At 39.7% G+C, this 142532-nt stretch overlaps 2 protein-coding genes and 1 long non-coding RNA gene across 4 annotated transcripts; 2 read left to right on the forward strand and 1 right to left on the reverse strand.

Moving 5' to 3' along the window:
- The first annotated feature begins 16257 nt into the window (after positions 1-16257).
- LOC131397843 (uncharacterized) lies at positions 16258-17973 on the forward strand. The gene is made up of 3 exons (XR_009216795.1): positions 16258-16346; positions 17483-17556; positions 17753-17973. It is a non-coding gene; the product is annotated as an uncharacterized LOC131397843 (long non-coding RNA).
- A 35581-nt stretch (positions 17974-53554) lies between these two features.
- Positions 53555-73754, reverse strand: ZNF146 (zinc finger protein 146). Of its 2 annotated transcripts, none has more exons than XM_058530902.1 (3): positions 73692-73754; positions 65939-66164; positions 53555-56653 (listed from the first exon to the last, which is right to left on the reverse strand). In XM_058530902.1, exon 3 carries the CDS (start codon positions 55852-55854, stop codon positions 54976-54978), a length of 879 nt encoding a protein of 292 aa, XP_058386885.1. In that variant the 5' UTR covers positions 55855-56653; positions 65939-66164; positions 73692-73754; the 3' UTR covers positions 53555-54975. The 2 variants fall into 2 exon arrangements, with proteins under 2 accessions (XP_058386885.1, XP_058386886.1); XM_058530903.1 differs by lacking the exon at positions 73692-73754 and adding an exon at positions 72234-72267.
- A 151-nt stretch (positions 73755-73905) lies between these two features.
- Positions 73906-108134, forward strand: ZNF565 (zinc finger protein 565). The gene is made up of 6 exons (XM_058530876.1): positions 73906-74268; positions 84593-84686; positions 91756-91829; positions 97211-97337; positions 98029-98124; positions 105735-108134. Exons 3-6 carry the CDS (start codon positions 91821-91823, stop codon positions 107003-107005), a joined length of 1503 nt encoding a protein of 500 aa, XP_058386859.1. The 5' UTR covers positions 73906-74268; positions 84593-84686; positions 91756-91820; the 3' UTR covers positions 107006-108134.
- The last annotated feature ends 34398 nt before the right edge of the window (positions 108135-142532 follow it).

The following is a 142532-nucleotide window of genomic DNA, read 5'->3' on the forward strand; positions in this document are numbered from 1 at the left end:
AGTGAAATCATATGGTATTTGTCTTTCTCTGTCTGACTTCTCTTAGCATAATGCTCTCAAAGTCCATCCATGTTGTTGCAAATGGCAAGATTTCATTCTTTTTTGTGGCTGAATAATATTCCATTGTGTATATATACTACATTTTCTTTATCCATTCATCCATCAATGGACAGTTAGGTTGTTTCCATGTCTTGGCTATTGTAAATAATGCTGCAATGAACATGGAGTACAGATATCTTTTCAAATTAGCATTTTCATTTTCTTCAGATAAATACCCAGAAGTGGAATTGCCGGATCATATGATAGTTCTATTTGTAATTTTTTGAGGAATCTGCTTTCTGTTTTTCTTAGTAGCTGCACCAATGTACGTTCCCACCAACTGTGCACAAATGTTCCCTTTTCTCTACGTCCATGCCAACACTTGTTATTTCTCGTCTTTTTGATAATAGCCATTCTAACAGGTGTGAGGTGATATCTCACTGTGGTTTTGATTTGCATTTCCCTGATGATTAGTGATGTTGAGCACGTTTTTATGTACCTATTGGCCATTTGTACCTTTGGAAAAATGTCTATTCAGACCCTCCGCCCATTTTTTAATCAGACTGTTTGTTTGTTTCTTTGTTTGTTTTGGCTATTGAGTTGTATGAGTTCTTTATATGTTTTGGATATTAACTCCTTATCAGATATATGATTTGCATATATTTTCTCCCATTCAGACAGTTGCCTTTTCATTTTGTTGCTGGTTTCCTTTGCTGTGCAGAGCTTTTTACTTTGATGTAGTCCTGCTTATTTATTTTTGCTTTTCTTGCCTTTGCTTTTGGTGTCAAATCCAAAAAATCATCACCAAGACCAATGTCCAGGAGCTCACTGCCCATGTTTTCTTCTAGGAGTTTTATGGTTTCAGGTCTTACATTCAAATCTTTAATCCATTTTGTGTTAATTTTTGTGTATGATGTAAATAGTGGTTTAGTTTCATTCTTCTGCATGTGGCTGTCCAGTTTTCCCAGTACCACTTATTGAAGAGACTGTTCTTTCCCCATTGTATGTTCTTGGCTCCTTTGTCGTAAAGTAATTGACCGTATATACATGAGTTTATTTCTGGGCTCTCTATTCTGTTCCATTCATCTATGTGTCTGTTTTTATGCCAATACCATACTGTTTTGATTACTATAGCTTTTTAACATAGTTTGAAATCAGGGCGTGTGATACCTCCAGCTTTGTTCTTTCTCAAGATTGCTTTGGCTATTCAGGGTAATTTTAGGCTTTATATCGCAATCGACCCCTTGATGCCTCGACATCGCTTTAAGCCTTGGTGATGACTGAGCCTTCTAGGGAGTAGGAGAAATGCCTCTCTTTTAACTATAAATTTTGGGATTTATTTACTTAGCTATAGCAAAGTAGGCACTTTACCAGGAGAGGAGAGGCCAAAAGTGTTGTAGTGGCTATTATTAGAGTCTGGAAACCTGTGAAGAGCCATTTGCTCCATTGATATGAGACAGCCAAGAGCCAACAGATTTGTGGTTTCTGGACCACGGTGTGTTTTTTAGTATTTGTGTAACATTATGTACTACCTTATTATCAGTTTTTATTTCTTTGAGGTACTGTTGCACTTGCCTGGTATTGCTGAGGCACATACAAGTAGTTTGCTGTAATGAACACACTCACTCCAGGGCAGCTAATAAATAGTCCAAGGCTAGGCAGATAGACGTCTAATACCATCTGGGCTAGAGAGTCTTGGCTCTCAGTTAAGACGTGTAGGGCTTGAGGGGCTTGTTGCACGTACAAGGATAGGGCCATTAGTAACTTAATGGGTATGGAGTGTTCTTCTGGAGTGATGAAAAAGTTTTGAAACTAGAAAGAGGTGATGGTTGCACAACATTGTGAAAGTACTAAATGACACTGAATTGCATACTTTAAAATGGTTAATTTTATGTTATATGAATTTTGTCTCAATTAAAAAAAAAGAAAAAACCCTTTACCAAAATAAAAAGGCATAAGATAAATGTTCTATGGAAAAATACAAAATTGAATATACCCTTTGATTAAAATAATTTTAAAATATGGATATTATTTCTGGAATTAAGGTTTTTTACTAATTAAAAAAAATTTTTTTTTATTATTTACCTTTTGGCCTCCTTCACCTATTTCTCCCATCCCCCACCCTCCCATCTCTGGCAACTACCAATCTGTTCTCCATATCTATGAGCTTGTTTTTTTAGATTTTTCAAAAAATAAATAAAAAGTTCTATCTTTCCCTCTTTTTTAAAATGAAAAAAAAAAAGTTCTTCAGCATATGCTGCTTCAATTTTGCATCTGTCCACACCATGAAAGTCATTAATATCCACCATACTACTCTTGCCTGGACAGCCAGGTCTTCTCTCCCATGACGCTGGCCTCTACTGGTATCCTCCTCAGGCCCTAATCACTCCTGTGCCAGCTCTTCATCCTCAGAGTAGACACAAAACATCTTCTCCTAGCATTCTCCCATGTCTGTACCCTCGGCTTCAACTGTCGCTATCTCATTATGTCTTCTGTAAATGTCTACTTTGTAGAAATTAGTTATGGCCATGTTCTGTTTTCTCTTAAGCTGTTTTAAGCTGTAAATTTCCTAATAGCTTGTTCACGTCCTTTTTAACATCTCAAACCTAGAATAATATTGATAATATTATCATTACTATTATACAACACTTATGTAGTGCTCATTAGGCACTGTTCAAAATACTCTACATATATTAACTCATTGAATCCTTATGATGTAAGTAGTATTATAATCACAATTTTACAGAGAAGGAAACTGAGGCAAGTTGCCCAAGGTAAGCTAGAAAATGGTAGGGCTGGAAATCAAACCCCAGCAGTCTGGCTCTTACTCACTATGCTTCACTCCTTCTCACACAAGACCTTAGAAGACACATTCATGAATTTAAAAAACCAATAAATGGTGGTTAAAAGAATGAGTGAATAAATGAATGCATGGATTGCTGAATCAAAATTAACTGGTCAAAAAAAGGAATAAGCCATTGGATAGTAAGAAAAAATGATCAGAAGTGTTTTTAAAAAATACGTATTTTGGGGAGATGAAGACACTTAAGTATAAATACAAAAGAGCAAATGAGAAGGAGCAAGAACTTAAGAACTAGTAAAGGCTGTCCACTGGGGAAGAACAAAGGCACCTCCTTTTTTGAAATGAGAGAGAACTGAGATAAGGGCACAGAAGAATAGTCATTGAGGATACAGAGGGATCATACTGAAAAGACCTTATCTCCTCCCAACGTCCCAGGCCTTTCTGCATGGGCCATGGCCTTCAAGGAGAGATTCCCACCAAAGATCTCAATGTTGTTTCTGGGGCTTTCCCTCACCTGATCAACCCTTGCACACCTGGGCACAGTCCTTCTGCCACATCCCTTGCAACCATTCAGGGCTCTTTCCCCTGTTCCAAGAAGAAGATCACATCTGGCTTAGAAATGGAATATCCTGTTCACAAAAAAAGATGGGACTTGATCATACTGTAAAGGTTCCAGAATTCAAATCCAGTCCCTTAGAAATGAAGGAAGAGAGGCAATTCCAGAAAGGATAAGAAAGAGGAGGAAAGGTCTTCTGAAGATAAGATGAAGTTGCTCAAAGGAGCTGCCCATTCCCAAATCTACAAAGCACAAACCACTCCCTTAAGAAAAGGGAAGAGGGGCCAGCCCTGCGCTGTAGTGGTTGAGTTCGGCGCGCTCCACTCCAGCAGCCCGGGTTCACGGGTTTGGATCCCGGGCGTGGACCTACACCACTCATCAGCCATGCTGAGGCAGTCAAAAAAAAAACGAAAAGGGAAGAGAAATTCTGCCATACACATGAAAGACAACCCAGAAATGCACAAAGAAGGAAGAAGAAATTCCAGACATATTTGGAGATGGACATGCTTACCCACTGAGATCAGGTTGCTTTAGTTCTGTAACATCACATCTCTGTACAAATTCTTCTGAGCGGAGTCCAGACATTCCCCTCTTCCTGAGAAAAGTCTATAGCTACATCCCTGAACATGACCAATCTCCGGAAAAACAAATCCATGTAGTACTAGTGAAATTAAAGGAAATATTTTAAGATGGAAGGATAGGAAATGTAAAAGGACATGAAAGAAGGGAAAGGGTGAGAAAGACTACAGCTAGAAGCTTGTGTTATAATAGAGCACACTAAGATAATTAGAATACATTCTCGTTGCTTCAGCATGGTAGGATCTTTCCATTATCCACACATGCCTGGGAGTGAACAAAATCTATGCGAAGATTCAAAACAATGTTTATAAAATTCAAAGCAAACTATAGGCTTGGCAATGAGAAAATTGCCAAAAACATAAATTCCTCATCTCCCTTGAAGGACTAAGGAAGAGATGGGATTTTTCCAAAACATCTTATAATAAATATTTCTTTCTTGGAAAGTAGGATTTGTTAGAACTAGAAACTAAAATGTGGCTGGATCTAGGAACAAGAGGACTTCAGAACTGGAGAGAGAAAGGCTGGGCCTTCTTTTTACTGTAATGTTTAAAAAACAGGCTTACAGAATAGTTGCAAGTACAGTGGAAACTGTATGTTTGAGTGTGTTTCTGACAAACAAGGACATTCTCACATATAACACAATGCGACCATCAATATCAGGAAATTAACATTGATAAACTATTGCCTATCCTCAGACAAATCATTTGAATTTTGCCACTTGTCCCAGTAATGTCCTTGATTGCAAAAGGAGTTCAAAATCCTGTCATGTCTCCTTGGTTCCTTCAGTCTGAATCAGTTTTTCAGTATTTCTTTGACTTTCATGAATTTGACAGTTTTGAAGATTATGGGCCAGTTATTTTGTGGAATAAGCTTAAATTTGGTTTTGCCTTATATCTCCTCATGATTAGATTCAGATTAAACATCTTTGGCAGAAATGTCACATAAGCAATACTATGTTCTCAGTGCATTGTATCAGGTGATACATTATTTGTCCCATTACTGAAGATATTCACTTATATCATTAAATGAAGGTGGTGTTGTCAGACTTAGCTGAGGAAGAAACTTTAAGAATATGTAAATATTCCATTCATCAAACTTTCAGGATATTTATTTTTTTATATCAGTTTAGATTCATGGTTTCTCACTGCTGGAGAAGGGAGTTACAGATATTGAAAGGGAAAAAACTAGAATAAATCCTATGGAGTTAGAATGAAATTAGAGGAATCAGTGGGAACTCATGGTTTCTAATGTATACAGTTAAATATAGAAATAAGTAAAGATGCATAGATTTTGGCTTCTAAATACTATTTCCCACTAAAAGGAAATTGGGCTTCTTGTAGAAATGGCTGATACCAGGGTTGGAGTATAGAAAGTATAAGATGAGCATGGAAAATCTTATTGTGCTAGAAAGGAAGGAAGTACATGAAGACTGATGGGGACGTGTTCAGAAGGACACAGGAACCTGTTTAAAGGGGCTCTTATTGCCAAATCAGAAATAATTGGAAAAAGAATTTTAATGATATTAATGGATTATAAACCATTGAATTAAATAGGAGAGCAAGTTCTTAGATAGAGCTCAGTTATGTAGGAAATCTAAATATATGAAATAAAAATATTGACATGACATAGAAAAAAAGACTGAATTTCAGAAAGGAAACAATTCCAACTCACATAAGCCATGGCTTTTTCAGTTCCAAGAACTGAGCAGCCCTTGTCTGGGTTCTTTGCTCAGAGAAGCAGGGTCCTGAGAAGGCAGAACTTGTTGGGGGGGGTGGTTGGGGGCAGACAGGCTATGGGAGACCAGGCTTTCCTCAAATCTCTTAAACTGGCAAAGTTAGAATGAACTTTTTTTCTCCATCCTACTCCCCCATAGGCATTTTACTAAGGGAGGTCACAGGGAATCTGGACAAATCTTGGTTCTATCTAAAAGCTGGGAACCCAATTACAGCAGGATGGTTCCAGGGTAGCAAGATCTTTTATACATCTAGGAAACCAGGTACTTTAAGAGGAAAAATTAATAAATCTCATGATATTGGTCAGGATCCAAGAGATAATGTTATTTTTTAAAATTATGTTATTGAGGTCATATTGGCTTATAGCATTGTATAAATTCTAGGTGTACATTATTATATTTCAGCTTCTGTATAGACTGCATCATGTTCACCACCAATAGTCTAGTTTTCATCTGTCACCATACATATATGCCCCTTTATGTATATTTCCCCATCCCCTTCCCGATAACACTATTTTTTTCACTTGTTCTGCACAAAATATCCTCTGCCCCATTGTGGACCCTGAGCCAGACTCACTCTGGTGGCATCCCCTGACCACAGAACCTGAATGGCCCTATATGTATTTAAAAACTTGAACTTGCAATGAAGTACTTTCACACAAAGAAAACTCCAGGCTGAGATAGCTTCACTAGTGAATTCTACCAAATGTTTAAAAAAGAAATAATAGCAGTTCTACACAAACTCTTCCCAAACTCATTCAACCAGACCATTACCTTGATACCAAAATTTGATAAATACATTAGAAGAATAATATAGACCAATATCACTTATGAACACAGATATTAAAAGTTCTAAACAAAATTTTAATAAATTGGATTCAATAATATATAAAAGGATAATACATCATGACCAAGTTGGGTTTATCCCAGGAATGCAAGGTTGATTTAACATTCGAAAATCAGTCAATGTAATTCATCATGTAAACAGTCTAAAGAAGAAAAATCACATGACCATCTCATTAAACAAAGAAAAAGCATTTGAGAAAATCCAACATCTAACTCTGATAATAATTCTCAGAAAACTAGGAATAGAACATAATTTCCTCAATCTGATAGAGAACATCCATGAAAAATCTACAACTAACAGCTGTAGGTACTTAATGGTGAAAGACTGGATGCTTTTGCCCTAAGATCAGCAATAAGAAAAGGATATTTGCTCTCATTTCTTGTGTTCATCATTGTACAGGAGGTTCAAGGCAATGCAATAAGATAAGAAAAATAAATAAAAGTTATTTAGATTGGAAAGGAAGAAGTAAAAATATCCTTATTCACGGACAACTTGAATGTCTAGGTAGAAAATCCAATTCAGTTTGCAAAAAAGTGACAGCTAATAAGTGAGTTTAGCAAGGTTGAAAGATACAAGATCAATATGCAAAAATCAATTTTATTTCTATACTTGCAGTGAACAATTAAAAGTTACAATTTTAAAAAACACTATTTACAATAGCATCAAAAAATATGAAATGCTGGAACAACAAAAGACTCTGAATAGCCAAAATCATCCTGAGAAAAAAGAACAAAGCTGGAAGTATCACAATCGCTGACTTCAAAATATACTACAAAGCTATAGTAATCAAAACAGCATGGTACTGGCAGAAAAACAGACACATAGATCAAAGGAACAGAATCCAGAGCCCACAAATAAACCCACACATCTATGGACAGCTAATTTTTGACAAAAGAGGCAACAACATACAATGGAGAAAGGAAAGTCTCTTCAATAAATGGTATTGGGAAAACTGGACAGCCACATGCAAAAAAATGAAAGTAGATCATTATCTTACACTACACACAAAAATTAACTCAAAATGGATTAAAGGGGCCAGCCTGGTGGCGTAGTGGTTAAGTTCACATGCTCCGCTTCAGTGGCCTGGGGTTCACTGGTTCGGATCCTGGCCGCAGACCTACTCACCACTCATCAAGCCATGCTGAGGTGGCATCCCACATAGAAGAACTAGAAAGATCAACAACTAGGATATACAGCTATGTACTGGGGCTTTGAGAAGAAAAAGAAAAAGAGGAATATTGGCAACAGATGTTAGCTCATAGCCAATCTTCTTGGGAAAAAAAACGATTAAAGACTTGAATGTAAGACCTAAAACCATAGAACTCCTAAAAGAAAACATAGGCAGTACACTCTTTGACATCGATCTTAGCAGTATCTTTTTGACTATCATGTCTCTCTAGGCAAGGGACACAAATGAAAAAATAAACAAATGAGACTACATCAAACTAAAAAGTTTCTGCACAGCAAAGCAAACCATCCACAGAATGAAAAGATAACCTACCAATTGGGAGAAGATATTTGCAAATCATATATCTGATAAGGGGTTAATATCCAAAATATATAAAGAACTCATACAATTCAACAACAAGAAAACAACTTGATTAAAAAATGGGCAGAGGATCTGGACATTTTTCCAAAGAAGATATCAGATGGCCAACAGGCACATGAAAAGATGTTCAACATCACTAATTATTAGGGAAATGCAAATGAAAACCACAATGAGATATCACCTCATGCCCACTAGAATGGCTATTATTAAAAAGAAAAGAAATAACAAGTGTTGGAGAGGATATGGAGAAAAGGAAGCACTTGTACACTGCTGATGGGAATGCAAACTGGTACAACCACTATGGAAAACAGTATGGAGATTCCTTAAAAATTAAAAATAGAACTACCATATGATCCAGCTATTCCATTTCTGGGTATCTAACCAAAGAACATGAAAATACTAATTCAAAAGGTATATGCACCCCTATGTTCACTGCAGCATTATTCACAATAGCCGAGACTTGGAAACAACCTAAGTGCCCATCAACAGATGAATGGATAAAGAAGATGTGGTGTGTATATATATATACACACACATATACATACACACACACACACACACACACACACACACAAAGGAATACTACTCAGCCATAAAAAAGTTGAAATCTTGCCATTTGTGACAACATGGATGGACCTTGAGGGCATTAGGCTAAGCAAAATAAGTCAGATGGAGAAAGCCAAATACTGTATGATATCACTCATATGTGGAAAACAAAAAAACAAAGACAACAAACAGACACATAGGCACAGAATAGATTGGTGGTTACCAGAGGGGAAGGGGGGAGGGGGGAGGGCAAAAGGGCACATGGGTATGAAAAAAAATCAAATTTTTATAGATAAATCTAATGAAAGATATGCAAGACCTATACACTGAAAACAACAAAACTCAAAGAAGGAATATAAATGGAGAGGCATATCATGTTAATTGATCAGAAAACTCAGTATTGTTAAGATGTCAGTTTTCCCCAAAATGATTTATAGGCAGTCCCAGTCAAAATTACAACAGGATTTTTTTTTAATGTTTTAATAGTTTATAACATTGTGAAAATTTGGGTTGTACATTTTTGTTTGTCCATCACCATATATATGTCTCCCTTCACCCCTTGTGCCCACCCCCTACCCCCATTGCCCCTGGAAACCACAATACACCTTTCTCTGTCCATGTGTTGGTTTATATTCCACATATGAGTGAGATCATACAGTGTTTGTCTTTCTCTTTCTGGCTTATTTCACTTAACATAATACCCTCCAGGCCCATCCGTGTTGTTGCAAATGGGACGATTTTGTCTTTTTTTATGGCTGAGTAGTATTCCATGGTATACATATACCACATCTTCTCGATCCAATCATCAGTCGAGGGACACTTAGGTTGCTTCCACTTCTTGGCTATAGTGAATAATGCTGCAATGAATATAGGGGCGCATAAGCCTCTTTGGATTATTGATTTCAAGTTCGTTGGATAGATTCCCAGTAGTGGGATAGCTGGATCATAGGATATTTCTATTTTTAATTCTTTGAGGAATCTCCATACCGTTTTCCATAGAGGCTGCACCAGTTTGCATTCCCACCAGCTGTGTATGAGGGTTTCTGTTTCTCCACATCCTCTCCAACATTTGTTGTTTTTTGTCTTGGTGATTATAGCCATTCTAACGGGCATGAGGTGATATCTTAGTGTTGTTTTGATTTGCATTTCCCTGATGATTAGTGATGTTGAACATCTTTTCATGTGCCTATTGGCCATCTGTATATCTTCTTTGGTGAAGTGTCTGTTCATTTCCTCTGCCCATTTTTTGATTGGGTTGTGTGATTTTTTGTTGTTCAGTTGTGTGAGTTCTTTATATATTATGGAGATTAGCCCCTTGTCAGATATATGTTTTGCAAATATTTTCTCCCAGCTGGTGGGTTGTCTGTTCATCTTGATTCTGGTTTCATTTGTCTTGTAGAAGCTCTTTAATCTGATAAAGTCCCATTTGCTTATTTTTTCTTTAGTTTCCCTAGTCTGGGTAGGCATGTCGTCCGAAAAGATTCCTTTATGACCAGTGTCAAAAAGTGTGTTGCCTAGATTTTCTTCTATGAGTTTTATAGTTTCAGGTCTCACCTTCAGGTCTTTGACTCATTTTGAGTTAATTTTTGTGAATGGCGATAGCAGATGGTCCACTTTCATTCTTTTGCATGTGGCTGTCCAGTTTTCCCAACACCATTTATTGAAGAGACTTTCCTTTCTCCATTGTATGTTCTTAGCTCCTTTGTCGAAAATTAGCTGTCCGTACATGTGTGGTTTTATTTCTGGGCTTTCAAATTCTGACAACAGGTTTTTTTTGGTAGAAATTGATAAACGATTCTAAAATTCATATGGAAATGGAAAGGGTCTAAAGTACCAGAAAAACAAGTTGGACGACTTACGCTACCTGGTTTTGAGGCTTATTATATAGCTATATTAATCAAGACAGTGTACAATTGATGTCAAGATAGACAAATAGGTCAGTGAAATGGAATAGAGAGTCTAGAAACAGACCCACATATTTTTAGATAACTGATTTTTTATAAAGGTGCAAAGGCAACTCAATGGAGAAAGGATAGTCTTTTCCATAAAAGATACTGGAACAGTTGGGTATCCATATGCAAAATAATGAACTTTGATCCATCCCTCACACCATATACAAATATTAACTTAAAATAGATCACATACCTAAATATAAAAGCTAAAACATAGGAGAAAATCTGTGTGACCTCGTTTTAGGCAAAGATTTCTTAGATCTGACACCAAAATCACAATCCATAAGAGAAAATATAGATAATTTAGACTTCATCATAATTAAAAACTATTCTTTGAAAAATACTGTTAAGAGTATGCTAAGGCAAGCCACAGACTGGGAGACAAATTTGCAAATATGTATATGTAAAGAACTCTCAAAACTCAATAATAAAAAAAACAATATTTCAAAATAAGCAAAAGATTTGAATAGATATTTACCAAAGAAGACATATGAAAAGCAAATACCTTGGGAAATGATGCTCTACATCATTGGCAATTAGGAAAATGCAAATTGAAAGACAATGAGATACAACTACACACATTTTATACCAAGGATGTGGAGGAACTGGGACTCTATACACTGCTGGTGGGAATGTAAATGGCACAATCACTTCAGAAAACAGTTTGGCAATTTATTAAAAAGTTATGAAGGAGAATTCTGGGAAGATGCTGAAGTAGGAAGCAACAGGAATCCATCTCCCCACCTAGACAACAGTTGCACTGGCAGAATCTGTCTGATATAACTATTTTGGAACTCTGGAGTCTCTTGAAGGTTTGCAACTTCCAGAGGAAAACTTGGATGGTAAATTGTGGTTAATTTTGGTCAATTTAAGCTGTTAGCACAGTAGCATTTATCCATCCCCCACCCCCAGTAATGTAGCAGGCAGCTGTGCACATGTTCCTGGCACAGCTTGCACAGCAGCTCGCATGAGCCAGAGTGAGCAAAAAGGACCGTCTTCCAAATATTGGGGATCTGTGCTCTGATCTTTGATTACTGCTTCTGATCACAGAGGTGCAGACAAAGAGGCAGGCAGCCATTGTTGTTGCACCTCCCTCCATTGTTGCAAGCCTCTCCCCCTCCAGCTGAAGTAACTTCCAGGGGATTTAAAGAACCAGGGCCGTTTTCTCCACCTCCTTCGTTTTTTGCTTATTCTCTCTTTTGGGAGCCAGACATCAAAGACTAAGACATGCAAAAACAATGACATATATAGAGAAAATTAGAGAGTGACCAGGTATGCTCAGGGAAAGTCTCATAAAAGACCCGAGAAGACCTTAAGTTTACAACTCAGGCTGATCCTTGGCACAGAGAGAGCCTATAACAATCAAAAAAACAAAAACAATAACAAAAAAAAAAAAAGGAAACGCTGGGGAAGGGGGAAAATCTGATTTCTAGAGTTACCACATTATTAGATTCAAATGTCCAATGTTAGACAGAAAAAAATCAGAAGGCATACAAAGAAACAGGAAAATATGGCCCATCCAAAGGAAAGAAATAAATCAATAGAAACTGTCCCTGAAAAAAGATCTAATGGCAAATATACTAAACAAAGACTTTAAAACAACTGTTTTAAAGATGCTCAAAGAACTAAAAGAAGATGTGGAGAAAGTCGAGAAAATGAAGGGTGAACATAATGTAAATATCAATAAAGAGACAGAAAACCTAGAAGGGAACAAATTTGTGAGCTGAAATGTATAATAATTGAAATGAAAAATTCACTAGATGGATCTAAAGGCAGATTCGAGCAGACAGAAGAAAGAATCAGTGAACTTAACAATAGGACAATGGAAATTATCAACTCTGAGAACAGAAACAAAAAAAGATTGAAGAAAAGCAAACAGAGCCTAAGGGACCTGTGGGACACCATCAAGTAGACCAACATATGTACTATGGGAATCCCAAATGGCGAAGAGAAAGAAAACAGGGAAGAGAGAATATTTGAAGAAATAATAGCTGAAAACTTACCAAATTTGCTGAAAGATATGAATATAAACATCCAAGAAGCTCAATGAAATCCAAGTAAGATGAACTCAAAGAGACCCACATCAAGACACATTATAATCAAATTGTCAAAAGACAAAGAGAGAATCTTGAAAGCAGCAAGAGAGAAGCAAACCATCACATATAAGAGATCCTCAATAAGATCATCTGCAGATTTCTCATCAGAAACTTTGGAGACCAGAAGGCAGTGGGCCAATATATTCAAAGTGCTACAAGAAAAAAAACTGTCAACCAAGAATCCTATATCTGGCAAAATTGTCCTTCAAAAGTCAGAGAGAAATTAAGATATTGCCAGATACACAAAGCTGAAGTACTTCATGACTACTAGACCATCCCTGCAAGACATGCTCAAAGGAGTCCTGCAAGGTGAAAGGAAAGCACACTGGACAGTAACTTGAAGCTGTGTGGAGAAATAAAGTTCTCAATAAAGGTAAATACGTAATTATAAAAGCTAGTATTATCATAACAATGGTTTGTAACTGCCCCTTTTGTTTTCTACATGATATAAGAGACTAATACATTTAAAGAAAAAAAAATATTAGTGTAAAAGCCAGTATTACTGTAATTTTAGTTTGTAATTCCAAATCTTGTGTTCTACATAATTTAAGAGACTAATGCATTAAAAAAATAGTTTATGTTCACAGGCACATGATGTATGAAGATGTAATTTTTTGACATCAACCAAAAGGGGTGGGGAATGGAGCTGTAAAGAAACAGTTTTTGTGTGTTATTGAAGTTCAGCTGGCATAAATTCAAATTAGAGTGTTATAATTTTAGGATGTTAAATGTAATCTCCATGGTAACCAAAAGTAAAATAGCTATAGAATATACACAAAATGAAATGAGAAAGGAATTTAAACAGTTGACTACAAAAAATCACCTAAACACAAAAGAAGACAGTAAAACAGGAAATGATGGCCAAAAAAAAGCCGTTCTAGTCCCGTTCACCCAAGAGAATGGAAAGCATGTTTCCTCACAAAGACTTGAACACAAATGTTTATAGCAGCTTTGTTTGTAATAACCCCAAACAGGAAACAAGCCAAATCTCCATTGACAGGTGAATGTATAAACAAATTGTGGCATATCCATATAATGGAATACAACCAAGGAATAAAAAGGAATGAATTCTTGATACACACAGCAACATGGATGAATTTCAAAATAATTAAGCTGAGTGAAGAAAAACAGACAAAATAACACACTGTATGTTCCATTTATACAAAATTCTAGAAAATGCAAAGTAATCTATAGTGACAGAAATTAGACAAGTGGTTGCCTATAGACAGTGGGGGCAGAGAGGGGCAGAAAGGAGGCACAAGGAAACTTTTGGTGGTGCTATATTCATGAGTGTTTATATTTGTCAAAACATCAAAACATGTTATTAGATGTTAACTGCACCGCAATAAAGTAAAAAATAAAACAGATGAGAGAGAAAGGAAGGAAAGCTTCACCTTACAGAAGAATGACAGCTAACAAATATGGATTGTCCGTGTTTTGCCACCTTCAATGTAATAACTGATTCCACGAGGATCAGCAATGAATGTTAAAATCATTAGATAACTAGTTATTAGGAAACCTGGGTCAGGGGTTCCCCAAGACCACCCTCAGGTTCTGTGATTTGCTAGGACTCTCAGGACTCAGAGTCATTATTACAGCAAAAAGATAGAAGGCAAAATCAGCAAAAGGAAAAGGTGCTATATCAGTCAGGGTTCCCCAGAGAAACAGAAGCAATAGGATTTATTACATAAATATATAAATTAAAAATGTATTTTAAGGAATTGCTTCACCTGATTGTGGACATTGGCAAGTCCAAAACTGTAGGGCAAGCTGGCAGGCTGGAAATTCAGACAGGATTTCTATGGTGCAGTTTTGAGGCAGAATTTATTCTTCTCCAGGAAATCTCAGTTTTTGTTCTTAAGGATTACAACTGATTGGATTAAGCCTGCCAACATTATTGAGGGAACTCTCCTTTACTTAAAGTCAACTGATTATAGATGTTAACCACATCTACAAAATACCTGCACAGCAACATCTAGACTAATGTTTGACCAAACAACCAGGCACTGTAGCCTAGCCGAGTTGACATACAAAAGCAACCATCACAGGTGCATCAGGTGGAGTCTAGGGGAAACCAGGCCCAAGCTTCAAAGAATCTTTTCTCGGAGTTATACAAACTGTGCTTAATTCCTCCGGCACAAACTGTGACAAGACATCTGAAGTGTTGTCCACCTGGGAAGCTCACTTGAGCCTAGGAGCTCAAGGTTGTTATTGAGGGCCCATCACAAAGGCACACAGTGCCTATATTACTAACCACAGTTACTGCAGTTCCAGACCCACAGAAAAGCAGGAATCCACCGTAAATCATAATGTTTGCACAGACTATCTAGACAAACTGATTCAAGGCCCCAAACATGCAAAATACTCTTATCAGAACATTCCAAGAGCTCAATTTCCAGGAGCTGACCAAAAGGACCAGTCATGAAAACAGGCCTTTCTGGGAATGCACAAGGATTGAGCAACACAGGCCTACAGAGTTAACTCTTTCCGTACAGAAACTAACCTAAGTACCACCCTACAGATTACTATTAATTACAAAGGGGAAAAAATGTACCTTTAAAAGAGGGATCTAGTGGTTGCTATCTTAACCAAATGATCAAACTCAGCATCACCAAGAGTGGGATAACCTAACATTAGGTCCTCCTGATGTGAGGAAACATGACATATACAAAATTATCTCTAGGTATTCTTGCCAAAAATGTTTGACCTGCATCTAATTCAGCCTCTAGACCTAACTTCCAGCTTAAAGGAAATATAAGGGATATAGAGGAATCATTTAAATGATACCATGAGGAAACAATCATACAAATCCAGAATGCATGACATTCTATAACACATCAGACTTGGACTCTTTAAGAACTCAATATCATGGAAGAAAATAAAAGGTGATGGAACTCTTCTAAATTCAAAAAGACTCAAGAGATATAATCACTAGATACAAAATAGGAAGATTGATTGGATTGTGTTTTTTTAAAAAGCTATAAAAGACATTCTTGGCACAATCAGGGAAATCTGATCGATTGGATATTAAATAATATTAGGAAATTGCTATTAATTTTCTTAGGTGTGATTGCAGTACTGTGATTATGTAGAAGAATATCTTTACTCTGAGGAGGTGTATGCTAAAGTATTTAGAGGTCACATGTCATGATGTCCGCAGCTTACTTTCCAATAGTTCACTGAAGGAAAAAAGCGGTGATACAGTAATTGTATGTACGACTGTGTGTGTGTGTGTGTGTGTGTGAGTAGAACAATATAATAGATATATATTTAGAGAGAGAGAGAGAGATAATATGATAAATGTTAATGACTCTTGAATTAGGCAAAGGGTATGTAAGTATTCTTTCAACTTTTTGTTTTTTAAAAAATCTTCATGGTAAAAAGCAGGGGGAAAGTCATAGCTCAGAGGGAAGCAATTGGATCAGGCCACTGATTGCATGCGGAGGGTGGGGGGAAGGGAGAATCAGAGATGACTCCAGGTTTCCAGAGTTGGTAGATGAAGGGGTATAATTCAATGAATTTATCACTTCTTTTTCTTTTCCCAACAATCCTGAAGACTACATAATGTAGGTTTTATTGTCTATTTTATACAAGAAGAGAAACACATCAACCAAGTAATTCTAAGACTTGATCAAAGCCCCATGCTGGTAAGTGGCAGAGATGGGTCTAGAATCCCAGACTTTTGTACCTTGGTTCAAGGTACCTTCCCCTTTAGTACCTGCCTCCCCACTGTTACCCACATTAATGTTTATTGTGGAGACCAGGAAATTGAGGGAGGGATGAGTCCAGCAAGGGGTTGATAAGGGAACCTGGAATCCTCTGCACATGCTTTAGAAAAGCAGAAAGGATTAGCAGAGTGTTAATCCTCTCCAAAGAAGTCTTAGATAGGAAGGCCCTAGTTTGATGAGACTAGAGGAACAAGCTAAGAAATATTCACAGAACTCTGGGGGGGGGGGGGGCAGGGGGGGAGAGATAGCTTTAAGTAGAATGAAAAAAAATCCAGTGGACTAAAGATTTAAATATTTAATTAAAAATCATAAAATACCATGGAAAAATACACGTAAATACTTTTCTAATTTAGAAACAGAGAAAAATCTCTCTGATAAGAACAAGAAAGTTAGAAAATAAAGAGAAATATTTATAAACCTAAAATCATAATTTTAAATGTTTTATTTGGTAAATAAATCAGAAAAAGACAATAAATGGGGAAAATTATTTTGTAACACACATGATAAACAAAGGAAAATAACTTTAATGTATAAAGTGTTCTAAATAATATAGGAAAAGGCAATACTTTTTAATAAAAATGGCCCACGTTTCTGAATTTTTTTTAATGTACTCATACCATTTTCAATATCAGGAAAGAATGGTTATTTTTATTGATTTATTTATTTTTTGCTGAGGAAGATTAGCCCTGAGCTAACATCTGCTGCCAATCCTCCTCTTTTTGCTCTTTTTGTATGTGAGCCACTGCCACAGCATGGCCACTGACAGATGAGTGTGCAGGTCCACACCCGGGAACCTGCCCTGGCCTCCAGAGCAGAGCGTGCCAGACTTCACCACTAGGACACCGGTGTTGGCCCAAGAATAGTTGGCTTATCCTCAGTGCAGGACAATGTAGGTGGGCAATATCCAAGGAGGGGAGGCATTCTAAGCAAAGGAAAATTATGAGAAAATAGGATAATGTTTATGATTCAAGAGGTGACCAGGAAGAAAATGAGTGTGCCTGAAGCAAATAATACCCACAGTTTCTGAATATCCCTTCAATATCCCTTTGTCTCAGGCTAGAGACCCAGCCTCCTTGGAACATAGAAACATTATCACATCAGGACTGTTCTGTGAATAAATAAAAATCAGGTGAGTGCCATTTACAGAATCAGTAACACAGTATACATAAAACAGCAGAGGATCTGGTGCTCAATAAATACAAATGTAAGTTCCACTCTCTCCTCTACTGAGTTCCTTATTTAAAAATTCTTACAGGGTGGAGGGGGGCAGTGGTGGTGGCCGGCCCCGTGGCCGAGTGGTTAAAGTTACATGTTCTCTTCTTCAGCAGCTGGGGTTCGCGGGTTCTGATCCTGGGCACAGACCTACACCACTCGTCAAGCCATCCTGTGACAGTGACCCACATACAAAACAGAGGAATACCTCAGGGCTAATCTTCCTCAAGCCAAAGAAAAAATCTTATGGATTGAATCTTTACAAAATATCTTGCAAATCTTTACTTTGGATAGAATCTTTGTAAAATGTCTTACAAATCATTACTTTAGAAAATGGGACTTAATGCAACTCTAAACGTTTCTTGAGTTTGTTCCTCATTAATAATGTCTTTAAATGGAATACCATAAACACTTTATTATTACGAAAAACTTTATAGTAATAATTTTTATTAGATGCATGGTATTCCATCATGTGGATACAGAATGACTTACTCGACAATTTGTCTGTTATTGCAGGTGAACTCTGGACCGGTTCTTTATACACACATAATTCTGCATATCTCTAAGTACATCCATGAAACAATATCCAGAAGTAAAATCACTGAAAATTAAAGGTGATTCCCAGGTATTACAGCCGTTGTTTCCAGACAAATCATTCTAAATCTTTTGAGGTTAGACTCCCTTTGGAGAATATTATGAAAATATAGATTCTTTCCTCAGAGGATAGAACTGGACTCTTTGGCTGCACTTGAGCACTGTCCAATAAAAACATAACGCAAGCCATATATGTAATTTAAATTTTCTTGTAGCCATTTTTTTAAAAGTAAAATGAAACAGATAAAATTAATTTGAATAATATACTTTATTTAATCCAATATTTCCAAATATCATTTCATCATGCAGTCAATATAAAAGAATTATTAAAGGAATATTTTACATTCTTTTTTTCCTACTAAGCCTTTGAAATCTGAGTGTATTTTACACGTACAGCACATTTCAATTCTGACCAGTTACATTTCAAGTGCTCAAAAGCCACTTATGGCCAGTGGCTGCCATACTGCACAGCACAGGCTCAGTGCTACAGCTGCCATCATCCCTGAGACAGGAAAGATCACTGGGTAGCGCTCAATTAAGAATTCTCAGGGCGGCCTGGTGGTGCAGCGGTTAAGTGCCTGCGCTCTGCTGCAGCGGCCTGGGGTTCACAGGTTCAGATGCTGGTTGTGCACCCACACACTGCTTGTCAGGCCATGCTGTGGCGGCATCCTATATAAAGTGGAGAAAGATGGGCACGGATGTTAGCCCAGGGCCAGTCTTCCTCAGCAAAAAGAGGAGGATTGGCATTGGCTATCAGCTCAAGGCTGGTCTTCCTCACAAAAAAAAAAGAAAGAAAAAAAGATAAACCATGGGGCGGGCCCCTGGCTTAGCGGTTAAGTGCGCACTACGCTACTGGCAGCCCGGGTTGGGATCCCGGGTGTGCACCGCCGCACCGCTTGTCCGGCCATGCTGGGGCGGCATCCCACATCCAGCAACTAGAAGGATGTGCAACTATGACATACAACTATCTACTGGGGCCTTGGGAGAAAAAGGGAAAAAAAGGAGGAGGATTGGCAATGGATATTAGCTCAAGGCTGATCTTCCTCACCAAAAAAAAAAAAAAAAAAAAGCTCAGGAGAAGGAAAACAAACACTCACGTTCTGAAAAACAAGAAGGCACTTTCAGGGAAGAAAGGAAACAGCCACTCGCCTCATAGTTTATAGATCTCCACCATTTCTTTCCTTGTCCTGTGGCACCTTTCTTGGAGATGGGCAGAAGTAGGGGAAGAGGAAGGAATCATGAAACACAGGCCTCTTCTTGCAACCCAGACTGACCAAGAAAGAGCACAGCCTCAATCCTTCTTCACAGACCCACATCAGGAGATCAGATGGAGTCTGGGCAAGCAGCCCCTCCCAAGATCAGAGAAGGGCCAAGTTCCTTAGGGGGAGGGGAGGTCCAAGGGTCCAAGGTAGGGCAATTCAGAGGATGCAGGGGATCTTCTCCTATCCCAGAGTTAAACTGGGGGAAACTCTCAACTCTGTAATTTTCATTCTAAGACCTGGTATAGGGCATGGAGACTCTTCACCTGAAACCTTTACTCTGGGCTCATGTTCCTCCTTGGGGGCCATTTCTATGAAACTGAGGCCCCTGTCACAATAAGGTGAAAGGACAGGAGCCACAGAGATCTCAGTCACAAGCTCGTAGAAACTCTAGCACCCACAACTAGCCTCAGGGTGCATGTCACTCCCATAATGTCCAATTTGTGTCAGCTCCTAACAGGATATGGGTAGGAGATCAAGAGAAAACTGTATAGGATCTGCCTCCATGAGGGAGTGGAGGCACTGTTGTGAAAACGGGGGACAGGTCCTGAGAGAAAAAGGGGACAGGCATTAATACCAATCTCATACACACAGAAATAAGAATCTACACCCATCCCCTGGCAGTTACGTTCCTATAGTCAACATTGACCAATGGTCAAATGCTCACAACTTCCTTCACAGTCTCAAAGATCCCCAAAAGTACCACTGCACAGCCAGGAGAGATCCCAGAAACACTGAAATGAAGACAGGAACCTCCCACACCCACGCATTTCACAGCCAAACTCCTACATCCCTTACACAATGTAACCACACTCACAGCTGCCCTCACAGAGACACAACAGCACCACCACACAGCCACAAACCCACCATTAGAAACACTGAAATGATGACACCCTCCTCCCCACTCCCAGCCCGTGCACGGCCAAATTCCTACCCAGTCAGTAACAATGGTGACATACAGCCACACAAACGATGCTCACACATTCTCAGAGATCCACAAAAGCACTGTCACACTGTCACAATCCAGCCAATATAAATACCAGAGACACAAAATGACGATATGCTCAGCCTCTCCACCTCCCTTCACCGCCAAACTCTTACCAGAGTCAGTAACACAAATGGTCCCAGGCAGTCACGTATAATCACGTTCACACAGCCCTACCATCACACTCTCACAGCCTGGACTATAAAGACGACCCCTCCACATACAGCGTCAGTAATGTGGATAAGCGCCACACACGGCCCCTAAGCCCGGTTCACGCTGTCGCAAACGGCCACACACACAACCCCGCAATAACAGTCATCACGACGTCACAGGCAGCCGGCGCCGCGCGTGCACGCGCGCGCGCACACACACGCACGCACACGCACACGCACACACACACGCGTCCCCTTCGCCGACGCCGCCCCGGCAGGCTGAGATCCCCGCCGCGGGCTCCCGGCTCCCTCACCGACCGCCTCTCACGGGCGGGTTGGGTCCGGTTGGGTCTCAGCCGAGCCCTGCAGACCCAACTGCACGCGCGGAGCCCCCGCCGCTGCGCGGGAGCGCGCACCCCGCCCTGCACCCCTAGGCGAAGGAGCTGGGGCAGAGCAGCCGCGGGCGCAGGCGCCTCCAGGAAACGTAGCCCGGAGCCCGGAGAGCCGCGGGCGCGGCCGGGGCGTCGTGGATTCAGGCCGAGCAACTCGGGGCGCCCGGCACTGCCGGCCTCAGAGGACCCTGACTTCTCTCCCTCCGGCACCAGCGAGTCGGCCAAAGCGCGAATTGGGGCAGGCGGCAGCCTCGAGGAGGGAGGGTCCTGGGAAATGGAGTCCCGGGCAGGCGTCACCGGGGGCGCAGTGGACCGCGGGAACGGTAGTCCCGATCCGGGCAGCCTCACCGCCCGGCCTGGCTTTGTCTCGGCGCCGACTGGCCGTCCCTGCGCAGAGCCGGCCAGGCGCGTGATTGGGGACCCGGCCCGATCCCCCCGCCCGCCCGCAACCGAGCCTCTTCATTGGCTGGGGCCAAGTCACGCCCTGTAGGCGCGAGTCGGTGCGCCCCTGAAATGTGTGCGAGTGCCCGGGGAGGGGGAAACGTACAGCCCTAGACAGAGGCTATGGCCGTAGTGGGTGGAGGGAGGCAGCTGCCAAAGGGAGTCAGAGGAGAGTCTGGGATCCTTAGTGACAGACCCTGGGACTCTGTAAATAGTGTTACATTACTCCTGTAGGGCACAGTGAGGGAGGCTCCATATCTAAGACCGTGGGTCATATACTCAAAAGAAAAAAAACAAAAAGTCAAACGAGTAGAGAATTAGAGTTTCAAAAGTTTTCTAGCCAGTGAATAGAATAGTAGAGATTCAAGAAGAGACAACAGAGAAGATAAAATGGTGAAAATTATCAAATAATACAAGAAAATTTCCCAAAACTGACAGACATGAGTCAACAAGATGAGAGTCCATCGAATACCGAGCACCAATGGATGAAAAAGAGCCATTCTAAGGCATATACCTAGACAACCTCAAAGCTTCAGGGATGGCGGATGTCCGCTACTGGCCAACAGGGAATAAGCCCATTACAGTGCGTCTCTCCCACTAATTAGTACTTAACACTATGGACCAAATACAAAAAGCAACTACCTGAGGACTCAAAAAGGTAAATAATAGCAAATGGAAGTGGAGGGAGATAAAAACATGACGAATGAACAATACGGAGGCATGTCTACTGGTATATTTTCCTCCTTTTTCTCCTGGCTTTGACTGGAAGGAGGGCATGTCCCAGAACTGTGCAGTGGGTGAAAATAGCAAAAGTTATGAGAGAAACCCCTTTTGTCTAGCCAGACGACTAGAAAAAGAGGCTCCTGCATGGGCGAGGGGGTAAATCCCCCTCCTTTTTTCTTCTTTTTTTTCTACTGACTTTGCACTAAGACTAGCCCCAGTCATGAGGCTGCACTGCTACTACAGTAGCTGTCAGCAGAACCAAGAAAAGAGGCCCATGGGGTCCAGAAAGGGTATATTATTTTCTTTTCTCTCTACTCTTGCCACGTCTCCACAAAGTGATGAGCATGTGAAGAGCATATGTGACAGCATGAGGGGAGGAGGAACAGCCAAAACTTGGACAGAAACCCATTCTTTCTAACCAGACGACTGGCAAAAGAGGCCCCTGGCAGTAATGGACTATGGGGAAAATCCTGGATGAGAGATCTAGAAAAGAGGATCCCCTGATTCTGTGAATGAACTGACACAAGACCCATACTCACCCTCAAGCTGTACATGAGTGAAACAGACCCAAAGAAGCATAAGAAAGGCTCTGAGAACTGAACTATGACAGAAACCACTGCACAAGTCCTGGAGTAACCTCAGAGTGGCACATGTGTGGGCATACCCAAAGCAGCAGAGCAAAGCCTTTGAAAACTAAACTGATATTGGATCCACTTCCCACAGAAGGTTAAACAGAACTTGCAGTCTGAACTTAAGTGGGTATACTGCCTGCTGAAAATTTTTTTAAATCATTATCCAGATGATTTTATCAGAACACAGAGTCTCAGAAAATAATATTTAAAATGTCCAGGATACAATCCAAAATTATTTGATATACAAAGAACTAGGAAAATGTGATCAATTATCAAGGGAAGAGAAAATCAACATATGCCAAAGTCAAGATGACTCAAATGTTAGAATTAGCAGACAAAGATTTTAAGGCAGCTCTCATCACTATGCTACATTTTACTCTTGAATGGAAATATAGAATTTCTCAAAAAAGATATAAACACTATAAAAAAGATCCAAATGAAAATATTAAAACTGAAAAATACAATACTTAGAATTTTTTTAAAAATTATTAGATGGGCTCAATAGCAGAATGGAGGTAATGGAGGAAAGAGTCAGTGAACTTAAAGGTAGATCAATAAAAATTATCCAATCTGGAGTGACTCAGCATCATGGTGGAGTGAGCTTCCCCCATTGAACTCTCTCCCTCTAAGACACAACACACAGGACGTTCATACTGCAACAGAAGCTACTCACACAACACAGGGCATGTCTGAGGCACCCAAGCTGCCATACACCGGAGGACTGAGGTGCTGGAATCCCCAGAATAAGTGGAAGGAGGAAAGAGGCGCTCCCTTCCCTCCCCAAGGAGTGCAACCCAGCAACTGAGGCCAGGCAGCTCTCAGAGAGGGAGGGGAGGTGCTGCTCCCTGCAGAAAAGCCAGCGCTCTGCAAGACCCCTCACAGCCCGTGGGGATCCCCCCACAGGAGGCAGCAGAACTGTTGGAGGGTACTTTTGACAAGCTAGCCCATCAGGAGAGCAGAGAACAGGGAGGCCAGAGATTTCTGAGATAGTGGAGGCGACAGTAAGCACCCCTCCCCCACCAGCTGCCTGCCCACCTGGTGCTTCAGCACAGCGGCGCTTCAGCTCATCCTTCTTTGGCCCAGTGGCACTTTGGCTGCAGCTGCTTCAACCCACCCACACCTGAGCCCCAGCTGCTGTGGCCTAGCTGTGCTTCAGTCCCAGCTATTCCCACACTCCAGCTCCAGCTGTTCCACACTTCCCCCCCAGCAGACTCCGCTCAGCCACACCTCAGATCAGCCAGGGGCCGAAAAGAGTGCCCGTGGATTGAGGTGGGCCAGAATACACAGCCTTTGACCCCCACCCAGCAGCAGTAAGAGGAAACTGTGACCATATATTTTCACTATGAGGAAAAGTAAGCCAACACTGACAGGCAGTATGCAAAAATATATTAAATCTCCAGACCAAAAGGAAAATGATAAGCACCCAGAAGTCAACCCAGAAAGCACAGAAATGTATAACCTTAATGACAGAGAATTCAAAATAGCCATCATAAAAAAGCTTAATGAAATACAAGAAAACACAGATGGACAATTCAATGAAATCAGGAGTTTCTTCACGAAAGAGATTGAAACTATTAAAAAAAATCAGAAATCTTAAAGATGAAAAAACACAATAGAGGAGACAAAGACAAATCTGGATGTCTTAAGTATCAGAGCTGACAATATGGAGAAAAGAATTAGCAGTATTGAGGACAGCAATGCAGAAATGCTCCAGAGGGAGGAGGAAAGAGAACTAAGACTAAAAAGAAATGAAGAAACTCTCTGAGAAATATCCAACTCAATTAGGAAATCCAACATAAGGATTATAGCTATTCCAGAGGGAGAAGACAGGGAAAAAGGAGCAGAGAACTTGTTCAAAGAAATAATAGCCGAGAACTTCCCAAACCTGGGGAAGGAGCTGGAAATGCCAGTGAATGAAATAAATAAATCCCCTAAATGTTTCAACATGAAAAGACTCTCTCCAAGGCATATAGTAGTAAAGCTGGCAAAAGTCGATGACAAAGAAAAAATATTAAGGGCAGCTAGACAAAAAAAATAACATACAAATGAATTTCTATCAGGCTCCCCACCAATTTCTCAACAGAAACCTTACAGGCTCGGAAACAGTGGAATGATATATTCAAAATTCTGAAGAACAAAAACTTTCAGCCAAGAATACTCTATCCAGCAAAAATATCCTTCAGATATGATGGAGAAATAATAACTATCCCAGATAAACAAGAGCTAAGGGAGTTCATTGCCACAAGACTCACTACAAGAAGTGCTCAAGAAGGCCTTCATGCCTGAGAAAAAAAGAGAAAGAGGATTCAAAGGTGTGGCCAAGAAGGAAAATAGGTCAACAAAACCAGAAAAATTGCAGCTCTCTAGCAGAATAGATTAGCAACACTTAATTATAAAACCAAAGATCAAGGGAAGGTAAGCACCAAAAATAAATATAACCTCATCACGTTAAACACAGACTCACAACACAAGAAGGAATAAGATGTGACAATAATAAGTTAGAAGAGGAAGAGGATGGCAATTGAATTGACTTAGTCTAAGGGAATAAGAGGCCATAAGAAAATGGACTGCCACATCCATGAGATTTTTTTATACAAACCTCATGGTAACCACTAACCAAATAATCACAACAGAGTCACACATGATAAAGAAAGAGAAAACTAAGAGAACCCCCATACAGAACTACCAAACTGAACTGGTAGTCCAAAACGCAAGGGACGAGAAACAAAAGAAATGCAAAAGAACTGGAAAATGAGCAATAAAATGCAACAATAAGCCCTCTTATATCAATAATTACCCTAAATGTTAATGGACTGAACTCTCCAATCAAAAGACACAGAGTAGTGGGATGGATTAAAAAACAAGACCCAGTAATATGCTGCCTCCAGGAAACACATCTCAGCTCTAAAGACAAACATAGGCTCAGAGTGAAAGGATGGAAGACAATACTCCAAGGTAATGGCAAACAAAAGAAAGCAGGTGTCGCCACACTTATATCAGACAAAGTTGACTTCAAGGTAAAACAGGTAATGAGAGACAGAGGGGCAATATATAATGATAAAAGGGATACTCCACCAAGGAGATATATCACTTTTAAATATATATGCACCCAACACAGGAGCACCAAGGTACCTAAAGCAACTATTAACAAACCTAAAAGGAGATACTAACAACAACACAATAATAGTAGGGGATCTTAACACCCCACTTTCATCAATGGATAGATCATCCTGACAGAAAATCAATAAGGAAATAATGGACTTAAATGAAAAACTTGATGAGATGGACTTAATAGATATATATAGAGCACTCCATCCAAACACAGCAGATTACACATTCTTCTCAAGCACGCATGGAACATTCTCAAGAATAGAACATATGTTGGGAAACAAGGCATGCTTATATAAATTTAAGAAGATTGAAATCATAACAAGCATCTTTTCTGATCATAATGACATGAAGTTAGAAATCAACTACAGGAAAAAACCCAGGAAATTGACAAAGTTGTGGAGACTCAACAGCATGCTACTAAACAACAAATCGATCATTGATGAAATTAAAGGAGAAATCAAATCATATCTGGAGACAAATGAAAATGAAAATACACCATACCAACTCATATGGGATGCAGCAAAAGCAGTCCTGAGAGGGAAACTCATAGCAATACAGGCCCACCTTAACAAACAAGAAAAAGCCCAAATAAACAACCTCAAACTATACCTAACAGAATTAGAAAAAGAAGAAAAAACAAAGCCTAAGGTCAGCAGAAGGAAGTAAATAATAAAAATCAGAGCAGAAATAAATGAAATTTAAATTAAAAACAACAGTAGAAAGGATCAATAAAACAAAGAGCTGGTTCTTTGAGAAGACAAACAAAATTGACAAACCCTTAGCCAGACTCACTAAGAAAAAAAGAGAGAAGCCTCGAATAAATAAAATTAGAAATGAAAAGGAAGAAATCATAATGGATACCACAGAAATACAAAAGATTATAAGAGAATACTATGAAAAACTATATGCAACAAATTGGACAATCTAGAAGAAATGGATAAATTCTTAGACTCATACAACCTCCCAAAACTGAATCAAGAAGAAATAGAAAACCTGAATAGACCAATCACAAGTAAAGAGATTGAAACAGTAATCAAAAACTTCCCAAAAAATAAAAGTCCAGGACCAGATGGCTTCTCTGGAGAATTTTACCAAACATTCAAAGAAGACTTAATACCTATCCTTCTCAAACTATTCCAAAAAATAGAGGAAGATGAAACACTTCCCAACGCATTCTATGAGGGCAACATCACCCTGATACCAAAGCCAGACAAAGACAATACTAAGGAAAACTACAGACCAATATCCCTGATGAACATAGATGCAAAAATCCTCAACAAAATTTTGGCAAACTGAATACAGCAGTACATTAAAAAGATCATACTCTATGATCAAGTGGGATTTATACCAGGGACACAGGGATGGTTCAACATCTGCAAATCAATCTATCTGATACACCACATTAACAAAACGATGAGGAACAAAAACCATATGATCATCTCAGTAGATGCAGAGAAAGCATTTGACAAGATCCAACATCCATTTATGATAAAAAAAAAAAAAGTCTCAACAAAATTGGTATAGAAGGAAAGTACCTTAACATAATAAAGGCCATATATGACAAACCCACAGCCAATATAATATTCAATGGGGAAAAACTGAAAGCCGTCTCTCTGAAAACAGGCACAAGACAAGGGTGCCCACACTCACCACTCTTATTCAACACAGTACTGGAGGTTCTGGCCAGAGCAATTAGGCAAGAAAAAGGAATACAAAAAGGCAACGAAGAAGTGAAACTCTTGCTGTTTGCAGATGACATGATCTTTTTTTTTTTTCCACAAATAGCCTTTTTTTTTTAATTTTTTGTTTATTGCAGTAACATTGGTTTATAACATTGTAAAAATTTCAGGTGTACATCATTGTACTTCTATTTCTGCATAGATTACATCATGTTCACCACCAAAATACTAATTACAACTCATCACCTCACACATGTACCGAATTATCCCTTTCACCCTCCTCCCTTTCCCTCTGGTAACCACCAATCCAATCTCTGTCCCTATGTGTTTGTTTATTGTTGTTGTTATCTACTACTTAATGAAGGAAATCATGCGGTATTTGACCTTCTCCCTCTGACTTATTTCACTTTGCATTATACCCTCAATGTCCATCCATGATGTCACAAATGGCTGGATTTCATCGTTTCTTATGGCTGAGTAGTATTGCAGAAATGCAACTGATTTTTGTATGTTGATTTTGTATCCTGCAACTTTACCATATTCATTTATTACTTCTAAAAGTTTTCTGGTGGATTCTTTGGGGTTTTCTATATATAAAATCATGTCATCTGCAAATAGTGACAGTTTCACTTCTTCCTTTCCAATTTGGACCCCTTTTATTTCTTTCTCTTGCCTGATTGCTCTGGCTAGGACTTCCAGTACTATGTTAAATAGGAGTGGTGACAGTGGGCATCCTTGTCTGGTTCCTGTTCTTAGAGGGATGGCTTTCAGTTTTTCACCATTGAGGATGATATTAGCTGTGGGTTTCTCATATGTGGTCTTTATTATGTTGAGGTACTTTCCTTCTATACCCATTTTATTCAGAGTTTTTATCATAAATGGATGCTGTATCTTGTCAAATGCTTTCTCTGCATCTATTCAGATGATCATGTGATTTTTATTCTTCATTTTATTAATGTGGTGTATTACGTTGATTGATTTGCGAATGTTAAACCATCCCTGCATCCCTGGAATAAATCCCACTTGATCATGGTGTATAATCTTTTTAACGTATTGTTGTATGCGATTTGCTAGTATTTTATTGAGGATTTTTGCATTGATGTTCATCAGTGATATTGGCCTGTAATTTTCTTTTTTTTGTGTTGTCCTTGTCTGGTTTTGGTATCAGGGTAATGTCAGCTTCGTAGAATGAGTTAGGGAGCTTCCCCCTCTCCTCAATTTTTTGGAAGAGTTTGAGAAGGATAGGTATTAAGTCTTCTTTGAATGTTTGGTAGAATTCACCAGGGAAGCCGTCTGGTCCTGGACTTTTGTTTTTGGGGAGGTTTGTGATTACTGTTTCGATCTCCTTACTGGTGATTGGTCTATTCAAATTCTCTACTTCTTTTTGATCCAGTTTTGGAAGGTTGTATGATTCTAAGAATTTATCCATTTCTTCCAGATTGTCGAATTGGTTGGCATATAGCTTTTCATAATATTCTCTTATAATCTTTTGTATTTCTGAGGTGTCTGTTGTAACCTCTCCTCTTTCATTTCTGATTTTACTTATTTGTGCCTTCTCTCTTTTTTTCTTGGTGAGTCTAGCTAAAGGTTTGTCAATTTTGTTGATCTTTTCAAAGAACCAGCTCTTGGTTTTATTAATTTTTTCTATTTTTTTTTGGTCTCTATTTCATTTATTTCTGCTCTGATTTTTATTATTTCCCTTCTTCTACTGATTTTGGGCTTCGTTTGTTCTTCTTTTTCCAGTTCCTTCAGGTGCATTGTTAGATTGTTTATTTGAGATTTTACTTGTTTGTTGAGATAGGCCTGTATCGCTATAAACTTCCCTCTTAGAACTGCTTTTGCTGTATCCCATAAATTCTGGCATGTAGTATTTTCATTTTCATTTGTCTCCAGGTATTTTTTGATTTCTTCTTTGATTTCTTCGTTAACCCAGTCGTTGTTCAGTAGCATTTTGTTTAATCTCCACGTATTTGTGGCTTTTCTGATTTTCTTCCTATAGTTGATTTCTAGTTTCATACCGTTGTGGTCAGAAAAGATGCTTGGTATTATTTCAATCTTCTTAAATTTATGGAGACTTGTTTTGTGGCCTAATATGTGATCAATCCTGGAGAATGTTCCATGTGCCTTTGAAAAGAACGTGTATTCTTCGGTTTTTGGATGGAATGCTCTGTATATATCTACTAGGTCCATCTGTTGTAGTGTGTCATTTAAGGCCAATGTTTCCTTATTGATCTTCTGTTTGGATGATCTATCCGTTGGTGTAAGTGGAGTGTTAAAGTCCCCTACTATTATTGTGTTACTGTCTATTTCTGTTTTTATGTCTGTTAATAATTGCTTTATATATTTAGGTGCACCTACATTGGGTGCGTAGATATTTACAAGTGTTATATCCTCTTGTTGGGTTGTTCCCTTGATCATTATGTAATGCCCTTCTTTGTCTCTTTTTACAGTTTTTGTTTTAAAGTCTATTTTGTCTGATATGAGTACTGCTACCCCAGCTTTCTTTTCATTGCCATTTGCGTGGAGTATCTTTTTCCATCCCTTCACTTTCAGTTTGTGAGTGTCTTTAGGTCTGAAGTGTGTCTCTTGTATGCAGCATATATATGGGTCTTGTTTTTTCATCCAGTCAGCCACCCTATGCCTTTTAATTGGAGCATTTAGTCCATTGACGTTTAAAGTAGCTATTGATAAGTATGTACTTACTGCCATTTTTTAACTTTTTTTTTTTCTCAGTGTTTTAGTAGTCCTTCTCTGTTCCTTTCTTCTTCTATACAGAATTGATAGTCACTTTAGTTTGACCTCTGTCTGAAAGCTGTACTCTTAACTCCCCTCCTCCCTCATGTTTTTGATATCATATCTAACCTCTTTGTTGTGCATTTGTATCCATTACGTTCTAATCATGGAAATAGATAATTTTTCCTATTTGTGGTCTTTTCTTTTCCCCTTAAATCAGTCCCTTTAACATTTCTTGTAGCACTGGTTTCTTGGTGACAAACTCCTTTAATTTTTGCTTATCTGGGAAAATTTTGATCTCTCCTTCCATTTTGAATGATAACCTTGCTGGGTAGAGTATTCTTGGCTGTAAGTTTTTTCCTTTTAGCACTTTAAATATATCGTGCCATTCTCTTCTAGCCTGTAAGGTTTCTGCAGAGAAGTCAGCTGATAGCCTTATGGGGTTTCCTTTGTACATAACTTGACATTCTCTTGCGGCTTTTAGGATTCTCTCTTTATCTTTATTTCTGGACATTTTGATTATGATGTGTCTTGGTGTGGGCCTCTTTGGGTTTATCTTGTTTGGGGCTCTCTGTGCTTCCTGTACCTGGATGTCTGTTTCCTTCCTTAGGTTAGGGAAGTTTTCATCTATTATTTCTTGAAATACATTCTCTGACCCCTTGTCTCGCTCCTCTCCTTCCGGGACACCTATAACACGGATGTTAGTGCGCTTGATGTTGTCCCAGAGGTCCCTTAGACTGTCCTCAGTCTTTTTAATTCTTTTCTCTTTTACCTGTTCACCTCGGGTAATTTCTTCTAGTCTTTCGTTCAGCTCACAGATCCGTTCTTCTGTATCCTCTACTCTCCTTTTGAGTCCCTCTAATGAATTTTTCATTTCCAGTATTGTATTCTTCATTTCTGATTGGTTCTTTTTTATATCTTCCATTTCTTTGTTGACATTCTCACTGAGTTCATCTATTCTTCTCCCCACATCAGTGAGCATCCTTAACACTCTTAGTTTGAACTCTCTATCGGGTAGGTTGCTCATTTCTGTTTCACTTAGTTCCTTTTCTGGGGTTTTGTCCTGTTCCCTTACTTGGAATGTATTCTTTTGCCTCTTCATTTTGCCTCTTGCCCTGTGCTTGTGTCTACGTATTAGGTAGGTCAGCTACGTCTTCTGCTCTTGGATAGGTGACCTTATGTAAGTGATGGCTTAGGAGGCTTCCAGTGTGCTTCCCTCAGTTCTCAATGTTCCAGGGGTGACCCCTATGTGGGCTACGTGTATCCTTCTGCTGTGGCCTGTTTGCTCTCCCTGTAGGCGCCCAGGGAGGCTAAGTTATGCTCCTGGCCAGCTGTTGTAATGCTCAGCTGCTTGTAGTTGTTGTGGGCCCTTCAGTCTCTTTATGAGGTGTGGGGAGCCCCAGCACAGTTGGCTGCAAGTTCTAATACCACATTTGTGTTGCAGTATTTCTTTTAAGTGAGTAGGCCCCCAGCGTGGCAGTTTGTTAGGCTCAGGGCCTTACAATTGTTGTAAGCCTCTAGCCTATTAGGTCTCTTGTCAGCTCTCTGAGGATTGCAGCTGGGTGGGGCTGGCCTCAGGCACAGGAGCACCCAATTGTTTCAGGTTTTGGAAGGTGGAGCAAACCTCCTATGTGGGTCTTTGAGAAGCACAAGTCTTCTGCAGCTGACAAACCCTGCCGCCCACAGGTCCACACACACAGTCAACACAGTCCTGCCCCGTGTGAGCGCCCCGACCTCCCCAAGCGGACCCAGTCTCTCCACGGCGGGAGCCCCACACACTCTGCCACCGCCCCACACTCTCCACCCGCTCCTTGTGCACACCCTGCCCTGCTCAAGTCGGCTCAGTTGCCAGGCTGCAGAGAATGCAGTCACCAATCTATGTAGGCCCACAAGTTGCCTGAGGGCTTGTTGTTGGGTGGGGCCAGTCTCTAGGGTGGGCTGCCTGCCCTGGCTGAGCTGGATTAAATAGGTGCTCTAGCAGGTGGGGCAGACCTGGGCTAGCAGGCCTCAGGGAGAACTCCAATGGCGTCTGTGTCAGCACGCCCACACCAGGCCACAACAATGGCCGCCGCCAATGTCCCAGACCCTGGAGAGGTCTCACCCCTCACCGAGATGCACTCAGGGCCTATTAGGTGAGTCTCTTGTCACCAAAGCACTGTACACCTTTCTTTCTGGTGATTTTAGGGTGCTTCCTGATACGGGTGAGTTTGCGCGCGGGCCCTTTAAGAGCCAGTTTTAGTTTCTTTGTGAACCGGGTTTTCTGGGGGTGCTCCCCAGTGTTTTAGTAGCAGGCACAGTCAGATATTATGCCGCTGGTCTCGATTGTGCTGGGTCCACAATATGCCCACAGCGGGGCGCTCCCCGGCTCAGGGCCCCGCGCCTCCAGGGAGGCTGCGTACCTGTGAGCTGCTCCCGGCGGCCGTGAAGCTGCCGGCTTGTGAAGGCGGCGTTTTCCTCTCCAGAAGGGAGTCTCTGCCTCTTCCACCACAGTTAGGATTGTCCATTGTTGCAGGAGTTCCTCTCATCCAGTTTTCAGTTCTGTCTCAGGGGTAATTTTTCCACAAGTAGTTGTAAATTGGCTGTGTCCGCGGGAGGAGGTGAGTTCCGAGTCTGCTTACGCCGCCATCTTGACTCCTCTCCCCGACATGATCTTATATATAGAAAACCCTAAAGAATCCATTGGAAAACTATTAGAAATAATCAACAACTACAGCAAAGTTGCAGGGTACAAAATCGACTTACAGAAATCAGTTGCATTTCTATATGCCAACAACGAACTAACAGAAAGAGAACTCAAGAAGACAATCCCATTTATAATTGCAACAAAAAGAATAAAATATCTAGAAGTAAATTTAACCAAGGAAGTGAAAGACCTATACGATGAAAACTATAAGACATTATTGAGTGAAATCAATGATGACATAAAGAAATGGAAAAATATTCCACGCACTTGGATTGGAAGAATAAACATAGTTAAAATGTCCATACTACCTAAAGCAATCTACAGATTCAATGCAATCCCAATCAGAATCCCAATAACATTCTTCACGGAAATAGAACAAAGAACATTAAAATTCATATATGGCAACAAAAGACCCCGAATAGCTAAAGCAATCCCGAGAAAAAAGAACAAAGCTGGAGGCATCACAATCCCTGACTTCAAAACATACTACAAAGTGATAGTAATCAAAACAGCATGGTACTGGTACAAAAACAGACACACAGATCAATGGAACAGAATTGAAAGTCAAGAAATAAAACCTCACATGTACGGGCAGCTAATCTTTGATAAAGGAACTAAGAACATACAATGGAGAAAGGAAAGTCTCTTCAATAAATGGTGCTGGGAAAACTGGACAGCCACTTGCAGAAGAATGAAAGTAGACTATCTTCTTTCACTATACACAAAAATTAATTCAAAATGGATCAAAGACCTGAAGTTGAGACCTGAAACTATAAAACTCCTGAAGGAAAATATATGTAGTACACTATTTGTCATCAGCCATAAAGGGTCCTTTTCGAATTCCATGTCTACTCAGACAAGGGAAACAAAAGAAAAAATAAACAAGTGGGACTTCTTCAGCTTAAAGAGCTTCTACAAGGCAAATGAAACCAGGATCAAAATGAATAGGCAGGGCCGGCCCCGTGGCTTAGCGGTTAAGTGCACATGCTCGATTGCTGGCGGCCTGGGTTGGGATCCCAGGTGTGTGCCGATGCTCTCCGGCCATGCTGAGGCTGTGTCCCATGTACAGCAACTGGAAGGATGTGCAGCTATGACATACAACTATCTACTGTGGCTTTGGGGGGAAAAAAATAAACAAATAAAATCTTAAAAAAAAAAAATGAATAGGCAGCCCACCAGCTGGGAAAAAAATATTTGCAAACCATATATCCAACAAGGGATTAATCTCCATAATATATAAAGAACTCACACAACTGCACAATAAGAAAACAAAAAACCCAATCAAAAAATGGGCAGAGGAAATGAACAGACACTTCTCCAAAGAAGATATACAGATGGCCAATAGGCACATGAAAAGATGCTCAACATCACTAATTATTAGGGAAATGCAAATCAAAACCACACTAAGATATCATCTTACACCCGTCAGAATGGCTATAATCACCAAGACAAAAAACAACAAGTGCTGGAGAGGCTGTGGAGAAATGGGAACCCTAATTCACCACTGGTGGGAATGCAAACTGGTGCAGCCTCTATGGAAAACGGTATGGAGATTCCTCAAAAAATTAAAAATAGAAATAACTTATGATCCATCTATCCCACTACTGGGTATCTACCCAACAAACCTGAAATCAACAATCCAAAGAGATTTATGCACCCCTATGTTCATCACAGCATTATTGACTATAGCCAAGAAATGGAAGCAACCCAAGTGTCCCTCGACTGATGATTGGATAAAGAAGATGTGGTATATATATACCATGGAATACTACTCAGCCATAAAAAAGACAAAATCATCCCATTTGCAACAACATGGATGGACCTGGAGAGTATTATGTTAAGCGAAATAAGCCAGAAAGAGAAAGACAAACACTGCATGATTTCACTCATATGTGGAAGATAAACCAATACACAGACAGATAGAACTGTTTGGTGGTTACCAGGGGCTAGGGGGGTGGGGGGGTGGGCACAAGGGGTGAAGGGATGCATTTATGTGGTGACTGACAAATAATAATGTACAAAAAAATTTTCACAATAAAAAAATGGATAAAATGACAAAAAAAACTCATAACAAAAGTAAAAAAAAAAATTATCGAATCTGAAAAACAGAGAGAAAAAGATTGAAAAAAAAATGAACAGATCCTTAGCAATTTCTGGGAGAATATCAAATGCTCTAAAATTTATGTCATTGGAGTTCCAGAAGTTGAAAAGAGAGAGATTGATGCAGAAAAAAATATGTAAAAAATAATGGCTGAAATTTGGTGGAAGATGTAAATTTACAAGTTGAAGGAGCTCAATGAACCCCTTCTTTGAGGATAAACTCAAAGAAAATCATGCCCAGACACATCATAATCAAACTGCTGGAAAAGAAAAAGATAAACAAAACATTTTGAAAGCAGCCAAAGAAAAATAACACATTACATGTAGGGGAACAATGATTCAAATGGTCATGGATTTCCTATCAGAAGCCTTAGAGGCCAGAAGACAGGGAAACAGTATGTTTAAAGGGCTGATGAAAAACAAGTGGTAATCCATAACACTATATCCAGCAGAAATATCTTTCAGGAACTAAGGCACTCTGCTCTAAGAGAAATGCTGAAGGAAGTTCTTAAGGAGGAAGAGAAATGAGAGAATGGGGAAACTCGGCACTTTAGGAAAGTAAGAAAGAGCAACATAAATGGTAAATACCTGGGAAACTATGAGACTATTTTTCTCTTCTTAAATTCTTTAAAACACATATGACTGTTCAAAAAGTATTACGTTGTCTTGTGGGGTTTTCATTGTATGTAATATGACATGTAAAATGAAGTGGGGAGGGTAGTTGGACATACGTGGTTTTAGGGCTTATACATTTTACTTGAAGTAGTTAAATATTAACTCAGTAAACGGTGATAACATAGGAATGTATATTGTAATACCTAGAGGAACCACTAAGAAAAATACAGAGAGAAAAAGCCAAATAGACGATACATGAATTAAAATGTAATGTGATACGTAAATTAAAATTAAATGTAATATTAAAATGTATTCTAATGGAAAACTGTATCTCCACTCACAACACATCTGACAACAAATGTGGGCTTTTTTTACCACCTACCAATCAATTTTCCAACTCTCTCGACACTAACTGGTATAATTTAACTCAATTCTGACAGTAACTACCCAGAGTTAGTGTCAGACTCCACAGGTTTAAAGGCTCAGTCCCACAGGAGTGCTCTCACTTTAGATACCAATTTTAAGTAATGGGTCCCCAGGGTACCCACATTTCTATTCAACTTGGGTAGAAAGCTGAGGATTTCCACAACACCCCTCAGGTTTGATAATTTGCTGGAATGGCTCACAAAACTCAGAAAAACATTTACTTATGTTTACTGGTTTATTATAAAGGATATTATAAAGGATACAGATGAACAGCCAGATGAAGAGGTACATAGGGTGAAGTTTGGAGGGGTCCTGAGTGCAAAGAGCTTCTGTCCCTGTGGAGTGGGGTGCACCACCCTCCCAGCGTGTGGATGTGTTCACCAACCCAGAAGCTATCCAAATCCTCTAGTTTAGGGATTTTCATGGAGGCTTCATCACATAAGCATGATGGACTATTAACTCAATCTCAAGTCCCTCTCCCCTCCCTGGAGAATGAGGGGGTGGGGCTGAAAGTTCCAAGCTTCTAATCATGGTTTGCTCTTTCTGGTGACCAGTCCACATCCTGAAGCTACGCAGGATCCCACCAAGAGTCACCTCATTAGGACAAAAGGTGCTCCTATCACCCAGGAAATTCCGAGAGATTTAGGAGCTCTGTGTAAATGCTCCTATCATCACCATAACTCAGGAAATTACAGGGTTTTAGGAGCTCTCTGTCAGGAACTAGAGGCAGAGACCAAATATATATTTCTTACTAAGTCACAATTCAAATAATCCAAAAGAAAACAGGAAAGAGGGAACAGAAAAGGAAAGCACAGGGAGGCCAACATAAAACAAATAACAAAATGGTAGACCTAAATCTAACAATAATTACATTAAATGTAAAGGGTCTTAACACACCAAATAAAAGGCAGATTTTCTTAGATTATATTGAAAAAAAAAACTTCCCAACTATAGGTTGTCTAACAAAATCCATCATAAATACAATGATATAGCTAGGTTAAGGGTAAAAGGATGGGAAAAGATATACCATGCAAACACTAATAAAAATTAGCTTGTAATGGCTACATTAATATCAGACTTAGATTTCAAAGCAAGGAAATTTACCTGGTATAAAGAACAGAGTGAAAATTTTTAAAAAGAATTTACAGAAACCTCAGGGATTTATGGGACAATATAAAAATATATATCAGTCATGTCATTGACGTCCCAGAAGGAGAGGAGACTAAGTCATGTGCTGAAAAAGATATTTGAATAAATAATGGCTAAAAACTTCCCAAATTTGGTGAAAGACATAAATTAGAAGATCAAGGAGCTCTAGGAAGCCCAAACAGAATAAACTCAAAGAAAATCATGTCCAGGCACATCATAATCAGACTCCTGAAAAAATAAAGGGATTGAAAAACTTGAAAGCAGTCCAACAAAGATAACAAATTACATATAGGAGAACAATGAATAAAATGGTTGTGGACTTCTCATGAGAAAAAAATAGAGGCCACAAGACAAGGAAACAACATTCTGAAAGTGCTAATAAAAAGGAACTGCCAATCAATAATTCTGTATCCAGTGAGAATACCCCTTAGGAATTAAGGTGAAATAAAGGTATTCTTGGATGAAGGCAAACAAGAGAATTCATTGCCAATATCCCTGCTCTAAAAGAAATGCTAAAGGAAGTTCATCAGTCTGAAGAAAAAGAAAAGAAATGGGAAACTTGGAACTTCAGACCAACAAAAATGGTACATATCTGGATAAATATAAAAAGATTATTCATCTCTTTGAGGGTTCTCAATGTATATAGATATAACAGCTACAACATAAAATGGAGAAGATAAAAGGACTTTATGGCTGTGAGGTTTACATTTTACATAAAGTGGTAAAATATCAATTCTAAGTAGACTGGGAGCACTTAGATATGTATATCATAATCTTTAGAGCAGCCACTAAAAATAATACAAAGAGATGTAACAAAAAAGGCAATAGATGAAATAAAATAGAATATTACAAAATATACCACTACAAACGACCAAAGCAAAAGCAACAAATGGGATTACATCAAACTCAAAAGCTTCTGTACAGCAAAAGAAACAATTAACAAAATGAAAAACAAACTACAGAAAATTTTTGCAAACCGTATATAAGATAAGAGGTTAATATCCAAAATATATAAATAACTCAGTCAACTTAATAACAAAAAAACAAACAATCCAATTAAAAAATGGGCAGAAGAACTAAATGGACAAATTTTCCAAAGAGCACATCAAAATGGCCAACAGACACATGAAAAGATGTTCTACATCATTAACTATCAGGGAAATGCAAATCAAAACCACAATGAGATATCACCTCACACATGTTGGAATGGCTATCATCAAGAAGACAAGAGACAACAGGTACTGGTGAAGATGTAGTGAAAAGAGAACCCTTATCCACTGTTGATGGGAATGTAAATTGGTCCAACCACCATGGAAAAAAATATGGAGGTTCCTCAAAAAATTTCAAATAGGTCTCCCATATGATCCAGCAACTCCACTTCTGGGTATATACCCAAAGGAAATGAAAACAGGATTTCAATGAGATATATGCACTCCCGTGTTTATTGCAGCATTGTGCACAAAAGCCAAGGTATGGAAACAACCCAAATGCCTATCAGTGGATGAACAGATAAAAAAGGTATGGTATATTTACACAATGGAATATTATTCAGCCATGAGAAAGGAGTATATCCTCCCATTTGTGACAACATGGATAGAACTTGAGGATATCATGCTAAGCAAGATAAGTCAGACAGAGAAAGACAAGTACTGTATGATATAACTTATATGTGGTATCTAAAAAAGTTAAACCTGTAAAAAACAAAGAGTATAATGGTGGTTACCAGGAGATGTGGGGAGGAGATAAGAGTAATTGTGTTTAAGGGTACAAACTTGTAATGAGTAGTAAATGAGCCATAGAGATCTAATGCACAATATAATGAATATAGACGATAATATTGTACAATAATTATGTCATGTGATAAATATCACTGCATTGGCAATCATATTACAAGATATAGATGTATCAAAGTAACACACTGTACACTTTAAACTTACACAATGTTACATGTCAAATTTTTTCAATAAAAAGCAAAAAATATCTATACAACTAATCCAAAAGAAGGCATGAAAGGGGAACAGAAAAACAGGAAAAAAAGAATGTAAAAAAAGAAAAGAAATAATAACATTATAAACAAATTTAACCACATCTAGAATTACATTAAATGCAAGTGGACTAAACATAACAAAGAAAAGACAGAGATTGTTAGATTGAATTTTAAAACACACATTTGAAACAAGTTTCTTTTGATAGCAGATTCTTAATTTTTTTACTTAAGTAAAATTTACATAACATAAAATTAACCATTTTAACGTATATAATTCTATAGCATTTAGAACATTCACAATATTGTGCAAACATCACCTGTACCTAGTTGCAAAACATTTTCGTCACCCCAAAAGGAAACTCCATACCTATTAAGAGGTCACGTGCCATTCTCCCTCCCCCCGGCACCTGCCTACCTGCTGTCTAAATGGATTTACCTATTCTGAATATTTCATATAAAATAAATCATGCAATATGTGACTTTTTGTGTTTGACTTCTTTCACTGAACATAATGTTTTTGATGTTCATTAATGTTGTAACATGTATGCAGTATTTCATTCCCTTTTATGACTAAGTATCATTCCATTGTATGATGGATATACCACATTTTGTTTATACATTCATCAGGTGATGGATTGGCTTTTGGCTATTGTGAAAACTGCTGCTATGAACATTCTTGTACAAGTTTTTGCTTAAACACGTTTTTGATTCTTTGTTATATCACTAGGAGTAGAGCGTCTGGGTCACGTGGTAATTCTATGTTTAACCTATTGATGGTTTTTCCATAGCAGCTGCACCATTTGAAATTCCCTCCTGCAATCTACGCGGGTTCCAATTTCTCTACATCCTTGTCACCACTTGTTATTTTCCATTGTTTTAGCTATCACCATCATAGTGGATGTAAAGTGGTATCTCATTGTGGCTTTGATTTGTATCTCTCTAAAGATGAGTGATGTTGGGCCAGCCCTGTGGCGCAAGCGGTTAAGTGCGTGTGCTCCGCTTCAGTGGCCCAGGGTTCGCTGGTTCGGATCCCGGGCGTGCACTGACGCACCGCTTGGCAAGCCATGCTGTGGCAGTGTCCCATATAAAGTGGAGGAAGATGGGCACAGATGTTAGCCCAGGGCCAGTCTTCCTCAGCAAAAAAAAAAAAAAAAAAAGAGGAGGATAGGCAGATGTTAGCTCAGGGCTGATCTTCCTCACCAAAAAAAAAAAAAAAAGATGAGTGATGTTGAACATCTTGTCATGTGCTTGTTGAACATTTGTATGTCTTTTTTGAAGATAGAGGACTCTAAATTATGTGCCCCCCCTTTTTTTTTTGGTGAGGAAGATTAGCCCTGAGCTAACATCAGATGCCAATCCTCCTCTTTTTGCTGAGGAAGATTGGCCCTGGGGCCAGCCTGGTGGCATAGCAGTTAAGTGCGTCCACTCTGCCGTGGTGGCCCAGGGTTCGGATCCCGGGCATGCACCGATGCATCGCTTGTCAAGCCATGCTGTGGCTGCATCCCATATAAAGTGGAGGAAGATGGGCATGGATGTTAGTCCAGGCCCAGTCTTCCTCAGCAAAAAGATGATTGGCAGATGTTAGCTCAGAGCTAATCTTCCTCACATACACGCAAAAAAAGATTGGCCGTAACCTATATGAAAAATGGGTCATATAAATCTGGCCCATACAGATATATGATTTGAAAATATTTTTCTCATTCTGTATGTTGTTTTCTCACTTTCTTTATAGTGTCCCGTGATGCACAAAAGTTTTCAATTTTGATGAAGTCAAATTTATGTTTTTCTTTTGTTGCTTGTGTTTTTTGGTGTCATAGCTAAGAAATCATTGCCAAATTCAAAGTCATGAAGATTTACCCTTCTGTTTTCTTTTGAGTTTTATGGTTTTAGCTCTTATGTTTGATCCATTTTCAGTTAATTTTTGTATGTGGCATGAGGTAAATGTCCAACTACATTCTTTTGTATTGATTTTCCCAGCACCATTTGCTTAAGAGACTATTCTTTCTGCCATTGAATGGCCTTGGCACTATGTTCGAATATCCATTGACCATAGATGTATGGGTTTATTTGGGGACTTTAATTTGATTCCATTGATCTATGTGTCTATCATTATTCTAGTAACACACTGTTTTTATGACTGTAGCTTTGCAGTAAATATTGAAATGTATCTCTTCCCCAGTCTCTTCCATCCTATGTTTTTCAGTCTGTCTGCTGCTTGCTGTACTATTTCTTGTCACAGGTGGCTGTGGATAGTATAAGCCTTTAAATGCTTTTGACAAAAGCCTCCCAGGAGGCCACTCCAGCCCGTAGATAGCTCTGAGAGGGAAGCAGAGAAATGAAGGCAAGCTCCTGTGCTGGTCACTCAGGGAGCTGCCAGACAGGTCAAAACAAGCACAATTCTTTGAGAACAAGGTCTGTGTTGCCCACTATGACACCAAGAAGCTGCTCCAAGAATGCAGGCCACCACGCCCACAGCCGTCACTGAGCTGGGGGATAGTAGGCAGGTAAGCAAACATGCCACAATTCCTTACTGAAGTTTGGCAGCTTTTCTCTGCATTAAGCACGCCCCTTGTTTTTGTAATCTTTAAATTAGATTCCAGAGTTTTGAAAAAGTTGATTCTGACCATTTTTGCGAGCTTAATCATTGCCTCAGTGGAGGGATGGATCCGTGGAGCTCCCTACTCCACCAATCTCAGTGACATCACACCCATTTCTATCAGATATTCCTGACGTATTTCACAGCTCCGCTGTTTGGTACATACACATTTAGGATTGCTATATTTGAATAGACATTCCTGAAGGATGTTTTCACTAGATAGAGAATTCTGGGTTGAACAGTTTTGTTTTTCTCTCACCACTTGAAAAATGTTGTGCCACTTCCTCCATGATTTGTGATGAGAAATCTGCTGTCATTCAAATTGTTTTCCTCCTATAGGTAAGGAGTCATTTCTATCACTGCTTTCAAGATTTTTTCCTTGTATTAAGTTTTCAGAATTTTGATTATGATGTGTCTTGGCTTGGATCTATTTGGTTTTTACCCTTTGGGTTTTGCTCGGCTTCTTGAATCTGTAGGTATATATCTTTTGCCATATTGGGGACATTCTCTTCAACTACTTATTTAGCCCTGCCCTTCTTTTACCCTCCCAGTGGGACTCCTATGACATGAATATTAGATCCTTTCTTATAATCTCACAGGTCTCTGAGGCTGTTTTTGTTTGCAGTCTATTTTCTCTCTGCTGTCAGACTGAATAATTTCTATTGTCTGTCTTCAAATTCACTGAGCCTTTCCTCTCTGCTTTCCATACTGCTGTTGAGCCTATCTGTTGAGTTTTTTAAACTTTTCAGTTATTGTATTTTTCAATTCTAAAATTCCCATTTGGTTCTTCCTTATGTCTTCCTTATTCCTTGCTGGAACTTTCTATTTTTCATTTGTTTCAAATGTGTTTGCAATTGCTCATTGAAGTATATTTACGATGGCTGGTTTAAAATCTGTCACATCATTCTGACATCTGTCATCTGTGTTGGGATCTATTTTTTTTTTTTAAAGATTTTATTTATTTATTTTTCCCCCCAAAGCCCCAGGAGATAGCTGTATGTCACAGCTGCACATCCTTCTAGTTGCTGCATGTGGGACGCGGCCTCAGCACGGCCGGAGAAGCAGTGCATCAGTGCGTGCCCGGGATCCGAACCCGGGCCGCCAGCAGCGGGGCGCGCGCACTTAACCACTAAAATAGATCCCGGGCTGGCCCGGGATCTATATTTAATACACTTCATTCTTTAGAGCAGTTTGAGGTTCACAGCAAAACATCTACTGGTCTTTATTCAAGTTGAAATTTTCCTGTTTTGGTATCAGGATTTGAGTGATTTTCTGTTGAAACGTGGACATTTTGAGCATTTTGACTAGATCTTATTTAAACCTCCAGTTTTACCTGGCTTCCTCTGACACCATTATGGCTGAGAGAGCAGAGACACCACCTTGTTTCTGCCAGATGTGGGTAGAAGTCTAGGTTCCCCACTCAGCCTTCTTTTTTTGTGTGTGAGGAAGATCAGCCTTGAGCTAACATCCGATGCCAAGCCTCCTCTTTTTTACTGAGGAAGACTGGCCCTGGGCTAACATCTGTGCCCATCTTCCTCTACTTTATATGGGACGCCGCCACAGCATGGCTTAACAAGCGGTGCGTCAGTGCCCACCCAGGATCCAAACTGGTGAACCCCAGGCCGCTGAAGCAGAGTATGCGCACTTAACTGCTGAGCCACCAGGCCGGCCCCCCTACTCAGCCTTCTTTGACACCTGAGGAGGGTAAGGCCTCCTTTTTATTGCTGAACAGAGATGGAAGTTCCAGCTCCCCATTAGGCATCCACTGGTAACTACCCTGGCTGGAAAGGATAAGACTGTGTTATTACTGTTCCCCAGGTGGTCTCCACTGACACTACAGGGGTGTGTGTGGCCTCCTTAACACTGGACAGTGGTGAAAGTCCTGACTCTCCTCCCTGACACCACCCAGTAGAGAGGTTGAGGGGTGTGGGTGCCTCATTATTGCTGGGTGGGGGTAGAAGTCCCAGCTCCCCAAATGCTCTACACTGACATCATGGGCAGCAGCAGGTCGGGGATGCTGTCTCATAACCAGCCAGTGGGAATGCAAGTCCCAGCTCCCTACCTGTACTTTTCTGATACCACCCCTGTGAATGGGAGGTTGGGCTTGAGCACGTTTTCACAGCCTGGCAAGGGTGGAAATCTAGGCTCCCTACACAGCCTTTGCTGGTAAGGATGGGGCCAGTTTTTTCTGTGGTGATTGGCTGGAGTAGAGCAGTTATTGTCTAAAAGTTTTCTGTCCTACTAGGCTGCCCTTCTCCTTGTTCTTTGGTTAGAGAGTTTTTATTGGGGTTTTTTGGTTTGTTTTCCGCCTACACCAATTGGCATTTCAGAGTTGCCAGCTTCTTCAGTTCCAAGTCTGGGATACATGAGGCAAAAAGAAAACCCAGGGAACTCACCACCATGGTATTCCTTAGGTCCCGTGGTCCCAACCCTGTCTGCCTTCTTTTTTCCACCTTTCAAAGTCTTATGTTTGTTTTCCTTATACTTAGGGATTTTATCTGTACTTAGCAAGACAAATAGAGAAAAGTATGTCTACTTAATCTTCCCTGAGGCAGAAGTCCTTCTTCTGTTATTTTTAAATTATTACTTCTACCTTGTACATCTGTTCTTTTTGTGCCCTTTTAAATATCTATTGTACATAAAAGGATATTCTAGATCTATTTTTATATTTTCCCCTTTCTCTCATAATTTCAATCTGTCATTTCTCTCAATCCTGTGATAATTTATTGAGACATTAAGATTTACTCATTTGGTACTCTGCCATATCCATTCTAATTACAGTTTCTGAGTCAAACTGCTACATTTTATTAGCTTGTTTGCTCACTTTTAGAAGAACGAGATTGAAATAGTCTTTAGCTTCCCATCCATCACTAAAGATGCACTATTATAGTAATAGTTTGAGAACTAATGGTTAATTACTAGCTATGTAAATTTCTATTTCTTTTGTAAAATGGAACTATATGGTTAATTACTAGCTATGTAAATTCTATTTCCTCATCTGTAAAATGGAAATGACTATACTTCATAGACTTTATGTGAATATTGACACAAAGTTTTTAGAAGTGTCCAGCAAATATTAAAGACTCAATTATTGGTAGTTATTATTTGGAAACCTGTGATTCCTGAGTGGACAAAGGCAGAGAGGAAGAGGAAAGGCTCAATGGGAGAGCAAGAGCTGATCTCTGCCTTTGATGATGAATACATTTTGCTGGCTGGTAATTGAGAATCATGGTGGATGGACATTCCAAGCAGAGGAAAAGGCATCAGAAACATTGCTAATGTGGAAAAGTGCAAAGCAGGTTCCAGGACCATCAAGCAACCTATGTTTAGTTGATATATAAAGTACATGCTCTAAATTGGTGATAGATGAAACTAGAAAAATAGAAAGTGAAATATGAAAGAAGTTGAATATTGATGGTTGTTCTTTACAAGAATTGAAGAATGATAGACATTTATTCTCAGTATGGCAACGAGACAACAAAAATTATCTTTTAGATTTCTCTGGGAGATAAATGGCGATTGCACGTGTACCCAATGACCATATTCTGTACGGTCTATCATCTCAAAAAATCTGCTTCTCCTGCCATTTCCTTCCTGGATTATATATCAGACTGGAATCCTTCAATTATCTCAGCAACCCAGGCAAACAGATTTAGCCATTTCATGAAATGAAGTTAGGAAAAATAGAGGCTGTTTCTGGTTACAGGTGACTTTTCAGATGATGGATGCGACTGTCTGCAGTGGTCCAGACCACACACCGGAAAGCCAAACAGAACTGTGAGGCCTCTTCAGCCCCATTTTTCAGTCCTGTCAGGACAGCCACTAGTCAACCATTCTAACCCACACTTCCCTTCTACTCCTGTCTGTGCTTATTTCATTTTGCCCTTGGAAATGCCAATCATATCACAAACATTACAAATGTGTTAAACCTCAACACTACAGGTTCTGCCTCCACCTTCTGCCTTAACTTAGCCATGCTTTTTCTAAGGATTTCTCTTCCCCTATAGTCCTCCACAGTTGATATTGCTCATTTCCCATGCCTCACATCCCATGGATCTCAGAAAAAGGGCGGATGTTTTTTATTGCCTACAAATTTATAACCTTATCTTTGTATAAAAGTCCTTCAGGAAGAGATTTCATATGCTCATACCCTTTCCTATACTTCAAACTACTGTAACCTGCTCAAAACTCATTCTGGGAATATAGTTTTGAGAACTCATGGATCTAAGGGGTTTTTTGTTTGTTTTTTAAAGAAACTTGCGTTTCAGCTAGATTTGCTCAAACTCATGCTAGTAATTTTAACGACTTACGTATCGAAGCTCATTTTCACAGAAACTGCTCTGTTTCAGTTAGGTTTACTGATTTCCAGGTTGTGGGTTGGATTGTTTCCCAAAAAGATGTTCAAGTCCTAACCCTGGTACCTGTGAATGAGACTTTGTTTGGAAACAGGGTCTTTGCAGATGTAATCAAGTTAAGATGAGATCATCCTGGATTAGGGTAGGCCCTAAATCCAAGAACTAGTTTCCTTACAAAGAGGGAAGTTTGGAAACACAGACACAGAGGAGACAAGGGGAAGAGGGCCATGTGAAGAGATTACAACTACAAGCCAAGGAATGCCTGGGGCCACAAAAATTGCAAGAGGCAAGGAAGGATTCTTCCCCAGAGCTTTCAGAAGGAGCACGGCCTTGATACCTACGGCTTTTGGACTTCTAGCCTCCAGAACTGTGAGAGAACAGCAAAATACTACAAAGTTGGTGGCTTGTTAAAATACTTGGTGGCTTATTTTAAGTGTTGTGGTATTTTGCTATGGCAGCCCTGGGAAACATTCATTGAAAACTTCAACACCAGTTTTTGAATTTTCCCTCTCTCTAGTTCCTTTATCATTATCTGCATGGAAAACTTACCCGATTGGCTGGTCCTCCTCTTCTCACATATACGTTCACAATGTAGAGAATAGCAATGAATGAGAACATACCACATGTATTATAAACTTAAGTTAAAAAGGGAAAGTATGTATCAGTTTCATTTCCACAATCAGATTTGAAAGCTTAACCACTACCTAATTTATCCCAGTAGGACCCAAGTTGGCCAAGTAGGAATTCTACAAGGAATGCAACAAATGGATTTTTTTTTGCTAAGGAAGATTTGCCCTGAGCTAACTTCTGTGCCAATCTTCCTCTATTTTTTTGTATGTGAGACACCGCCACAGCATAGCCGGTGAGTAGAGTAGGTCCATGCCCAGGATCTGAACCTGTGACCCCAGGCTTCCGAAGCAGAGCACATGGAACTTTAACCACTCAGCCACGGGGCTGGGCCCTGTTGTTCACTTTTATTACATAATACAAGTAAATTTTTAAAAAGATAGAAAAAATAAAGAAATGAAAAAACCAAAATCATCCATAATCCCAGCTATTCAGGATTATCACTCTAGCGTTTGCTAACCATCCTTTCTGTTTTTTTCTGAATGTGTACAAAGGGTATCTTGTATAGAAATGGTTACTTACGCTGCTTCTTGTTTTGTTAGCTTCCCTAACATACTCTAGGAAATTACATATTTTTATTGCACTTTAAAAACAAGTACGGGCAGTGGAAAGTGACCTGAGGGTAAGAAGTGTGTGCCATGTGGCTTTCCCACCCCACTCTATTTGTACTTCTTGGCACTCCTCAGAGTTAGGGGAGAGAAAGAGAGATTCGATTCCTGCTTGAAGATATTTTTAGGTGAAAGGGTTCTCAAGAAGGGTATGAGTCTTCCAGTTACACAGAGCCCCATGAGAAGGCCAGACCTGAATGTTTATCCATAATTGATGGGTGAGGAAATAGAGCCTTGAGTAGAAAGAGCCAGGTCAAGGCCACGACACAATCTGGGGCCCAGCTCCCATCTCTTCTAAAGAACTCTATCTTCCATCTTTTTAGGCATTTAAGAATAGGGATTAAAAAATGATAGAAATGATCATGAGTTTATCCTGAATTGGCTTGCTCCAGATAGCTTTAAAATATCTATGAATTGGTCAATTTCTCTCTGTGGTTCTTTTAATTTTTGCTTTATGAATATTCTCAGGCTATATTATTTAGAAACATACAAGATTAGAATCATTCATTCACCCGGTGAATTGAAATTTTTACCATTCTCCAGTGACTTTATCTCTAGCACTCTATTTGCTTTAAAAGGCTATTTTGTCTGGTATTAAATACAACAGCTTTCTCTCGGATATGATTTGCCTGGTATATCTTTTTCTATATATCTCACCTTTCTGTGTCCTTATCCTTTTAGACATGTCCATTGTAAATAGCCAACAGCTGCTTTAAAAAAAAATCCCATTTCACAATCTTTGATTTTAACTGAAAAGTTGAGCCTATTTACATTTATTGAGATGAGTGATTTACTTAGATCTATTTCTAAAATAAATTCATCATGTGGTTTCTACTTATATCACTTTTTCTGTTTTTTGTTTTCATTTCCTCCTCACTCTCCTGTCCTTCTTTGGGTTGGTTTTTTTCCTCACTCCATTATTTTCTTCTGGCTCGGAAGTTCTCTCTTTTCCTGCCCCCTCCCCCTTCTTAGAGGCTATCCTGGTTATTTTAACACGTACACTTAAGTCAGTATGTCTGCCATCCTCCTGAAGTAAAATAACTTTAGAATGCTTTAACCCAATAACTTACTCACAAAAGTTTGCTTCTCAAAACTTTAGTTATTGTGTTAACTCCGCAAAGTAGACATTATCATTGTTTTATAGTCACCATTCCTTAACCAAAATATATTAAAAATTCTTTTGCATTAATATTTAACCCTTGGTATACTTTAGTCTGGTCTCCAGTATTTTCTCATTTTACATATCTATGTTCTACAAGATTCCTGATGTAGCATTGCCAGGCATTCCCTGGTTCCATATACTAATTAGTTCTACCCAGCTGGTGCAGACTTGTCCTAAAGTTCACTGCTCCAACCATCTACATTTTATCTTCAGTTCTGTAGGATGATAATCTCATTATATAGAACTTTCACTCAATAACATACTCTCGAAACTCCCTTTTATGTGGCAGGATATCTGAATAAAAAGCTATTAAGTCTCATCTTAGGGTAGAAAATAATTAGCGAAAAGCCAGCATTTGTATGTTCTAGCTCAACTCCACAAAAGCCACAGGGCATGCAGTTCAAATTGGACATATCTTAGGGATGTCTGAAGTAAGGGTTGCCTGATGAGGAAAAAGGAATTTTTACTGGAAAAAAACAAAAAAAAAAACAAAAAAACTTTTATCACCTCAAATCTTGCACATTCCCTCCTCTACTTTCATTCTAACCAAACTTCATCTGATGTTTTAGTGAGAAAATACAATTAACCAGATAGGAACTTTTATTCCTCTCACCACCAAATTCTAGGATCTGCTTTCATTGATACCTATATTCTCTCTTCCCTCCTGCTCACAGAGGAAGTAACCCAGTTCCTATCAACCACTAACTGGGTCATCTATACAAACAGCTCATCTTCTCTTGGCCTCTCAAATACTTTTGTCCTGAAGTTATCTTATTGGGTCATTACCATCAGTTTACAAATATACCCTATATATTCCATCTTTAATAATAAACCAAAGAACCAAAAATTCCTTCCTTAATCTCACATCTGCCTCCAGCTGACTCACCTCTGGGCTTCCAGCAAAACATTTCAAGAGTAGTCTACACTTGCTGTCGCCTCTTCCTATCTTTATGTTCACTCTTTAACTCAGTCTAATAATGATAAACATTTGCTGAGCATTCACTAGGTTCTAAGATTGTTTTAATGTGAATTATCATTTAATTCTCACAACTCTATGAGAAGATGATGCACTGGTAAGGCAACTAAGGCACAAATGTTACAAAACTTGCGGAAAGCCTCAAAAATAGTGGCAGGACCATATTAAAAACCAGGCAGGCTGACAGCAGAGACATGCTCTTATCAATTTACCCTATGCTGCTCCAGTCTGGTTTACGACCCCAGCAGAGCACTAAAAAGGCTTTTGAAAAGACCTGCAATGGCATTCATACTGTCAAATTGAAGCGATACTGTACTCATCTTATTCAATTTTGTAGTAGCAATCACCAGAATGACCGTCTCTGTCTTCATCCACTGTGCTCTCTTGGCTTCTAAGACAGCACACTCTAGATATCCTCCTGCCTCATTAGCATAGGCGACTGGCTGCTTTTCCTTCCTCTACGTGACTTCTAAACGTTGGGGACTGCCAAGGCTCAAACTAAAGCTTTCTTGTTTTCTCTGAATATACTTTCCCTCAGTGATCTCATCCCAGCACCCATCTTGAATACTGTCTAAATGCTTATGATTCCAAAGTTACTGAGTTGTCCCCTCTGATTTCCACTTACTGTCAAACAAGCTTTTCAAATGTAATGTACGCAAAACCAAGACTTGTTATTCCCTCCCAAACTGCTTCTCCACAGCCCCTAACATCTTAATTAGCCAGTTGTAGAAGTTTGAAAAGATGGCATTATACTTGATGTCTTCCTTTCTGTTATCATGCACCTCAGTAAGTCCCATCAGCCCACCTCCAAATAAATCTCAGAACTATCCATTTCCACCCAACTCCAAGGCAACACCTCTGTCCTAACCTCTAACACCTTGCTTCAGTAATTATTCAGCCTCTAAAATGGTCACCCTGCCTCTACTCTTGCTCCCATTTCAATCCACTCTTCACAAAGCATGAAACGACCTTGTCAAAATGTCAATCATTTCACCGCCATACTCAAGTCTCCTTTGGCAGATTCTCACTGCATGTTAAAAATAAAACCCAAGCCTTGGACCCTTACATCATATGTTCCATGCTGGTAACTTCAACACCACATCCCACAACATTTTTCCTTTTCCTATTATTTTTGTCATCACATTTATCACAAAACGGAAAATTTAACTCTTCCCCCCACCACACAATAGCAGTAGTAAGATCTCAAGAGGGCAGTAGCATGTTGTTTTGATGTTCATTATATATATAATGCCTGGCATGTAACAGGCAAATGTTGGTGAAAAAAAAGTTCGCAAGAGGCTTCTCTCCCATCTATTACACTAAAATATCTTAAGAAGCCATAACTTGCTTTACAGTCCTAGCTCCACAGCTGAGTAGATATAAACCACTGAGCTTGTCGCTTACCTCTCATTTTTTCTAAACGTAAAATGGAGAAATACTATGTATACCGTCTTCTACAAAGAGAGCTGTTCTGAAGATACAATGGTTTAGATCATCAGTTCTCCAAGTGTGGTCCCTGGCACAGCAGCATAAGCATCAGCATCACCTGGGAACTTGTTAGATATACAATTTCTCAACCCCCACCCCACATTTACTGTATCAGGACCTCTGGAGGTGGGGCTCAGTAACAATCCCTCTAGGTGACTCTACATACACTGAAGTTTAAGAACCAGTGATTTAGACGAAAACACTCTGAAAAATAAAAGAGCTAAATAAATGCTAGGTTATGTTATTGCCTTGTATGACAAAGCCATCTTTGTTATTCATCGGTAAATAGTAAAATTACAAAACCAGGTTTTTCGTAAAATAGATTATGTTGGTTCCTAGTATCTTAAACACAGAACACCTTAAACGTGAAATACATGTGCAAGGAAAGCAAAGATAGTACTGTTTACATATCAAACACAACTAACAAATACCTGAACAGTAGATGCAAAGTTATGACTGAAGATTAGGACATTTTAGAGATTTTCTTAGGGTTGGTATAAGAATGAAGGATGTTTTGTGGTCCCTGACATGGTTTGGGTATTATAGAAGGTAGCAGTTAATATGTACACAGGCAATGTGGGATTAACCAAGATTTATCCTACAAATCTTGACTAATGACAATTCAGGTGTCCAGCAGTCAAGTCACTTATATCTACACTCTATCAATTAGGATGGAATAAGATAGATGTACTAAGTTCAGATCATCTGCCTCCCGACATGATGAGCAAAACGACTGCATTTCAGATTCAACTTTCTTCTATGGGCCAACACAACCAGTCTTGCTGGGTAGGGGAGGGCGTCCTAGGCCATGGCAAACACACAGGTATTCCCCTGGTTTTGTCTTAGGGACAGCATTGATTTACTCTGTTGACTCCAAAGCTGCACAAACACAGGAGCAGAGTTAGGAGAAGAGCTACATTAAGCATGAGAGATTAAGGAGAAAAAAGTAGTTTAGGAAAACATATCTTATGACTAAGATCTTTATATAGAATGTTTTTCCTATTATGGGCGACAAATAGAGGCAATTTTAAAATGGTGTACAAAAACCTGGTGCAATTCCTTAGTCGATTTAGTATATATCCTTTTAAAAAGAGGGTGGAGACTTCATATTAAAAAGGACTAAGATTCATGTAGATATTTAAGTATATAAGTCATGGTTATTCCTCTAAAAAGGCTAACATAAAGATACACAGTGATGTGGCCTTTAACTAATGAGTTTAAGAGCTTTTTTAAAAGCAGGTTTTGAAATCAATCTCAAATGCTGTACTGCTGAGGTTCACCATTATTCAATATAACCTTTAATAACATTACTTATATCAAGTTAACATTATGATGAGGGACCAAATAAAAAACATGTTCAGGAAGGACTGGTTTACACAATAGAATTCTGTCCAGGATCTGAACCACTTTTCTCATACCCGTCCCCCATCCTTTCCACCTCTACAACAAACAAAACTCTAACTCGATGAGGACAATCCCTTCACAATGTATACGTACATCAAATCATCACACTGTACACTTTAAATATCATAGAATTTTGTCAACTATATCTCAATAAAGTTGGGGAAGAAGAAACAAACAGGTGTGTTTGTCAAAGCAATGGAAGGCACGAAATAGTCTGCAGGTTAAAAACTAAGATCCAGGTGTTGGCATTTAACTCGAATTGTGGAAGTTCTGGGAAGCTGAACGGTTTTCTTTTTTTAAAAATGAAACAAGAGGGGCTAGCCCGGTGGCACAAGCGGTTAAGTGCCCGTGCTCCGCTGTGGTGGCCTGGGGTTTGCCGGTTCGGATCCCGGGCGCGCAACAACACACTGCTTGGCAAGCCATGCTGTGGCGGTGTCCCATATAAAGTGGAGGAAGACAGGCACAAATGTTAGCCCGGGGCCAGTCTTCCTCAGCAAAAAGAGGAGGATTGGCAGATGTTAGCACAGGGCTGATCTCCTCACAAAAAAAAAAAAAAAAATCAAACAAGAGGCCGGCCCAGTGGTGCAGTGGATAAGTTCGCAGGCCCTGCTTCAGCGGCCTGGGGTTCGCGGGTTCAGATCCTGGGCACAGACCTACGCACGGCTATCAAGCCATGCTGTGGCACGCGTTCCACATATAAAAGAGAGGAAGATGGGCACGGATGTCAGCCCAGAGCCAATCTTCCTCAGCAAAAAGAGTAAGATTGGCAATGGATGTTAGCTCAAGGCTAATCTTCCTCACCGAAAGAAAGAAACAATCCAAAACAATGTTTAATGCATATACTGTTCCCATGGAAATTTACATGACAAAAAAACTGACATTTCAAAATCAGTTTATATGAAGTCTATGCATGTATCCTTATTTAACTAAAAGCTCTTAAAAATTTCTAAGCTCAAAAAATGTTGCAAAATAATGTTAGAAATGTGGAGACAGACCAGATAAGTCTACACCATAACATGTAAAAATAAAAGACGTGGATTATGCTGTCATTTTTAATTTTAATAAAATAGATAATTTCATATTACATAGAGAGCAAGTCCATTCACTCATCATTGATAAAATTTTAGAAATATTTTCTATAAAAAGTTTAGTATTTGATTGGGCATGAATCCATTAGAACATGATTTCTACAGGTACAGTGTCCCCATCCTCACCCCCATTCTTATTAATTTTGAGAAAATTTAAAAATACAGAAAAGTACAAAAAATAAGACAAGATATCCATATACTATAATCCAGAATTCTCCAACATTTTGATATATTTACTTGCAGTCTTTTGTTTTTAAGAGAAATGAATGTTTATATATAAAATTGAAGTCCCCTTTAACCAATCCCTACCCCATCCCTCCCACACTCATCCCCTTCCCTTCTCCACTCTTCACAGGCAACCACTATCAAGAGTTGGGTCTGTATCCTTCCAATCCATTTCAAAAACATTTAAAAAACATACATACATATTATGCATCCATTACCAATATATAGTACTGAATTTTGTGAAGAAGTTTTAATTCAAATTTACAAAAATGTCATCGTATTATGTGTCATTCTGCAACATTTTTCCTCCTGAACTAGATTTTTGAGATCTTTCTCTGCAATACATGTAGATCTCTTGTTACATTTTACAGATATACAGTATTCCATCATAAGTATTTTCCATTTTGTTCCTGATGGGCATTTAAGTTGTTTCCAATTTATGGCTACTACAAATCATGCCACAGTATATACAGCCTGGTACATATTTCCTGAGCATACAAACTCAGAGTAGAACTGCTAGGTATTTTTGAATTTGTTATAAGGAATGTTTCCCTAGTCCCAAGGTCATAACAATTTTAGTAAACATAGCTTTTTCATACTCCTGCTTTTAATCCCCTTAGATCTTACCTTTGTGTATAGTTCATGGTCTATTTCTTTTTCCTTGGAGAACAAATTACCTCCAAATCATTTTTTAAATAGTCCCCTTATCTTCTCACCTCCTGATGCCATTTCTATCATATTCTAAATTTTAATAAATGCATAGGTGTTTCCAGAATTTCTTCTATCCTGCTAAATCAATATTATAAAAGTCTCTTCCTTTCTAATACTTACAACTTATTTTTCTTATTACATTGGTGAAGATCTCCAGATCTATGCAGATAGCAACGATAACAAGCATATTTTTCATTCCCAATTTTAGTGGAAATGCGTCTAAAGTTTCAGCATTACCGTTGCCATAAGTTTTTTGTTGTTGGGCACAGAATTTTTATCATACAAATGTCCTTCTCTTCAGCATGGTGTCCCGTAAGTTTTTAGCTTTCGTTTCCCTCACTGTGATGTGTTCCTTCACAATGATTATTTCTGATGTGCTATGAGGTGTAAATTCCTGATGAATGCTTTCCAATTTTCAAGGTATTCACAGGGTTTTTAATGAGTATGAATTTTCTGATGTCTAATGTGGTGTGACTTCTGGCTGAAAGCCTTTCCACATTCACTACATTGATAAGGCTTCTTACCTGTGTGTATTCTCAAATGCAGAGCAAGGGTTGAGAACTGAGAGAAAGCTTTCCCACATTCATTACAACCATAGGGCTTCTCCCCTGTATGGCTTCTCACATGCACAGTAAGAGACGAACTTTGAGAGAAGGCTTTTCCACATACATTGCATTCATAAGGTTTATCACCTGAATGAATTCTCACATGTACAATAAGTGATGTTCGTTGAGAGAAGGCTTTTCCACATTCATTACATTCATAGGGTTTCTCTCCAGTGTGAATGTTTTGATGTTTTATGAGGTACTTCTTCTGGCCAAAAGCTGTTCCACATTCACTACATTTAAATGGTTTCTCTCCAATATGAATTTTCTCATGCTCAGTAAGATTTGATTTGCCACTGAAGGTTTTCCCACACTCCTTACATACAAAGGGCTTCTCTCCTGTGTGGGTTCTCTGGTGTCTGATGAGGTTTGACTTCTGAATGAAAGCTTTCCCACAATCCTTACACTCAAAAGGTTTCTCTCCAGTGTGAATTTTCTGATGGGTGAGGAGGTTTTCCTTCTGGCTGAAGGATTTTCCACATTCATTACATTCAAAGAGCTTCTCTCCAGTATGAGTGTTCTGATGTTTAATGACATACTGCTTTTGGCTGAAGGCTTTTCCACATTCATTACATTCAAATGGTTTCTCTCTATTATGAAAATGCTCATGCTCTGTGAGATTTGATTTGTGGCTGAAGACCTTCCCACATACCTTACAGGCAAAGGGGTTTTCCCCACTGCAAATTCTCTGCTGACTGAGGTGTGACATCTGAATGGAAGCTTTCCCACATTCACAAGGTTTCTCTCCAGTATGAATTTTTTGATGAATGAGGATTTATTTTAGCCTGAAGGTGTTTCCACATTTCTTACATTTGTAGGACTTCTCTGTGTAGGATGTTTTCAAATGTAGAGTAAGAAATAAGGTTTGAGAGAAAACTTTATCATACACAGTACATTCCAAACTTTCTCTCCAAGTATAAATTTTCTAATACTCAATGCAGTTTTGTTACTTTCACTGGTTTCTCTCCCGTATGAATTTTCTTCTGCTCAATGAGATTTGTCATCTAGCTAAAGGCTTTTCAATACTCCTCAGAAGCACAGGGTTTCTTTCCAGCCAGACTTCCACATTTAATGAAGCATGACATGTGAGTAAAAGTTTTCCCACATTCAGTATATTCATAGGGTTTCTCTCCAGTATGAATGCTCTGGTACCAGAGAGGGTTCAAATTTTTTTAACTGAAGGCATTTCCACACTGCTTTACACTTAAAGGGGGTTATTACCATAAGGAGTAAGCTGTGGCAGGATTTCCAAACTAATTAAGTTGATGATTCTCTCCTACACAACTTTCCTCGTGATTAAATCTAAATTGTGTTTCAAACTCTTTCTAGGGAAGTTGAAAAAGGTGTTGCCTTAAAAGATATAAGGTCTGAGATCAGAGGAAGTATTTTTCCAATTTCTTATATTCACTGCTTTTTTTCCTCAGTCTGTACTTTACTGGAGATGGATGCAACTTGCCTCCCAAGTCTTCTTGCCTCTCTTATCTGCTCATCATCTTCTCAGGCTTCTTCTAAAATGGAGTACAAAGAATCATCATTTAAAGGAGTTAATGTATGAAGTGCTTAGAACTGTGCTGGTACATGGTAAGCATTTAATAAATGTTAGCTTTATGTTATCACCATTATTTATGAATTTTCCCATTACTAGTAATAAAATTTCAGATTGTGCTTTTAGGGATTAACTCTGGTAGCACATCTCACAGTATGAAAGAATCCTCATGACCAACATCTCCAACTAAATTTTGAGAAGGAAACCCTTGTGGAAGATATCCAGATAGAAAATTAACATTCATGGGTACACAAAGCTTAGATTACTCTCCAAAAATTACCTTTCCCATTTCATAATTCAGCAAATTAAATGTAACAAACAATGAAGAATTAACAAACAGGATAAAAAGATGACTACATAAAATTGAGAAAGTCTATCTGGGATACCTAAGAAAAAGAAAGGAATAACCAACAACTGCTTCCTCCCAAAATCCCATTAAAATGACAAGAAAAGAGAAAATAGGGGGTTGGCCCCATGGTGTAGGGGTTAAGTGTGCACACTCTGCTGCTGGCGGCCCAGGTTTGGATCCCGGGCGCGCACCAACGCACCGCTCATCAGGCCATGCTGTGACAGCGTCTCACAAAAACTGGAGGAAGATCGGCACGAATGTTAGCTCAGGGCCAGTCTTTGTCAGCAAAAAAAAAAAAAAAAAAAAAAAAAAAAAGGAGGATTGGCATGGATGTTAGCTCAGGGCCGATCTTCCTCAAAAAAAAAATCAATTAATTAAAATAAATAAATAAATAAAAAGAATAAAAGAGAAAATAGTACAAACACAAGAAAAAAGGATATGATAGGAAACATCAATACACACAAGATGTTAATAAATTTTTTGATAACATAAAGCACATGGAGGATTCTCAACACACAGCAGAACTGAGGAAGTTCAAATAACATAAAAGTACTGCAGAAGAGGAGGCCAATGCCCAGCAAGCCGATTTACGCCATGAAATATCAGAAAGATTCAGGAAATGGAGGGAATCAAGTACCTCAAAAGAAGGAATAAAGGATGGTGGCTAAAACAAAGATCCTATAAGGTGTAGTTGGACCTCTACCCTCCCAGTCAGGAGGACAAAAGACTACTCCTTTGTATGAAATAGAAATTATTCTTTGCAGACATTTAATCAGAGATGCTCCAGACTCAAGGACACCCAACATATAAGGTAACAGGGAGAAGTGCTATTCTGAAATGAATGGGATTAAAACTATACATAATATGGTGAGACCTCCAGCACCATTCTGCAGCTGAGGCTAAAAAACGTCAGAAACCAGGTATATACAGCTGTAAGCAGGATATGAAAGGATCCTTCTCTGGAGAAACTGAAAGGCTCATGAAAAATCTTGGCAGGATGCCCCTCCAAGAATGATACTTGTCACTTGTACCCATTTTGTTTTGCCAAAACAAAGGACCTGGCCCCACCTGAGTTTGTGAGAGTAAGGCAGTATAATCCTTCTGTAGGGAGACCTTGGGTCCATGAGGCATTATACTTTTGATCCATTAAAGCCTACTAGATGACTAGAAGTACCCAGGCACAAAAGAGCTTGCAATCACCCTTTAGTGAATCATTCTTTTCTTTTTTTTTTTTTGCTGAGGAAGCTTCACCCTGAGCTAACGTCTGTGCCCATCTTCCTCTATTTTGGATGTGGGTCACCGCCACAGCATGGCCGCCAATGAGTGGTGTAGGTGTGCACCTGGGAACCAAAACTGGGCCACCAAAGTGGAGTGCGCCAAACTTAACCACTAGGCCACGGGGCCAGCTCCTTGTGAATCATTCTTAAATATGACTGTGCAGCCAATATTCCATACACATTTGAGGAACCCCACTAACATGAAAGACAGAGCAACATCAAGAGAAAAAAGTCTGAGGAAATAAAGGTAAGGCACAGGGAACAACAACAAAACCCTAAAACCAATCATAGGCAGTTATGAGAAGATATTTTATCAGTGAAACAATGACAGGATTTTCTAAGTAAGAAACACAAAGAAAAAGCTCCCTTAGAAATGAGAACTGAGGGAGGGAGAGGGAAGGGGAGGTAGACTATATTATCATTCACCAATAAGAGGGTCACCTTACTGCAGAAGGATTATATTACTCAACCCAAGCAAACTCAGGCATGGCCAAATACCTTGTTTGGCCAATGAAATATGAGCACAAGTGGCAAGTATCATTTCCTGATAGAAGCTTTAAGAAGACAAATTTAGAGGATATACAAAGTAACAGTAATAGCTGAGTAAAAGAAGAGAAAAGGAAAGGAGAAAACTGATTAGAGGAAATATTCAAAGAACAACAAAAACAACTTCCTGTCCTCTAAAGTCACAAATCTCTAGACTTAAAGGGCCCACTTAGTGCCCTCCACAATGAATAATACAAGATGCATAACTAGACACATTGCTGTGACACTTCAAAAGAAAAAATAAAGAGGCCATAAATGTTTTCAGAAAAAAAAGAACATATACCATTCAAAGGAACAGGAATCAGAATGGAATCAAATTTCTCAACAGAAACATGGGAAGCTAGAAGACAAAATTCTGAGGGAACAATTCTAAGCTTAGCCCATCAATCTAATGGGACAAAGGCATTTTCCAGATATGCAAATGCTCAAAAATTTTACCTCAAATGCACCCTTCCTCTCAGGATGCTACCTGCTACTAGAAGATGTGCTCCACCAAAATAAGAAGACAGAAGGCAACAGATACAGGATCAAAAAAAGAGGGATGTGACATAGGGAAAATAAAGAAAATTTCTTTGATAACGGTGATGAAAAACTACAAGATAAGAGATGACTATTAAGTCAGAGTACAGCCAGTAGAGACTGGAGCAGGAGGACAAAAATTCTAGGAGTAACATCCCCATGGAGAAAAACGGAAAGAGATTTCCCAATGCATTTGACCATGTGGAAACTAGTATTGAGGGCTTTTAACTATTCTGAGGGTAGTCCAAGGGAGTCTGTGCTAAATACAGAAAACCAAGCAAACAAACAACAAAAAGTGTGGCAAATATCAACTCCATGAAAAGCAAAAAAAAAAAAAAGAAAAAAGAAAAAAAAATTTATACAAATACACATATACTTCTGTTGTACACCAAAGGATGATAGCTGTCTCAAGGAAAAGCACTTGGGCAAATCATTTAAGTTATGAGCTAAACCAGCTACTTTTTTCATGGAGCACCATTAATTTACTTTAAATAAATTTAATAAATGATTGCCTTACAAACTACGGTTATTTAGACGGGTATTATTTGGCAGGTACTGTGACAGAACGAAGTGAGAAAATTATTTTAAGGAAAACAACGGATAGCACGTGTTGCCAATGATAAAATTTGAGTTTTCAAGCAAAAATTAGAATTTTGGAAAACCTGTATCCTCCCTCCACCATGAGATTGATAGCTTCACAATACTTAAAAGACTTTTCTAGGGGCCAGCCCGGTGGCACAGTGGTTAAGTTCACGCCCTCTGCCTTTGGTGGCGTGGGGTTCACGGGTTCAGATCCCAGCTGCAGACCTACATGCAGCTCATGAAGCCATGCTATGGTGGCACCCCATATACAAAATAGAGGAAGACGGGCACAGATGTTAGCTCAGGGCCAATCTTCCTCACCACAAAACAAAAAAAAGACTTTTCTAATGAGATTGGTGATGATGTTAATAAATATGATGTTTTGATATTGTATACTGAGATGTGTCAACATTTGAAAGATCTGCATAACTCAAGTGACCAATGCATGATGTTACAAAATCAAGCATGGGTAAAGAGATCCATTTAAAGTTTAAGACAGACCACTGGATTTTATGTAAGAGAACCAAAAAATGTATTGATATAGCTTCAAATTCCACATTGCAGCTAATCTTGAAAAATTACCATTTGTCAGGTGGTGGCATAGCACTAAAGAAGAATATCCACAATTATCTGAAAAGGCTGTTGAAATACTTCTCCCTCTTCTAATGATATCTGTGTGAAGCCATAATTTTTTCATATACTTCAACCAAAACATGTCACAACAGCAGAAATGAGAATCCAGCTGTCTTCTATTAAGCCAGACAGTATTTACAAATATGCAAACAATGTCACTCTTCTTCTCATTAAACTTTTTTATTTTGGAAAACTTATTTTTATTAAGAAATGGAGTTTAAGTTTACATGTAATGGGACTGTGTTACTTTTAAATAAATAAATGTTTTTAAAAGTTTCTCAATTTTACTTTTAAATAAGATAAATATCACTAAAGTCTCCATAAACCAAAGCTCTTTGGAGGTCCTCAAGTTTTAAGAATGTAAAGGTGACTGCTAATGGGTACCGGGTTTCCTTTTGTGGTGAAGATGTTCAGGAATTAGATAGTGGTGATGGTTGCACAATTTGTGAAAATACTAAAATCCACTGAATTGTACACCCTAAAAGAGTACATTTTATGTTATGTGAATTATATCTCAATAAAGCTGTTACCAAAAAAAAAAAAAAAACAGAAAAGTTCCCAAGACCCAAAAGTTTGAGAACTGCTATTCAAAACAAATTCACAGGCCCTGAGGAAGAGCCTGCCAAGCGTGTTCAAATATGCAACCAATTGGTCACAACTATGCACATTATGTTCTTCCTGTCCTTCTCGGGCTGAGCCTGATCCCTCCTGTTTTCAACGTTTTTAGAATCTACAGAACCTCCTAGAAACAGCTCCAGTAACACACTTCTATAAAGACTTCTCCAATCCTGTCTCTTATTTATAAACACCTTTCTCTAGACTTCTAATCATAATCAAATTCACTTTTCCTAAAACAAAAGTGTTTCATATGAAATATTTTGAAACCCAAATTCGTATGTAGCTAAGTCTGAACATCCTAACTATAACCTGACATGCTGGATTTCATCAAATGGCTCCACTCTTCTCTTTGAATGGCTAACAGCAGATATTCTTAAAACACTGGGGGCAATATCAAGGGGGAAAAAATGGAGGGAAGACAGTTTAGATTTTAAAGACTAAGCAGAGAGCAACCAAATCCAAAGTTTAAACCTTGACTGGATTCTCACATTTAAAAAAAGCTATAAAAGGTATTTTCAAGATAATTGGGGAAATCTGAATATGGACTGAAGGTTACACAATATTAGGGCATTATGGCTAGTCGTCTAAGGTGTGGTAATGGTATTTTGGTTATACAGGGTAATGCCACTATCTTTAGAAAATGCACACTTAATTTTTCAGGAGAGAAGTCGCATGATGTTTTAGCACACACAATACACATGCACAGGGATATAGACACAGATAAAACAAACGAGGCAAAATATTCATGACGGAATCTACGTGGTGGGTATATAAGAGATCACTGTTCTCTTCTTTCAATGTTTTTTTTTGTTTGAAATGTTCATAAGATAAAAAATTGAGAAAGAAGAATTGATAAATAACAATCCTTCCACAACAGTAATTCATAGATACTTAACAAGTGTCTCATATATAATCAAACTGCAGATAGAATAAAACATGAGCCTTCCTTTCAACAAGTTTATAATACAGATTTCAGAAATCAAAATATAAAAACACATAGTATTTACTGAGAACTTCTGAATTTCTGTGGAAAATGTGAAGTATGATGCACAATCAGAAGGAAGATCAATAAAAGAGGAAGTAACAGGTTTAAATGATAAGTAGGACCTGAATACCAAGAGCATTTCATAATCAAAGGCCAAGATTCAAATTCAAAGACTTTTATAGAAAGAAGGAAATATGTTCACATTTATTTATATGGTTACTATGTCCTCTCTTGACCAGATTGAAGAATATCTTTTTAAATGCTTGCCTGACCATATCACAAGGACCATGAGAAAAGAAATAATCCCGACATAATATGAAACTGGTTTGAAGTGATCTCTGAACCTGAAAATAATGAGCTGAAATCTCTAATTTGGGTAGGATATTAATGATTTCATTGACACAATGAGAATGAAATCAGACAGCTGTTTATTCTGTAAACACATAAAATTACAGCAGGCAAGATAGAAAGGCTGGAGGTGCCAAAATAAAAATTGATTTTAGGGCCAGCCCCGTGGCTTAGCGGTTCAGTGTGCACGCTCCGCTACCGGCGGCCTGGGTTCGGATCCCGGGCGCGCACTGACACACCGCTTGTCTGGCCATGCTGAGGCCGCATCCCACATACAGCAACTAGAAGGATGTGCAGCTATGACATACAACTATCTACTGGGGCTTTGGGGGAGAAATAAATAAATAAAATTATAAAAAAAAAAAAATTGATTTTATAGAAAGAATTACTTCTAACTTCAGAATGGATGAGTCCTTTCCAGGAATTAATTTATAAAGGGAAGGAGGAAAGGCAGAATGCAGTGTTCTAGGAGCCACCTCCATAAGAGGATAGAGAGAAGAGGAGAAAAAAAAAAAGCAGAAGTTGAGAAAACACTATGAAAGACAAAGCAACATCTCAGGTCATCAAAGTACCAATCAAGCAGGCGTGGGAGAGAATTCCTCAAGGGGTGACTCAAACATAACATACACGGATCCTTTCTTCTAAAATGGTAAAGAAGGGGGCTGGCCCGGTGGCGTAGCCATTAAGTGCGCACGCTCTGCTGCAGCGGCCCGGGGTTCACAGGTTCAGATCCCGGGCGCGCACCGATGCACTGCTTGTCAGGCCATGCTGTGGCGGCGTCCCATATAAAGCAGAGGAAGATGGGCACAGATGTTAGCGCAGGGCCAGTCTTCCTCAGCAAAAAAGAGGAGGATTGGCATCGGATCTTAGCTCAGGGCTGATTTTCCTCCCCAAAATAAAATATAATAAAATGGTAAAATAAAGATGTCTCTGCCCACTTGTCATGTCTGTGAAGGAGAGAGAGTTAACAAAAAAAAGGAAAACATCACTGTTGATAAGAGGAAGTAGCTATAACTGTAATGTCTTATGAGAAAGCATGTGAGAGGGCAGCTGCCACTGCTCTTTCAGGAAGAGCTCTCACGCACAATGCTCTCCAAAAACATAAGGCACAGCCTCAAGGGTCAAATTACCACCTCTTTGTTTATAACAGAATCCGGTAATGAGGGCTGGACGTAGGTGACTTGATGGACTCACTGACATCCCTGAATATCAGGAAAAGTAGGACTGAACAAAGAAATGCAGAGACACCATCACTGAATCAAGCAGCTTGTTAGTACAGCAGAACAGGTCATATCTGTCTCCCTAAATTCCTTACTTGTATATCCCACTGCCTACCTGAATATGCACTTAGATGATCAGCAGACATCTCACAGTTAACAAGTTCAAAAGAAAACTCTTGATTTAACTCCCAAAATTCCTGAAGTCTTCCTATCTCAGTAAACGGTAACTCATTCTCTTCTAGTTAAAAGCTTGGAGTCATCAATGACTCCTTTTTTCTCTCATAACCAACACACAATCAGCCAATCCCGTCAGCTATTCCTTTCAAGTATCTTAAAAATCTGACTTCTTGCCACTAGCTTATCTACCACCCTTTTCTTACCTAGATATTGTAATCGCTTCTGAGTAATCTCTGAGCCTTGGCCCCCTATCCCTTATTCTCTATATATCAGCCAAAATGTAATTCCGATCTCATCACTCCTCGGCTCAAAATCCTTTGATGGTCTCCCAAATCACTCAGAATAAAGACCAAAGTCTGTGATTTGGCCTGTTAGCTAACCAAACCAATTCTTATTCCTTTCCGCTCACTCTCCCCCACCCCACTGCCCTGATCACTATTCCCTGAACAGTAAGTTCCTGCCTCAAGGCTTTTAACACTTTCGTTCCTTCTGGCTAAATGCTCTTCCACCAGACACTGCACGCCCCACTCTCAGTCTTTAGACCTTCTTCAAATGTCATCCTCTTGGGGAGACCCCACCCTGACCAACTTATTTAAAATTATAACTCCCAACCGGCCCTCTCTATGCCCGTTTTCTTTGCTTTATTTTTCTCCATAGCACTCACTACCATCTGAGAGAATATACATTTTTACTTATTTACCCATAGTCTGTCTTCCCCAATTAGAATATGGGCCCCAGCAGGGGAATTTTTCACTGCTTTAATCACTGACACTTCCCTAGTAACTGAAATGGTGCCTAATACATATCATTCAAGAAATACTGGTTGAATATATGAATATAGCATGTTGGTAGAAATGTAAATTGGTTTACTTCTTTTGAGAACAGTGTGCCTATTTCTACCAAATCTATAAACAAACATAACTTTTACCCAACATTTCCACTTAAATTATTATGTAGTTGCAGCTGCATATCTCTACAAAGCAATCTAAACAGGTATATGCACCTGCGTCTTTGACAGCATAAGCCTGTAAACAACCTAAATAGCCACTAATAAGAGACAGGTTAAATAAATTACGCGTTTGTAGAGAACCTCCCTGAGAAGAAAAAACTATGTACAAAATAGAATACATACCACCATTAATATGAAAATGAAAACTGAGGGCTTAAATATATTCTTATTTGCAGCACCGATACATAATATATGCTGGTGTATTCATAGAGTACCTCAAGGATACCTGAAACTCTTAAAAGTAACTGGATCTTTGAAAAAGAACTATAGGACTGAGGGTCACAGGTAAGAGGAGACTTTTTCACTGTATAATTTGATGTTCAAAAATTTTTACAAGTCCATGTATTATATTGAAAAACAAATACAGACTCATACATTCACACACACACACACAAACAGCAGAAAGGCAACTGATTTCTAAGGCAACAACTTCTGAAAGAGGTATATGAGGGCAGAAGTGAGGGAGGCAGGAGTCTGTTGATGTATAACGGAGGAGATGGTAAGAAGACAACACATGGAAGGAAATATGATTACAGATTTAAAATATAATTCTGAGGCATTTAACCACTAGAAGAACAAGAGAAACCAGTAAGTAAGAGAAAAGAAGCTAAACGTCAGACAATATGTAAAGACTTAAGACCTATAAAAGACAATGCATGAGGAAAAGAATCTATATACATGGGGGAATATGAGACCAAGGGTACCACCAATGTGAAAAAGAGATCACACACAGGCAGTACAAATGAAGTATGAAGCGTTGACATCCAGCATAGAGATAAGAGGGGCACGTGGCCCTCTGAACAGACTAAAGAAGCAGAGTAATGAAACAGAGAAAGTGATGATTGGAAATCATTCAAGTATCTAAAGAATTCATACCAAGTGATATTCCAAAACTAGGGCCTATAAGAAAACATCCTTAAAAGAATTTCAGAGGTGTCAATGCTGACTAAACAACTGTGACCTGCCTGGCTGTCATTCACTCACCTGGACAAATTTCCTTTCCACTTCTCCACCATCCAGAGTTCGTCTTCTTGCTCCAAAAGAGGATCACATACAGCTTGTTCAGTTTATAACCTGCTATCGGGGAAATGACACGGCTCTAAAATACTAATGCTGGAGCCAAAGTACCATCCTGGAACTCAGGCTGAGCCCTGGGGCCTTCTGAAGAAGGAGGAAGGTGCAGTTTCCAGAGATGCACCAGGAAGCGGCCCTGTGAAAAGAACAAAGTAATGACCTTTTGCCTTCGACATTAAAGCACACACAATTATATTAGCAAAGGGACTAAGCTTATTTGATTCCTGAATTTCAAAGCCATACCTACTAAATCATTTAAGTCTCCACACAGGAAATTTACTTTCAGAATTTTACTTACATAAGAAAGTTGTCCATACCGTACATGACTGGTTGCTATTGTTCTCTAGCAATAAGTTCCTGCATACTCTCCCGCATAAGTTCCTAAGTAGATTTTAAGTGGATTTTATATACTGTCTGACATTTTATCCCTGGATGAATTCAATACTCATATCTAATACTACAGCAACATATGCCTATCAGAACAAAGCCACAAGGACACAATGTGCAGGAAGCTGTTCTGACAGTATTCAGGAATGAAAACTCAAAAAGTTTTCCTGGAGTCCAAATATTTACTTTGTATTATACTGAGTGAAACTATCTATTAGAAATGTCCGGTAAATATATGTTCATCCATTCATTCAAAAACTATTTTTAAGGACATTATTAGGACAACTGACAAAATCTGAATATGGACTTTGGATTACATAATAGTAATGTACTGATGTTAAATTTTCTGATTTTGATTACCGTATTGTGGTAATGTCCTAAGAACAAGAACAATGTCCTTGTTCTCAGAAACTTCATGCTAAACTATTATAGATAAAGGGAGCATGTGTGCAACTTAGTCTCAAATAGGTCAGAAAAAAATTACACACATATTTAGAGAAAGAGAGAAGGAAAGATAAAGCAAAAAAACAAAATGTAAATGGTGAATTTGGATAAGGGTGTGTGAGACCTCTCCGTACTATTCCAACTTTTCTATAAAATTTCAATCATATAAAAAAAAGTAAAATCCAAAAAAACTTAAGTTACTACTTACACACACACACACTATCTGCTACGGGTGTTGAAAAAGGTTGGTCACCAATTTGTACTGGGGTGTGGCAGAGATGGAAGGCTTAGAGCCTGATTTAAACAGTAATGTACACAGAGAGAAACATGAAAGAGTGACTCGGGTAGAGACAATCTGCAGGAAGGAGGAGACCAAGTTTGATATTCTGGACATTCAGACTGTCAGGTTTCTGAGGAACATGGAGGCAGATACATCCATTAGGCAATTGCACATATAGATAAGGAGCTCCGAATAGGCCTGGAATGGAAATGGGAATTTGTCAGTTGTCAGACTATCACTGCTCCTCAAGACACAGGTGGACTGTTACTGTGACTGCTTACAGAGAGTATAGACAGTATGGAAGAAGACGGTCAAGGACAGAAGCCTAGGAACACCAACAGCCAAGGAGGCAAGGAAAGGTTTCACAGGAGCACGATGGCTGCTTAGTTTTGAATCTTTCAAGTACTTCTCCTGAAAACAGTACAAAACATCAAGAACAATGGGGACAAGGGGAGGGGAGACAAGCAGCCAATTCATTCACTATATTTTTAGTGAAACTAGTACAGAGAATATATGTTAACTCCAAATTATATGTACGTACAGCCCAAAATAGCAGAAGTGGTACAGAAACCACAATAGTGTGATAGGTGTAGCAAGAAAGACTAGATAATGGTGAGAAGTACTTGAGGTAACAGATCTCAGAAATAACTAGCAAACATTCATTCTCAGAATGGGGGATTCACCCTGAGTGAAAACTGTTGTAACTGAGTCTAATAATGAACAACAAAACTAGGGACAGAGAAACTCCCAAACTCCTGTACCACAGACCCAAACAGGAGGCCTAAACAGGAAGTTGCAAAGAAGCCTAGGAAGAAGTGAGAATGCTCAGGGGGATTCTAAGGACCTACAAGAGTTCAGAAATCTGCAGCTACTATTTCCTTACAGAATGAGTAGGCCTCACCCTAAGAGGGAACTGATGAAAGCAAGAACTGGATTAAAGAGAAAAGGACTGTAGGGGGAAGCAGAAAGAGTAGACTTAAAAAGTACTCGCAAGCGCGGTGTCCCCAGATTTAGCAACTTCTAAAAGTGAATGCATCATCCTGGAAGGCAAGTACTGTGAAGAATCATGGGAAACAGAAAGACAGAGATAGGGCCGGGCCCGTGGCTTAGCCGTTAAGTGCTCGCGCTCCACTACTGGTGGCCCAGGTTCGGATCCCGGGTGCGCACCGACGCACCACTTCTCTGGCCATGCTGAGGCCATGTCCCACATACAGCAACTAGAAGGACGTGCAACTATGACATACAACTATCCACCGGGGCTTTGGGGGGGGGGGAGGAGGAGGATTGGCAATAGATGTTAGCTCAGAGCCGACCTTCCCCAGCAAAAAAAGAGGAGGATTAGCGTGGATGTTAGCTCAGGGCTGATCTTCCTCACCAAAAAAAAAAAAAAAAAAAGAAACAAATAATGCTACTTGACATTAAATAAAAAAGACAATGGATTGGAACTAAAATGCTCTGATTACAAAAAAAAAGAAAGACAGAGATAGAAGTCCACCTCAACCAGGTTCGAGTCATCAAACCAGAAAAGGTGCAGAAGTGCTTTGCTTTAAACACTAGAAAAGGAGGTATGTGAGCTCTGAAGCATAGAATGCTAATATGCCTCCTTTTTCCTGATACTTGTCTAGGAAAATCTCTCTCATACAAACATGAGTAATATAACATCATTTGTCTGTGTCCATACAAGGATGCTATAAGAAAAACTGAAAACGAACAGCATAATTTTCCAACAGTTAAATAAACTCATCTGAAAAATACTGCCACGTAGCAGATAAAAAATGAAATACAACATAAAACTAATTTTTATAAGACACAAAAACTTTAAGAAGCAAGCAAAGCTATAAAAAGAAAGCACAAGATAAAACAGAGTAAAAAGATAAAACTGACCAAAGAAATGGTCACTTTTAGAACAAAGGAATGGAAAGAAAACAGAATAAGAATGGACATCTCACTAAGCATCTTATTTTTGTTCTGTGTGATTTTTTTTAAGACTGCAGCATCCAAGTTTAGAGGGATTTTTGTTTCCTTGATTAATGTGATCTTTCCTGGCTGTTACATCTGGCCTCAGCCTTAAGAACTTTTTGTTTCTACTCACATCCCCAGAGACCCGGGCAGCATGGATAATCTATATATATAGATGTAATCCTAATCTATATCTGACCACAAAAGCCAGCATCTTATCTAATGCAAAAACAATGGAGGCATTTCTATTAAATTCTAAATAAAGATAAGAATGCCCACTGTCTCAATTACTATTTAATATAATTATAAACAATAATTCAGTAAGTTAAGCAGGGAATAGAAATCAGCAAGCTTCACATATGCCGCAACGACTCCATTCATAAAAGCAATAGAGAAGATAAAGCAACTAGAAATAAACTTAGAAAGAAGTGTCTAAAACCTATATGAAGAAAACTTTAAAACACTCCAGAGGACCCAAAATGAAAACGGAACATACCATGTACATGGATAGGTGTATTTAACATCATAAAAATCTAGTGTGTCTTTCCCCTAAGTTATTTTATAAATTTAATGCAATACCAATAAAAATAAGGTTTTTTTCCTAGATTAGACAAGCTGAGTCTAAAGTTTACACAGAAAAATAAACAAGCAAGAATAGCTAGGAAACTCTGAAAAGGCAAGCAATAAGAGGAGACTAGCTATACGAGATATTAAAACAAAATTATAAGGCCTCAAAATATTGGTAAATGAATACAGACTGCAAGATGGATGAGACTATAAAGTCCAGAAATATACCAATTACATATGAGAATTTAGCATATGATAAAAATGGAATTTTAAAATAGTAAAGCTAAGACCTTTTAATAAATAGTGTCAGAAGAACCAGGCAGCCAATTGGAAAAAGATAAACCTGGATGAAAACCTAATATCATACACGAAGATAAATTCCAAATGGATTAAAAATATAAATGAGAAAATGAAACCCTATAAAAATTATAACCTTGTAAGGATTTGAAAGTATAGGTGAAACTTCAAGTGGGAAAGGCTTTCCGACTACCACCATAAATGAAAAGACTGATAAATCTAACTACACAAAAATAAAAACCTCCTGATGCTGCAGTTTAAAAAAAGAAACGACCACTGTGGACGATGTCAAAACACAAATTTAAAACTCGAAAAAAACCTGCAACTGATTTCACAGAAGGCTAGCCTTTCTAATGTAATATAACACCTCCTAGAAGAAAAAGGCACCCCACAGAAAAATGAGGAAAAGGATATAAACAGACAATTCCCAGATAAATACACGTGGCCCTTACACGAATGGAAGATACTCAACCTCACTCATAATAACGGATGTAAATTAAACCTACATTGAGATGCCAATTTTCACTTATGCCTTTGGCAAAAAATCAAATATTCAACACTATGCTCTAATGGTAAGGTTCTAGCAGTCAAAATAGGATAGGAGTCAGCTTGAAGGAGCATCCACTAGCTAAAACTGTGATAATAAGCGTATCTGAAGAAAACTAGGTGCAGTTATTAGAACACAACTTTAAAATGATGCTTAAAGAAGAAAAAGCCAAGAAAAATTTGACACAATTTGAGGTAGCCATCAAATAAATGTAAAAGGAATGAAAAAACTAGAAAATCATCACTTTGCAACCCCTGAAGAAATTACTGATTCAGCCAAGGATTGGTGTTTAAAACCATCCATTAAATGATTGATGGGGAATGGACATTTGTATGGTACTAAAGTACAACCATTTAGATTACACTTTGGTCATAAAAGGAAAAATACCCTCACTAATGGTGGACCAGTCACATAGTATGTCTCTCCTAATGTTATGCAATTTCAAGATCACCTCTGATGTATTCGCGCCAAGTCACAACTGGGATTTTTTAAAAAACATCATCAGAGATTCTGAATTAGAGCCATGAGAAAGTAACCATACAAACCAAAGAACAAATCTCATGAAGGAGGTGGTGATGATTTCTAAAGATGAATTGTAACTGGAACACTAAGAAATCTAACCTCCTCACTCCAGCTATAAAAAGAAATGTCCAAAAAAAAAAAGTTTAAACATGGAAATAAGAAAAGAGCATCTACATATCTGAATCTTTCAGAAATTTCTACCAGAAACAGTATGAATGACTGTATTATTTCCTAGGACGTATTATTCTGCAGATAGTAATAACAGCACTGTGTAACACTTACCAGTACTTACTACATACAAGGCACTATTTAGAACTTAGAACCCCTTGATCTACACAACCAACCAACCTGTGAATCAGATACTGTTATTTTCTCTATATTACTAGATGAGAAATGAGGCACAAGGTTTAAGTACCTGCCTAAGGTCACCAAGGTACAAATGGCAGAGGAAGGAGTTAACGGAGGCAGTCTGGCTCCATGGCCTATGTTCTCTTTTAAAAAAAGTCACTTTTGGGGCCTGCCCGGTGGTGCAGCGGTTAAGTGAGCGCACTCCGCTTTGGCTGCCCCGGGTTTGCAGGTTCGGATCCCGGCTGCCCACCAATGCACAGTTTGTCAAGCCATGCTGTGGCGGCGTCCCATATGAAGTAGAGGAAGATGGGCACGGATGTTAGCCCACGGCCCATCTTCCTCAGAACAAAAGAGGAGGACGGGCATCGGACGTTAGCTCAGGGCTTATCTTCCTCACACACAAAAAAAATAAAATAAAAAATCACTTTAATTTTTGAATATATACTAAATTCATATAGTTAGAAAACAAACATAAAAATATTTGCCTTTGCCCTATCTATCCCAGTACCACTACACCCAACAGAGACAGCCACTTTTATTAGTTTCTCGTGTATCTTTTGAGTTTTTTAATGGAAACTGTAAATACAAACATATACTCTTATTTCTCTCCTTTCTTACTCCAAACGAAGCATAACGTACATTTTGCATCTTGCATTTTTCACTTAACAATACATCTTTGGAGTTATTTCAGTGTTAGTACACAGAGAGCTTCCTCTTCATTCTTTTGTACAGCTGCACACTATTCTGTTGTATAAATGGACCATAATTTTATCAAACCAATCTCCTACTGATGGGCATGAATTCTTTCTAATCTTTTTCTATGCCAAACACTGCTGCAATGAGCAAGCTCATACCTGTATCATTTCATACGAATGCAGGTACATTTCTAGGACTAATTTCCAGATGTGAAATAGCTGGGTCAAAAAGAAAGTACATTTGTAGTTATTACAGATATTGCCGAATTTCCCTCCACAGGCCTGCTTCGTGCTAATATCGCTACTGTAATTTCTGAGGATTTACATTTTAAAAAGTAATGTTGGGCTCCCACCTCCCCACATCCCAACTGCTTTTCTTTTCCAGAGTTTTACTGGCTACTCTAGCTTGTCTATTTCTCCATGTGAAGTGCAGAATCAGCTCATCCAGTTCCAAAAGAAAAAAACTGTAGATACTTTTACTAGGATCACATTAAATTAATAAATCTACTTAAGTTTGCACACACTTCTTTATGATATCTTCCTATTGTTATGCCCCTTAGCACTTTTTAATGTTCTTTTCTAAGCGTTTTGAATATTTCTTAAGTTCATTCCTCAATATTTTATTTTTTTATTGCTATTGTAGATAGTGGTTGTCTTCTACTATGTCTTCTAACTGGCTGTTTGTTGATTTGTAGATATTTGTGATTTGTAGATATTTGTAGATATTTGTGATTTGTAGATATTAAATTTGGTACCCAATTACTTTAGCTTTCTTATTATTTAAAATTTATGTGAAGGATGACTGTGGGCGGATTCCTGAGAAAAAGCATCTTTACAGACAGAAGTATTCTCTTCATTACTTCACAAAATCCATACAACGTGGGAACACCCCGATTCATTTACGAGTTAGGACCCCTAGAATCTAGTCCAGACTCACGGATAAACACTGCAACAACTAAGTTTTCTTCAAAGAATGTAGATTAATGTGCTTAACCTCGAACCCAAACCCCAGACTCCCTAATCCTGGGCTTTTTGCGCCATACGACACTGCTTTTCAATGTGTAATGCTGATATTCAGTCTTAACAGCAGCCCTATTAAAGTACCCCAAAGATCAGGGGATTTGAAAAGTTCCTTTGAAATATTCTTGCTTGTTTAAAAAAAAAGAAGAAATCCCGGTGATTTGCATTCACCCCAATTAAAAACAAATGCGTTTTAATATAAAAATCCATTTTTAAATTGTTTACCGCTCAGCTTTACCCCCCTTCAAATCTTCAAGTAAAACAGACGCTCCAGGAAGATGGCAGCGTTATTATCAGCACTTTCGACAAGAGAAGTGCGGCTCAGATGTTATTACCTCAACGCTGATCTCCTACATCTCCCTCTCAGACTCAGCTACACACGGTCCTGCTCCCAGTTTCTCACTCAATAATCCCGAACATGCGGTCAAACTTGCGGTCACGCACGCTCCAACCCTCCTCAGAGGCCCCCACCCCACCCCCACATGTAGGCCAGAAGCTCTTAAACCCACTCCCCACGCCCGCGCCGCGCCCCAATAGATCCGGAATCCTTCCCTTCAACCTCCCGGACCCCACCGGCCCAAGACGCCCACATCCCACCTCCTACTTTAGCGCCACGTGGACCCAGGGGCCGGACTGACCCGCGGACAAAGACCAAAATGTCCACTCGGTGCGCTGCGCTTGCGCACTCCGAGGGCGAGCGAGCACTCCCAGAAGTCTCCGCGACGCGGCCTGCACGGTCACCGTGGCCAGGCCCAGGCTGGTATCTGATTATCGTCTTTTAACAGCAAGGCAGCTTTTCCGGCCTTGGACTACATTTCCCTTAAGGCTTTGCAGGTCGACATTCTATCGCTGTGTCTCTCTCCCACGCGAAGTTGGCTGTCTCTTCCCGTGATTACGAGGCTCTCGAAGTGAGTAGTCTTGCCTTGGAGGAAAATCAGCTCAAGCCTGGTGGGAGGTTTGGAGTGAGGACTCTGTCTTTGAAGCCTCCCAGGCGCAGTGTCAAACGGACCAAACTCAGACTCTGAGGTACGAGGAGGCCATCTTGTCTGTGGCTGGTGTGGCTCTGGACTACGTTTCCCAGAGTGCACAGCGGCCCAACGTTACGTCTCTCTTGACGTCGTGGCGAGATTGTTAGCTCCGCAGGGACCCGGACGCGACCAAGGGGAGGCAGAAGGTGAGGGGTCTGGGAGTCCGGGGCGGGGACGGGGCGTGTCCAAAACTTGCCGTTTGTGCGCGCAGGCGGGAGCGGGCTGAGGGTGCCAGATTCTGCATGAGTCTTTGTGGCTGTGTGACCAGGTGTGGGTGCCTGTCTCCAGGATGTATGTCTGGTTGTGTTGTGTAACCATGTGTGATGCTGTGTGTTGGGGTGTGGGGTCCTTGTAATTGTGGAGGTAACTATGTGTGGCTGTACGCCTTGTTCTTGGGGGTGTGAGTGTAGCTGTGACTGTGAGACGGGTGCGGGTGTCTGTGCAGTTACGATTACATGTCTCCAAGGTGAGTGGATGGTTTTGGGTGCATGACATTGTGGCCACGTGTGGTATTGTATGCAGTTGTCGTGTGTCTGTGGCTGTGTGGTGACAGCGTTGTGTCCCTTGGAGTGTGTCTGTGAAACGATGTTGTGTGTGCAAGTGTGAAGTGTCTTTGCCTGTGTGAGTGTGACTGTGTGCGTCTTCAGAGTGAATGTTCGATGATGACTAGTTGATGTTGAGTGGGCCGGGAGTAGAGTGCCAATGATTGTGTGTGCCCCCGAAATGGGTACATGATTGTGACTGTGGGGCCTTTGTGGGTATGGGTGTGGTAAGTGTGACTATATAAGAGTGACTTTGTCACGGTGGAGAGTAGATGGTGTGACTGTGTGTTTTCTCAGTGGGTGTGAGATTGTGACTGTGTATTAGGGTGTGGAGGTGTCTGGGTTTGTGTGGTTGTGTGCTTTTGTGTCTCAGGAGTGGATGTGTGGTTGTGTTTGTGTGACGCTGACCATTTGTGCAGCACCAAGTCTGCAGGTGTGTGATGCCTGTGGCTCCAGTGCTCTGACCCCTGCAGAACCCATAAAATTTAGGACAGATTGTGGCCCTGGACGCTGATAACCTCAGCCTTTCCCTGTGACACTGGGATTGGACGTGCTGTCCAGTAGTCTGACCTCCCTCCCTTGTGTGAGAGAGTAGGGAGTTGACCCTTCAAAAATGTCCTGCTCACTCATGATTTCTTTTCCTTAACTCTTCTCTAAGAGAGATGTTGAGAGGAAAGAATTGCCGTTGAACATCCAAAAGCCAAAGTCAGGGTGCATCAGGTTTTCTTCTTTCCCTGAAACCTTCCTTGTTTTTCGTGATGTGCTTTTCTTTCCTTCTTCTGAAACTTCTTGCCTAGCAGAGACCTACCCCCGCACAAAGTGACCTGGTCGCCAGTATTTGCCATTGGAGTAAGTTACCGGGAGCCCTGGAGGTGAACTCAAAAGCCTGTATCCTCCCTGCTCCCTGCACACCTAAAGCTCGTTTAAAGAATTTTTTTTAATTTTTCGTTTTTGAATTAATTTTAGACTTAAAACTGTTGCAAAAATAGAATTCCCAGATACTCTTAACCCAGCCTCTCCATATGTTACTCTTACATAATCATAGTACAGTCAAAAGCAGGAGATTAACACCCGATACACTGCTACTAACTCATCTACAAAGCTTATTGAGATTCCATCAGTGTCCCTTAGTGTCCTTTTTCTGGACAAGGATACGTTCCAGGATCATACGTTGCAGTTAGTTGGTAAGTCTTAGTCTTCTTTGATCTGGCACAGTTCCTCAATCTTTCTTTGTCTTTCATGACCTTGACACTTTTGAAGAGAACTGGCCATTTATTTTGTAGATTCTGCAATGTAGAATGTTCCTCAGTTTGAAGTTGTCTGATACTTACTTACTCGTGATTAAATTCAGAGTATGCATTTGAGGCACTGTTAGTGGTGTTAACTTTAATAAGTTGGTTGAAGTGTCTGTCAGATTTCTCTGCTGCCAAGTCACTATTTCTCCCATTATAATTAATATACATCTTGTAGAGAACTACTTGAAGCTGACATAAATATCCTGTTTCTCATCTGATTTCCACCTACTAATCTTAACATCCACTGATAATATTTGCCTGAAAATGTTATTACCAGCTATTTGCCAAATGGTGATTTTTTTGTTTCCATCCTTCCTTCAACATTTATTAATTAGAATCCTACTGTTAGAAAGAGATTTTCCTTCTTCCCTATTTATTTATGTACTAAATTATTTATATAAGTATGGACTGGCTTTTTATTTTTTATTCTATAGGTTATAATCCATTACTAACACTATTTTGTGGGTCAGATTGTCCCAAATTTGGCCATTGGGAGCCCCTTTGTGTTGACTCCTGTGTCCTTTCAATGGGTCCCCTTGATTTTTTTGGTGCTTCCTTATTTTCTGGCACCACAAGATGTTTGGGCTGATATTGTACTTTCCCAGCCCCAGTCCTGGAACCAGAAAATTTCCCAGGGAGCACTGACTCCTTTTATTAGAAAATGTTATTTAGAAACCAGAATTAGGTATGCTCATTGCTATTGGGATGTCATTGCGTCTAGGTCCTCTCAGCTAGAAATGTATGTATCTATACACACACACAGATAAGCTATGATTTTGTATCATGTCTCCAATTCCAGTTCAGCACCACACTGTTTATTCTAGCCTTCTTCATTTCCTTTTTGTAACTTCTTTCTCTGAAAGTGAAAAACTTGACTCTCATTAACCATAATATATTTATTTATTTAATTTATTTGCTCAGTCCTGAGTAAAAAGTAGTTTAAAAATTGCTAACCCCATACCTCCATATCCCACACAGTTCTTTTTGTTTTTGGTCTTACAGTATATAGTGAAAGTACAGTTTTCCCTAACACCCTTCTGTTTGGTAATGTTACTCATTTGTAATATAGGTTCATTTGTTACTGTTTGTATTTTATTTTGGGTTTCCCCCTATATACACATCCTGGTTGATTTTTAATTATTTTTTGAGTATGTGAAACATTACCATGGTTCCAAAAGTCAGAATTAGACAAAAAGATCTACGCGATCACTCCTCCATCATTTCTTCTCTCCCAACCCCATTGCCCCATTCTTTGGACACTGTTTCTGCACACTCATTGTAGGTAACCAATCTCATTGGTTTGTTGGGTTTTTTATGTTTAAATATACATAGAATTTAAATATACATAAAATTTACCATTTAACTATTTAAGTGTACCATTCAGTGGCATTAAGTACATTTACATTGAAAACTGACACACTGTACCCATTGAACAATAACTCCCCATTCCCCCCACCTCCAGCCCCTGGAAACCACCATTCTGCTTTCTGTCTCTATGAATTAGACTATTTTAGGTACCTCGTATAAGTGGAATGGTATAGTATTTGTCCTTTTGTGACTGGCTTATTTCACTTAGCATAATGTCTTCTGATTCATCCATGTTGTAGTGTGTGTCAGAATTTCCTTCCTTTTTAAGGCTGAATAATAATCCATTGTACATGTATATCACATTTTGTTTATCCATTCACCTATCTATGGACACTTGGGTTTCTTCCACCTCTTGGCTATTGTGAAGAATAGTGTTATGAACATGAGTTTACAAATATCTGTTCAAGTCCCTGCTTTTACTTCTTGTGGGTATATACCCAGAATTGCTGCATCACATGGTAATTCTATGTTTAATTTTTTTTGTGTGTGTGAGGAAGATCAGCCCTGAGCCAACATCCTTGCTAATCCTCCTCTTTTTGCTGAGGAAGACCGGCTCTGAGCTAACATCTATTGCCAATCCTCCTCCTTTTTTTTTCCCCCCAAAGCCCCAGTAGATAGTTGTGTGTCATAGCTGCACCTCCTTCTAGTTGCTGTATGTGGCACACGGCCTCAGCATGGCCGGAGAAGCGGTGCTTCGGCACACACCCGGGACCGAACCCAGGCCGCCAGCAGCGGAGCGCACGCACTTAACTGCTAAGCCACGGGGCCAGCCCAGGAGTTCTTTATATATTGTGAGTATCAATCCCTTATCAGATATATGATTTGTAAATATTTCTTCCCATTCCAGGGATTGTCTTTTCACTCTGTTGATAGTGCTTTTTGATGCACAAAAGTTTTTAATTTTGATGAAGTCCACCACATATCTATTTTTTCTTTTGTTGCCAGTGCTTTCCTTGTCATATTCAAGAAATCTTATGTTGTGAAGATTTTTCCCTATGTTTTCTTCTTAAGTTTTGATCTTTCATCCATTTTGAGTTAATTTTTGTATATGGTATTAGGTAAGGAATCAACTTCATTCTTTTTCATGTTGATGTCCACTTTTCCCAACCTTATTTGTTGAAAAGACTGTCCTTTCCCCCATTGAATGATCTTGGCTCCCGTGTTGAAAATCGTTTGACCATATATGTGAGGGTTTCCCTTCTATTTCATTGGTCTGGATATCTGTCTTTATGGCAGTACCACACTGTTTTGATTACTGTAGCTTTGTAGTAAGTTTTGAAATCAGGAAGTGTGAGACCTCCAACTTTGTTCTTTTTCAAGATTGTTTTGGCTCTTTGGAGTCCCTTGAGATTCTCTATAAATTTTAGGATGGATTTTTCTATTTCTGAAGAAAACATTGTTGAGGTTTTGATAAGGATTACATTGAATCTGCATATCACTTTAGGTAATGTTGGCTTCTATCTTGTTCAGCTCAGGCTGCCATAACAAAATACCATAGATTGAGTGGCTTAAACAACAGAAATTTATTTTCTCACAGTTATGGAGGCTGGAAGTCTGAGATCAGGGTGCCGGCATAGTCGGATTCTGGTGAGGACTCACTTCCTGGCTTGCAGATGCCCACCTGCCTTCTCACTGTGTCCTCACACGGCAGAGAGAGAGTGTGTGTGTGAGCTCTGTGGTGTCTCTTCCTGGAGGGATACTAATACTATGGTATCAGGACCCCACTCTTATGACCTCATTTAACTTTAATTACTTCCTCAATAGCCCTATCTCCAAATACAGTGATATTAGGGGTTAGAGCTTCAAACTGTGAATTTGGGAGGGACACAGTTCAGTCCATAGCAGCATCTTAACAATGTTGTTTTCCAATCTTTGAACACAGGATATCTTTCCATTTATTTACATCTTCTTTCATTTCTTTCAGTAATAGTTTGTAGTTTTCGACAGGTTAAGTCTTTTGTTTCCTTGGTTAAGTTTACTCCTAAGTATCTTGTTCTTTTTGATACTGTCATAAATGGAATTGTTTTCTTAATTTCCTTTTCAGATTGTTCATTGTTAGTGTATAGAAATGCAACTGATTTTTGTGTGTTGATTTTATATCCTGCAACTTTTCTGCATTTATTAGATCTGCCAGTTTTTTTGTGGAATTTCTAGGGTTTTCTACATATAAGATCATGCCATCTGTGAACAGAGATAGTTTTACTTCTTCTTTTCCAATTTGGATGCCTTTTGGATGCTTTTATTTCTTTTTCTTGCCTAATTGCTCTGGCTAGAACTTCTAGTACCATGTTGATGAACATCTTTTCATATGCTTAAGGGCCATTTTTACATCTTTTTTGTGAATTTTCTGTTCATATCTTTTTCCTGTTTTTCTTTCAGTGTTTTGGTGGTTTGTCTCAGTATTTAAGAATTCTTTGTGTATTGAGAATATTAGTCTTTCACCTGTGATGTATGGTGCAAGTATTTTCTCCCAGTTTGTCTGGGAGAAAAACTTTTTTGACTTTTTCTACAGTTTTTTTTGCCATGCAGTTTTTTTGTTGTTGGTATGTAGTCAAATTTACCAATGTTGTCTTTTATTGCTTCTGGATTTTGAAAACCTTTCTCAACCCCAGGATTAAAGAGGAATTTACCTATGTTTTCTTCTAATACCTATATGGTTTCATCTTTTACTTTTAGATCCCCGATCCATTTGGACTTTAATTTTATGTGTGGTCTGAGGTATGGCTTTAATTTTATGTTTTCCAGCTGGCTATGCAGTTTTCCCAGCACTATTTATAAAAAGCTTTGTCTTTGCCCCAGTGATTTGAGATGACATCTCTATCATATACTAAGTTTCCATATATACTTGGTTCTATTTCTAGGCCTTCTGTTTTACTCCACTGGTCTGTCTATTTATGCACTACTGCCACACTGTTTTAATTATAGAAGCTTTATAGTATATTTTAATGTCTGGTACAGCCAGTTCTCTGATACTGATTTTTGATTGTCAAATTGTTCAGTTTCTCCTTTTCACTATTTCTGCACCCAAGAGTTCTGTGGTATAGGTCTATGTCTTTTGGAGAGTTGTGATTTGTTGATTTGTGAGCGATGGCCCCTGTATAATTGTGTACAGATATCCCTGGCTCTGTAGCACTCATTATTGATATTTCTGATTTTCACAGTATAGATTGATGAACAAGGTCTTCTACTTTTAGGTGAATGTGATTGGGGACCAGTCACAAAGTCTGGATTCACAAGTCTGGGATAAAACCTTGTTTCAGTGACCAGATCTAATTTGATTTTGTGCATTTTTGGTTTTGGGTAGTGTTAAATTTGTTTCAGGCCAAATCTCTGTTGTTCTTTTGATAAATTATAAAAAATAAAAGAATATAGCTAGTAGCACTTGATGTTTGTAAGTAGTTGCAGCAGGATTTTAAACTGGTCCCCAAGCTTAGATGTCAGGGCTCTGCAGATTCCATGGAATTTTATGCACAATTTTTGTAGATATTTATTCATTTGATTTTTTTTCTTGGAAGAAGGTATATGGTTTCTTAAGATTTTCAGAGATTTTAGAACCATGGGTCTAAAATCAAAGACAGTAATACCTGGTAAGAGCCTTTGAGATGGCCAAAATTTGCAGCCAATGATAGCGAAACAGAAGAGGAGTGTCCCATCATCTATTACATTCATATGATGGAATATTATCCAACAAATAAAAAAATATGCTTATAAAGAGATAACTAGAACAATTAAAAGGCTGTAATGATCAAAATGATGAATAAAAAAGTGCTCAAATTTTGCAAAAATCCTGTCCAAAAATTTTTAATTAGTGAGTAAATGGAGAAGAAACTTGCTATGTATTTGACACCATGCTTTCCGCTTTGCATACACTGTCATTTAAACTAGAAATTGCATGTTTTTGAAAATTGGTCATTCACAGAATGTTTTTGATAATGAAGCTATCTCAGTGTACCAGAGAATATGAGTCAGCATTTAAAGGACTGTTTAGTTATTTGTTTCAATCACACTCATTTCCATTTTTGTCTCCATTCGTGTCATAGACATTGACTCAATTACTCTTAATTTTTCTACCTCCAGAAAAATGAATACCAGCTACAACTCTGGTTATTTATTTTTAAATGGAAACAATATTGTTGTGATTTTTTATTATGAAATATATAAGCTCAATGCAAAAATCTAGAAACTTGCAAAAAATGTAATTCCACCATCCAGGGATAAATATTCTTAATATTTTGATGGATGTATTTCAGATATTTTTCTGTGGGATTTTATAGAGTTGTCATTTTTATATAAATTCTGTAACCTACCTGCCTCATTTAATAATGCATTGACTATAGTACAGTTATATTTTAAAATCACTGTATAGTATTTCATTATCGAGATGCACCTTAATTTATTTGTTTTATTGCCTACTAAAGAGTATTTGTATTTCTATATTTTAGTTGTGAAATTGTCCCCAAAGTATTCTTCTGCATACAACTTTATGTATTTTTATAATGAATTTCTTTGAGACATTAGACATTTATTAAGAATTTGCAAATATGCAAACTCCTAATCTAGAACTCCAGGAGACAAAATACTTTTAAAAAGTTATCGTCTCTATTTTTAAGTTGCAAATAATGTAATAGGGGAGATAAAACTAGTAGACAAATGTCCAAAGTAAAGGGTGATAAAGGGTACTAGTTTACCCTGATAGTGTGCTGTGAGAATTCATAAGAGGGAGATATTTGTGTGAGCAGAGCAGTGACTGTCGTGTCATATTGTGTCTAAGTCAAACTGATCCCATAAGAACTCTTTAGCAGTGAATTAGTTTCCTTGAGTTCCCTGTATTCCCTGCAGTTTTCATTCTAATCATCAGAAATCCAAAATATGACCAATGGAGCAAGATGATTCTGTAGCTGTTTGGAGAATGTGAGGGCAGGTGCAGAAATGTAATAAATCATCTGCAAGAAGAGCTAAAGGAAGCGTCACTTATACACAGGACGTGGCCCACGTGACTTCTCGTGCTTTTCCAGGCAGGACTCCAGCATACAGGAATACAGTTACCAAATCAGGAAGTTGCAACTATTGGGAGCTGACAAAGCAAAAGCAACAAAAGCTGTTCTGTGAAAATACAACTGTTTTTAGAATATCCTGAGCTGTTATTTAATATTCAAAGGATGGTTGTTTAAAAAAAAAAAAGGTATTTTCTTTTTCATCTCCTGTTTGTGAGTAGCTTACATTTAACAGAATTTAAAAATATACATTGAAAAATTAATGCATAGTTATTGAAAAAAAATACACTTAAGTAAAACTAAGAAAATTGAAGATCACAACCCAGAGATAACCAAGGTAGTCTTTAAGGATGAAACTTCCCAGACATTTTCTGTCTAATTTGTCTGTCTATATTGATATATATGTGTATTTTACGAATAGGACCACATGTTGCCCGGCTATTTTGTAACCTGCTTTTTTTCCACTAACCATACATACCTTGAACATTTTCTGTGTTAACTATTGTATTACTACTAAATTTGTGAGTACTCAGAATTACTGTTTTATAGGAACCTTTCATTTATTTAACCTTTTTGCCATTGTCTGACTCAGAATACTGAACATTGCCTGAGAATGTACATATCTCTCAATGTATTGATTTTTGGTTGATGTTTATACTGGAAAATTTTATGTTTACATCCATAAAATTCAATTCAACATTTTAAAATATGACATACAGGGAAAGTTTCAAGTTACATCAAAAATACAATTAGTAGGGGCCGGCCCAGTGGCACAAGCGGTTAAGTGCACACACTCTGCTGCGGTGGCCCGGGGTTTGCCAGTTCGGATCCCGGGCACTCACCGATGCACCGCTTGTTAAGCCATGCTGTGGCAGCCTCCCATATAAAGTAGAGGAAGATGGCCATGGATGTTAGCCCAGGGCCAGTCTTCCTCAGCAAAAAAGAGGAGTATTGGCATTGGATGTTAGCTCAGGGCTAGTCCTCCTCACAGAAAAAACAAATACAATTAGTAAAACATCAGAGTCATGTAAATATTTTGACAAGTGCATAGATTGGTGTGTTAACAGAAGGGATGTACAGGTATTCATGGCTCTAAGAGAGGCCATGTTATTGCACACAGAGCAACTAGTTGTTAATAACCATAATAATTGTTTGGTGATCAGGAAGTGATGTTTTAAGAAATTTTCAACCTAATACAACAGTTTATTACTTACATGTAGGTGTTTTGTTGTGTTTGATTATATGTTTTAGGAAATTATTTGGGGGCTTTGTGTTAAAATGTGATGCATTATATTTTTCACATTTTAAATATTGAGAAAAAGACTCCTGATTAGAGTTTTTGCTCAGAATGACTGCCTTTTGAGTAATAGATTACTAATGTTCAGGTGGAGATACCTGTATATGTCTAGTTCTCATGACCTATGTGATGTGGGACCCATGGCCTCTAAAGAATAAGAATGTCTGTCAATTTAGAGAGAGGGAAAATCCAGGGACGTAGCTTCAAGCTTTACTAGGTAGTATATGTATGGCTGAACTTTGCTCAGAAGGATTTATACAAAGATCTGATGTTAGAGATCTTGAGGAGCATGGTTTTGCTAGGTCAAGATCAACTTGTCCCATAACTCATAATCTGCCTTTTTAGGGCCTTTTATTTCACATTGTGGGTTTGTGAAAAATCCCTTTGAGCTGTATAGAATTACAAATGGACAGCTCTGCTCTGTTATTTCTGAAGCTTCCTTTGACTTTTTTTTTTTTTTGATTGTTCTTTCTTGTATTGACCAAGGCCCCGAGTCTGAATTTATATACAGTCAGAGTATAGCTGAATTAGTGTATTAGTTAGGACAGGCTGTTATGCTGTGATAGCAAACAACCCCCAAATCTCAGTGGCTTACAAAATAACTTTTTATTTCTTGCTCATGCTTCACGTCTGGTGTGCGTCAGCATAGGCAGGGTCCCAGACCAAAGGAGACTCCACCATCCTGTAGCTGTACCATCTGAAACACACAGCCTCCTTGGCCACCACATCGGGAATAGAAAGTTTGGAGAATTGTACACTCTGTTCAGTGCCTCAGACTGAAGTGACACACATCACCTCAGCTCATATTCCATTGGCCAAAACCAGTTTATAGCCCTGCCTAACTGCAAAGGGCTGGAAAATGTTGTCTTCTGTGTGCCCAAAAGGAGAGGAAAACTGGATAGTGATGAAATGTTAGTAATTAAATTAGTACTGTCTACCACACTGGCTAAGACCCTTTCTTTTTCTATGTGTAGGAAGGTGCGTCTGTAAATTAGGTGGGATTTCTTTTTGGAGCAAGGAGGACATCCTGTACTGTGGAGAGAAGGTTGACAAGAGGCCTGTGCACAGGTGAGTGAGGGGACTAAGGAAACAGGAAGGCTTTCTTATGAAAGCTCACCTCCTCTGTGGGAGGTCGGGAGCTTTACTTATTGTTCAAGAACACGCCTCTCAAAGGCTCTAGAACTATGGAGAAAATCAAGCTCCTTCAGCATGCAGGTTCCCAGAGGCACCTCACTGTCACTCTTTAGTCACTCCATTCATATTTCCTTTTATAATCCACCCCCCCATGCAGAGGATGAGATTAATTGTATTATTTATGATTATAAAACATATGCTTGGGGCCAGCCCCTATGGCTTAGTGGTTAAGTTCGCGCGCTACGCTTCAGTGGCCCAGGGTTCGTGGGTTTGGATCCCAAGCACAGACCTATACACCACTCATCAAACCATGCTGTGGCGGCATCCCATATACAAAGTAGAGGAAGACTGGCACGGATGTTTGCTCAGGGACCATCTTCCTCAAGGAAAAAGAGGAAGATTGGCAACAGATGTTGTTAGCTCAGGGCCAATCTGCCTCACCAAAAAAACCCACAAAAAAACAAATGCTTCAGGGGGAACTTGAAAATACAGAAGAAACAAAAATTCCTGGGTAATTATACACCTAGAGATAAATGTAAAAATTAATTGAACATCCTTTCAGTCCATCTTCTATGCATACACACATGCATATATACACACGTATGTGTACTTTTCCTATAAAAATAGGAGTACACTGCACGCTATTTTATTACCTACCTTATTCACCCAACATCTTAACATCAACAAAGATATGTATCTTTCTTTTTATGGCAAGAGTGTTTCCATTGTATGGATACACTATAGTTTATTTAATCAATCCTCTTTTTTTTTTTTTTTTTTTGCTGAGAAAGATTCACCCTGAGCTGACATCTATTGCCAGTCTTCCTCTTTTTTTTTTTTCCTTTTTTTCCTCCCCAAAGCCCCAGTACATAGTTGTATATTCTAGTTGTAGGTCCTTCTAGTTCTTCTGTGTGAGCCACCACCACAGCGTGATTACTAACAGACGAGTGGTGTGGTTCCGCATCAGGGAACTGAACCCAAGATGCCAAAGCAGAGCATGCCGAACTTGAACCATTAGGCCATCAGGGCTGGCTCTCAATCCTCTTTTGTAGGGTATTTAAATTCTCTCCAGTTGTTTCCATTGTCAACATATCTCCATCTATACCCCACACACATCTTTTGGATAGAGTCTCAGGTACGGAATTGCTTCATCAGAGGACGTACATGATTAAATTTCTGCTAACATTGCCTTGTTGGAAGTTTACACCAGCTACAACCTACTGTGTGTGTCCATTTCCTCACATCATGCTGTTGTGCAGTGTCATCAATCTTTTAAATCTTTGCCAATTGATAACTATAAAATGGCATTTCCTTATTGCTTTACCATGCATTCCCTTCATTACTAGTGAAGTTTAAAAACTTCTGATAGGTTGATGAGGCACTTTATTATTTAGTGACTTGCCCATGCATATCCTTTGCTCATTTATGTAACATTATTGCTTTTTTCTGAAAATTTAATTTTAAAAGCACTATTAAGGACTTTTGTTGTTTATCTGTCTTGTGAGTTAAGGTATTTTTTTCCATTTTATCATTTGCCTTTTCATTTTTTTTTTTAATAGTTTTTCCATTTTTATTTTATTTTATTTTTTATTTTTATTTTTTTCATGAGGAAGATCAGCCCTGAGCTAACATCTACGCCAATCCTCCTCTTTTTGCTGAGGAAGACTGGCCCTGGGCTAAAATCTGTGCCTATCCTCCTCCACTTTATATGGGACGCCACCACAGCATGGCCTGACAAGCGGTGCATCATTGCGCGCCCGGGATCCGAACCCAGGCTGCCAGCAGCGGAGCACGTGCACTTAACCACTACACCACGGGGCTGGCCCTGGCTTTTCATTTTGATTTTAGTATTTTGGGGTAGAATTTTTTTAATCTTCTCAAATGTATGTTTTTTCTTTGTATTTTTCTGCCATTTATGTCACGTGTCCACAAAATATAAATATATTTGTTTGAAATACTTTTACAGTTATTTTATTTTTTATATTAAATATTTTATCAAGTTAGAACTTCTTTTTGGCTTATGATATGACCACTAACAATAGGCTGAGAAATTTCTACTTTGATAAATTCTTAAGGTTTTCGCTGTGATCTTGTACCTTACTTGCAGTGTTTGAGTGCCTCCCATGCAGTATTTTGTGGCCTGATGAATTAATAATGAACAACATCAACAAGATCCTGCTTTTAAGTTTAATTCAAAGAGTCAAATAATTGACAAGCAAATATATAATCTAATGTTTAGTAGCACTGAGAGCTGTACACGAAAATAAAGCAGGGGAAGGCTCGAGAGAATGGCGTGGGGTAATATTTTAATAGTTTGGTCACAGAGGTGAAGTTTAAGTAGAAACCTGCATGAAGGGAGAAAGCGAGCTCTGTGATTGTCTAGGAGAGGAGCATTCCATAAAGAACATACAAAGCCTGCAAGGGGAGTGTGCCTGGTATTACATGGTGAGTTCCAAATAGTCCATAGACATTTGAAAATAATGAATATCCTATTGGTAAGTAAAAATTTTAAAATTGTTACTAGGATGCATCTAGGTGTGGCCCTTTGTGAATTTTTATAAACTCTCAGGGATTCCTTTTAATTTAAAGATTGAAATATTTTATTTCCTGTGGAAAATATTATTTTATTCATTTTTTTCTCCAGCGGTTCTGTTTTATTCTCCATACATATTTTAGGTCTTCTGGAGCTCTCTTCCATATCTCTGACCTTTATTTTCAGAATTCATTTCTTCTGTGTCTTTTCCTCCTGAATTCTGAGATATTCTCTTAGGCTTTTTTCCCCTGATTTCTAACACATCTGGTCCCTTCTTGTCTAATAATTCTTAGAAGAAACTATTCCTTGTCCGAACCATCTCCTGTGACAAAGCACTTACAAAAGGTTCAGTTTCCTTCTCCCATTAACCTCCAACTCTCTCCTTTGCCCCCTTTCTACCCTGGGATTTATGGCACCTTCCTCATTAATGGCAGTAACCACAAGGAGGCAATTTACTCTGATGGAAACTTCCATAGGCAGCAAAATAGAACACCTGCGTTCTTATCCCGTCTCTGATTTTACTAGCGGTGTGGCCTTGGGTGAATCTCATAACTTTTCAGGCATTCTAGTTCCTTTTCTATATAATGTAGGGAATAAAATAAACTTTATTTAGCCCACAGGGTGGTTATAAAAATAAAAATAAATGAAAAGTGTATATGAATGGCACCACATCACCTCACCCTAGAATCCTGAGGATCATTCCTGTACTGTATACTCTGCCTTCCCTAGGGATGAGCTATCTGTGATCTTCTGTAATTCAGCCCCCAACACTTGGGTGCTGGTTCCCATCAAGATCATTGTTCCAGCAGTTGTCTCCTGTGTTCCTACCCTATTAAATTTTCTCTACTGGTTTATTCCCATCACTGTAATTTCTCCCACATTCAGAACAACCAACCCACCCTACCTGGACCCCATATCCACCTCTAGCCCCGTTTCTCTGTTCTTTTCAGCAAAACTCCTTGAAAACGATGGCTCTTCTGTCTCCACTTCCTTTCCTTCCATTCTTTCTTGAACCTACTCCAGCCAATGTTTGTGTCCTCCACTCTAGAGAATCAGCTTTTGTCGAGACTTCTAATGATCTCTGTGATGCCAAATCCAATGGACATTTCTCGTTCCTCGTATCATTCAACCTCTTAGTAGCATTTGGCCATTGTTCTCACCTTCCTTCACGGCAGACTTTCTTCACTGGGCTTCCAGTGAAGCCCAATTCTCTTGGTTTTCCTTCTGTTCCACTGGTGTCTCTTTTTCAGACTCCTTTCTTTTTTCCTTTTCATCTCCCTCTTCTCTAACCATTGGAGCCCCCTGGGCTCAGGTCTTGGGCCTTTTCTCTTCCTTACCTTCACTCACTCTGTAAGTGATCTTATCTAGTCTCAGGGCTTTAAATGCCATCTGTACATCAGTAACTTCCAGTTTTATATTTCTACATTTGGACTTTCTCCTGAACTCCAGAACCAAATGTCTAATGGACACTTGACATTCCCACTTGGAGGCATAATAGTCATCTCAAGTATTAAGGTCTAAAACAGAACTCATAGTTGATCCATTCAAACCTACTTCTTTCACAGTCCTTTGTGTTAAAAAAGAACAACTTTATACTTGCACTTGCTCAAGCCAATAACCTTAGTGTCATCGTGGCTTCTTTTTTTTATATATATATATCTAAAATCAGCAAATCCTGTCAGCTCTACCTTCAGAGAATATTTAGAATCTGATCAGTTCTCATCACCTCCCCCACCACCACCCTAATGCAAGCCACCGTCACTCCTTGCCTGTTTTACTGCAGTAACCTTCTCGCTGGTCTCCTCTCGCTTACCCCACTTGTCCTCTTAGTCCGTTTTCCACAAGTGATCCTTTCATTTTATTTTTTTAATTTTTTGTGAAGAAGATTGGCCCTGAGCTAACATCTGTGCCGATCTTCCTCTGTACTGTATGTGAGACATCGCCACAGCATGGCTTGATGAGCAGTGTGTAGGTCCGTGCCCGGGATCCCAGCCCGTGAACCCTGAGCCACCGAAGCAGAGTGCGCAACCTTAACCGCCATGCCACCGGGCTGGCCCACGAGGGATCCTTTTAAATGTAAATCAGATTATGCCATTCCTTGGCTGAAAACATTTCAGTGGCTTCCTGTCTTACTCAAGAGTAAAAACCAAATTCTTACAATGGCCCACAAGCCCCATGGGATCCAGCTTCCAGCTACCTCTCTGACCTAGATGGGCCTCTGACCCTCTTTCTCTCGCACACCCCATTCCAGCCACTCTAGTCTCCTTCCTCTTTGATGATCAAAGAAAGCCTGCTCTTGCCTTGAGGCCTTTGCAATTCTGTTCCCTCTGCTAGGAATGTGCTTCCCGTAGATATCCATATTGCTCCCTCACTCCATTCGGTCTGTGCTTACATGTCACCTTCTCAATGCAAAGCCTTCTCAGGCCACCATCCATTCCCCCAAAGCTCCCTATCTCTTTACCCTTCTTTATTTTTCTCCATAAAACTTCGGCCACCTGACCTATAAGCAGGAATATTAATGTCAGTGTATCAATATTTGTTATTGTCTCTGTCCGTTAGAGTGTGAGGTCCACTGGACAGGGACTGGATTTATTATCTTCCTCCCACGTAGACCCAGGCCAGCTGAGGTGGGAACTCAGGGAACATGAAAGAGTTCCTGACTTGTCTTCCTCTCTGCCTCCATGTCCAATCAGGTGCCAGCGCCTGTTGATTTTACTTCTCTGCACCTTGAAGTCATCCCCGTCCTCGTCATTTCCACAGTCACTGTCCTGGGTCAGGCCCTTCATCTGCTTGGAAAAGTATAAGCACCTTTCAGTTGATCTCCCTGACTCCAGTTTTGCTACTTTCCAATAAAATCATCTGGCCATGGCCCTATCACCTCCTCTTTAAATCCTTCTGTGGCCTTCCATTCGTTAATGGGTGAAAACCCAACTTTTATATATTCAGTCGGTATTCATTGCACCTGTATCCTTCAGACGTTGTGGCAGGTGCCAGTTACAGTGATGATGAGACCTGGCCCTTCCCCTCATAGTTATTTTATTTCATAACCCATTTTCCATTCATTTTCCAACCCCTGATGTCATCTCCAGCATTATCTTCCTCTAGATTCTAGAAGTAATTAAATTTAAACTTAGATTAATTAAAATGAAATGAAATGAAAAATTCAGTTTCTCAGTCATACTAGCCACATTTTAGATGCTTAATAGCCACATGTGGCTAATGTCTACGTTATTGACAGTACGGATGCGAAGATTTCTATTTCCATCATCATAGAAAGTTTTGTAGGACAGCACTGGTCTAGACCTTTCCCAAACTACACAAGTCATTCCGAATTACTCTCTGCTGCCCAAACACACCATATACTTTTTGTCCACTATTTTGCCACTGCCCTTCACTCTGCTCAGAATGCGCTTCTGTCCCTTTTCTGCCTATTAAAATTCTCTGATTTTTAGGTCTCAATGCCTGTTCTACAACTTAGAGGACATTTTCCGTGACGTGACTTTCCATTGATTAAATTGGTCTTCCTTCTGACCGCCTCCCCACCATAGGAGGCTTCTTGTACCTCTAGTTAGAACCAGGCTTACTACCCTCCTTAAAACCCCTGAGTTCTCCTTACTTTGAGGTACAGGCCGTTCTCCACAGAACTCCAGCCTCAGTATCTGCCAGCCAGTGAGGAAGCAGTGGTCTGCAGGAAAGCAGTAGGGAGGGCTTAGATGGAAAATAAGGAGTGCTGGGCCAAGAAGCTTCTAGAAATTGAGTTCCTGTTCAGGTCAATACTCTGAATTTGCAGGTTTGCTTGTAAGATGCCTGCATTTCTGTGGTTTTCTTGCTCCTGTCTGGTGAGTCCAGCTGGGGCTGGAGTCTTTGATGAAGCCCCTGGTATGGGTGGTGTCCTTCTTTGGACTAAGAAGGAGGAAGTAGAGCCAGGGAGGTGCCCAAGAGATTTTGCCTGTTGAGCCCAGAGAAGCTGGAAGACTTTAAGGATGTCTTTTTCTCAGAGTTCGGCCTGCACAAGTACACTGTGCTCCTAGCCTGCGAGTGCTGTTCTCATCCTGAGGGGTAAAATGGATGAGTCTGAGTTGGGATCCTCCTTGCTGCAGCTGCAAAGGAAGATCTGCTTGGAACAGGTGGGAGCCATCTAGGCCCCATCTAGGGTATAGATTAGCATCACCAAGATGGGGGACCGTCCAGGCTGGAATCCCTCCCACTGAGGTGTTTGGATTCTTTGTCAGTGCTGGAGCACATCTTCTTTGAATCCGTTTTTGATTTCCCTAGAGTTTAGGGAGGGGCTGGGTTATGTTAACTCTGTAGTTCATAATATTCGTGTTGTGTGGCTGGACAAGGGGAGGGCCAGGGAAGCAGAGCAGGGACACTGGAGTACAGTTGTTTTAAGCCCATCTATTTAGGAGTGCTGAGGTGAGCTCGGTCTATGGGAGATTTCCCCTTTCTCCCTCTACTCTGCTTTTTCAGGACTCTGCACTTGTCCAAGAGAAGAATCTAGAGAAATCGGAGCAGCTCAGGGAGTTCTAAAAGCCATGGCACAAGTAAGTTGAAGTTTCCTCTATCCTTGAACTAATCTGTCTTCCCTCAAGATGGTATGAACATTTGTGTTTTTTATCCTGAAACTTCCCTGTCTCACTGAGCCCCTTTCAGTAACCTGCTCCCCGTTCCTCTATCCCAGGGAATAAGTGATGCTGCTACACTTCCCTTAGTGGCTCTCTCTTCTCCAACAGTGTAGACATATGGGCACAGTGCTCTTACTAGAGCACCAGTGAAGCAGAAATATATTCTCTTGAGAGAATACGAGAGCCTCCCTTATCAGAACCAGGGTTGAGTGGGGCCAAAGATGAGATAACTTTGATCTTTTCCGTTAGCCTGGGTGGTTTCCTTTCTTCTATTTTTAAATGCCACCCCCTCCTAAAAAATCATAAAACACTTCATACTATCAAAGAATATATACAAAAACATATTTATAACATATATATGGTATAAATAACAATAAAGAATAAATAAGAATAATAAAGTGAGTATTGATATATTCATCACCCAGGTTAATATACCATCTAAGCATCCCATGTTCCCTTCCCAGATCACATCCTTCTCATATCGCGTTACCATTCCAACCAACGGTAATGACTACTGTTAATCTTGTGTTTGTTGGTCCTTGGATTTTTATAAAAGTAATACTGTATACAAATGCATACTAAGCAATATACTGTTGAGTTTTCTGTTTTTAAATTTGATGTAGAGTTGTCATACTCACTCTGTATTCTTGACCAGATTTTTTCACTTAACACAGTATTTCAAATCATTCATGTTAAATTGTGTAGCCCTGGATCAGCGGTCTCAAAGCCTGGTCCAAGAAGACTGAGACCCTTTCAGGAGGCCTGGGGGGTCAAATTATTTTTGTAATAATACTAACATATTATTTGCCTTTTCACTCACATTCTCTAATAAGTGTACAGTGGAGGTTCCCAGAAGCTATAGGATATGTGTTATCCCAGCAGATTGAGTGCAAAAGCAGATGTGACAATCCAACTGTCTTTTATTCAGCCAGTCATTAAAGAGATTTGCAAAAATGTAAAACAAAGCTATTAAATTTTTTGACAATAGAGTCATTTTTCATAAAATGTATGCTATTTACGTTAACATAACATGTTTATTGTTGGTTATTTAAATAAATTAATAGTTTTTAAATTTCTCACTTTTAATTTCTAATGTGGTAAATATTGATAGATATAACCGGCATTAACAAAAGTTCTTTGAGGTCCTTAATAATTTTCTTAATAGCTTCATTTATTGTATATATAATTCACATACAATAAAATTCACCCATGTAAGTATACAGTTCGGTGGGTTTTAGTGTGTTTGCAGAGTTGTACAACCATCAGCACAATCCATTTTAGAACATTTTTATCACCCCAAAAAGAAATCCTATTTGCATTAGCAGTCACTCTAATCACCCCTCCTCATCCATTGGCAACCAGTAATTTACTTTCTGTCTCTATGGATTTGCCTATTCTGGACGTTTCGTATACATGGAATCATACAATATTTGATCTTTTATGTCTGGCTTTTTTCACTTAGCATAATGTTTTCAAGCTTCATCCATGTTGTAGCATGTATCAGTACTTCATTTTTATACCTAATAATATTCCATGGATTTCTCTATACCATATTTTGTTCATCAGTCTTTGAACATTTGGGTTGTTTCTGCTTTTTGGCTATCATGAATAATGCTGCTATGAAAGTTGATGTATGCTGGTATTTTTGGGTGGATATACGTTTTCATCTCTATACCTAGGAGTAGAATTGCTGGGTAACATGATAACTCTATATTTAACATTTTGAGAAACTGTCAAAACTTTTTTCCGAAGTGGCTGCCCCATTTTACATTCTCACCAGCAATGTAAGAGGGTTCCGGTTTCTCCACATCCTCACCAACACTTGTTATTTTGTTTTTTTGATAATAGCCATCCTAAAGGATATGAAGTGGCATCTTACTGTGGTTTTGATTTGCATGTCCCTAATGATTAGGAAATGTTGAGCGTCTTTTCATGTGCTTATTGGCCATTTGTTTATCTTCTTTGGAGAAATCTCTATTCAAATTCTTTGCCCAGTTTTGTTTTGTTTTGTTTTTGTGAGGAAGATCAGCCCTGAGCTAACATCCGTTGCCAATCCTCCTCTTTTTGCTGAGGAAGACTGGCCCTGGGCTAACATCCGTGCCCATCTCCCTCTACTTTATATGGGACGCCCCAATAGCATGGCTTGACAAGCGGTACGTTGGTCTGCACCCAGGATCCAAACCTGCGAACCCCGGGCCGCTGAAGCGGAGCCTGCAAACTTAACCTCTATGTCACCGGGCCGGCCCCCTTTGCCTAGTTTTTAATTCTGTTGTCTTTTTATTATTGAATTGTATATTCTGGATACAAGTCCCTTATCAGATATAAGATTTGCAAACATTTTCTCCCAGTTTGGTGGGTTGGATTTTCACTTTCTTTTTGGAATCATTTGTAGTGTAAAAGTTTTTAATTTTGATGAAGTTTATTTTATCTTTTTGTTCTTTTTGTCACTGTGTTTGGTGCCGTATCTAAGAAACCATTGCCTGACCAAGGTCATGAAGATATACTCCTATGCTTTCTGCTAAGAGTTTTATAGTTTTAGCTTTTACATTGAAGTCCACAATCTATTTTGAGTTAATTTTTATATATGGTGTGAAGTGGGGTCCAGCTTTATTCTTTGCATATAGATATCCACTTGTCCCAGGACTATTTGTTAAAAAGACTAATCTTTCCCCATTGAATTGACTTGGTTGACTTAATTTAATATGTGATAATCCTTAGGGAACTGGGTAGAGGATGCCTTCCTTCAGAGAGGTTTTGCACCTGGGAATGTTCTCAAACTCAGCACACTTTTAATTTTTCACCTGAGGTTTCCCCTAACTGCATGAATGATGTTACTTTGAATTCTATACTTACTTGAGGGTAGGTCTTTGGTTATAGATTGGCAAAGGAAATGATTATTAGTAGTATTAGTAGTATCATTAATGATAACCTTTTTTTTTTCTACCTAGCGTGCAGCAGGGTCCTTGTCACCCTTTTCCAGCAAGGTTTTCATTGGAGCCCACCATGTCACAGAGAGTAGCTCTTCTAGGATCCCAGCTTTAAGTGAGGGTCATGGGTTCACACTCCATTTGGTGTGTGTCCTAGGCCCCGTACTAAGGTTAATCCTCAAAGCGTTTGACTTCAGGGTGGTCCCTGCTAACATATTTGCTTACCTCTCTGAGTTCAACTGTGTGTGTGTGTGTGGGTGGGTGGGTGGGTGTGTGTTTCGCTTTTTTTGTTAGCTCTGGGATTTAATTGTCCTTACCTTCTTGAGAGCTTAGAGATTCGTTTAAAAGAGTATTTGTTATAATTTATCCCATGCCTAGATGTTTGCAGCAGAAGCCCCCAGTCTGACCTCTTTGATGTAGACATGGTCAAAGCTGGAGTGGTTGGTCTTGGTCTCCGTATGTGGTGACATCTCCTATTTTGTGAAGCCTTTAGGATGGGGGCTGTGATTGGGAACTTCAGTTACAGAAGGTTCTCCAGTCTTGCAAGGGAATTTATGAGAGATGAATAAGTGGACCATAAAATGGTCCATTTTGAGGTTGAACAATATATATTGGTTGTGGGCCACATTTATGTGACTGAGACACACCCTCCATCAACTTTCTTATTTCAGGAACAAGAAAAAGTGGACGGCGAAGGACAATGGATGTTAACAAGTATATAATAAACATTGAAGATTTTACAGATCGTGTTTAAGCTAAATGCCCCCAAATAATCGAATGATTATATCTTACAGGGCATAAGATGCATTATTATGTAGCAAATAAAAATCCCTGTGTTTAATATAAAATTTGCCATAACAAAAAATATGCTCGTGATATCTAACAAACTGCTTTTCAGTGGGGACACTGTTGTCATTTTCAGCAGTACGGTTCCTTGTTGTATGGGACTGTCTTGGGTACATGGCTCAGATAATTCAGGACACTTAACATTCCTGATACCAGGCACTAAATGCCAGTAGCGCACTGCCCACCCCTGCAGCCCAAGCTCCGCCAACATTGTGGCAACTAGACCATCCCCTCTGTGATTCCAAATGCGTCCTAAAGGGGAAGGTGTAACCTGGGTTGAGATCCACAGACTGATTATGACCCTGAGTCTTCAAAACAAAACTTGTGTAAGTCTTATATTTTAAGATAGAGATTTATAAGACATTTTGGATTCTATCTTTTTTATTATCTCAATGGAGAAATGGTAAAAGGGACTCATTTTTAAAGACATTACTTGCAAGACCCATGTTTGCTATGTGTTTTATATATGTGTTTCATTTATTTACAAAACTCCACTTAGCTAGATTTTGCTCATTCCCAGACCCTTGTGGAAAATAGAAGAGCCCCGCTGTAGGAAAGAGGCCTTATCTCAAGCCACAGGAATATTCAAAGGCATGTAGGCCTTTAGTCAAATAAATTTGTTTATTATACTTCCTTCATGGCGTAGGCATTTAGCTCTAGCTTGCTTGCTTGCGTTATCATCTCCTTCCTACAACACCCTCCTCCGTCTCCTCTCTTTCCATCTTACAGACATTTTCCTGGATGAGTCAGGTTGTTAACACCTGAACCTATGCATCAGTTTTAACCTCATTAGAAGTGGGACAACCGGTCATTATGTGCCTCGTAATGGAATGCGATAGGAAGTACACAGCACCACCTCTGACTTATTCATACCCCTCCAAAAAATGTGCATCAGGCCTCCAGATCTAACTACTTTTCCACAGAAAATATGGAAGTAAAGCAACATGTTAAAGTATACTATGAAGATGCAATTGGCCAAATCCAGAATGTGGGAAATTCTACTGATTCAAATGTTTCTTTAATAAATAAATAGCAATAAAATTTTTTAAAGAGTTTGTGGGGGCTGTTAGAGATTTCAGAGACTTTAGGAAACCTGTCAACTAAATGCAGTGTGTAGATCTTGTTTGAACCTTGATTTGAACAAACCAACTGTAAAAAATCACTTTTGAGAAAATAGGGGCAATTTGAAACTTGATCTGGTTGTTAGGAAATTATTGTTAATTATGTTAAGCTTGATTTATGCCTTTTTTTTTAAGTCTAATCTGTTAGATAGTAAAGTATTTGTGGGTAAAATACTGTGATGTTTGGTATGTAGGATTTGCCTCAGAATACAGCAGGGGTGAAAAACGGCAGGGAAGAGAGGAAACAAGATTTGCAAAGTCTTGTTAATTTTTGAAGCAGAGTGATGGATTCCTGGGGGTCATTATACTATTCTCTATACTTTTGTGTATTTTGAAATTTTGGGTAATAAATGAAAAAAATGATAGTTCTTTCATTTACTAGTAATGCCTGGGTTTGTTATTTCAGGGACTGGTGACATTCAGGGATGTGGCCATAGAGTTCTCTCAGGAAGAATGGAAGTGCCTGGAACCTGCCCAGAGAGACTTGTACAGGGATGTGACTTTGGAGAACTTCGGTAACTTGGTCTCACTAGGTAAGGCTATTGTATAATACAGGGCTGGACAGGAAACAAGGCTCCCAGGGACTACAATAGTGGGAGACTGTTACCACCTCTGGCCGGAAGGGGTAAAAGAGGAAACACTGCCACCGGATGATGGTGAGGGCCTGAGTCATGGAGAAGGGCCCGGCTGGCAGCAACTGTAGCCACCTCCAGAACTCCTGGGTTAAAGGAGGGAGGGAGAGGGATAAGAAATACCCTGAACGCTCACTCTTCCTGCCCACTGACCTCCTGCTGGTGCTTTCCATCTGCCAGACCCATAGACCAGACTAATACAGTCCTTACAGGTAAGCTGTCGGGCACAGAGCAGGGCAAGGAACTGTGAAGAATGAATTGGGGGGAAGGAGAGGGCAAATGGAGAATAACCACTGTAGTTATCTACTCTAAATAATTCAGGACTAGCCTTCTGGAATTTCTGATATCTTCATGGTGAATATCTAGGGAGACTCACAAGTTTCTGGCTGAATTTCTGCTCTCTGTTCCAAAGAGAATTGTTTATGTTTGTGAAAGTGGAAATAGGTAATTCCATTGGCACCTGCATCTTTGTATCCTTTGGACAACCTTTACACCTTCCCTCATGTAATTGCTTTTCCTCTTTGATGACCAAGGGACTGGGTTTGGAATTTGGAACAGCATAATCATGCCCCATTTCTTTTTCTATAAACAGGACTTTCCATTTCTAAGCCTGATGTCATTTCCTTGTTGGAGCAAGGGAAGGAACCCTGGGTGATTGCAACTGATATGCCAGGACCGTGGTGCCCAGGTGAGCAAGGGCTGATCCAGTGGGGGAGGTCATTGGGAATAATAGCCCAGCAGGTGAGCCAACTGATAGCAGTACTTGGAGTTACTGATGGGATGTTCCCCTCAAAGCCATGCCAAAAACTGCTGGAATAAAGGCCTGAGACAGGCAGACACGCAGAGCAGACCTTGTCAGCATCAGCTCCCAAGGGAACACTGCCCTTGCCCCCATTAATTCCTCTCTGTTCTTATTTTCCTCTCATTTCAAAAAGAGATGTGCTACCTTCTTCCCCAGCGGCCAGCTTTTTACCTGTACTTTGGATCCTTTCTTCTGCAAGTATCTTCATCCCATAAAAAAATACTTATTTTTTTAAAACAGCTTCTCACTTTACCTAATTCAGCAATTCATTTATTCTCTTAACTTTTGAGAGGTAAGGTTGTGTGGTGCTTGAGGGCACAGACTTTGGAATCAGACTACCTGAGTGCAAATTCTGGCTCTGCCACTTACTAGATCTGTGAGTTTAAAATTACTTAAATTCTCTGCAAATGGGATAAAAATAGTGCCTTCCACATGTAGTTATTGTGGCTGTTATATGAGTTAATAATGTGAAAATGCTCAAAACAATGCCAGGAGATAGTGACCACTAAATAAATGTTATCGAGTATTATTAGTTGGCGTTGGCTGGACAATATTGAACCTTCAAATACTTCATTATCAGTTACTCTCTCCTGACTTCTCTGCTATTGTTGTCATTATTTATTTTCATCATTTTTTCTCGATCTGAAGAACACCCGTAAAATTTCCTTTTGTGCAGGTCTGCTCTTGACAGACTCTCTGTTGTGGACCACATGAAAATGTCTTTATTCTACCTTCTTTCTTGTAGGATATTTTCACTGAGTATGGAATTCTGTGTTGGCAGGAGTTTCCTCAGCCCAAAGAAGAAATCATTACACTGCGTTTTCTCTTCCAATGTTGTCGTTAAGTCAAGTAGTTGCAATTTTGGAAAATGTTCCGTGTATATTTAAAACTAGTGTTCTTTGGATGAGACACTTGCCTCTTTGTTTAACAATAACCCTTTTGATTATATGATTTAGAATCTGCATGTCCTTTTAGCTTTCTCTGTCCTGGTGCTATCAAATTCTGAGAGCTGTTTCTTTTTTTGTGTGTGTGAGGAAGATCAGCCCTGTGCTAACATCTGCCAATCCTCCTCTTTTTTTGCTGAGCAAGACTGGCCCTGGGCTAACATCCGTGCCTATCTTCCTCCACTTTATATGGGATGCCGCCACAGCATGGCTTGCCAAGCGGTGCGTCAGTGTGCGCCCAGGATCTGAACTGGCGAACGCCGGGCCGCCGCAGCGGAGCGCACGCACTTAACCACTTGCACCACGGGGCCGGCCCCTGAGAGCTGTTTCTTGTATTATGTATTTTGCTACTACATTTTACATTTTGTAAAGATGAAATACAGCTCCTTGTTGCAAATTGTATTTTTTTTTTAAGAAGAAGATTAGTCCTGAACTAACATCTGTTGCCAATCCTCCTCTTTTTCGCTGAGGAAGATTGGCCCTGAGCTAACATCCATGCCCATCTTCCTCTACTTTATATGGGATGCCACCGCTTGACAAGCAGTGCATATGTCCGCACCCGGGATCCAAACCTGCGAACCCTGGGCCGCCGAAGCAGAGTGTGTGAACTTAACTGCTACACCACTGGGCTGGCCCCTGCAAGTTGTATTTTTATCAGTACAGTCCTCCTTTATTTTCCCATTTAGTGCTTTTAACCTTGAATTCTATTTTTTCTAAAATTAATATCAAATGCCCTCTTTTTGTTGGCTTGAAAAATTGGCATATCTTTGCTTATCCTTTTTTTAAAAATTATTGCCACTTTATTTTAAGTGTGTCCATTGTAATCAGGATTCTGTTAGAATTTCCTTTTTTAATCAGTCTGAGATTCCTTGCCTTTAATAAGGGAATTCAGTCTGTTCTCATTTATTGTGATGATTAATATGTCTTTTCTTATTCCTGCCATTTTATTTTATATTTTCTGTTCCTCATTCTTCCTAGTTCCAGCTATTCCTGTTTTGCTCATATTTTATCACTCTTTCTACCCTCAAATGATTTTAAAGTTGTACTTCCTCTTGCTTTTTACTAGAATGATCTTTAATTTGACTTTTAAAAATTTGCTTAAACTTCTATTAAAAAATAGAATTTTTTTTCTTTGTAGTAAAGTTATTTTTTTAACTGTTTTATTTTGAAATAATTTTAGGCTTATAGAAAAACATACGAGATTATTAGAGAGAATTCCCGTACGCCCTTCACTCAGCTTCCACTAGCGTCAGCATTTCCCTTAACCATAGTACAATTCTCAAAACCAGGAGATTGACACTGACATAATACTGTTAACTAATCCACAGATCTCATTAGAATTTTATCAGTTTTCTCCTAATGTCGTTCTTCTGTCCCAGGATCAGATTCTTCTGTCCAGTCCTGGATCCCACATTGTATTTAGTTACTGTCTCTCCTTAGCATCCTCCAATCTGAGACAGTTCCCCAGTCTTTCATGGCCTCTTGATGAATGCCATTTTGAAGAATATCTCTCACTTTGTGTGTGTCTGATATTTTCTCATGATTATATTGAGATTATGCATCTTTGGCAGGAATACCACAGAAGTGATGTTGTGTCCTCTGTGCATCATATCAGGTTACTTGATGTTAATGTAATGGCTTACTACTTGTTAACCTTGATCTCTTGGTTAAGGTAGTGTTTCTCATGTTTTTCCCCTATAAAGTTATTATTTTTCCATCTATAATTGGTAATTATCTTGGGAGGAGATACTTTGAGACTGTACGTGTTGCCTACTGATTTTAGCATCCATTGATGGATCTTGTCTGTAACAGTTATTACAACAGTGTTGCCTAGTGTTGATTTTCAATGTACCTTATTCTTTCTGTGTTTATTAATTGCCATTCTTCTGTCAGGAAGAGCTTTTCCTACCCCCTCTCCTATTCATTTATGTATTCAACGATTTGTTTCTATCAGTATGGGCTCATGGGTACTTGTTGTATTCTATAGATTGTAGCCCAATCCTACCATTGTTTATTTCATTGCTCAGATTGTTCAAGCTTTGGCCATTGGGAACTTCTTCAGATTGGCTCCGGGGTTCTCTCAGCATGCCCTCATTCTTTTTTGAGTACTTCCTTGTTTTCTGATACCACAGCATGTTCCAGGCTTATCTTGTAGTTTTCCTACCCAAGCCCTGAAATCAGCCATTCGTCGAAGGAGCCCTGGTTTCTTTTATTGGAGAATGGTATGAAATAGTATCTTTGAGCTTCTTTTTCTGAGCAAAGTAAGACCTTTACCATCTTTCACTTCCCTGTGCCCTAGACCAGGGGTCGGCAAACTATAATCTGTAGGTAAATCCAGCTCATGCCAGTTTTTTTGTATCACCCACAGCTAAGAATGGTTTTTACATTTTGAAAGGGTTTAAAAATATCTATATATATGACAGAGACTTTCTGTGGCCCACAAAGCCTAAAACATTTACTATCTGGTCTTTTACAGAAAAAGTTTGTTGACCCCTCCCTAGATTCACCCCCAACCTTACCCTACTCTGATTTTGTTTAAATAATCTGGAGTTTTAGTTTCATACTTTCATTGTTCTTATAATATTTCATAAATTTATAGTATGCATTATTGTTCACTAACAGTAATGATATAAATCAGTCATCTGTAACTACAGCCTGTGGGCCAAATCCTGTCTGCCACCTGTTTTTATATGGCCTATGAGCCTAGTGAATTCTGTAAATGCTTTGTAAGGGATGCATATACACAATTAAAATCACATGCTCGTGGATTGATATCAGTATTTGGGAGCACCATCTATATGAAACATTTTCAAAGATAAAATACATAAAATCTCATTACAGATCAGCACTAACAGATGAACATTTGCCATCAATTCTGGTGCTGGAGAACACTACCCTTGAACTCAAGTTAAGTAAAATGTTATCTCCCCCAGAAAAGAATTCTATTCCTCTCATTCATAGATGTGTATTACCAAAAAAAAAAGAAAAAAATTATTTGAGTATGATACTAATTATTATTATACTTTGAATTTCATCAATAAAAACTTTGTGATAATTTGTTTTCTTTCTTGTTATATAAGAACCTGTATAATATCCTCATTTTTGCCTCTTGGACCACAAAGCCTAAAATATTTACTCTCTGGCCCTTTAAAGAAAAGAAAGTTTGCCAACCTCTGATTTAGAGATACAGCTGAAAGTCCATGTTTGAGGAGCAAGGATACATAATCAAAATTATACTTGCTGTGCACCTAAAACAGCCTTAAATCACCAAGACCTCTGCTCTTCAAAGCTCAAGAACCAAGAACCAACTTTCTGGCTTCTCTTTGTACTTTGGCTCTAACCTACGTTTCCTTGGGAGAGTGGGCTCCAAGGATAAGATTGAACAGGTGTGATACATTGATGAATTACTCAGATTTTTCTTTCTGTCTGTTAGTTTCCTGTTGCTTGTGTAACAAATTACCACCAACTTGGTGGCTTTAAGCAACACAAATTTATTATCTTATAGTTCTGGAGATTAGAAGTCCAAAATGCATCTCACTAGGCTAAAATCAAGGTGTCTGCAGGGCTGCATTCCTTTCTGGAGGCTGCAGGGGAGAATCAATTTTCTTGCCTTTTCCAGCTTCTAGAGGCCACCCACGTTCCATGGACTGCAGCCCCCTTCCATTTTCAAAGCCGGCAGGGTAGCATCTTCAAATCTCTTTCTGACTCTGACTTTCCTGCTTCCCTCTTGTACTCATAAGAGCCCTTTTGATTGCATTGGGCCCACCCACATAATCCAAGATTATCTCCTCTTCTTATGGTCAGCTCAATAGCAACGTTAATTCCATCTCCAACCTCAATTCCCCCTTGCTGTGTAACATAACATATTCACAGGTTCCAGGGATTAGGACATGGACATCTTTGGGGGTCATTATTCTGCATACCACTCTGTATATGTTTTTTGAACACAAATCATTGAATATGCATAAAATAAAAGTATATATAGCATGACTCCCCTGAAATTCTATATTTTATTGCTAGTAAGTCCATTGCTATTTATTCTATAACAAGTATTATCTTTCACAGACTATTTGGTTGGTGCGTATTCTAAGTCTTTGTAGTTCTAGGAGTAGGGAGGAACCTTTTTTAATTAGATTTTTTTAATTGTGGTAAACATTACATAAAATTTACTAGTTTGACCATTTTTAAGTATACAATTCAGTAGCATTAATTACATTCACAAAGTTGTGTAACCATCACCACTGTCCGTTTCCAGAACTTGTTCCTCATCATCCCAAACAAGAACTCTGTACCCGGTGAACAATAAGTCTCCATTTTCCCCTCCTCCCAGCCTCTGGTTACCTCTATTCTACTTTCTGTCTCTATGAATTTGACTATTCTAGTTACCTAATGTAAGTGGAGTCATACAATGTGTAGCCTTTTGTATCTGTCTTATTTCACTTAGCATAATGTTTTCAAGGCTCATCTGTGTTGTAGCAGATATCAGAATTTCCTTCCTTTTTAAGGCTGAATAATACGTAAATCCAAATGTGTATATACCACATTTTGTTTATCTGTCGATGGACACTTGAGTTCTTTCCACCTTTTGGCTATTGTGAACAATGCTGCTGTGAACATTGGTGTGCAAGTAGCTGAGTCCCTGTTTTCACTTCTTTGAGTATACCTAGGAATGGAGGGGATCAGATGATAATTGTATGTTTAACTTTTTGAGGATATTTCTCAATTTTTAAGAGCTTTTTATAAATCAGGAAGATCATCCCATTATCTGTGATGTAAGTTTCAAATATTTTCTCTGTCATTTGTCTTTTGACTTTGCTTTTGGTGTTGTTTGTTCATATGCAAGTGGTTTGTTTTATTTTGTTTTTCCCCTTTACATAGTGGAATTTATCAGTCTTTTATTTTGTTGCTTTTGGATTTTGAGTCATTGTTTCGTTGTTAGAAGGTTTCCCATACCTAGGTTATAAAGTAAGCCACTGTGTTTCCTTCTAGTGTTTGTGTGGTTTCTATTTTGTTTTAACATTAAAATCCTATTTGGAGTTTTTTCTGGTATAAGGTGGCAATGTGTGGATCAGCTTTTATCTTTTTCCAAATGACTATCCAGTTACTCCCATTACTTATTACAAAAACTATCCTTTTCCCCTGTGAGATACCACCTTTATAGTAAATTCAATTTCCATATAAACTTTAGTCTATTTCTGGCCTTTCTATTGTCTTCCGTTGGTCTGTCTCTAGAATCTGATGTTTATTCATTAAACAATCCATTATTAAAAGCCTACTATATGTGCTAGGGTTTGGTTACAATGGCTAGTGAGAAAAACATTATTTCTGCCTTTGGGGAGATTTAGAAGCAAGAAACAAACAGATCAACAGATAGTAAGTAAATGAAAATCTAAGTACAACTTATAAAAGTGTTATGAAGACAAGGCACAAAATGTGGGAGAGAGAATCAAGGTATATGCTTAGGGTTATCAGGCTGAGAGCTTTTTTGAAAGTGTGAGTTTTAATCTGAGACCTGAAGGATGAGAAAAGCAGCCATACAAAGAACCCAGGACAGGATTCCTGATAAATAGAGGAACCTGATGAGAGATCTAAGATGAGAAAGACCTAGATTTGTTCTAGATGCTCAAAAGAGGCCTGTGGTTGGTTCACAGAGGGGAAAGGGGAGAGTGCTCAGTATGAAGATGCATCGTTCTCGGTTGAGACAGAGACAACAAAGATAATCAGGGACCTGCTTTGCCAAGAGCCTGTGAACCATGGCAGTGAGTTTGGAATTCATTCTAAGTGCAGTGGAAAGGCTGTGAGAAAGTTTAAGTGCAGATTTTCATTTTGATTGTCATCAGCATTATGTGATGGAAAGTGTTAAAAATATAGATACCTTATTTATATGAAATATGCAGGGTAGGCAAATTCATAAAGACAGAATTAGGGGTTCTCTGCCATTAGTGATGTCCCGGGGCTGGAGAGAATGAGAAATGGGAAGTGACTGCTTAATGAGCACAAGGTTTCTATTTGGGGTGATGAGAATGTTCTGGAACTAGATAGTAGGAATGGTTGCATGACATTGGAAATATACTGCAGACCACTGAATTGTATACTTTAAAATGGGTAAATGGAGACTTTTACATTATGTGAATCTTACTTCAGTTAAAATACATACATATTACTTTTAAAATAGATAGATAGATAGATAAGTATATACTGACAGGTACATGCACACACATGCCTTGGCCCTACTCCTGTAGATTTTAATTCGGTCGGGTAGTTCTTGACATTTGTATTGCTAACAGGCTTCCTGGATGATGCTGATCCCTAGCAAAATTGAGACCCCCTGGCTTAATTTGTTTTCTTACTCCCTTCTGGCACCATATAAGCTCTCATATTTGTGCTTTCATGTGCTTTTTAGAAATTGCACAGCAATATCTGAGACTTATATAAGCTGTTCATCTTTTATGGTTATTATTTTCATTTTGTCTCTCTAGTCTACTATAGAATTTTTTATTTCTCTTGGAAGAGGAAAACAGCTTGTATTTACTTTTTTTTTTAATTTTTCAGACTTGGAGTCCAGGTGTGAGAAATTTCCACAAAAAGATGTTTTTGAAGTAGAGTCATTCAGTTGGGAGCTAATGGAAAGCCTTAAGTGCTGTGGTTTTGAGGGCTCCGGTTTTAGAGATGACTGGGAATACAGTGGCCAGTTTGAAAGACAACAAGTAAACCTGGAGTGCTGTTTCAAGCAAGTGGAAATCACGTATGAAAACATGCCCACTTTTGAGCATTATACGTCCCTCACTCTACATCAGAACAGTGAGACTGGTGAGAAACTGATTGAATGTAATGAATGTGGGAAAGCGTTTAGCCGTGGCTCACACCTTATTCAACATCAGAAAACTCATACTGGTGAAAAACCCTTTGAATGTAAGGAATGTGGAAGGGCCTTTAGTCGTGCCTCACACCTTGTTCAACATGAGAGAATTCATACAGGTGAGAAACCTTATGACTGTAAGGAATGTGGGAAGGCCTTTGGTCGTACTTCAGAACTTATTCTACATCAGAGACTTCATACTGGTGTCAAACCCTATGAATGTAGAGAATGTGGAAAGACCTTTAGACAGCATTCACAACTTATTCTGCATCAAAGAACTCATACAGGTGAGAAACCCTATGTATGTAAAGATTGTGGGAAAGCTTTTATTCGTGGCTCACAACTTACCGTTCATCGGAGAATTCATACAGGTGCTAGACCCTATCAGTGTAAGGAATGTGGGAAGGCCTTTCGACAACATTCACAACTTACTGTACATCAGAGAATTCATACTGGTGAGAAGCCCTATGAATGTAAGGAATGTGGAAAGGGCTTTATTCATAGTTCAGAAGTTACTCGACATCAAAGAATTCATTCTGGGGAGAAGCCCTATGAATGTAAGGAATGTGGGAAAGCCTTTAGACAGCATGCACAGCTTACTCGACATCAGCGAGTTCATACTGGTGACAGACCCTATGAATGTAAGGACTGTGGGAAGGCCTTTAGTCGTAGTTCATACCTTATTCAACATCAAAGAATTCATACAGGTGACAAGCCCTACGAATGTAAGGAATGTGGGAAAGCCTTTATTCGTGTTTCACAGTTGACTCATCATCAGCGAGTTCATACTTGTGAGAAACCCTATCAATGTAGGGAGTGTGGAATGGCCTTTATTCGTAGTTCACAACTTACTGAACATCAGAGAATTCATCCCGGTATCAAACCTTATGAATGTCGAGAATGTGGGCAGGCCTTTATTCTTGGCTCCCAGCTCATTGAACACTACAGAATCCATACTGGTTAGAAAGCCTGGCACATTAGGGATGTAGGAAAGCCTTTATGTGAAGTTCACACCTGACTCAATATTAGATAATGCATAATATAATTAATGTCAGAAAACCTTCATTTGTCACTTCCATTATGAAACATCAGACAACTCATACCAGAAGAAAATTCAATAAATGTGGAATTCTTTTTGCTTCACACTTAATGTTTACTAAGCATCAGAGAACTTATGCTGAAAACAAATTAATATGAATGTAAAAAGTCTTTTATTACCACTCAAAATGTGCTCAACTTCTGAGAATTCCTAATAGAAAATGACTATTAAAATATTTTGTGAATGTGCCTTTTGCCATGGCGTATAACTTGCTTAACATTAACTCGGTTCCACCCATTACTGACTGTATAGCATTGGGCAAGTTATGCAATCTCTCTGTTCCTCAGTTTACTTATTTTTAAGCAGTGATAATTATACCTACCTAATAGAGTTTTCGTGAGGACTCTCAGATATTTTGTACAAAGGCTATGCTCAATAAATGTTAGTTATTGTCATTAATTAATAACAGTATTACTGTTAGGGAGTTCGTATGAGAGGAGGGCCGTATGAATATATCAAATATCAAAAAGCCTTCATAACCACTTGTTATGGTAATTCATCCTGAAAAACAGTAGTAGAGTATCATTATCATGAGAAGGCCTTCATTCAAAAGGATAGAAATTCAAAAGATTAGTCCTAGGGCCTGTAGCCACCTGTTCATAGGTGCCAAGTCAATAAAACATTGTCCCCTCCCCCCACCTTTTAACGGAAAAAAAAAATTCAGAAGATTAGAAATTGACAGAAGAGAGGCCAGAAGAAATCTGCCATTTAGAAATCTAAAACCACCTCCAGGTGTACCTTCATTTCAAGAGAAATCAAAGCTAAAATAACAAACTAGAAATGAATGACAGTGAATTCGATGTATCAAAACCAGTTCAGTGCAGGGCCGGCCCCATGGCTTGGTGGTTAAGTGTGCGCGCTCCGCTGCTGGCGGCCCGGGTTCGGATCTCAGGTGCGCACCGACGCACCGCTTCTCCGGCCATGCTGGGGCCGCGTGCCACATGCATCAACTAGAAGGATGTGCAACTGTGACATGCAACTATCTACTGGAGTTTTGGGGGAAAAAATAAATAAATAAAATTATTAAAAAAAAAAAAAAAGCCAGTTTAGTGCAGCCGAAGCCGTGCTCCTGTCAGAAGCCAAGGATTGCAGGTAGGGCCTTGTTCTCCAAATGCAGAACCCCAGCACTTGTCATTGCCAGTTATATACCAAGCATGTTGAAGGAATGGATGGTCAACTCTGAAAGGAAAAAATTACCCAAGTCAACAGTAAGAATGATTACTAAAAATAAAAGAAAAAAGAAAGTAGAAAACAACAGTAGACATACTCTGAAGGTTATTTATTTAACAATATAGTAAGATACACAGTTGACAAGTCTGATACAGAAAAAACACATTTAGCAATATGAGTGAGGAAGGGGTGGATTTTTTTTTAAGTGGCTACTACGCATGACTTCAATATATTTGAAAATCTGGAGAATCGATTTTTACCAAAATATTAAAATTTGTTCAAGAAGATGTGGAATAACTGAATAAATCAATAATTGTAAAAGGTCATAAGAAGTCATTGCAAAGGGTTCCTGGACCCAATTCCAACGTGTGTGGAGGCTTCTCCATACCAACAAGCAGTTCTCGGATGCCAGCCGAGTGTCTGAGAATTCAACTCAATTCTGACATTATCTACCTGGAGATAGAATCAGATTCCACAGGTAAAGGGCTCGGTCCCACAAGACTGCCCTCCACTTCAGACACCAGTTGCAAGCCCAGGTGGTTACCTGTGCTTCTGACCTATTGGATGGTTACAAACTGGAAATTCTAACGACTCCTCCAACTCAAGATGCCAGTCATAAGTCCAGGTTGTTACCTGTGCTTCTGACCTATTGGATGGTTACAAACTGGAAATTCTAACGACTCCTCCAACTCAAGATGCCAGTCACAAGTCCAGGTTGTTACCTGTGCTTCTGACTGACTGGCTTAAAGCAGAGGTTCCCATGACCCCCCCTGCTCGGGTTTGATTAATTTGCTATAATGGCTCACAGAACTAAAGAAAATTTAGTTATTCACTAGATTACCAATTTATTACAAATGATATTAAAGGATATAGAGTAAGGTCCCAAACAAAGGAACTTCTGTCCTGGTGGCGCTTGGGGCCCAGCAAGGTGACATGTGGAAGCGTTCTGGTTCCCCAATATGGAAGGTCTCCAAAAAAGGCCAATGAGCTGTCTGTTAGGGTTTTTGTGAAAGCTTCGTTAGGTAGTCATGATTGACTAAGTCATTGGCCATTGGCAATTGATTCAATCTCAAGCCCCCCTCCCTGGAAATCAGGGGGTGTGACTGAAAGTTTCAATACTCTGATCACGTGGCTGATTCTCCTGGCAACCAGCCCCCACCCATGGGTGGGGTCCAAAAGTCACCTTCATTAACATAAACTAGACACCCATTTCACCTTTATGACCCTGAAGGGTTTTCAGGAACTGAGGACAAGAACCCAAATATAACAAAAGATGCTGCCATTGCTCTTATCACGCAAGAAATTCCAAGGGTTTTGCGAGTTGTGAGGCAGAAACTGTGGATGAAGACCAAATATATCTGAGAAATATATTTGTTATAAATCACAATATTGCGGTCATCAAAGCTCTGTCCCTTTAAAGACAGTTTAACCTAAAAAACTTCAAGGAACAGATAATCCCTAAGAGAAAGCTTCCAGTTCATTTTCAAGGCTAAATAAAATTACAATAAACTCAACAAGGATATCTCCCAAAAAGCAAATTGTAGATGATTATCATTTGTGAAGATAAGTAAAATTCCTGCTAATTTAATTGTCTATTAAAGTTAAGAAGCTAATTTTAGAAGGAATGTCTGGAATTTCACCTGGTCTGGATTAATTATGTTTTCAGAATTTTGATTGTAAGTACAGGAGATGACAATGATGGGAGAAAGAGCCTTAATTCAACGCCAGTGACATCTGGATCAGGGCTTGTGAATGAACCTGAAAAATCTCAAGAAATGGGTCCTCTCAGCCTTTGGGGTAGCCAGGCAGTGTCTGGGGCAGAGGGCCCGTTGCACCCCAATGCCGTCCATCTTCTCAGACATGCTGAGTGTTCTGTGAAAACATCTGCGTTTTCTACACATGCCACTGCCTACAAAGAATGAGAAAGCAGTGATCTGTATGTCATTTTTCTTTAAGTAGTTTAATGATTAGGATGTACAATTGGAGGGGCTCAAAGCTATAACATTAAAAATTGTCACTTTGAATAGTTAAAACACATGCACGGGATAAAAATTTTAAAGTTACAATTAGATATACAGACATAAATCTCCACATTATCTCTGCCCACTGCCCACTGCTATCAAGTTTTTGTATAAATTGCGTCATTTTTATGTTTGCATAAGCGTAGATATACACATAACATACTCTATGAAAGTTTTTTACACAAATGGTAGCAAATTTCTGTACATTGCTATTTTTGGTTATCCATACACCTTGAAGATTGGACCATATCAATACATATATAGCTGCCCTATTCTTTTTCAACAGCTGTATACTATTCCATTGTGTGTTTCATAGTTTATTCAATCTTATCAATTTAGTTTTTATTTTTTGCTCTTCCAATCCTATAATAAATATTCTTGCATATAAATTATTTTGTATATGTGTGACACATCTTTAAGATAAATCTCTAGAAGTGGAAATGCTAGATCAAAATGTATATATATATATTTTTAATTTCTGTTATGAAAAATTTGAACATATACAAAAATACACAGAATATTATAATGCATCCCAATGCCTCCATCACCAGCTTCAAGAATTATCAGCTCATGGCCAGTCTTGTTTTATCTGTATTCCCACCTACTCCCCCCACTCCATGTTGTTATTATTTTTGTGTGTGTGAGGAAGACTAGCCCTGAGCTAACATCCGTTGCCGATCCTCCTCTTTTTGCTGAGGAAGACTGGCCCTGGGATAACATCTGTGCCCATCTTCCTCTATTTTACATGGGACCCCACCACAGCATGGGTGGACAAGCGGTGCATCAGTCTGCACCCAGGATCTGAACCTGTGAACACCAGGCCACCAAAGCAGAGCGTGTGAACTTAACTGCTACACCACTGGGCTGGCCCCCTATATTATTTTTTAAGTAAATCCTAGATATATTATTTTATCCATAAATATTTCAGTATGTATTTCTAAAATATATCCCAACTTTAGAAAAAATTTTCACTCCTTAAAAAAAAAAAAATACTGCCTTAATGCCATTACATTTCTGATAGTGTTCCAATTTCTAATTGTTTCATAAATGTCAATTTTTTTTAAAGTTACCAGGATCTAAATAATGTACACAAATTGCAGTGGATTGTTATGTCTCTTAAGTCTCAATCTATGCATTCTCCCTCATCCTTTTTTTGTTGCATTTTATTTTTTGAAGAGACTAGGATGTTTGCCTGGTAGAGTTTCTCAGAGCCTGGTTTTGTTGGCTGCATCCACATGGTGTAGTTTAACATGCTCCTCTGTCCTTGATATTTCCCATAAATTAGTAGTTGGTATCTAAAGGGGTTGGTCAGATTGAGGTTCAGTTTTTTTGTTAAGACTACTTATAGTACTTAATATTAGGAAACATAATATTTAGGTGTCTTTTTTATCATTTAGCAGCTATTAATGTTCAATACGTAAATCTGTTAATTCGTTAGGGATTGCAAAATGATGATATCCGATTGTTTCTTCTTCTTTTATTAGTTAGAATATTTTTATGAAGAAAAGCTTCCCTTCACCTACTGTTTGGTCACCCCTGTTACGGTGAGGAAAGACAGGATAAGTGCTGCTTTCTTGCCTTCTCTATTGGTTCTCAAAATAATGAGTTGGTTCCTCAGCATTCTGCCATAGTAACCAAGGAGATTAGGGGTGTGTGAGTGTGAAGTACATGTAATATGTTTAAATCCATGTAAGTTGTACCCTCATTGATGCTCAAATCGTTCCACGTTGGGTGTGCGGGAGCCTCTTTCAGTTGGCTCCTGCGTCCTTTTGATATGACCCCAGAGTCTTCGATCGTTTGCTTGCTGTCTGCCACAAGATGTTCCAGGCTCATCTTGTTCATTTCCTACCTCCCACCTTGAAGTAGCCTTTTCCCAAGGAGTCCTCCTTCCTTTTGGTACTTGGAAACCACAGTTGGGTTGCTAGGTGTGCTTCATTCTCCTGGTTGGGTGTTTTTTAGATACATCTACATTCTGTTTTATACACGTTGCTCAAGTGCCTTCAGGAAGATTCTGCATCTGTGCATCTACCCACAGCAGAAGAGATCCCAAAGCACCACGTTCATCTAATCCTGGGGAAAACCTTTATTTTGAACATCGACCATTTGCCGAGTGAAAAATGGAAAAGTCACTTTTGTTTTCACCTGCATTCTTTGGTTATGATTAATGTAGATGACCATTTGTTCACATAATTGTTGACCATTGGTATTGCTTTTAGCATGGTGCCTAAAACATAGTCGGTGCTCAATAAATATTTGTCAATTGAATAAATTAATTGTATGTTCATAGCCTTTGTTCATTTAATACTAGGGTAGTCATCTTTTTCTTACTTAAAAGAGCTATTTTTGAGAGGAATAAATAATGTGTAAAGTTCGTAGCACAATGCCTGAAGCTCACCAAGTGTTAGATCCCTGTGTTGTTATTTGAATATGTTGTCATTTATGTCTCCTTTTTTCCTACTTTGAGATAAATTGAGAGTCAAAGAGATGAAGTAGCTTGTCCAAGGGCTCGTAAGTGGAGAATCCTAATTTCAAGGACAAGGGCAAGATAGGGTAGAGTTTCACGTGTGCAGCTTTCAAAATGTGTGACTGTGAAAAGGAAAAATCAGTGTTTTTTCAGATAGTCTATAAAATGCAGTCAGTTCGTGGTCCTAACACAGAAAGTGGCAATGCTAGGAACAAAGATATCAAAGAACTTGACTCTTTTTTTAAATATTTTTTTGTTTTGTCCTCATAAAAAGTAAAAATGCTCAAATCAAAGAATACAGAGAATATAGAAATATGTAAGAGAAAAACATTTTTAGTACCTTCACTCAAACATAAATGTTTTTGGTTTTGCATATTTCCTTCTAGCTTCTAAGTTTTTAAAAATTCATACTTTATTAAGGAAAACTTCAAACATACACAAAAGTAGAAAGTACAGTACCGTAAACCCTCATATTGTCATCCTGCTGTAAAAACTGTCAACCCACAGCCCGTCTGGTTTTGTCTATATTCACACCCACTTCCTCTTTCGCTGGATTCCTTTGAAAGCAGAACTCAGATGTCATATAATGACATCTGTAAATATTTCAGTAATTATCTCTAAAAGGTAGAGACTTTTTTAAAAACTCAGTAAGAATCTATAATCCTGAGCCGTTAGTAATAAAATTTTCTACTGAAATCTGGTTTAAGCTGATATTATGATTCTCACTGTGATTGCAGAGAAAGTTGTTTCGTATGTGTTAGGAGAATTCAGAATTTAGGAAAAGGTTTTCCTAAGAACATTATTTCCCAAAGTTCTCTCTTTTCAAAAGAGAAAAATTTCCAGTTGCAATTGTGAAATGTGAAGTTTTTTGTTGTTTGTATTAAACAAAATTGACTGAATTGGTACAACTCTTAACCATAATTCTAAATCCTTGATGTGTTCAGAATTGTATCTGCTGCTTTGCTCCTAGGAGGCAGTCAGCTGTTTGTTTCAATGACTGAGTTAATAAATTAGGCAAATGATAGAATATTTTTATGGGGAGAAGATGTAGGTGGGGAACCTTCCCTTTAAAAAAAAGAAAAATTAGATATAAGTTCCACACTTAGAAGTCACCATACCTTAAACTCTGGCTGAAGAAGAATTTTACAAGTCATGCCGAAGAATTCACATATTTTAATTTTGGAAATCAAGTTTGCTCTTCCATTTTTATTAGATTCATAAGCAACGTTAATGATGCAGCAGCTTGCTGTACAACCCCACCTAGAAATCCCTCAGGCATCTCAAGTGTAATATATAAAACCAGATTTTAAGTTCCTCTCCCCCTGCCTTATAACTCCAAAATCCTCCTTTCCTTCCGTATTTCTAATATATCTTGTTTAATGATGTCACCAACTCCCTGGTCTCCCAAGCCAGAAACAGGCTGTCAGCTAAGACTTCTGGTACCTTATCACCCACATTTTAAAATATTAGCTTTAGAATCAGGTCTGGACTCTATCACCAACCAGACAATGATAACTTAGCCTCCCTAAGCTTCAGTTTGGGGCTCATAATAGCACCTCATGGAGGTATCATGAAAACTTAAATGTGAAGCACCTAGCAGAGTAGTTTCCAGCACATCGTAAACCTAAACTCAGGAAAGTTTGCTATTATATAACAGTTCAAAGTTACTTTAATAATTACAGCCATTCCTAGTCCCATTAATAAATTCCCCTAACTCTGTCCTCTCTCAACCAAATGGCCCCATTGCCCACCCAGTTCCCCAAGACAAACAGCCAGGGACCCTCTTTGGCCTTCCTATCCCTGGTAATTTTGAAGTCTAATTTGCTTCTACCACTAGGACGTTTCTGGAACACACACACCGCTTTCCTGAGTACCATGAGAGAGGTACTTTAGAGTTATCGGCCCTGAAGCCAGAATTCCTGAGGTCAAGTCCAAGCGCTGCCACTTTGCTTGCTGCGTGACCTTGAACTAGTTTCATAATCTGTTTCTAGGCAGTCACTTTGTTGTGAGGATATAAATAATACATGCTTACAACATGCCTGGAATGTAGTAAGAGTTGAGTGCATTTACTTTCATTTCAACTCAGGTCAACACTATTTATTGAGCACCTACTGTGTGCCAGGCACTCTTCTAGGCCCTGGGGATGCAGCAATGAACAAAACAGACCAAAAGCCCCACCTCATGGAGGCTATGTTCCAATGGGGGAAGAGAGACCAACAGAGTGAGTAAGTGTGGTGTGTTAGAAGGTGCCATCCACTAAGGGGAAAAGGGGGCAAGGAAAAGGAGACGGGGGAGGGGAGGGGAGGGTGCAGTTACAGTTATCACTGTTTATTATCATGACTGAAGTATTTAATATTTATAGTGATTAATACTTAATTTATAAATGTCTCATTAATTATTAACTTGTTACTATTTGTAATTACTAAAGTGCTAATTATTATGTAGTATAATCAGTAATTATTTTTGATCATTGTTAGAATTTTTAATATTGCCTTAATTCAGCCCTCATCATCTCCTATTTGCCACCAGAGAGCTGCGTCCAAAACCAAATGTAAGTATGTCCTATCGATAGTCTTCTGTCGCTCAAGAAATAGAGGCCAAGCTCCCTCACCCAGCACTGACTTCCCTTCCCCTCAACCCGGGATCCACACGTACCCTGCTGAGGTCACTGGCTGCGTCTCTTGGCCCTCCCTCGGGAAGCACCTAAGCCACTTGCATCCTCACGGCACATTGTTTCCTGTGATGGGATGAAATGAGAGAGGGACAAGGTCACTGTGATGGCATCTGAAATGAAAGAGAAGCAGGCCAGCCCCGTGGCTCAGTGGTTAAGTGCGCGAGATGCGCTACTGGCGGCCTGGATTCGGAACCCCAGGCCCGCACCGACGCACCGCTTCTCTGGCCATGCTGAGGCCGCATCCCACATACAGCAACTAGAAGGATGTGCAGCTATGACATACAACTGTCTACTGGGGCTTTGGGGAGAAAAAGGGAAAAAAAAAGGAGGAGGATTGGCAATAGATGTTAGTTCAGAGCTGGTCTTCCTCAGCAAAAAGAGGAGGATTGGCGTGGATGTTAGCTCAGGGCTGATCTTCCTCACCGAAAAAAAAAAAAATACTCATAGCCCCAGAGAAGGACACAGAATGCCATGCAGGGCCCAATGGGTGTTGCACTCAGAAATAGAGTGAACAAGCAGTAGCTATGGGAAGCAGGTTTTTTAGTAACGAGAGGGTGGGGTAACCCCTGGTTCCCATGGGAGCATGTCATTGGCTTGTTTAAATAATTTCACAGAATGGCAAAGAGGTAAAAACCATTAAGTTGAGGACTGGGTGGTGCAGCTGGTCTGGCTGATAGGGGAACCAACTAGGTGGGGAGCCTTTCCGCTGGGTAGGGAGGCATATCTGGCAAAAGGAGGGAGCTCACAGTTAGGCCTTTGGGCCCTATGAGGCCCAAGGATGTCAAGGCAACAGCACATGAAATTTTAGGCCTTACAATACATGATCCAAACTTTCATTCTGAAAAGGTCTGAGTCTCAATCATGCTGCCTTTTTTGGCTGTGGTTTTCCATTAACCATTACTATTGGGCATGGAAGTACTAAGGAATGGCCCCAGAGAATCCCCAGGGATCCACACATAGTCTTCTTGCCTCCGTTGGATAGAAGCAACCCAATTTGATTTTGGCAATTGGGATTCATGACTCTAGCAGTAGATTATTCCCTTCCCTTTTATTTTTTGCCTGTTGGTTCAGTGGTATAAGGGGCCTAAAATGTTCAGGTGATAATCTTATCTTCCAATTCAGTGGCTCCATTGTTGTGTCCCCAGTGGATACATTCTCCTTGGGGACAAAGACCTTCAAATCAGCAGAGCTCAAAATTTCCAGGACAGTAAGAAAAAGTTCTGCAGGTGAGTTCTTAGGTGTGAGAGTGAGAGGAGCCACTCCCATGTCCACTCCTTGATCCCCAGACCCATGTATTCTGGGAGAGACAGCACTGTATGATGGTCTCTGAGTCAAAGCATATATTGAATCCTGTAAAAACAGAACTCCATCTTTTCAGGTCGTTGACTCCCAACTAGCACCATAACTGAGTCTTCAGTAAGCCGTTCTACATTTCAGTTGAGCTAGCTGCTACTGGATGATAGGGTATCTGGTTAGACCAGCTAATTCCATGGGCCTGAGCCCATAACTGCACTTCCATTGCTGTGAAACGGCTTCCTTGACCAGACGCAATGCTGTAAAGAATGCCATGATGGTGAATAAGGCATTCTGAGAGTCCATACCTAACTGATATGGTGCTGGTGCAAGCATTGTGGGCAGGAAAGGCAAGTCCTTTTCCAAAATATGCGTCTATTCCCATGAGAATGAATCCCTGGCCCTCCAAGATGGACGAGGTCTAACATAATCAATCTGCCATTAAGTGGTTGGTGGTTCCCCACAGGGAAAGTTCCCCATCAGGGACACTATTTTTGCCTCTACTATTGGCCTATTAGGCACTTGGCAGTAATGTTAACCAGGTCAGCCTTAGTAAGAAGAAATCCACATTGTTGAGCCCATGCATAACCTCCATTCATGTCACCATGACCACTTTGTTCATAGGCCCATTAACAAATGGATGGCTGAGGAAAGAGGCTGAATAACATCTGCAGAATGCATCACTTTGTTTACTTGATAATTATTAAGAGTCTCCTCTGCAGGGGATGCCCTTTGGTGGGCGTTCATATGGAATATACATACTTGAAAGCCTGTGCTCATCAGAGAGGTCAACACATATATCTCTTCCCCAGAATTCCTTGTCACCAATTTTCCGAGTCCCTGACCAACACTAGCAACTGTCCAGGAATCCATGCAGATCCATACTTCTGGCCATCTCTCACACCAGACAAATGAGAAAGACCAAATATATTGCTCAAAGTCATGCCCACCGAAAGGATTGTCCTTCACCACTGTCCTTCAGGGTCACCTGTGAGTAAAGTTATAATGTTGTAGCTATCAACTTTTAGGTGGTACAGCATATCATGCAGACCCTTCTGTGAACCAGGCTCAAGTTTTTCCTTCCTCAGTCAACTGGTTCTAAGGAACACTCCAGATGACCATAGGCATGGATTGAGGGAGAGGAGTCAATTCCATAGGAGTTGGTGTCACATGAGTCTGAGCCACCTGTTTGTGCAACTTACTTGTACATTTTGGACCTGCCCAAGCTCCGTCCCTTACGTACTATTTTTATTTGATGGTAGATTGCTGCTGCTTTTACCCAAACTTATGATTAGATGGGTCAGACAACACACAGCTTATGATGGGAAGCTCAAGATGAATGGTCACCTAATGTCCCATAGTTAGAGTTTCCATCTCTACCAAGGCCCAGTGGCAAGACAAAAGCAGTTCCTCAAAAGAAGAATGATTATCTGCAGAAGAGGGCATACATTTGCTCCAAGATTCTAGAAGTCTGCTTTGTGATTCTCCTCTTGGTGCTTACCAGAGCCTCCATAGAGCATCACTATTTGCTACACACACTTCAAGTACTTTTGGATCTGCTGGATCGTAAGGCCCAAGTGGTAGAATGACTTCTACTGCAGCCTGATCTTACAGAGCCTTCTCTGTTTCTGATCCCCACTCGAAACTTGCAGCCTTAAGTGTGACTCTGTAGATGGGCTGAAGTAGCACACTCAGATGTAATCTATGTTGCCTCCAAAATCCAAGGAGGCCCGCCAAGCTTGGTGCCTCTTTGTTCACAGTAAGTGACGCACTTTAGAGGAGGTATGTTGCCATCCTCCAGACCACTGAACCCAAGAACTTTCACTGCAGTGATGGCCCCTGAATTTTGTGAGGTTTATCTTTCCCCTCTCATTTGCTTATGCTTTACTAAGGTATGTAAAACCTTTCCGACTTCTCAGATCTGGTCAACAGAATGTCAGCAGTGCAATGCACAAGTGTGGTATTTGTGGAGTGTCAAGATGATCCAAATCTCTGCAGACGATTGTATGTCAAAGAACAGCAGAGTTAACACAGCCCGGAGGCAACACTGTGAGGGTACACAGGTAAAAGAAAATTGCTTCTGGTGGTTCCTCCAAATTGTGTAGAGAAAAAGTCGTTAGCCAGCTCAATAGCCGCATCCCAAGCGCAGGGGAGAATGTTGACTTTTTTCTAGTAAAACTACTACGTGAGGGACAGTAGCTGCAGTTGGAGCCCCCGTCTGGTTAAGTTTGCAATAGTCCAGCTGAACTGGTGAACTAAAGGAAGATGCTCCTTTCAGGTCTTTTTTTGTAGCGTTACTTTCTGCCGTTCCTGCAAGGATGCAGTATTGCCCGTGATTCACAGTCATGCGCCGCATAACGATGCTTCAGTCAACGACGGACCGCATGTACGACGGTGGTCCCATAAGATTAGTACCACGTAGCCTAGGTGTGTGGTAGGCTATATCATCTAGATTTGTGTAAATACACTCTATGATTTTCGCACAATGACAAAATCGCCTAACGATGCATTTCTCAGAACGTATCCCCGTCCTAAAGCCACGCATGACAGTACTGTCTTTGAAGAGAATGGAAGTTCCAGGGACTTCCATTTAGCCCTTCCTACAGTAATGGCGCTCATCCCATGAGTGGGGATATAAAGGCTCGGCCCTATTGTACAAATTGCGCAGCTCCGTAGGGCCATCCCATCCCAGTTCCACAGCTCCCCGTGGGGTGACCAAGGCCTTGTGGCTGCGTTGCAGCCCAACTTCTGCCCCCAACCGGTCCTGCTGCCTTCACTCCCCAGCAGATGTTGCTCGCATAGGACTGCCAGATAGACTTCCTGCATGCAGGTCTCCCAGAGCCTGCTTCCGGTGGACGTTCAGCTGTGATGAGTCCTTCTGATATCTTCAGAGAAAGAGAAAAGTCAAAGTGCTCAGCTCAATATTTTAATTGTGCTATGGCTATTAGTGATAAAGTCTTACTTTTACTGTATTTATTTGGATTTGGAGTGGCGAGATAGCAGTCAAAATTTTTGTTCTATTTTGGTATATTGATATAGTGTGTATAATTTTTCAAGGATAAATCAGCTAATAAAGTAGAAACTCTAACTCTCAGTGATTAGACTATCTCATCAAATCTACACTGCTGTAGAATATCAAGAAGCAACTCTTTTTAGGCTATTAAGTCTAGCATAGATTTGATGTCTATTTCCTTAGAGCACTAATACTTTAAACTGCACAATACTTTTCATTTGTGTTACATATCAAGCAAGATAATTTTACGGAGGTTTAGCTGTATTTAACTTTATATTTACAAGATTGAATATACTAACAGGATTAGAAAAAGGCATCGTTAATCAGTATACATTAAAGTGGAAATGTTGTAAACGAATTACAAGTGAAGGAGCTACAAGTATGCCCAGAAAATATAGTGGCACTATTAAATTATTGGAAGAATCGTACAAACAATTCTTTATATAATTCTCTATATAACAAAGCTTTGGCACCCAAAAAGATTCTTCTACTTGAAAAAGTAGAAAAGATTTTTCTACTTGAAAAGTAATTTCATTTGGCAAATATTTTCAAAGCTGCTATTTGACAAACAAAATTGGCATGCTTAAATGTTATTCTTGGCATTCTTAATGGATTGCATTGAAAGCACAGGGAAAATTATATGTTTCAACATGTGGAACACATTCAGGGACTCCAAAGGAAATTGTTATGACAAGCAAAACTTAAAAGCTATCCACCAACGTTATTGCAATATATTGAAAAGAACAATGTTAAGGTGGTTTGAATGAAATAAAAGAGCAAATATTGTTTAAAATCGTGTTTGTTACACCTTATTTCTGTGTTTCAAATTTTGATCATTACTTTCCAGAAGAGAATTTTAAACATTAAAGAAAAACGTTTAGATAGAAGATTCTTTTGCTTTTCAAAGCTCGTACTCAATAATTGTGTTAAACTTGCTGCCAAAAGAAGAGAATGAATGTTATAGCTAGTTTAGTTTGTACTGAAGAATGATTCATTTGTATTGAAGAATGATTGAAAGGTGTAAAGTGTGTCATCATTTAATAATATCCACAGTCCATGAAAAATGTGTTGCTATTATTACATTTATGTCTACTTATTTGTGTGAACCAAGATTTTCATCTTTGCACAAACTAAAAATAAAGGACCCATTGATGGATGGATAGTGTTAAAAAACAGAATGCAACTGAGTAAAGTTGAACATCTGATTGGCTTTACTAAGCAATTCATGAATCAGGCAGCATCTCTTCTGGCAAGCAGAGAGGTACTCCAAGGGGTGACACAATATGGGGGGCTTTAATAGTATGGAGGGCGGAACAAGGAAAAGAAGTCATCAGTAAGGGAAAAAGGAAAGTTCCTTGGAGGACAGTAAAAGTTCAGGTGACCGCTGCTTCTCATCGGCTGAGCTGCAGCATATTGCATTGGCTGGACTTGCTGGACAAGCAGGCAGTCTTGCTTCCTCCTGCTAGAGTAGTAGAGTAGTTGCACTTCCTGTGTGGGAGTGCAAGGGACTCTCTTCCTGTTGGGATCAGTAACTGACATCTTCCTGTTTGGGGTAATTGATGACTAGTGGTAGGGCATGAGAGCTCCCTCTACAGGCCTTCTCAATTTTACTTGAGGTTTCCTTTATTAATTTTCACAATAGATAAACATAAAATGGAATATTATTCAGCCTTAAAGAGGAAAGAAATTCTGACATGTACTTTAGCATGGATGAACTTATAAGACATTAAGTGAAATAAGTCAAATACGAAATGATAAATGTTGTATCATTCCACTTTAAATAAGGGATCTAGAGGGGCCGGCCCCATGGCTTAGCGGTTAAGTGCACGCGCTCTGCTACTGGTGGCCCAGGTTCGGATCCTGGGTGCACGCTGATGCACTGCTTGTCCAGCCATGCTGAGGCCGCATCCCACATACAGCAACTAAAAGGATGTGCAACTATGACATACAGCTATCTACTGGGGCTTTGGGGAGAAAAAAGGAGGAGGATTGGCAATAGATGTTAGCTAAGAGCTGGTCTTCCTCAGCAAAAAGAGGAGGATTAGCATGGATGTTAGCTCAGGGCTGATCTTCCTCACAAAAAAATAAAATAAAATAAATAAGGTATCTAGAGTAGTCAAATTCATAGAGACAGAAAGTAGAATGGTTACGTGACGTGAGGGAAGACGGTAGAGTCATAAGTGCCAGGAATCCATCTCTCCACATAGACAACAGTTATGTTGGCAGAATCTTTCTTATGTAACTATTCTGGAACCCTCATCTATTTGGAGGCTCATAGCTTCCAGAGGAAGGCTTGGCTGGCAAATTGTGGTGAATTTTGGTCAATTTCAGGTGTTAGCGTGGTAGCAGCTACTCATCCCCACCTTCCCAGCCCTGTGGCAAGCAGCCATACCAACGTCCCTAGAGCAGCTTGAGGGAGCCAGGGTGGGCAATAAGGACCTTGTCCACCAAATATCAGAGATCTGTGTTCTCACTGCAGTGTACTGTTTCAGAACATGGAAGTGCAGACACAAAAGAGGCCATCATTTTCGCAACCCCAGCAGCTTAAGTGGTTTCCCAAAGACTTAAAGAGACAGTCCTATTCTGTTTTGTTTTACTCATTCATTTTTTTCCCTTTTTCCCCTTTTGGGAGCCAGACATTTAAGGAGTACAACATTCAAAGTCAAACTAATATATGAGTTTAGAGAGTCATTGCACATGCCCAGGGGAAAACATAAGCTCAGAGAAGACCTGAGAAAACCTTAAGTTTACACCTCAGGCTGATCCCTGGCACAGAGACAGCCTACAACAATCAAAAGAACAAACCCTGAGGAAGAGGGAGAATCTGGTTTCCAGAGTTACCACGTAATAAAATTCAAATGTCCAGTTTTCAACAAAAAAATCACAAGACATACATAGAAACAGGAAAGTATGGTCTATTCAAAGGAGAAAAATAGAAACCACCCCTGAGGAAGACCAGATGGCAAACTTACTAGACAAAGACTTTAAACAACTGTCTTAACGATGCTCAAACAGCTAAAGCAAGATGTGGACAAAGTCAGGAAAATTATGTATGAGCAAAATAAAAATATCAATAAAGAGATATAAATAGTAACCAAAAATAAATACTTGGGTAAAATGTATAGAGCTGAAATGAAAAATTCACTAGAGGGATTCAAAAGCAGATTTGAGCAGGCAGAAGAAAGAATCAGTGAACTTAAAGACAGGACAATGTATCAAGTCTGAGGAACAGAAAGAAAAGAGATTGAAGAAAAGTAAACAGAGACTAAGAGACCTGTGGGGCACCATCAAGCAGACCAATATATGCATTGTGAGAGTCCAAGGAGGAGGAGAGAGAAAGGAACAGAGGGATTATTTTGAGAAATAATTCCCCAAAACTTCCCAAATTCAATGAAAGATTTGAATATAGGGGCTGGCCCCGTGGCTTAGCGGTTAAGTGCCCACGCTCCACTACTGGCAGCCAGCATTTGGATCCAGGCACGCACCAATGCACTGCTTGTCCGGCCATGCTGAGGCGGAGTCCCACATACAGCAACTAGAAGGATGTGCAACTATGACATACAACTATCTACTGGGGCTTTGGGGAGAAAACGGGGAAAAAAAGAGGAGGATTGGCATGGATGTTAGCTCAGGGCTGATCCTCCTCACAAAAAAAATAAGTAAATAAATAAAATGAAAAAAATAAAAAAAATTTTGAATATAAACATCCAAGAAGCTCAAGGAACTTCAAATAGAATGAACTCAAAGAGACCCACATCAAGACACATTATAATCTGTCAAAAGACAAAGAGAGAATCTTGACAATAGCAAGAGAGAATTACTTGTCACATACAACGGATCCTCAATAAGATTACTAGCAGATTTCTCATCAGACACCTTGGAGGCCAGAAGGCAGTGGGTTGATATATTCAAAGTACTGAAGAAAAAACCCTGTCAAACAAGAATTCTATATCTGGCAAAACTGTCCTTCAAAAATGAAGGAGAAATTAAGATATTCCCAGATAAACAAAATCTGAGGGAGTTCATTACCAGTAGACTTGCCCTGCAAGAAATACTAAAGGAAATTCTTCAAGTTTAAAAGAAAGGACTCAAATTCATATGAAGAAATAAAGATCTCCAGTAAAGGTAAATATGTGGGCAATCACAAAAGCTAGTTGTATTGTAACTTTGGTTTGTAACTCCATTTTTTTGTATTATACATGATTTAACAGACTAACACATTAAAAAATACCTACTAGTCTGTGTTTTTTTTTGTGTGTGTGTGAGGAAGATCAGCCCTGAGCTAACATCCATGCTAATCCTCCTCTTTATGCTGAGGAAGACCGGCTCTGAGCTAACATCTGTTGCCAATCCTCCTCCTTTTTTTTTCCCCCATAGCCCCAGTAGATAGTTGTGTGTCATAGTTGCACATCCTTCCAGTTGCTGTATGTGGGACGCGGCCTCAGCATGGCTGGAGAAGTGGTGCGTTGGTGTGCGCTCAGGATCCGAACTGGGCCACCAGTAGCAGAGTGTGCGCACTTAACCGCTAAGCCATGGGGCCGGCCCAAGTCTGTGTTTTTGGACACGCAATAAAGATATAACTTTGTGACATCATTAACTGAAAAGGAGTGGGGACAGAGCTGTATAGAAGCAGAATTTTTGTATACTATTGAAATTAAGCTAGTGTAAATTCAAATTAGTGTTAAAACTTTAGGATATTAAATGTAATCCCCACAGTAAACACATTAGTCTGCTCAGGCTGCCATAATAAAATACCACAGACTGGGTGGCTTACACAACAGAAGTCCAAGATCAAGGTGCCATTAGGGTTGGTTTCTGGTGAGACCTTTCTTCCTGGCTTGTAGATTGCCTTCTCGCTGTGTGCTCACACGACCTTTCCTCTGTGTGCGCAAGGAGAGAGGGACATCTCTATTGTCTCTTCCTCTTCTTGTTAGGACACCAGTCCTATTAGATTAGGTCCCCACCCTTATGACCTCATTTAACCTTAATTACCTCCCTAAAAGCCCTATCTCCTAATACAGTCACACTGAATGGTAGGGCTTCAACATATGAATTTGAGGGGGACACAGTCCAGTCCATGATGTTCTGCTCTCTAGCCCCCCAAAATTCGTGTCCTTCTCACACACAAAATATGTTCACCCCATCCCATCAGCTCCAAGACTCTTAATCCATTCCAGCATCAACTCTATAGCCTAAAATCTAAAGTCTCATCTAAATATCATCTAAATCAGATATGAGTGAGACTTGAGGTACTATTTATCCTGAGGCAAAATTCGTCTCCAGCTGAGAACCGGTGAAACCAGCCAAGTTCTCTGCTTCCAAAATACAGCGGTGGCGCAGGCATAGAATAGACATTCCCATTCCAAAAGGGAGAAATCAGAAGGAAGAGAAGAGGGATGGGTCCCAAGCAAGTCCAAACCCTAGCAAGGCAAGTTTCATTAGATCTTAAGGTTAAAGAATAATCCTCTTTGGCTAGATGCTCTGCCTTCCGGGCCCAGCAGTTTAGCCCCACAACCTCAGGCTGCAGCCGCACCCCTGAGGCACTAGGCAGGGACATCCTGACCTACTGAACCTGAAAACGTGGCCCCGCCCTCTGAAACCAAAGAGGAAACAGCCTTGCTCCCTAGGCTGTGTTAGAAGTGGCATCAGATGGGTAGGCCTGCTGATCTCTGAATCACCTTCAGGGTCATTATTCCCTTTTCTTGAAGGATAAAGCATATTTGCAACTGAATTGCTCTATTGTCCTCTCTTGTAGAATCCCAGAAGTCTGAAAGCCTTCTTTTATTTCATCCCTTCTGTTCCCTTTGGTCCAAACTGGCGTTGTCTCTGCTGGTATAATCCCATCTCTATTCCTGGCTTCTGCTGAGATGGCTGATTAATTCAATGGATAATTTCCTCATGGAGTAATTGTCCAGCCACACCCTTGGTGTCCTCTCCAGAACACTCTTCCTCATTTTTTGCAACATGGATAGGCTGAGAACTTTCCAAATCCTCAAGTTCTGAATACTTTTTGCTTAAAAATTTCTTCAATTTATCTCTCACCTCTCAAATTTTGCTATAAGTAGTAAGGAGAATCTGTACCACATCTTCAACACTTCACTTAGAAATCTCCTCTGCTAAGTGTTGTTACCGCACCAGGTCCGTTCTTGCACGCCACCCAGAAAGCCAAACACAGACGACGAGATTGCAGCAGAGAGAGAGGGTTTATTAATCACATGGTGGCCAAGTGAGAAAATGGGAGAATGAATCTCAAATCCACTTCCCTGAAAATAGGGACTCAGGGATATTTATGGGGTAGGGGGCAAGGTGGTCTGAAATGATTGGAGGTGAGGAGAGATGAGGTAATTCATGATCTGCACATGCATAGTCAGGCTCCATGCCTCTTCTTAGGATGCGTGTTCACAGAATGGCAGTGTTGGCATGCCCTGAAGATGGAGTTTTAACCTCTTGACGTCAAAAGGTCGCTTATCAGACATATGTCTGCACAGGCCCAGTTGATGAGTTGGTGGTCTCAACTGGCCTGAAGTGGACAACAGGTTCCAGTTCCTGGAAAAACAGCTCAAACACCAGTTACCATGGTGACCCAGGCTCCAGGGAGATGTTCTCTGTAGGAACCTAGTGGGAGTCAGATAGCATATTTCCCAACAGCACAGTTAACAATGGGTAAGTTTATCATGCAGATTTAAGTCCTTGCCTTCTGTTCTGATAAGTTTCTAGGTAAGGCCATCTCCCCCTTCTTCCTGGTACAGGGAAGAAGATACCTTTACAAAAGGAGATTTCCCTTACAAATGTAAATGTCTCTTACAAAGGATAACTTCTACTTTTACTTGGAATGGGCTTAGCAAGGACCCTCCCAGTCTACCTCTACCCAGAGTTAAATTCTTTTAGGCAGTTAGTGGGTGGGTGGGGGGGTCAAAGATTCTTTCAGAGAAAATAATCAAGGTAAAGAGACATATTTTGAGTTGGCCAATTCTGATCTCCCACAGTGGCAACAGATGTTAGGTCAGGGCCAGTCTTCCTCACCAAAAAAAAAAAAAATTAAAGGATGAATCATATGATCTCTAGGGAAATCTTTAAAAAGAGAAAAATAATGTATAAATAGCTAAGAGCAGGAAATGGAATAATAAATACTGTTTGCAAATATAAAATAAGGGGCCGGCCCATGGCTTAGTGGTTAAGTGCGCGCACTCCGCTGCTGGCGGCCCAGGTTCGGATCCCGGGTGCGCACCAATGCACTGCTCCTCCGGCCATGCTGAGGCCGCGTCCCACATACAGCAACTAGAAGGATGTGCAGCTATGACATACGACTATCTACTGGGGCTTTGGGGGGAAAAAAATAAATAAATAAAATCTTTAAAAAAAAACTGCATTAAAAAATATATAAAATAAGACAAGAAAGGGGAGTAAAAGGCAAAGAGGATAGGTGAAAAATAAAAAACTGTAATGTGATAAATTTAAACAGCTATATAATAACTGCATTAAATGTAAATGGCCAAATTAAAAGACAAAAATTAGGCAGATGAGATTTAAAAAGCAAAATTTATAAATACTGCTTAAACAAAAACTACTTAAATGGTCTATTTAACCTAATGGACTGATTGGTTAAATGAATTCTGGAAAATCCATACACTGGAATACTATGCACCTCAAAAAGAAGTATAGAGTTCGGAAGCTATTTATGTACCAATATAAAAATCTCCAGAAGTTTACAGTAGCACCTAGCATTTGGAAAGCCCTCAATCAATGTTAGCTCTTATTATCCCACCAGATTGTAAGCCACATGAATGTATGGAGTTTTTTTTTGTTTTGTTCACTGCTGATCCCATGTCTAGAATAGTGCCTGGCAGAGAGTAGGTACTCAGGAAATATATTTTAATTTTTAATCATGGAAAATTTCAAACATGCACAAAAGCAGAGCAAATAGAATAATGAACTGCCACCCCATTCCTATCACTCAGCCTCAACAAACTTGCTTCATCTACACTCTCACTCACTTATTTCCCCTCATGGATGTTTTTAAGATAAAATTGGTTTTATAAGTTTCAAGTGTACAACATTATAATTTTATATTTATAAACACTGTGAAGTGATCACCACTGTAAGTCTAGTTACCATTCATTACCATACAACTGACTCCCTTCACCCATTTTGCCCTCTCCCCACCCCCTTTCTCCTCTGGTAACCACCAATCTGTTCTCTGTATCAATGAGTTTGTTTTTGTTTGGTTTTGTTTTGCTTTTTTTGGGTGGGGAATATTAGCTCTGAGCTAACATCCAATGCCAATCCTCCTCTTTTTGCTGAGGAAGATTGGCCGTGGGCTAAGATCTGTGCCCATCTTCCTCTATTTTGTATGGGACACCACCACAGCATGGCTTGACAAGCTGTGTGTCGGTGCACCCGGGATCCAAACCTGCGAACCCCGGGCCGCCATAGCAGAGCATGTACACTTAACTGCTATGCCAGTGGGCCAGCCCCTGTTTTGTTTTTTTAGATTCCACATATAAGTGAAATCACATGGTATTTGTCTTTCTCTGTGTGACTTATTTCATTTAGCATAATATCCTCAAGGTCCATCCATGTTGTCACAAATGGAAGATTTCTCTCTTTTTTATGGCTGCATAGTATTCCATTGTAGATATATACCACATCATCTTTACCCATTCATCAATTGATGGACAGCTAAGTTGTTTCCATATTTTGGCTATTGTCAATAATGCTGCAATGAACATAGGGGTGTACATATCTTTTCAAATTAGTGTTTTCATATTCTTTGGATAAATACCCAGAGGTATAATAGCTGGGTCATATGGTAGTTCTATTTTTAATTTCTTTTCTTTTCTTTTTTTTTTTTTTGCTGAGGAAGATTGGCCCTGAGCTAACATCTGTGCCAATCTTCCTCCATTTTTTACATGTGAGTCCCTGCCACAGTATGGCTTGATGAGTGGTGTAGGTCTGTGCCTGGGATCCGAACCCACGAACTCAGGCCGCCAAAGCAGAAGGTGGCAAACTTAACCACTATGCCACTGGGCCAGCCCCTATTTTTAATTTCTTGAGGAACCTCCATATTGTTTTCCATAGTGGCTGCACCAATTTACATTCCCACCAGCAGTGTATGAGCGTTCCCTTTTCTCTACATCCTCTCCAACACTTGTTATTTCTTTCTTTTCTTTTTTTTTTGATAATAGCCATTCTAATGAGTGTGAGGTGATATCTTATTGTGGTTTTGATTTGCATTTCCCTGATAATTAATGATGTTGAGCATCTTTTCATGTGCCTTTTGGTCATCTGTATGTCTTCTTTGGAGAAGTGTCTGTTCAGATCCTCTGCCCATTTTTTAATCAGGTTGTTCGTTCAGTGGATTTCAAATCAAACCAAGACATCACATCATTTCATCCATAAATACTTCAAATTGCGTTTTAAGAGATAACAACTCCACATCACACCTAAACAATTAAGATTAATGCCTTAATATAATAAACTATCCAGTCAGTGTTCACATTTCCCCAGTGGGTCACAGATATTTTTGTATTTTTTTGTTTATCCAAAACATATACATATTGTTTCTTCAAATCAAGATTAATAAATATTTTTGGGGCCGGCCCCATGGCTTAGCGGTTAAGTGCGTGCGCTCCGCTGCTGGTGGCCCAGGTTCGGATCCCGGGCGCGCACCGACACGCTGCTTCTCCGGCCATGCTGAGGCCGCGTCCCACATACAGCAACTGAAAGGATGTGCAGCTATGACATACAACTATCTACGGGGCTTTGGGGGAAAAATAAATAAAAAATAAAAATAAATATAAATAAAATAAATAAATAAATATTTTTGAATGAATTTGCTGATTTCAGGAACAAATTATTCTTTTATGACTGAGGAAGGCCAAGCATATTTTGGGGTCTTGTTGTTGTTGTGTTATGGGGTCTTGTGTTTGGGGGTCTTGTTGTTGTTGTGTTTGGGGGTCTTGTTGTGTTTGGGGGTCTTGTTGTTGTTGTTGTGTTTGGGGGGGGGGTCTTGTTGTTGTTATATAAGCACAAAATTTCCCTGGAAGGACACACACAAAACAGATAACACAGACTGGTTTCCCTGGAGAGGCACTCAGAAAGACAAAGGAGAAGACTTTTCTCGCTGTTCACCCTCATGGATTTTAAACCGTGTGAATTTATGATCTATTCAGCAACTGGGCGAATAAAAGTTAAAAGTTTTAAAAAGCAAGTCCTAAAACATCATCAAACAGGACTGGAGTGTGGGAAGGTCCAAGTGGGAGGGGCCCTTGTTCTGAGCCTGCCACAAGATGGCAGCAGAGTGACACCAAGGCTTGGTTCTGGACCCTGGAAGGCCGCCTGGGCTCAGTCTCCCTCCCCACCTACAACAGGAACATCCTGTTGGGTTCCTGCCCATCTCTCCCTGAGCTGTGTGACTGTGGATACATATTATATATGTGGACTCAGCTAAACCATCGCCACATTCCTGACCTACAGACTCTGTGTCAGATAATGTTTATTGTTCTTTTAAGCTGCTATGTTTTGGGGTAATTTGTTACTTGGCAGTAGATAACTAATACACCAGACATCATACCATTCCACCTAAAAATATTTGAGTATGTATTTCTAAAATATACTCTTTTTTTAAACACAACCGCCATAACATATCACATACAAAAATTTCAAAATTATTTAATATAATCAAATATCCAAGCAGTCTAGTTAATAACACATGCTGAACTATTTGGGGAAGAATACTGATATCTGCAATTTACTTTGAAATGAATCAAAAAATGATATGGATTGATGGCTTAACAGAGGCATGGATGGCTAGTTACGTGATAAAGCAAATGCAGCCAAATGTTTAGTACAGAATCTAGGTAGTGGGCATATGAGTGTTCATCATAGATTCCTTCACTGTTTCTGTATCTTTGAAACTTTTCAAGTCACTCGTTCAAATTTCCAATTGTCTCAAAAACGTCATCATTTATTTTTTACTGTTTTTTCATATCAAGATTCAGATAAGGTCCACATATTGAGATTGGTTGCTGTATAAGTTCCGTGTTCTTTAAAGCACAGTATTTTGGTGGCTTTTTGTTATAGCGATGAGTCTTCATGCAGCTAATACACAGCAGCATAGCTCACATCCCCGAGCTGGCTCGTTATCCTGAGTTTGAGCCCTTTGGTCCTGCAAGTTAAACAAAAACATTCCTAAACAAGACCTGAGTGATGGCAACAGTAGCTTCTTGACTGGGGCTTCCGGACACTAGGTCAGCGCTACAGGAGGGTGTTCTCAACTTCATCCCTGCAGGAGCACCTTCAGAGCAACAGCTTTCCTAGTTTTCAGATGTTCTGAGAGTCATTCCTGGAGGACTAGGCTAGAAACAAGACGTGTGTCCAGTGCACTCACACAGGACCCCACACTCAGAAGGGCTGCGTGCTTGGGATTTAACGCTCTGCAGTTGCCTTCTTGACGTTCTTAACACTGTTGTCTTTGAACTTGTGTTTTGTAAGTGACGCTTGATGGGACAATGGAGCATGGACAGGGACTTGGAGCCTGACTCATGTGCATTCTCTCCTCCCACCACTCTCCGCCACCCTGAGACAGGTTCTTGGCTTCCTGTTCTTCTGCCTCCTGGGGGCCAAGGCATGGGTGTAAGGAAAGTCAAGTCCAACACACACACCCCCATGGCCTCTGAGGGCAGGGCAGGGTGGCAGCTACCCCATCCGCAGTTGGCACGCCATGGCACATTCAGCAGGTGACCCGGCAGGGGTGAGGGTCTCGCCCACCTTTGGTCCAGGTCCCTAACTCTTCTTGGCAGGAAAGTCACAATACCCTGTGGGAAGCAAGCCTGTGGGAAGGAGAGATGCCTAGTTCGACTTCACCACTGGCCGGGGCACAACAAGTTGGTCCAGTGGCTGGTGGAGAGGGGTGGGGAACCCGGTAGCAAATAGGCTGCGTGTGTAGGCCCCAGGTGACTGTGTTTGTACTCACCCCAGGAGTATCCCTTGCCCTAGGGAGCACAGCACTGAATAACAAATTAAAAACACTGTCAGGTTGAGAGTGATCATGGAAGAAAGAAAAAACACTTCATATTTTAGTATCTTTAATGGCACTTTTCCCTGCTGTTTAAACAAGGGGTCCCACATTTTCTTTTTGCACAGGGCCCCATAAATAAGGTGGCAGTCCTGCTTAGAAGGCGCTCTTCAGGCTTTCCAACCTTTCTGGTATCCAATCCCTCGATTGATTTCCATTTTCTTCCCTGAACACTGATGCTACAGCTGCAGAAAACAGGGAACAGCTGGGTGAGCAGGCACATGTGCGGCCCCTCCCTGGGGATGCCCAGAAATGTCCAGAGATGGATAGAAGCTGGAAGAAGCACTTTATTAAGTGGGTGGGAGTGACCAAGTTAGAGAACATTTGGATTATATTGTATTTCATTCAACAAATATTTATCAAGTCCACCCATGTGCTAGGTTCTGGGGATGCAATGGAGTCTAAAGTCAACAGATAGATAAACAGAGCAGCTACACCGTTTTCCAGGGTGAAGAATTGAGCGCAGAGGTGGGGGTGAGATACGAAGAAGCAAGGACAGTTGCTGTGCAGCAGAGTCATTTGTACACAGGTTTAGCTGACGCAGAGTCAACTGTATGGATTCATAATAAACCAAAAGATATCATGAAAAATATTTAAACAAGGAATATTGTCTTGCCCTCCAATCCACTCAACAAGTAAGCAGCATATGCCCCCAAGTGAGTATGAGATATGGGGCGAAATCTGATACCAAACCTCTTAATCTCAGCTCCATGTGCCCAATACAAAGTAGAAGCCCATCACTGAGACACCAGTGCTTGGAGTTAGAGAAAGGTTTATTCAAATTAGCCAAAATGAGAGGTGGGAGAATAGGTTCTCTCAGATTTGCCTTCACAGAAGAAGAAGGCAGGGGGTCTTTATAGGGCTAAGGGGCTTGGGAGATGGAGTTTTGGGGAAACAAAGGGGAAATCCATGTTTCTTTCACTTTATACAAGACCTTGAGAAACTAGACTTCTTGGCACCAGTGGCAGCTGGGGTCAGGTCATCTAGTGGTCATAACTTCTTTAAAGGCATTCTTTTTCATCTGCAAAACAAGCTCATAAATCCTTGTGACCACTGAGTCACCCCTCTGGTTAAACAAGAAAACAGCAAATTAGCAAGCTATAATTATGTGTGGTCTGCAAAGCATGCATTTGGGCTCAACAAATACATCTAACGGGGATTGAGGTTATTTATCTAGGATTTACATAAGTACTAACTTCTTTTCATCTGTGGCTGTGTTGGGAACAAGGTCAAAGGGTAACCACGTTCTTATGGAATATTTACAGTAACCCTCATGTACCCAGCTTCAAGTCCACTACTCCCCTGGTTCCTATCTCTCACCTAGATAAGTGTGAGTTGAGGGTATTTTCATACAACTTGGTCCCTAAACCCAAACCTAACATTGATGTTTAGCCAAAGCCTCTGCAATCTGTTTCAACATGGGAGGAAAAAGGACTGTACTTGACATAATGAAAAACGGCATCTTACTTTCCAATATGGTGTCATCTAAAGGTGTTTTTGAGAAAATTTTTAACTATACACTGTTGTGGGGGATCAGAATTGGCCACCCCAAAATGTGTCTCTTTGGCATGAGGATTATTTTGGGCTCATGAGGATTATTACTCATGAGGATAACACTCATTTCCGTACCTTCAAATATCCAGTCAAGTTAATGATGTAGTCTAGCTAATAAAGTATTTAGGGGAAGCATAACAAGATCTGCAATTTACTTTAAAACATATAGAAAATAACATCTTGGAGAATGACTGTGGGCTGTCATAAACTTAGCCAGGTGGTTACTCCAATTGAAGCTGCTGTCCCAGTCGTCATATCTTTGATGGAACAAATCAACAGACGCTGGCACGTGGGATGCAGCTATTGACCTGTCTAGTGCCTTTTACTCCACACCAGTTTTCAAGGACTATGATAAGAAGGTTCCTTTTAACTGGCAGGCCCAGCAGTACACCTTCACAGTGGTGCCTTGAGGCCACGTGAATTCTCCTGCTCTTTGCCATAATATTGTCCACCAAGGTCTTGATCATCGTGACATTCCACCAATCATCAGACTAGTCCACTATGAGAACGACATTATGCTGATTGCTCCTGATGAGCAGAAAGTAGCAAGTACTTTAAATGCTTTAGTAAGGCATATATGAATGAGAGGATGGGGGAAAACATCACTGGAATTCAAGGACCTCCCTACCTCAGTGAAGTCTTGGGGGTTCAGTGGTGTAGAGCATATAAAGATATCCTTTCTAAGGTGAAAGACAAGTTGCTGCAACTCACACTACCCACCATAAAAAAAAGAAGCACAACAGTGTCTTGACATGAGTACAGCCATGTTTGGCCGCTCCATTGACCTATAGCCACCAGCACACAAAGAAATACAAAGCTGCTTTCTGCGTGGTGGGAACTGGCCTTTTCCCGGGAACTGGCCTTTCTCCCACGGAGAGAGTTGCAAGTTGTAACATTTCAAGGCTCTTGGAGCGTCATAGCGCGGGATGGACTGGCCATCTGTGCCGGGCTGAGACGATAACCAAAGAGAACAATGCACGTACACAACTACTGGGCTGGGACGTTAGTGCACGTACGCCACTGATAACCATTTTGTGCATGGGAACACTAGATGCTTGCTCTGTAAACTCTGTAACTGCTTATAAAAACTGCTGGAAACTGAGACCTGGTGAGAGTTCCACCTGTGGAAGGGACGCCTTGCCCAGGACGCGTGATCCTTGCCCAGCCGCGTCGATTGACAGGGCTCTCCCGGCAGTGGGGCGTGGATGGTGTGAGTAATTGATTTGATGTGAAGTAATTGATCTGATGTGTTCTCTTTTCGGTCAACCTGGTGTTTCTCTTTCCGGTTGATTTGTGTCATTTCTCTTCAGCTGATGTGGATGTTTTCCCTTTCCAGTCGGGCTGATGTTTTTTCCCTCTTAATACTTGACCTATTCGGATCTGTTTGCAGACTCTCGCCTTTACTATCCTCTATATAATAAAATATACCTTCAGTCCATTTGTTTGGAGTGGAAAGCGTCTTTTACGTCTCCGATCGAATCCCCGAACCTCTCATAACATAATTGGCGCTGTGAGCAGGATTCGATTAAGGAGATGCCTTTCCTGTTCAAACGAAAGGTAACTGAAGCCAAGGTGGAAGAAATTCCAGGATGGGAGGACCCTCCCTTTTGCACTCTGGCTGGGGAGTGGGCTTGTAGGTCAGGGCTATGTGAAGCTTGGGATGCTGGTCTGCGACGATTTGAACCGTTGGATGTGACCAAAGCTTTGCAGACGGTGGAAAGGAAAGAGAAAGATGATGTTTCCTTTTTGGCACAATGAGGTTGGTGTTTGTTGACTGCTTATCGCCGGGCTATAGAAGATAGGGATAAGATACAGACAGAGAAGGCACTCTTGGAAAGAGAAAATTCAGATTTGCAGTCTCGCTTGGCTATGATTCAATGTCAATATCTTGCACTGGGAGATCAGGCTCGTAACTACCAAGCTATAGCAGAAAAGGCTGCTGTAAGAGTTGCCAAATATAAATATAGAAAGAGGAGAGGAAAGGTAAATGAACGAAAAGTTCATATGGCCATAGCATCGGCCGGTCCTAAGTGGGACCTGGACACATGGGATGGTGATATCTGGGATGATGATTCTGAAACTGATTATGAGGAAGAGGAAAAACCGCCCAAACGCACAGAGGCACGTCCTCTTCGCCGTCGGCGGATGGAAATGGATGGTAATCATCCTGTAAGGAAAGATGTGATTGAGGATTTTAACCAACAAGAAATTTCTGATATTTTAGCCCGGGCTACACAAAAGCCTGGAGAAGCCATTATAACCTGGCTTGTTCGCCTATATGATATGGGCGCTACAGGAATTAATCTGGATGCAGGAGATGCTTTTAAATTTGTAATTTTGTCCAATGATCCAGTAATACAGGGAGCTTTCAGAGATTGGAGCATGAAGGCTCACCCCCCAAATGATCATGGACAAGACACTGATGGTACAACTTTATTGGCTCTTGCAGTAAAAGGAGCTCAAGATAAATACCCCATGGAGGATATGTGGCTGGACACTAATAGACCATGGTATACTTTAAAAGATTGTGTCCAAAAGATGAGAGAAGAAACCATGAAATGGGCTGTGTTTCTGGAGTGTGGTGAAGCTTTAAATGAAATGACTTTAAGTGTCCAGGTGCGAAATAAGTTGATAAAAACTGCACCTCCGGCATACAAACAAATAATTACAACCCTTCTCATGAATGAAACCGAAAACCCTATAGCAACACTTGCAGATAAGATTATGCAGCTAGCAGACTTGGGAGACTGGCAGACAACTCAAAACTCTCCAGGAAGGGAAAAAAGAGAAACATTCTTTAAAAAGGATAAAATGACTCGAGGTGATATGTTTTTGGCCCTACTCCGGGCAGGAGTACCCAAAGACCAGATTGATGGAGTTGACACTAAAGAATTATGGAAACTATATAAAGAAAAAGGGCTGAATGTAAAACAAGTAAACAGAAGGGACAGTATAGAGAATGCTTCCAACACAGTGCCTACTGCACCTAGTGCACCGCCTCCTCCCTCGGATCCTCTTCTTGCTGACTTACGTGATTGAGGGAAGGCCAAACCTCTGCATCGATTAGTGCCACTATAAGAAAAGATATTAGACCACATGTACCAATTAAAATATTTTGGAAGAATGGATCTACAACTAGTGTGCAGGCACTTGTAGATACAGGGGCAGAGGCCACCCTTATCTATGGGAATCCAACTAAGTTTCAAGGTACATCAATTCTGATAACTGGATTGGGAGGAAAAGAAATCCAGGCAGTTACCACTAATCTTTCTATGCAAATTGGGCAACTACCTCGGCGCACATATCTAGTTATGATTGTGCCAATACCAGAATATATAATTGGGATTGATATTCTAAAAGGATTGACATTAAATTTGGCTGATGGGCAATACCAATTTGCTATTAGAGCTTTGTCTTTTCATATTAATGCTGTAATTGTGGGACGTTTGCATCATGAAGTAGAAATTCCACCTGCCACGCAAGTGGTCAATCAAAGACAATATCGCATCCCTGGAGGACAACAAGAAATATCTGAGACCATAGAAGATTATTTGGCTGTAAAAGTCCTTCGCAGAGTAACTACAGCCTGGAATAATCCTATCTGGCCTGTTAAAAAAGTAATGGGACATGGAAAATGACTGTAGAGTACAGAGAGCTAAACACAGTGACTCCGGCTATTCAAGTGGCCGTCCCTGATTTGATTACTCTTATAAAAAAAGTGCAATGTTATCCAGGCACTTGGTATGCAGTCATAGACTTGGCTAATGCCTTTTTTACCATACCTATACCTAAAGGTGTCCAAAAACAGTTTGCTTTCACGTGGCTGGGACAACAATATACCTTTACTAGACTTCCTCAGGGATATGTGCATAGTCCCACTATCTGCCATCGACAGGTTGCTGAAAACTTGGCAAAGGTACCTGCTTCTGATGATGTCCAAATAGTACATTATATAGATGATATTATGATCCAAGGAAATAAAGAAAAAAGAATACAACAACAGTTAGAAAAAGTAATGGACACACTTGAGGAGGATGGATGGAAAACTAATCCAGCTAAAATTCAGGGCCCGAGTTCAAGTGTTAAATTTTTGGGAATACTTTGGAATAATGGAAAACAAGAAATTTTACCTAAAACTAGACCAAAGATATTAGATTTTGCAGCACCTCGTAACAAAAAGGAAGCACAAAAATTTATTGGATTATTTGGATTTTGGAGGGCACATATTCCACATTTAAGTCAGATCCTTGCACCTTTATATAAAGTTACCAGGAAAAAATATGAATTTGAATGGGGAATGGAACAAAAAGAAGCTTTTGAAGCAGCCAAGCATGCTATTCAGACTGCTTTAGATCTATGGCCAATTAAACCGGGACCCATTGAGTTACAGGTAGATGTCATTGATCAATATGCCAGCTGGAGTTTATGGCAAAAACAAGGTGCCCGACGTTATCCTCTGGGATTTTGGAGTCGCAAGCTTCCCTGTTCCAGTGAAAGATACGGTCCTTTTGAAAAACAGTTGTTAGCCTGCTATTGGGCTCTAATAGACTCAGAAAGCCTTACCCTGGGACATGAGGTAATTATGCGACCCCAAATACCCATCATGCAATGGATTCATAACATGCCTGTTACTCATAAAATTGGACATGCACAAGAATTTAATATCATCAAATGGAAATGGTATATTCAAGACCGGGCCAAACCTGGCCCAAAGGGGTTGTCTCTATTGCATAAACAAGTGTCTCAATATAGCAGTGAGCCAACTGTGTCACCTAAGACTGATATAACAGAATCTCCTGTTAAATGGGGTGTCTCATATGACCAATTGACTCAAAAACAACAAAAACATACCTGTTTTACGGATGCTTCTGCCAAAATGATATCGGGCTCACGGAAATGGAAAGCAGTTGCCTATAACCCATCCACCCAACAAACAATTGTCACCACCGGAGATAATATGAGTAGCCAATATGCTGAACTTTATGCGGTATATCAGGCACTTCAACAAGAACAGGGGCAACAATGTCATATATATACTGATTCATGGGCAGTGGCACAAGGTTTGGCAACGTGGATGTCACAATAAAAAAAACATGATTGGAAAATTAATGATAAAAAAATATGGGAAAAAAAATTATGGGAAGACATATGGTTATGGTGTCAAAACACGATTGTTACTGTATTTCATGTTGATGCTCACAGTTCTTTAATTTCTGCAAAACAAAAGCATAATTCTCATGCTAATCAGCTGGTGCAGATTCGTGTAATGCACAACCCAGGCTTAGCACAATGGGTCCACGAAAAGAGTGGACACTTGGGAGAACAAGCTTCATACAGGGGGGCACAACAAAGGGGAATCCTTGTCACCCATGATGATATTGCCACTGCAGTACAACAATGTCAGTTATGCCAACAGTTAAATAAACGGGGAGTTCCACACCCCTACCAAGGTCATACCCAAAAGGGATTATTTCCCGCCCATACCTGGCAAATAGATTTTATTGGACCATTGCCAAATTCTTGTGGATATACTTATGCCTGCACTGCTGTTGATACATATTCTGGTTATTCATTGGCTATACCAGCTAAAGTGGCCACTCAACAGAGTGCCATAAAATTATTAGCTACAATTAAGTTATGTTATGAAACACCAAGGCAAATTCAGAGTGACAACGGTTCCCACTTTACAGGTAAGTTGATTCAAACCTATACCAAGGAAAATTATATAAAATGGATTTATCATATACCTTATTACCCCCAAGCTGCAGGCCTCATAGAACGAATGAATGGATTGCTTAAACAACAGTTGAGGAAACTCGGTCATGGCTCATTAAAGGGGTGGCACAACCATCTAAGTACTGCTCTAAATGTGTTAAATAACAGGCCACTAGGCCCTAAGGAGACTCCTCTGTCAAGGTTGTTACCAGCAGATTACTGAAGTGGCAGCCGCCACCCATGAGCTTATGACCTTAACCTGTTGGCCCCTGACGCAGTCTGCTGAACCGCCTTTTCATGCCCCGGCCGAAGCGGCTGGATTGGATTTATCTACCGTTCATTCTATTCAATTGCCCCCTAAGAAGCAGTCTATAGTCCCTACCGGGATAGGGGTACAATTTCCCAAAAATACCTTTGGTTTGTTAAAAGGACGCTCTGGACTGGCAGCAAAAGGTATTGATGTACTAGGAGGAGTCATTGATCCAGATTACCAAGGAGAAACAAAATTTATATTACCGTACTAACTGTAGAGTCTGGGAAACGAGTGGGACAATTATTGGTGCTTCCCCTCTTGACTCCAAATGTGTCACAAGGACAACCTCCAAGTGAATGAACTAAAAGAGGAATGCAAGGATTTGGGTCTACAGATGGATGGAAACCTGGAGCAAAGGTGTAGGTGACACATCCACCCAATGCGGCTCCCCGTGCCGCAGAAGTAGTGGCCCAAGGGCCCACTGCAACGCTCATAGTTATGTATCCAAAAAATAAACACTTATATCATGTTCCTAAAAATTCTGTTTCTTTGCGTGAATAGATATTCCTGCTGTGTTCGCTATGCTGTGCTGCACCTCCATGTCTGCTGCAGACCTACACACCAACTAATGCCTCTGTAGGACAACCTTTGACCCTCTACTGTTAGACCAACTGCTCTACACCAGTGGGACCTATAACCTGGACTATGAATGGCCGAGAAATTTGGTCTCAGAAACATCAAGCAATCTCTTGGTATAAGCCTATATCTGATCAGTCACGCAGAACTAGTTATAATTTCTCTGTTACCCTGCCTTCTGTTACCCTCCGTGATGGGGGCTGGTCTGGACTTCTGCAAGCTAATTTGTTAGGCCTAAGTGTTACCTTATCTAATGTTATCTTTGATGCTGTACATGATTTGCAAGATCAAGTTAATAACATTTCATATTCTAAGGGGTTATTTGATTGGTTACCTTGCGGTTTGGGTCCTTTATTGTGAGATAGTTTTATAATTATTGTAGTCATTGGATTTTGGATTCTTGGATGTGCCTTATGTACTTGTGTACGAAGTTCATTGTCTGTGCATATGGTGTCTTATGGTTAATGGAGACGGCCACGGCCGAATATGTCTTGACATGAGTACAGCCATGTTTGGCCGCTCCATTGACCTACAGTCACCAGCACAAAAAGAAATACAAAGCTGCTTTCTGTGTGGTGGGAACTGGCCTTTTCCCGGGAACTGGCCTTTCTCCCACAGAGAGAGTTGCAAGTTGTAACATTTCAAGGCTCTTGGAGCGTCGTAGCACGGGATGGACTGGCCATCTGTGCCGGGCTGAGACGATAACCAAAGAGAACAATGCACGTACACAACTACTGGGCTGGGACATTAGCCAGGGGGCTCAGTGCACGTACGCCACTGATAACCATTTTGTGCATGGAAACACTAGATGCTTGCTCTGTAAACTCTGTAACTGCTTATAAAAACTGCTGGAAACTGAGACCTGGTGAGAGTTCCACCTGTGGAAGGGACACCTTGCCCAGGACGTGTGATCCTTGCCCAGCCGCGTCGATTGACAGGGCTCTCCCGGCAGTGGGGCGTGGATGTTGTGAGTAATTAATTTGATGTGAAGTAATTGATTTGATATGAAGTAATTGATCTGATGTGTTCTCTTTTCGGTCAACCTGGTGTTTCTCTTTCCGGTTGATTTGTGTCATTTCACTTCAGCCGATGTGGATGTTTTCCCTTTCCAGTTGGGCTGATGTTTTTTCCCTCTTAATATTTGACCTCTTCGGATCTGTTTGCAGACTCTCGCCTTTACTATCCTCTATATAATAAAATATACCTTCAGTCCATTTGTTTGGAGTGGAAAGTGTCTTTTACATCTCCGATCGAATCCCCAAACCTCTCATAACAAACAGTTGGTGGGGTTTTTTGGATTTTGGAGGCAGCGTATTCGTTATTTGAGTATGCTACTTTGACTCATCTTCAGAGTCACCCATAAGGCGGCCTGCTTTGAGTGAGGACCAGAACAAGAAGAGGTTACGCATAAGTTCAGGCTATAGTACAAGCGGTCAGACTCCTTCAACACTCACTCCTGCTGCATTGCCTCCTCTCCCTGAATCCAAGCCTATTGTCCTCTGGTGTGTTCCTTATGACCAACTAATTGAGGAAGAACAAATTTGAGCCTGGTTTACAGACTCTTTGCACAATATGCTGGTACCACCCAAAGTGGACAGCTACAGCATTACAGCCTCACTCAGGGATGAACCTGAAGGACAGTGGTCAAAACTTCAAGCAGTACATTTGGTTTTCCACTATGTCTGGAGGGAGAGGTGGCCAGGAGTATGGATCTGTATGAATTTTCAGGCAGTTACTAATGGTTTGGGTGGATGGTCAAGGAGTTGGAAGGAACAAGATTGAAAGATCAGTGACAAGGAAGTTTGGGGAAGAAGTATGTGGATGGACTTCTCAGAATATGTACAGACTGTGAAGATATCTGCGTCCCATGTGAATGCCCCCCAAAGGACATCCACTGCAGAGGAGATTCTTAATAATCAAGTAGACAAAAGATACCTCATGGATGTCAGTCAGCCTCTTTCCCCAGCTACCCCAATACTTGCTCAATGGGTCCACAAACAAAGTGAGCATGGTGGCAGGGATGGGGGCTATGCATCGGCTCAACAGCATGGACACCCCCCTTACCAAGGCTGACCTGGCTACTGCTAGAGAAAAAATTATTCTGACACTTGTTAAAATGGTAAGGCTGACTTTATTCAGGACAATTGCAATTGATATAGGGACTACTGCACTGGGTTTTTTTGTAGTAGGGGAGAGAGACTGGAGTCAACTCTGAATACAACAAGGAAAAGTGGGATACAGAGCCAAGGAGCAGGGGGGTGATCGGTGGATGGAAAATTACTAAGAGGGTAGGGTAATTCTTTGCTAAACTGACCTAAAAGGATTCTTCCTGAAGGCAGGGTGATCTCAGATATTACCTGGAGGATTGTGCAGGGATGAGGAATTTGGTCAGATGTTGAGGATGATCAGATATCGAGGGTGGGGGATTCTGGCTAAACTGACTTAGCAGGATTCTCACTAAAACTAGACTCTATAAGGACATAGAAGTCCAAGTTCAGGTCTAGTCAGGCAGAGGGCTCAGAG

The sequence above is a fragment of the Diceros bicornis genome, chromosome 34 (assembly GCF_020826845.1).
Source record: "Diceros bicornis minor isolate mBicDic1 chromosome 34, mDicBic1.mat.cur, whole genome shotgun sequence".
Lineage (NCBI taxonomy): Eukaryota > Metazoa > Chordata > Mammalia > Perissodactyla > Rhinocerotidae > Diceros > Diceros bicornis.

Excerpts from the sequence above, each read along its gene's own strand:
- ZNF146 (XM_058530902.1), bottom strand. The coding sequence starts at position 55,854 with ATGTCACACCTCAGTCAGCAGAGAATTTGCAGTGGGGAAAACCCCTTT.
- ZNF565 (XM_058530876.1), top strand. Across the intron at positions 97,338-98,028 it reads CGGTAACTTGGTCTCACTAG|GACTTTCCATTTCTAAGCCT; the intron begins GTAAGGCTATTG and ends TTCTATAAACAG. Across the intron at positions 98,125-105,734 it reads GCCAGGACCGTGGTGCCCAG|ACTTGGAGTCCAGGTGTGAG; the intron begins GTGAGCAAGGGC and ends TTAATTTTTCAG.